This window comes from Engystomops pustulosus, chromosome 10 (genome assembly GCF_040894005.1).
Source record: "Engystomops pustulosus chromosome 10, aEngPut4.maternal, whole genome shotgun sequence".
In the NCBI taxonomy this organism is placed as follows: Eukaryota; Metazoa; Chordata; class Amphibia; order Anura; family Leptodactylidae; genus Engystomops; species Engystomops pustulosus.
The window spans coordinates 58,230,557-58,372,816 of NC_092420.1; the positions used below are offsets into that span (position 1 = coordinate 58,230,557).

Below are 142,260 nucleotides of genomic sequence, written 5' to 3' on the forward strand. Positions count from 1 at the left end.
CCAAAATTTTACAATTAACTTGAAGTACAATTTGTCACAAGCAGACACAAGGAAATGAGCAAAAAATCACTGGGATATGTGCTAAAGTTATAACCACTTATAGGGACACATATAAGGTTCTAAAATGTCCAGGAAGGGGAAAACTGGCATCATCAGCAAGGGGTTAAGTATTAAACGATAGAATTCCGGGAGACACTTCCTTGCCAGGCATCAAATAGACAATCACTTCTCTGGAATACTTTGATGATAAGGCAAATATCACTTTACATCAGATGTGTGTACCTAATGGACAAACAAAACCTTCCTTTAGGGGTCTCGGCAGCAATTTACTGAGATTAGTGTGAGGCAGGAAGCTATATTTCCGTTAGTGGGGGATGTCATAAAAGGGAAATAACTGTTCTCCAAAGTATAGTAAAGAGCAGTGCTTTACTGCTTTCCCACCCTTGTAGCAGTGCTACATTTAGGTATCCTGCCCAGTACATGGGTTTGTTTGAATGGAGGCTTGGGATGATGCAAGGACAGTATAGACAGCTGCAAAACTGTCTCCCCCATATGGTTGTATGTGTGCAAAAGTAGATATAAGTAAAGGACTATATACAATCCATTCTCCTTTTTGTGTTCAACTATTCTTGCTAAGTGGAGACATCAGTTTTTCTTATATTTGACGAATGGATGATGGTTCCTGATCCCTTATTTGTTCCACCATGATGAAAAAGCTTTTACTTATAAAATGTTGGCCTCAATGGCAAAGTATTTTCTGACCGCACTCAGCATGTAGAAATTAAAAAATTCCAAAGTCAGTTATTCACAGTAATTCACATTCCTAACGCCGCTGAATACAGGTGGTCTCCGACTTACAGACTACCCCTAGTTACAGATGGACTTCTTTGCCCACTGTGATCTCTGGTGAAGCTGGTGAAGTCCCAGACTGCAATGATCAGCTTTAGGGTGACTGTAACAAAGTTTGATTGATAATCTGTGGTTCCATTACAGCAAAAAAATTTTTAAATCCAATTGTCACTGGAATATAAAGGTTGCCTGGAGCTATAATTATAAAATATACAGTTCCTACTTACATACAAATTCAACTTAAAGGGAACCTACCACCACGAATCTACCTATAAAGGTAGATCGGGTGGTAGGTGGATGTATGGGACGTGAGGATAGCCCTTTTTAGAGCTAATCCTCACGTCCCCGCTAGCCTAGCATAAACTTTATTGACCGAATATGTTAATTTAATTAAGCGGCTACCGGGGCGTGGAGTAGCTGGACACGAGGCTACACGGCGCGGCTACTCCACGCCCCAGTAGCTGCTTTCCCCCGCCTACCCTGTGATCTTCGGCGCGCAGCTCCTGGCAGCTGCGCACCCTCGTCCGAGAAGCCGGAGTTCTGCGCATGCGCAGTAACTCCAGCCAAGATGCGCGATCTCGGGAACGAGGCCGGAGTTACTGCGCATGCGCAGAACTCCGGCTTCTCGGACGAGGGCGCGCAGCTGCCAGGAGCTGCGCGCCGAAGATCACAGGGTAGGCGGGGGAAAGCAGCTACTGGGGCGTGGAGTAGCCGCGCCGTGTAGCCTCGTGTCCGGCTACTCCACGCCCCGGTAGCCGCTTAATTAAATTAACATATTCGGTCAATAAAGTTTATGCTAGGCTAGCGGGGACGTGAGGATTAGCTCTAAAAAGGGCTATCCTCACGTCCCATACATCCACCTACCACCCGATCTACCTTTATAGGTAGATTCGTGGTGGTAGGTGCCCTTTAAGTTGTATGTAACTCGGGAACTGCCTGTACTACACATGGCTACAGGTATATGGTACAAATATGTATCAAATTCTAATATGTGGTTATTTTTAAAGGCGGTTTGAACTTTTTTTCAAAATTTCATAAAGCATACATTTTAGATCATAAACTTTCTTTTTAATCCTATTCAGTTTCTGAAATAGCATGGCTACAAAAGCTATTCAATACTTCTGGGGTTACCATAAGGCAATATTGGAATGTTAGGGGAGAATTTATGATATCCTCTTTTAGTGTGCATCAGTCGTGTGTTTCAAATCAGTTAAAAGCATGTGTGCACATTGCAAGGAATGACTCTGATTGCTGACTGATTCAAGTCTCACTCATGCTACCCCCCTGGGCAAATCAGCACTGCGCAAGTTTTATTTGTTCTATCCGTCTATATAGAAAAGTAGAAAAAAGTGAAAAAGGAGGAGCATACAAAGCATAACATATCAGACATCTTGGGCTGTGTAGTTTCTTAATTGGAGAGTTTTCTGCTGTTTCACGCTTATGTCACCGTAGGGAATTCCTGAAATTCCTCAGCCTCAAAGTTTTTGGTACAGTCTAGGATGCCGCCGCCATCTTAAAATGTATTCTCTGTTACAGTACTTTTTAGGAAAATAAGACAAGTAGAAATGACAGCTATGTTTACGCTAACAGGAATAGGGGTTATAGTGAGCATATGGAGTGACAAAGGGTATAATCGGGATACCTAAGGGGGCAAGGTAGTGCTAAGAAGGGAGGATGTTTGGACAAGTTGGGAAAGGAAGAAATCTTCATAGCACGTGAAAATCATGGAGTTTTCTAAAACAACCTCTTTCTCCAGCCTGGACCAGAATTTTCTCCATAAAACAGCCTGTTCCTCCCATTTGCAGATCTCCAACTACATGCAGAACAGCCATTCACTGGGGCTTATTTACTAAGGGTCCCGCGGCCGCATTTCCGTCGGTTTTTCTGACGTTTTCGGGGATCGTACCGCTGGGACAGGGATTTAGAAGGGGATTGTGCTGCATGTGATTAGATTCTGGTGCAACGGCGCCGGCTTTCATGCGACAGAAATCGGGGCGGGCGATCCGACTGATTCGGACAGAGGATGGGATTTAACAGTAAAATTGTGTCGCAAGCCATGCACTTACATACACCAGGAAGAAGAAAGTGAACTCCGGCAGACCTGAGCGGGGAGCAACACATACAGGAAAATGGACGCACGATCTTGAAGAATCGCGTTGGACTTCATCCTTGTCAGAGAACGCACCTCGGGGATCGCGACAGGACTGGGTAAGTAAATCTACTCCTATGTGTATTGCTAGACCTTTTAGAGATGAAAAATTTCTCTGTAATGTGCAGTTTCCCACTTTTATACATATTTTCATGGAGAAACACATAACTAACAGGCTTCCACTTTACATTCTTTCGCTGTCGCTTTCATGCGACAGAAATCGGGGGCGGGCGATCCGACTGATTCGGACAGAGGATGGGGTTTAATTTGTAAAATTGTGTCGCAAGCCATGCACTTAAATACACCAGGAAGAAGAAGCTGAACTCCGGCGGACCTTAGTGGGAGTGACACATGCAGGATATCGGGCGCACGATCTACCTGAACATGCAGGGACGGGTAAGTAAATGTGCCCCACTATGTTGGATAAGGTGCAGAGACTCAAACCCACTAAGTGCCAGACTTTTGCTTGCACCCAAAAAAGTAGCAAGTTAGAGACAAATGTAATAACGGCACAAAAAAATTGCGCAAAAATGGCAAAAACTATCTTCAAAATTATAAACAATGTCCCCCTACATGTCTTTTCTCTGTCATAAGTAAAAGTGATGACTCAACATGGAAATGTTGTGATAGCTTAAATGGAAATTTGTTACCTAATATTTTGTGCCATAGGCAATATGTGGCAAGCAACAGGCAATTGGCAAGGAGCATCAGCCATAAACATAGTTATGTCATGTGTCCTTTCTGCAAAGTTTGCCTTTCACTGACAATAACAAGTCAAAAAATGCTTAGATAGAAAACTCTAAAAGATTCCTTCTTTATCTCTATTCTAAAAAGCACCAAACGTAGTGGTTTCAATTTCATAAGGACAAAAAAATGTACAACGTGTACTGTATATATCAAAATAATGGCATATAGAGTGTACAGAAAGTATTCAGACCTTTTAAAAATTTTCACTCTTTGTTTCAACACAGCCAATTGGTAAGATTAAAAAAGTTTTTTTTTCTTATAAATGTACATTGTAAAACCATTCTTGATTGAAAATAAAGAAATGTAGATATATTTGCTAATTTATTAAATAAGAAAAACTGAAATATCTCATGGTCATAAGTATTTAGACCATTTGCTGTGACACATATTCTCACATAACTCACACACTGTGTTTAATAAATATGATTGGACTTGGTAAGGAAAGACACACACCTGTCTATATAAGACCTCACAACTCACAGTGCATGTCAGAGTACATGAGAATCACGAGGAACTGCCCAAGTACTTCACAGACAGAATTGCGGCAAGGCACAGATCTAGCCAAAGTTACAAAATACAGTGCCTACAAGTAGTATTCAACCCCCTGCAGATTTAGCAGGTTTGATAAGAAGCAAATAAGTTAGAGCCTTCAAATTTCAAACAAGAGCAGGATTTATTAACAGATGCATAAATCTTACAAACCAAAAAGTTATGTTGCTCAGTTAAATTTTAATAAATTTTAAACATAAAAGTGTGGGTCAATTATTATTCAACCCCTCAAACCACCAGAATTCTGTTTGGTTCCCCTAAAGTATTAAGAAGTAGTTCAGGCAAAAAGAACAATGAGCTTCACATGTTTGGATTAATTATCTGTTTTTCCAGCCTTTTCTGACTATTTAAGACCCTCCCCAAACTTGTGAACAGCACTCATACATGGTCAACATGGGAAAGACAAAGGATCATTCCAAAGCCATTAGAGACAAGATCGTGGAGGGTCACAAGGCTGGCAAGGGGTACAAAACCCTTTCCAAGGAGTTGGGCCTACCTGTCTCCACTGTTGGGAGCATCATCCGGAAGTGGAAGGCTTATGGAACTACTGTTAGCCTTCCATGGCCTGGACAGCCTTTGAAAGTTTCCTCCCGTGCCGAGGCCAGGCTTGTCCACTGGTGCAATAAATACCACTATTGAAACCTGGAGTGCTGCTTCCTCGCTTTTGGATTTACTTGTGTAAGGGTCTTTTTGAGCCAGAGTCCCTGAAGCGTGCACCCACACGGATCTTAATCCAATTTATCATTGTGCTACTCCTCCAACTTCTCCTTTACTTTGTGCCTTGGACTTGGCACATATAGGCATATATATATTGGCATATATAGTGCTGCAGCACAGACTCCGTGACCACCGCTGGTTGCGCTATTTAGCTAGCCGTCCACCTGCCTCTCCAGCACTGTAGCCGGCTATTTAATTATAAGGAGCCGAGTCCTCCACTCACAATGTCTGCTGAGTCGCATGACGTGCAGAGGGGCTCACCAAGTCTGGTCAATGATACTGCACCTAGGTGACTAACAATGCATAACGCATCACTCCATCATTGGGGACCGCTTGTGCGGTTAATTTCTTGCTGTGACCATACAGAACGACCTACATAGTAAGCAAAAGGAGACTCAGAGAAAGGGAAAGGGGAGACAAGAGAAGAATATTTATAGCTGAATCACCAATTTATTGGCCATTAGTTTTGACATTCTAAAGGTACAGTCTATATGCCAAAGGAAGGGAGACGAAGATATTCAAGTTGCATGATGATCTTCCAACTCTGTTAATGTTCCCTTAAGGAAGGATGAGTAGTCGCATTAAGAGGGACATCAGATATAGTAGAATTATGATTATAAATCATTCGAGTCCAGGATTCGGACTCTGATGGATACATGCCTGGGTCGCACCCTTTCTCTATAAGAAACAGGCATAATTGGTGGAGTCATTTAGGCCTTGTGGTATTTCCGTGGCCATTACACAAATCCAGCGGGACTCCCTTTGTGTGACCAAACGATCAAAGTCTTCTTCTTCTTATTGGGGGTGTCACTGCTTCAATGCCCTGAAACTTAATACACATTAGGGGTCATTTACTAAGGGCCTGAATCGCTCTTTTTCGTCGGTTACCTGTTTCGAAATTACCGGTTTGCACCCGACGGATTCTGAAAAACCGCAGAATTAAAAAAAAAAATGTGTTGCTTGACACGCGCTTACCTGCACCCAGGATAGGATGTGAACTCCGGTGAACTTCAGCGCAGCAGCGACACCTGGTGGACATCGGGCGTACTACCTTAGTGGACCCGAATCCTCGACGGAGAACACACCGCTGGATCGCGACAGGACCGGGTAAGTAAATGTGCCCCATTGGGTAAATGTGCCCCAAGGGTGCTACTCCCTTATAGTTTTTCCCACATATTGGGATCCACACATACAGGTCAATAGATAGATAACCCCTCTGCTCTTGCAGTAAATGAACTGTTAGTTTCTGTAGGTATGTCCCGTAACATTGCTCGTGCATGTTTTGCTGGGAAGAATCGATTGGTAAGCTGTGCAGGAGCCACACTTAAAGGTTCCACATGGTGGTTTGGGTAGCCACGTCTCCAAAGCCACGGTTCCATATGGCTATGGACTAGTTTGTCTCTCAAATTTCTGCCCCTTTGATATTTACGGTTGCGGTTGCCAAGAGGTTAAAAACAATAAAGTTAATAATGCAACAAAATTTATTAAGATATTGTAAAGGTTACAGGTTGTCATAGCGATACAGCCCCTGGAACACAACTCGGCAGGGCATAAGAGTAGGTTCTTAAGCTGTCCAGGCGCTGAAACATTGAAATAAAATATCACGTGATGGATGGACTGGTTCACCAATTCGTTTGTGGCTTTTGGGCAGGCAGGAAGTCAGTTTTTCTTTGCACTTCAATAAAAAATTGCCGAAAGGATGTATGAATCTGCAACTTCAAATATATTGGTAATCCAGTGTGTTCACATAAGGAGTAACACAAATTCTTCATTTTCAAGAAGTATTCCCCTCTGACTTTGACCTTTTCATACATGTAAGATGGCCTACCTGCTCTGTGCTTATCAATCAAATGTATCTGCTGATTTCATGGATGTGCCTGGGGTAAATGGGGATATCCACAGAGATTCTGCTTCAAGGGGTTTTGATTTTGTGTACAGATTGTGAGAATGTATTCAGAACTTGCCATTGTGATTTTTTTTCAGATAGAAATCTTGTTTGTATGGCCTTGAGTGAAGAATCTTGCTCTTAGCAAAACATCAGTTTATACAATAGAACGAAGGTTAAAATGAAAGAACTTGATGTTCCAAAATAATGGAACCATTACAAAAATTGCAGGGATGGCAATTTTGTTGAGAAATAATAGAAGATACAATTGTGAAATAATGCATTTTTGTTTTGATATTTTATTTGGATTCATTCCAGTTCTCAAATTACTATACAAACAGCACTATATAGAAGTCTTACAATTACATCCATACCAATGTTTCTTACTGAAGACTGTATGCACACTAGGTATGTTATTATATACATTCACCTATAAATATATACACATTGGGGCATATTTATTAGGTCAGTGGTGCAGAGGCCCTGAAATAATAATAATCGCAAATGCTAACCTATTGCTGGCATTAGCGACTATTTGCCCCAATCCTCCACCTTCCCGCCAGTGGGGCATGAAGTCGCGGGCGTGGCTGGCCCAGCGGAGGACGCTGCCGACCGGTAGTGGGCCGGCGCGGGGCGATACTGTCCCCACTCCCTGCCTGGCGTAGGATAAACACGGCACAGCCTCCTGCCCCGATACATCAAGAGGCTTCCAGTGTTCTTGCTCCGTGTGCCATTTTCATGTTCCTGCTGTGAGTTCCAGGGTTCCTTCCAGCGCTGAACTCCCGCTGTCATCCTGGGCAGGTCGCACCGGTGGAATGACCTGGTGGCACCCCGCCGCAGCAAGGATCTGGTGAAGGCTAGGTGCCAATTAGACTCCGGTCCCAGGTGTTGGCTAGTACCATCTCCCACGGTGGTCCAGAGGGTCCACAGACCCATTCACAGACTCTGTACCCTGACAGTAAGATCTGGCCATGGACCCCACCAAGGAGTCACCTCCGGAACGGACTGATCTTTGCAGCGTTGTTGCCCGGCAGTCTCAACAGATTGCTGCTCAAGGAGAACTTCTAGGCAAGGTTGCTGCCGCACTTCAACAGCTGCTTGACTTCCAGCAACAGGTTCCTGTGACTTTTCCGGTGACTTCTTCCCCAGAATGTCCTCTGGCAGCAGAACCAAGGTTTAGACTTTCTATACCTGAAAAATTTGATGCCAACCCCAAATTGTGCAGGGGCTTTATCACCCAGTGCTGCTGCATATCAAATAGATGCCACCCAGTTTGTCTCTGAACGCTCCAAAGTGGCATTAATTGTCTGTTTGTTCTCTGGGAAGGCCCTGGCCTGGGCTACTCCTCTTTGGGACAGAGGCGATTCAGTCACAGCCACCCATGCTGTGTTTCTGTTTGAGGAACCTGCATGTGCCTCCTCAGCCAAAACTGCATTGCTGAATCTGCGCCAAGGAGACTCATCAGTGGGCTAGTATGCAGTCAAGTTCCGCACCCTGGCTTCAGAGCTCTCCTGGAATGATGTGGCCTCGTCAGCAACTTTCAAAAAACAAGTTTACCCAGGTTAAAGACGCACTGGCTGCACGTGATGTGCCAGCTACTCTCAGTGGTCTCATCACCCTGGCCACTTAGATAGACATGTGCTTCATGGAGCATGCTGGAGAACTGCACCATGAGCAACCACAGGCTCTGCTACCCCGCATACCTCGCTACTTCATTCGCTACTTAATTCTTCCGGCCTCCGGACGCACAGTCTGAAGTGGAGACTATACAAGTCGACACAGTCCATCTCACCACCAAGGAATGCTCCAGTACTGTGTCTATGTACTTGGTCGCATTTATCTTTCCTTCAATTGCAACCAGTCATCCTGTACCTGCAGCTGAAAACCACCCCCATAACACGATGCTGCCCCCACCATGTTTCACTATTGGGATTGTATTTGGCAGGGAATAAGCACACACATACAGTATAGAATTTACGCCAAAAAGTACCATCTTCATTTCATCAGACCAGAGAATCGTATTTCTCATGGACTTGGAGACCTTCATGTGTTTTCTTGCAAACTGTATTTGGCTTACATATGTCTTGCATTGAGGAGGGAATTCTATCAGCACACTCTGTCACAAAGCCCCGACTGGTTGCAGTGATTTTTGGAACTGCAGTTGACTTTTTGGAACTCTTTCCCATTTTCCTACTGCAGTTCTGCCCAACCGTAGTGATCTTGGGGTTCTTCTTAACCTTTCTCCCACAATTCTTTAGTTTGGCTAGACACAATTCTGTCTCTGAGTTCCTTGGGCAGTTCCTTGGACCTCATGATTCGCATGTGCTTTGACATGCACTGTGAGCTGCGAGGTCTTATATAGATAGGTGTGTGCCTTTCCTAATCAAGTCCAATCAGTTTAATTAAATACAGCTGGACTACAGTGAAGGAGTAGAAGTATCAAGGACCATCAGAAGGAAATGGACAGCATATGACTATCATAGCAAAGGGTCTGAATACTTATGACCATGTGATTTTTAGGTCTTTCTTGTTTAATAAATTAGTAAAAAATGTCTACATTCCAAGATGGGGTGCAGAGTGTACATTAATGAGCAGAAAAAAATTACTTTTTTAATCTTAATAATTAGCTGCAATAAAACAAAGAGTGAAAAATTGTGTGAATTGTATCTGAATAGTTTCCATACCCACTCTACTTACTTAGCACCCAGGATGGTTTCATCCTATCCACACGGTAGAATTATCCATGGCTGCTTTTATTTTATCCAATATTTTGACAAAGATTTTTTACTAGAAAAAAATGTCTCATCCACAAATGACATTTCTTAATCTAAAAGATTTTAACAAGAACAATCATTCATCCTCTGCCCAGTGTCAATTGTAATGGCAGTTTGAAGGATTGTATCTGTATGCCTGCGTATACATAATGATTGTTCACTAGATGATTGTTCATTGAAAGGCAGATCAAGCCATCAATCTGATTCTGTCTAATGTGCATGGCCATCTGGGATGTGTGTAGAAACCACTATACATAGGGGCCCTAATATAACAAAATATTACTTCCCATGTCCCAACTGTATAGGCCCAGGGGGCATTTATCATTGCTTGTACACCAGTTTTGTTGTAGGTAGGCTGAGAGAAGGGAGGGGTGGGTAGTGAGCTGGCTGACCTGACCTACATCCTGACCTGTTAACTATAGCTTAGTTTAGTAGAATTAAACTGGTCTCTGGTCAGACCCTCTTACTATATTCATTGTGATGTAAGCAGCAGGGTGAGACATCAAGAGCTGGTGTATGTAATGTAACTTTCTTGTCTTGAAGATGCCACATGTCCATGTAGTGATCAACAGGGACATTGCAGAATCTTGAACAGAGCAGTGGAGTGTTCGGGAGAAAAATGTAAGTCAGTTATTACCCTGAAAACCCGAATTTAATACAAAAGGCTTACTCACCTTAACAACTAAGTATTTAGTCCAGAAAGCAAAATTAAATGAAGGTTCATTCATTGATTGATTCCTTTAGCATTTACTATTTTGATCATTGATTTCCTAGTATTTGTGACAAGCATTTTCCTCAACTTTGATAGGAAAGAAGATGATATTGCTTTGTCGAAGGCCCAAATTTATTAAAGCCCCTGTGCCAGTTTTTTTATCTGACTTTGCACATTCTTTTAGTGCAAACTGCATACAACGACACATATGTGCACTATTCCAGATGCAACGCAAATTTCTGCACAGGAAGGGGCGTTCTGGTGCACAGCCGGAGCCGTCCGCCACATTTATCATGCAGTGTCCCACAGAATTTTGTCACAAGACCTATGTTAAAGGTGCACTCTGCTGGAGCTCTTCACACTACACAGAATTTTTCTCCATTTTTCCAAAGTGAAGTCTTGTTCAAATATTAATTTCCTTTGACTTTTTGGCAAGCAGACAGCTAAATGAGTGGCAATTAGCACGGATCTCCTACAAATGAGAGGACATAGTCGGGGAGGATTTCTTGGGAATTTTTTGTTTCTATCTTTAGTTTTCCTTTAATAAAGTTGTCTTCTCGGATGTTACTACAGTGCTTTATTGTATCAATCAATGTGTGTTCCTTAATGAACAATTCGACACTGTTTTACCAGACATAGCTGAAGCCTCCAGACTGCTGTTACTTCTGGCACACAACCAATGAACAGCTTCAAGCTTGGCTGTCATTCCCAGATGTAAGCCTGTCTAATGATCATCTGCTATGATATTTCACATTGCAAAAAAAGGCATAGGTCATATTGATTATTTATAGGAAAATTACACTTTTTTAATCACTCAAACACTAATCATGAAATATTTTTTTTTTTATGACTGTATAATTTAAAAAAAATTACCATCTTTAAAGAAGACCTCTACCCGAATAAGCAGCTCTCTAACCCTACGCCAGTAATAGCAGCGTTAAACTGCCAGACACTGCATTATATAGGTCTTCAGAACGCCAGACCAAGCTTACCACAGTCCAAGCAGGAAGTGACTGCCGCATGATGCCTGGCACTCCCCTCTCTTCAGCTTCTCCCCCGGACTGCCCCTCCCATACCATAGGCCGGCGGTGACTTCCAGGCTTTATGTGGCAGTCACCGCATCCCCGGACCGCCCCCTCGTGAATATGCTGGACTGCTGTGCTTTATCGGCATGTTCCAATAAAGCGAGCAGTTTTACACTGCTATTACTGGGGTAGGGCTAGGGAGCTACTTACTTTAGTAAGCAGCTCCCTGAAGCAATATTCGGTTGACAGGTGCTCTTTAAGGAGGAGAAGAGTGTGAGGTGTCCATGACCTATTGTAAGTAGTATATCGCTGTCTTAGCTGCTTAATATTATACGGGTGTGCCACATACATAGCTAATATTTGATGGCTATAAAAGTTAAATTATTGGACCATGCTGAGGGTAACCAGGTTACCAGGTTATCATGTATATTGATATTAATAGCCACTGTGCCACTAAATAGATTTGGATTAGGACTATTCCATATACTGTAGCACGGCGGGCACACGGTGGCTCCGGGGAGAGGAGGAGGGAGCTGCTCACCCCTGCCCGTCTCCATAGAGTAACATTGCGCATGGCCACGTATTCCGGAGAAAGATAGGACATGTCTATATGGTACTTTGCCCCATGTGTGCTGCACCGTACCGCTCACGTAGGCCGCAGTGCGCCAATTGCCGTGTATGGAGGATGTATATAGGCCGTATGTATGGCGGTTGTATATACATCACCCATACGGCCATGTGATGTAGCCTAAGGCCTCATGCACATAAACATGTTCTGTTTGTGGGCCTGTGGTCTCTTCTTTGCAGCCTGTCTCTCATCAGGTTGTAAGTGTTGCTCACATGCAAATGACAATTGAAGAAGACTGCCTGAGCCACAAACTTGGGCAGGAATAAGACCTGTTCCATGGTTTGCAGCCCAGACAGCCGGCTCATGCACTGGGCTGTGGGAAAGAGCCCACAGAAATAAATGGTGGATGTGCTAGCAACTGAAACAATGGCTAGAAAAAAACTCCCAAACAAAAATAATCTTGGAGTCCTGTCAGTAACTTTGGTTTTTACTTTTGACTAATACGGGCCTTGTAGCCCGACAGTAACCGGCTTCCTTGATCTCGCCTTGCACCAGGTTTTTTTTAACTCTGTGAGCCAGGAATACTTACCTACAAAGCAAGAAGGCATTCACAAGATACATCCATCAAATGCATCTATAATAAACTGAATGGTTTACTACATAATCTACTGATATTAGTGTATAATATACTCTCTCTATGAAGTACGTTGAGGGAATTCTGTCAAAAAATGCTCATGTAGGGCCTGGGGGCCGACCTAAATGTGGGCCATGAGTATATTTACCTGTGGGCCAGCCTGAACAGTTGAGAATGCCAAATTACCCGGATTTATGTATACTGTCCCTAGTACTATTGCAGTTTCACAGCTTAGATGTGTAAATCTGTGATTTGGAAGATAAATAATTTGTGCCATTGAAGACTATTATTTTTTGTTGCTTAGTCGATAAAACAACATCTTCTTTTTCTCTTACCTGTCAAAAATGTGATATCTCTCGGAGAATAATGATAAAGAATAGCTACTTGTCCACTTGAACTATGCTTTAGACCAGAATTAGTTACTGACAATGCAATTTACCTTTCTGAATGTGTCCAGGGCAGGGTGAGCCGGTAGTTAGAAGCATGCTGTAAGAAGCATTGATTGTCTTGATTTCACTGGCCTGCCCCCGCAATATATTCCTAAGAAATTCTCCAGCGAGGAACAGAACACTTTGTACACAGCAAGATGACAGGTGACTGCTTCTGTTTCCCATATACTACCTCTCAGTCACTGTAGCCCACAGATTACAGTCCGCCCTGCTTACCTGAACATGATACAATTTATGAAATGTTATCACTAAAATGTTTATTTCAGTGCTTTAAGAAAAAAAAACACAAATAAAACCAAGTAGTGTACATTTCTTAATCAGTTTCAAACCACTTACACAGCTGTGCAATCCCCTCCCCCCAAAAAAATTATACACAATCAATAAATCCTCATAAGATTGCCTGTCTAACACCAATCCAAATCTAGCATCAAAATCCATCATGATAAACCATGTCTTCCTAAAACATATATACATATATATAAATATAAATAGTAATTTTATTTAAAAATGAAAAATAACTGGAATGTCCAAACTGCCGCTTCTTCTCCATTTTGTGACCCAAAAAGTCATATAAAGGTTGTACAGTTCTCAAAATGACATAAATGAAGATGCTGTCTTATTACAAGAAAAAACACATAAAAAGCTCCACAGACTGAAGTATAAAAAAGTTCTGGGCATCAGACTATTTTTTGCCATATATTTAAATTTTTTTAGATATATTTAGACACAACAACAATATAAATTTGGTATCCCCATAATCATACTGGCCTATAGAATAAAGTATATATGCTATCTGGACTGCATAATTAAAGCCATAAATGCAAAGCCTGGTAGAAAATGGTAAAACTATGTTTTTTGGGGGGATTTCTACCTCTGCAGCTTCCCAGTAAATTGCACAGAATATAGAATGAAGCCACTAGTAAGTTCAATTTGTCCTGCAATAAGTACTAAGCCCCCATACATCTTCTCTTAATAGAAAAAACAAAAAAAAGTTATGGCTTTGAAAATCTGAAAATGGCCTAGTCCTTCAGTGGTTAAATTGGGGGTCATTTATCTTTAGTCATGACATTTGTGTTTTTCTCTGCTTTTTCTGGGTTTTGGACTTGTTTGATTTATCTTAGATTCATCTAACCTTTCTAGGTGACTGGAAAAGTTGCAAATTTAGGTGCAAATATACAAATGTGCCCAAAAAAGTTACAAATGTAAAAGACAAAATAGAGAAAATCCAAAGATAAATGACCACCAATGTTTCATAAACCAGATGCAATGTCCATATTAGAAAAAAATTAAAAAAAATAAGTTCATTTTTATAAAGGTACTGGCCCAAATATATTCAATCAATCCAGCTCACCTGGCGTTGCACAGTTACAAAAGGCTGAAGTGCTGACAGGACACAAACAATGAACCAGCAAGTCCACTGGGATGAATTCTCAATAAATCTTTGTTTCTTTATTTCTTCCTCATAAAACCAGTAACAGACAAATAGGCAACATCAGAGAGAAGTAGATCCACAAATATTACGCGTTTCGAGTCCTTGCGACTAAGAGTTCTTGATTAAGAGTCGCAAGGACTCGAAGCGCGTAAGATGTGTGGATTTACTACTCTCTGATATTGCCAATTTGTCTGTTACTGGTTCTATGAGGAAGAAATAAAGAAGCAAAGATTTATTGAGAATTCATCCCTGTGGACTTTCTGGTTCATTTTAACAAGCTTCTCCGCACTGTGCATTAGTTGCGCCACATTATTTTTACACACAGGATTAATAAATCAGGTCAGTCTTCAGGATGTGCACACAGTTGCACCTTTTTTTCTTGGTGCACTTGATTTCATGCTGTTGCGATAGAAATGTATCCCATATTAGTTATAAATGTGTTGAAAACTAGAAACAGACACCACCACACCCCTTTAGGTGCACAGTATTAAAAAATTTCGGAAAAATGCAACCACGACACAATTGTGTCTTACAGACATAATAAAAGCACCAAAGACACTTTTTTATACAAACCAAGACAAAAAAACTGCTGCAGACGCAATAATATATCTGCCACATTGTGTTAAATAATTATTAGCATTTATTAACATTTTTTGGCATTGTCATTTCCTTTTTATCCTAACAAATTCAATTTATTTTAGAATCCTCCTTTTTTGTTGCAAAAGCATTGCCTTTTCTGTACTCTATGAGCGGCTTGTGCACCAAGGCAAACAGAATCACAACTTCATGTGATCAAAGTTTGTGCTTCTCTTACTTTCTCCATGTCAACTGAAAGCAGTTCTGACAATGACACATTCCTGATAATTGAGCAGCCGCTGGGATCCTTGCAGTGTTGTCAAATGTTTACGATCCTCCTTTTCTTCCAATCATTGGGGCACATTTACTAACAACAGTGCAGTCTAAACGATGTGCTATTTAAGTATTTAAGGCGCACGTTCTTCATGAATCTGGTGCCTCCTGCACTGCTACGACAGAGTGCACCACTTTTTTTTTTTTTGGTGCATCTTTAACATAGGGGGGCTCATTTACTAAGGGTCCTGCTGCCGCATTTCTGCCGGGTTTTCCGACTTTTCAGGCATCACGCCGCGTGGACAGGTATTTAGAATGGGATTGTGTCACACACGATCGGATTTTGGCGCATTGGTGCCAGCTTTCATGCATCAGAAATCCAATCCGTGGGACAATCCAACAGATTCAGACTGAGCGTGGGATTTAACAACTAAAGCAACTAAACTGACATCACATTACAATAAATACCTTTCATCATGGTTAAAAATGAGCTTCCAGAAATATTGTAATACAATAAAGCACAATATAAACAAATGAATACTTTAAATGTATATAACATTAAAACCTAGAAATGGGTTAGTGTATGGGTAATTGCTTCTGAGGTCCCACAACAGGCACTGTGCATAAAGTATACACTCTAAACTTTCATACCACGTTAAGTCCGAAGAGCGCTTGTCAATACATTCCGATTGTCTTTTTGGAGAACATAGTATCTTGTCAGAATTTATGAGTGAGCTATTGCAGGTATCCATGTATGAATGATATATCTAGCATTTTAAGGCAAGTTTGAGTGGTATAGGTATACCATATATTATTCACAGTTTCGAGACAATGTACACATCTAGAGCTATTATTGTAATTTGGGGTAAACACTTATTTGCAATATTTTTTTTAAATTGCATCATTTGGCTTCCGCAGCAGCTACACCACAAAACTAGCTGCAGAATGCATGGTAATCCATTTTATTCCCTTGCCTTGATCTGACCGATCCTTCTCATAAACTGATGAGCTTAGAAGAACGTTCAGGTGAGGTCAGGGAAGACATGCCCTCTATACGGGCGATCTTAAGGGTAATCTGAAGCTGACTGGCCAGTGCAAAACATAGCAGCTGCAGATGCCAAATGAAGAAAAATGGAGAATAAAAACTAATTACAAAACTATTCTTATCCAAAAACACATGGGAATTCATTACAAGAAAACATGTGTAAAAAGTGTAAAAATCCTTTAAAATTTCCACAGTAATATTTATGGCAATCTTTTCCATTAGAACATTTCAATCAGAAGAAAATGCATCTTCTTAGCAAATCCATTTTTTCATGCTGTCTGTTCCTGTCACGAACACATTATTATTCTCTGCTGTTTTTAATGCTGGCTCTAGCAACATGAAAAAAAAATCAGATGTTGTAGAACACATTTTTTTTCTTTTGGCAAAATTCATAGATGTACTGCACAGTCTGTTTACTTAACTCTTTTTCTCAGAAATTCTCGACTAGCAGCTTCTGCAGATAATACAATTTCAACCTGTGTTGCCCACTGAGGGCTAATTTACACCGGCCCATGGAGCAGAGGGGGGGGGGGGGGTGAATGCAGTATGTTTCCATAGAAACCATCAATACAAAAGTGAGGAGAACAGAGGCCATACATAGTCAAGAGCTAGCTTTGATTTCTGAGTCAGATGCCTTCCCCCATAGTCTGTGTAGTATTTGTCCCAAAGGATAAGGTGAGCTCTGGCAATATCATGAATGAAGCGAGCCTTATGACTCATTTTGGGAAATAGTTTGCACTGCAGGATCAGCACTGTTTCCAGAGCTTTTCCACAGTTCTCCTCCAACAACAGCTCGGAAGGACCGTCTAAACTCTTCATTCTTCCAGGTGTAGATGAAGGGGTTAAGCACAAATAGAAGACAAAGTAAAAGCCAGCTGCCTGTCTCAATACCTTGCGGCAGAGGTTGGAACAAGCCATACAGGACTGACCATGCAAATGGCTCTGTGGTTAATGTGAAAACACAACAGACAATCAGCACATACAGACCCAACCGTTTGTCCTTACGAGGGCATGAGCAGGGCAGGTTGTGGACCACCTGGAAGTTCAGAACACTCACTCTCTTCAGGCTGACCTGTACTTTTCGGAAAATGCGAAAATAACAATGAAAAAGGATTACTGTTTGGCTTAAAACTGTGACCGCAGAAAGGATGGCAGTGTACGAACTGGAGGCTGGGACCTCATGCCCCCAAAACACATAAAGTCTAAGTTTAGGGCAGTGAAGGCTTATTTCATAAGGTCGTTGTCCAAATAGCCAAGGGAGTAAAAAGGCAAGAGGCATTACCCATGCCATGGCAATCATCCACTCTGTGTTCCTCTTCTGATACACAGTATGGTACACTGTCGGCAGTTTGGTGATGAGCACAAAACGGTTCAACGCAATGAGAGAATGGGATAATAAAGAGACGGTCATCCAAAGGAAAAAGACCCCCTCCATGAATACCCTGTAAGTGGGGTTCTCCTGGCGACCAGTAGAAATTAATATGGCTTCTTGAGGCATCCAAAATGCACAGACTAGGAGATCAGAAACACAGCCATTTACAATGAATGCATTACTAGTTGTCTTGAGTTTCTTGAAAGAGCAGACTAGGTAGATAACCAAAACATTGGCCAAGGTCCCAGACACTGAATACACTGAGTACGCAGCAGCCACCAGGACACGTGTCCCTAGAAGTCTCTCACAATCGTCTGGGGGAGCGGTGATATTGCTCATCCTGTAGAAAATGAAGAAGCCATTCCCAGAACAAATGTGCAGGAGGCAGGTGAAATGGGAAAGTGCATGTGTGAGAAGGAGCAACAGAGTGAAGCAGGCGGCGAGAGAGGGAGAGTGAATATGAGATTGAGGAGGGAGGGGTGACACGGCTGTGACAGCTCTCCGTGTTATACTCTCAGCTCACTTCACGTCTTTGTGACATTATACTCCTGGAAAAAAGCTTTTGTAATGGATTATTCAACAGGTTGTGAGGTAGAGAATGGGGAGTCGATACTGCAGTGAATGTAAAGTGGAAGCCTGTTAGTTATGTGTTTCTCCATGAAAATATGTATAAAAGTGGGAAACTGCACATTACAGAGAAATATTTCATCTCTAAAAGGTCTAGCAATACACATAGGGGCAGATTTACTTACCCGGTCCTGTTGCGATCCCCGAGGTGCGTTCTCTGACAAGGATGAAGTCCAGCGCGATTCTTCAAGATCGTGCGGCCATTTTCCTGCATCTGTCGCTTCCCTGCTGAGGTCTGCCGGAGTTCACTTTCTACTGTCTTGCGACACAATTTGAATTGTAAATCCTGCGCTTAGTCCGAATCAGTTGGGTTGCTCGTCGGCCACACCCCCAATTTGTGGCGCATGCAATCGCGTGCGCCAAAAACCCCACTTAAATGGGGCGCAAATTGAAAATAGTCGGGAAGCCCAACGAAAATGCGCCGTGCGGACCCTTAGTAGATGTGCCCCATTAACATGAAAATGAGAGGGTTGCAAAATATTGCGGGAGCTACAAACATATCTTACACTGCACTATTAATATTAGACTTGTACTTGAATGGGACTTTTACCGTTCCGTAGCCGGGAGAAAGGTAGGATATGTCCTGTCTTTCCCCGGAATATGGCGCCGTGCGCCATATATCACTTTGGAGAGGGGCAGAGCTGAGCAGCGCTAACCCCCTCCTTCTCTCCCCGCGCCGACGATTGCCCACCGTACTACAGTGGAGAAGGCACACATTGTCTGAATGTAGCCTAAACATGTATGAGTATATTGACAACAGGGTGATACCAATGGGAGGGGAGTCCCAGCACAGTCTAAGTTGAATAGACTGGAACACCACACAAATCCTGCCAAAAGACAATGAAATTTAAACATCTTAAAAAGTCAATTGTGTCACACAACATTCGGTGTCACAAGAAAATCAAATGCTGTGTTACAAGATGTTTTGTATTACACAATTCAATTAGTTTGCACAAAATTCTATTGCATTCTATAACATTTCTTTCTATGTGATAAAAAATAGACTTTTTATAATGAAATTACAATATGTGTGAAAAAATTGTATTCCACAAAATTGCATTTTAGACTAGAAAATTACAAAATGGCAGTCTGTGTTACAAACGAACACTTAAGCATCTGCAGTGCAGACGAGTTGGGTACTTTGATGTTTATGACCAGTGCTGTCCTGGCGCAGGCATCCGCATCATCCGACGACGCCTGCATCGCTGCTCATGATGTTTCAGAGGAAGACGGTGCCAAAATGAAGGGGCACTGAAACATGGCTACTATGGTGGGGGTGTGTGACTTGGCTACTATGGGGGGGGGGGGGGAACTGTGGTTTGGCTATTGTAGGGAGCACTGTGACCATTGGCTACTATGGGGGCACTGTGACTATTGACTAATGTTGGGCACTAAGACTATTAGATAATGTGGGAAACTGTGACTTGGCTAATGTGGGGGCAACTGACTTAGCTTTTGAGGAGCAATGTGACTATTGGTTACTGTGGGGGACACACAGACTATTGGTTATTATGTGGGAAATGTGACTATTGGCTACTATAGGGCACTGTGACTATTGGCTACTGTGGGATGCCTGTGACTATATTGGCTGATGTGAGGTGCCTGTGACTACATTAGCTACTGTGGATGCAATGTGACTATATTGGCTACTTTGAGGGCATTATGTCTATATTTGCTACTTTGAGAGCGCTGTATCAATAATGTCTACTGTGGAGCACTGTTATTATATCGGAAACTATAGAGCACTGTTACCATATTGACTGCTGTTGAGGCAATGCCACTATATTGGCTACTGTGGTAGCGCTTTTAGTATATTGCCTAAATTACATGGCTACATTGTATATGGCTACTGTCACTATATTACAGGTACCATGGTATTTAAATAAAAAAATAATTAGCTGCTGTTGGGACACTGTTACTGTCATGGTTACTGCAGAGGGACCATTATTATATTAGCTACTGTGCTGCCATTGTTAATAATTGGCTACTGTGAGGGTCCTATGGCTATATTGGATACTGTGTGGGCACTGTAACTATGTTTGGCTATTGTGCGGGCACTGTTACTATATTGGATACCTTGGGGAACACCGTTTCAATATTGGCTACAGTGAGTAGCACTAGTACTATATTTGCTGCTGTGGGGGCATGGTGACTGTGATAAATATGACCAGGGGGAGGGGGTCTTATACTCATCAGTGCAGCCACCAATCCCGCACTTCCCTCCAGACTCATCTCAAATAGCCTAATTTAGTTAGATAGAGTGTTATTAACCCTCCAGGTGGTAGAGCCTTAACCCCTTAAGGACCAGGCCCTTTTTCGTTTTTGCGTATTTATTTTTCACACCCCACCTTCAAAAATCTATAACTTTTTTATTTTTCCATGTAGAGAGCTGTGTGATGGCTTGTTTTCTGCGTAACAAATTGCAATTCATAGTGATGGCATTTAATTGTCTATGCCATATACTGGGAAGCGGGGAAAAAATTCTGAATGCAGTGAAAATGGTGAAAAACCGCATTTGCGCCGTTTTCTTGTGGGCGTGGATTTTACGTCCATCAATGACAAATGACATGTCTAATTTATTCATTGGGTCAATACGATCACATGGATACCAAATTTGTATAGGTTTTATAATGTTTTCATACATTTACAAAAATTAAAACCTCCTGTACAAAAAAAAATTCTTCATTTTGCCGTCTTCTTGCGCTAATAACTTTTTCATACTTTGGTGTATGGAGCTGTGGGTGGTGTCATTTTTTCTGACTTTTGATGACGGTTTTAATGCTTTTATTTTTAGAATTGTACGACCTTTTGATCACTTTTTATAGAATTTTTTATATTTTTCAAAATGGCAAAAAAATGCCATTTGCGACTTTGGGCACTATTTTCCGTTACGGGGTTAAACGAAGTAAAAAAACATTCTTATATTTTGATAGATCGGGCATTTTTGGACGCGGCGATACCTAATGTGTTTATGATTTTTACTGTTTATTTATATTTATATCAGTTCTAGGGAAAGAGGGGTGATTTGAATTTTTAGGTTTTTTTAATATAGTTTTTTATTTATTTATATTTTTTATTTAAATTTTTTACTATTTTTCAGACTCCCTAGGGTACTTTAACCCTAGGTTGTCTGATTGATCCTACCATATACTGCCATACTACAATATGGCAGTATATGGGGATTTTGCACACCATCTATTACAATGTGCAGATCGCACATTGTAATAGATGGGCTAAAACATGATACCCACGGATCATTGTGTGATCCCAGGCTGTCATGGCAACGGATTGCCGCTCACGGTCACGGGGAGCGACGATCAAAGTCAAGATGGCGGAGCCCATGCGCCGCCGGCTCGTTTATGCCGACGGCAGCTTTGCCGGCGGCGATGAAAGGGTTAACATCTGCGATCGGTACAAGCACCGATCGCGGGTGTTAGCGACGGGTGCTTGCTTCATTGTGAAGCAAGCACCCGGCGTGTATGAAGAGTGCTCAGCCCGTGAACCCTCTTCATACTACCCCATGCGCAATAAAACGTACAGGTACGTCTTATTGCGCTATGGGGTTAAAGGACTTCTGCATATGCACAGACAACAAGGCTTCCCTACACTTTCAAAGGGTCATAAAAATCTCAGACCAATATATTGGTTATGTACAGTTATGGAGTTCTGATCCATCTCAGCCCAAGGCCAGATACATTTTTGGAATCAGTATAGCCAGGGTATCGTATAGATATGTACTAAATAGGTTCTAGCATTCCTGGACACAGAGATATAAATATCTCAGAATGGGACCATAGCAAATGGGTCAGGTTTGATATCAATGTGATCCAGGGATTCACCCAGATCCAATGATAATTGGTAATTGGTAATTAAATATAAAATTTTACCTGTGTTGCTCTTCTATCTCGATCCACGAATCCCCATGTCCATGTCTGCAATATCATTCAGCACCAGACTCTGATAAATCTGGTGCAGTATAAGGCTGCCTGTTTCACTTTGCTTGTTCCTGGTTCTTTATCTATGTAGTAAGATTGGTACCGCTGTAGTTTTATTTAGTAGGCATGGTTTTCATAACTTTTATATGTAGTAATCTATCTTCTTGTACCATATCTACATAGTAAGTTTGATTTGGTGCCTGTGTAGTAAACTCAGTTGTGCTAACATATAGGTGTAGGAATCTTGGTTCTGGTCCTGTATCTGTAGAGGAATCTTGTTTCCAGTAATCTTTCCATGTAGTAATGTTGGTTCTGGTAACGTTTCAACGTAGTAATCTTGGATCTTGGTTTTGGTAATGTTTCTATGTAGTAAGCTTGGTTTCTGTATTTGTGGAGGGAGATTGGTTTAGGTTATGTCCCCATTTCATATGTTTAGTTATGTTATTATTTCTGTGTAACAAGTTGTTACATTACTGTTTTTATGCACTAAACATCAGATTACAAACTGTAGACCATTCGGAGGTCAAAATCTCTTTACAGCCCAGGGTCAGTGATAGTTTTAAACTTATACTAATATTTCATGACGTCTCTAACATAATTCCTAGTGGCGGCCCTGTGTCTAAGACCTTTTTAAAACAAATATAGTCATGTATTACAACAATATATAAACTATTTCAAAATTTTAATCCTCTTCACTGAATCTATTTTATTGCTTTATTCCATACATCAAAGGGGTTAATACGGTCAGCAGGAGTCTGGTTCTGTAATCACACAGGTGCAGCGAGCTGTGCATGCTCTTTTGCTCTATACGGCACACACATCATAAAGTCCTTAGCTATGTACATGCTGAGGTGAAAATGAACCCGCTCTCACAGAATGACGCTGATTGAAAAGAGAGATTTCTTATCAAGAGCGAGGAGTTGTACCTGTGGCTGTCCATCTGTCAGAGTTGTTCTCTGGCTATATAGCTATATAAGAAATTGTATACGAAAAGCATGCCTGGCATCACCAGCCTCCTGGACATTAATCCAACCAACTGTTCACAAGGATCGTACACATATCCGATTTCCTAAATATAGTGCACATACTCTATGCATTGTTTGCACACTGTATGAATTTTTTATATATTTTTAGATTTTTTCATACATATGAATTTTGTCTATCACTTTTACTTATCCTAACCTAAAGAGAATCATGGTAATACTCAACTATCGTTGAATAAGCGGAAAAGATTCCCAAAGATGAGATATTGGAACCATCATCAATAGAGACTATGCATAACAAATATCTATTTGTAACATACTTCATTGAATATTATTTATATACTAAAAATCGTTCCTTTGATTATTCCTATGCATTGAAAATAGTAGAAATAGCACCGGCACTCCAATCTGCTAAAAAATCTTAATGCTTTATTTCATATCCATAAAACAAGGTGCATAATATACAGAGACCTACGCGTTTCGAACAATTGTATGTCTGTTCTTACTCATGGTCTAAAGGCTAGGCATAAACACACCATATTAAAAAGGCAGGTAACATTTTTACCTGCATTTAAATGAACTTCTGCTCTATGTAATGGGATCTACTATGCGCATGCGCTAATTCATTGGCCTTTTTCACCTGTTACCTGCCTTTTTAATATGGTGTGTTTATGCCTTGCCTTTAGACCATGAGTAAGAACAGACATACAATTGTTCAAAACGCATATGTCTCTGTATATTATGCAACATGTGTATTAGTATATCAACACTTTTACAAAATAAAACCCTACTACCCTACCATCTGGCCATGAGCTTATATTCCACTTCTTGGCATAGTTCAAATATGTCTTTTGTTCAGATGTCAGGGAAATGTTTAGGTCTAGTTCCCACTGTACTAAGTACTGGGGCCCAGGATAAAAAAGAATGGACAGGAGGAACGGGTATGCGGAGGAAAGAGCGTGACATAGAGTCCCCGTACTGGAACAAAGACTTTCAAAGGTTGTCCTGGAACGAGAGAATTGAGGTGATAGGAAGGGAGGTTGGCTTCCTTCTTTCTAAAATCAACCTTTAAAATTATACTTATGAGCCCGAAGAGCTCAGGGGGCATTTTCAGAGCCCTTCCCTGATGCAGCTTCACAGGCTGTTACACTCCTATTTCTTTGTACAAGCTTTGAGGTGAATCAGGCAACACATAGGGGCAGATTTACTTATCCGGTCCATTCGCGATGCAGCGGCCCGTTCTCTGCGGTGGATTCGGGTCTTCCGGCGATTCACTAAGGCAGTTCCTCCAACATCCACCAGGTGTCGCTGCTGCGCTGAAGTTCCTCGGAATCCACTGATCTTCACCAAGCCAGGCCGAGTGAAGGTAAGTGTGTGTCCAGCGACACTTTTTTTTAAAAAAAATGCGGCGGTTTTTCAGCCCCCCTGATTTTCGTTGCGTGCATGCCGGCCCTGATGCGCCACAATCCGTGTGCGCCGAAATCCCGGGGCAATATAGGGAAAATCGGCGCAAAACGGAAACATTTGTGTAACCCGCAGGTAAAACGCGATTTGGGCCCTTAGTAAATGACCCCCATTGTCATCCATATGCACCAGTCAATGCTTCCTTTACTGCATGACATGGAAGCTTGGCCTCATGTCGCACATAAGCAAAGCAGCTTTCTTCTCTCTGACTGAATATGCATGATAGGAGAGCCATGTTCTATGCCTTTCTCGCATTTCTTTATGGTGAGCTGCCCATTTCATTACTGGTAAAGTTTTCCTTAGAAAAGAAGAAAATGCACAAATATTTTACCTTTCTACTAAAATAACACGAATAAAATTGACTCATTTAGTCTCTACGGGAGGACTGATCGCCACTTTCTCTGCAGTCATTGCAGCATTTGTATTCAAAGGTTATAATGTAAGACAGACGCCTTATTTATAATGATTATCATTGACATTTAACTGTTGAATTAATGTGTTTCATCAGAAACATTGTACGTACCGTTACTACTCCTAATATAGAAGTGAGATCCATTGAGATCTATTACAACTGATATTTTACAGAACTAAAATAACTAATTAATACTTAAAAATAACATGTACCGTGAAGGCAACAGGTTACATAGCAGGAGCAGCTGAGCAGATTGTACATACTGTTTTATTCAGAGGCAGTATGTTATAGGGCAGGGGGAGCTGAGCAGATTGTACATACTGTTTTATTCAGAAGCCGTATGTTATAGAGCAGGAGGAGCTGAGCATATTGTACATACTGTTTTATTCAGAAGCCGTATGTTATAGGGCAGGTGGAGCTGAGCAGATTGTACCTAGTCCCTTGTCTGCAGTTAGAATGTTATAGAGCAGGAGTATCTCAGCAGATTGCATCTAGAATCCTATCCGCATGCAGCATGTTACAGCGAATGAGAAGCTGGTCAGATCATGCCAAGTGTCCCATCAACAGGAAGCATGTTATAGAACCGGAGTAGCAGAGCAGCTCGAACAAAGTGTCCTATCTGCGGGCAGCATGTTATAGAGGTAGACGAGATGAGCAGATTGTACATAGTGTCCTATCTGCAGGAAGCATGTTATACAGCAGAAAAGTTAGATAGTTAGTTGGATAGATAGTTTTATGTGAAAAGATTCAGTATAATTTGTCATTTAATCATTTACATCAATACTCTTTCTATGATTCACATTCCAGTGGTTGTTCATTCTAAGATGACGGGCAGCCTTCTCTTATAGAACCACTTAATAGACTTAATAGGTTGCAGAAAGACTTAAGTCCAAACCATAATCCTAGGGCACTGATCCCGAGGAAGGAAATAAAAACCTACATGGCTGATGTCTTTCCACCCCCAAAACTGCCAGAAATCCCTTTATCATGAGAAAAAAAATAAACCCAATTAATTTATAGCCTATTTTGTGAGGGTGAACACTGCTAAAGAAGATTAAAGTTAAAAGAAAAAGAAGGGTAGATACAAAAATATATCCTTTAATAATTTAATTAAAACCACATTGAAAACAGCTAAGGGTATAACTAAATGGGGCGCTACCTTGGGGAACCCATACCAGACACACTTTGGACTTTAATATGGCAGAGGACTGCTGTCTGCTTTATGTATTGAATCAGTATAAGGTCCTTATGCACTGGTACCCAGGGGAATAGTGGGACTCCAGTCACGGGCCTGGCCAGAAAAGGGGTATTCCCCATCCTTCCTGCCTTATTACTGGTGACAAGTTCCCTTTAATAGGGACTGCACAAACTCTTTAGGACAAGACAAACACAAAATTAGTGGGGCTACACAGAGCTACTCACATGGACCTGTCCTCTTCAAGATGTCTCCTTCAAGTGACACATTGGTTTCTGTTCTGGAACCTGGAACACCCTGCACCCTTTGTGATATCATCTGCATTGTGAGGCTGTTACATCTATGATGTCAAAGCCGCACATTTCAGATAAACAGCAGCCATATTATTGCCAGAAGGTTGTAATTTTAAAATCTATTTAAAAAAATAAGAAAATATATACAAATTAAAAATAACAATTTCCACTCATTGAAACAGAGTGGATTAGTGGACTCCTGGGATATAGACACCTGAATCTATATCCCAAATGGTTATGGGATTAATATGGGAAAGGAACAGATTCACTCAATTAGTAAGGCCGGCTTCACATTTAGTTTTGTGCCATATGTTGTAAGTACACGTCTGGGAGATTGCGACGTGTCCCCACAATATAAGGATTTCAGTGGATTATCATCAGTACCTGTAACACTAGGCTCCATGGCCGCGTAATGGACTTTTATTAGCATGTGATCTCTTTATCGCAGCGTCTGGAGCTTGATGCCCTCTATTGTGGCATAGTCAGTGCCCCCCATGCGAGAGTGAGAGGAGACGCTGTATTTCCCCCACAGCTGAGAAGCCGGGAAATCCCACTGCTTCTATCATTAAGGCTGAAAACTGGTAGCGCTCCAAGAACACAAGGGTGATTAGTTTCTCCTCCCACTCTTGGTCTATTGCCCATTCTGTGCTCTTCAAACTTCTATTGATCTAAGATTATTCTCTTCTTTAACCCCTTTATCGTTTTTGCGTTTTCATTTTTCACTCCCCACCTTCATAAATCTATAACTTTTTTATTTTTCCAAGTACAGAGCTGTGTTTGGGCTTGTTTTCTGCATAACAAATTGCAATTCATAGTGATGGTATGTAATATTCCATGCCGTGTTCTGGGAAGCGGGGAAAAAATTCTCAATGCAGTGAAAATGATGAAAAAACGCATTTGCTCCATTTTCTTGTGGGCTTGGATTTTACGGCTTTCACTGTGCGACCCAAATGACACGTGTAATTTATTCTATGGATCAGGACGATCACAGAGTTGAAAAAATTGTATAGGTTTTATAATGTTTTTATACATTTACAAAAATAAAAATTCCTGTACAAAAAAAATTCTTCATTTTGCCATCTTCTGTTGCTAATAACTTTTTCATACTTCGGTGTACAGAGCTGTGGATGGTGTCATTTTTTGCGACTGTTGATGATGTTTTCAATGCTATCATTTTTAGGACTGTGCACCTTTTGATCACTTTTTATAGAATTTTTTACACTTTTAAAAATGGCAAAAAAGTGCCATTTGCCACTTCCGACGCTATTTTAAACACAGTGAAAAACTGTTATTATATTTTGTGGATCGGCATTTTCGGACGCGGCGATACCTAATGTGTTTATTATTTTTCTTGTTTATTTATATTTATATTACTTCTAAGGAAAGGGGGGTGATTTGAATTTTTAGGTTTTTATAATATAATTTTTTTTTTACTTTTTTTTATTTTTACTATTTTTCAGACCCCCCTAGGGTACTTTAATCCTTGGTTGTCTGATTGATCCAAGCATATAGTGCCATACTACAGTATGGAAGTATATAGGGATTTGTCACACCATCTCAAATCTCGCAAATCGCACATTGTAATAGATAGCCTAAAACATTGCAATCACAGGTGTTAGCGACCTGTGTTTGCTCCATTGTGAAGCAAACACCCGGTGAATATGAAGAGGGTTTAGCCCGTGAGCCGGCTTCATACTCCCCCTAACGCTACAAGACGTACAGTAACATCTTTTGCATTATGTGGTTAATTTGAACCTCCCACTCACATCTCCAGGACTTCTCCTGAGCTGCAGCAATACCTAATAACCAACCACAAAAGCTTTAAATGTGCTCTTTAAAAACATCTCTTCAGACAGTCCTATAATATCCCCTAACTACATGTATCCTGATACCAATAAGATACCAATTTATAGGCTTTTTTAACTTGGACTCTGTCTATAAGATGGCGGCTGATGACTGGTTCATGCAACAGTATCTTTATTTATTAACCCTTTCTGGATTCAGCCCTTTGATGTTTTTTGTGTTTTTAACTCCCCTCAATTCCGATAGCTATGACTTTTTTATTTTTCTGTTTACAGAGATGTGTGAGGGCTTGTAATATGCAGGACATATTGTACTTTTTAGTGGCGCCATCACAGGGACACCACAGAGAGCTGGGACAATCCCAGTGTGGCGCCTGGAGGGAATATCTGGGACAATCTCCCAGCTGCCCGAAGCGGTGGGGCAGAGGTGAAAAACCGTGACTCTCCTGCCAAATCCAGGATGGTTGGGAGCTATGGATTTGGTGCCAACTGTGTAATACCTGCTGTGTATGGAGAAAGCTCAGCCCCAAAGCTGCAGCACCACAACATTATAGTATTCCGTGTGGCTCGAAGGGGCTAAATTATTTTATTTATTTATTCTGATTCCTTGTAAAAAAGCTGGATCGTTGTACATGCACTTGTTCCTCCTGTGCCACCCATTGTTAGACGCTGTACGGCGTATAAACGTCCCCCATACATCGCAATGGCCTCACGGCGGAATACTGGAGTGGTACAGTGCCGCACACGTGCAGCACCTTACAGTTCCGTAGCCCATAGAAAGATAGGACATGTCCTATCGTTCAATGGAATACAGCGCCAGGCTCTATGTTAGGCTGTGGAGAGGGGCGGGGGTGAGCAGTGCTCTCCCCCTCCTCATCTCCCCGGCACCGGCATGTGCCCGCCGTACTACAGTACGGTGCGCAACGGCAGTGTGAATGTAGCCTAAGGGCGCATTCACATGCAGTATACCGCCATGTGCTGGAGTGGAGGAGGTGATCCTTCCTACCTCCATAAGAAACAGCGGCTATCTTTTCCTGGTGTACGGCGCAGAACCATGCCACACATAAGTGGCACCGTACCGCCACCGAAGGCCTGAATGAACCCTTAATGTTTCATATGACCATGTTATTACTCTGTAATGTCTTATTTTGTTTGTATATGCTCCCCATGATGTGTTCATTGCTGCAGAAGATGATGGCGCTATAGAAATATAGATCTATTGTTATTATTATCCTTTGCATTTGTGTAAGAGAATTTATGAATTTAATAACAAAAATATTAAGTTTGACAAATATTGTAGTTCTTTGAACAATGAGTTAACTGTGTGAACTGTAAACCAGCTAGTAGGTGCCCTGTGCAAAATTAAGAGAACATGGAAACTGTCTCTATGTTGTTGATTTCTCTGAGCTACTTGTATTAGATGTGAACCTGGATTCCCTACTAGGACACTAGTTCTAAAAACTGATCCCTACAGCCATTACACTAAGTAACTCCGTGGCTTCATTTGAGAAGTCTTTTATGTTTGAATTGTATGATTGGCAGACAAACTACCAAATAATCTGGTATGTATTCCATAAGAATATGTATTTCCATATATTCTCGAATATAAGATGAGTTTTTCAGCATAGTTTTTGTGGTGAAAAATCCCCATTAGGCTTAAACTCGGGTATGTAAAAAAAATGAGTATTCACCTTTCCTCCTTGGGCAGGTCGTCTTCTGTGCGCATGGCCGGACCACAGACTATGAGTCAGTGTGTGGCAGCAAGAACTTGACCTGGCCGGGATGTCGAAAAGGTGAGTACTCAGTCTATTTTTTCTGTGCTGGGCATACTGGGGGCTGGCTATATATATATATATATATATATATATATACACACACTCACCGGCCACTTTATTAGGTACACCTGTCCAACTGCTCGTTAACACTTAATTACTAATAAGCCAATCACATGGCGGCAACTCATTTAGGCATGTAGACATGGTCAAGACAATCTCCTGCAGTTCAAACCGAGCATCAGTATGGGGAAGAAAGGTGATTTGAGTGCCTTTGAATGTGGCATGGTTGTTGGTGCCAGAAGGGCTGGTCTGAGTATTTTAGAAACTGCTGATCTACTGGGATTTTCACGCACAACCATCTCTAGGGTTTACAGAGAATGGTCCGAAAAAGAAAAAACATCCAGTGAGCGGTAGTTCTGTGGGCGGAAATGCCTTGTTGATGCCAGAGGTCAGAGGTGAATGGGCAGACTGGTTCGAGCTGATAGAAAGGCAACAGTGACTCAAATCGCCACCCGTTACAACAAAGGTAGGCAGAAGAGCATCGAAAAGACCACACCGGGTGCCACTCCTTTCAGCTAAGAACAGGAAACTGAGGCTACAATTTGCACAAGCTCATCGAAATTGGACAGTAGAAGATTGGAAAAACGTTGCCTGGTCTGATGAGTCTCGATTTCTGCTGCGACATTCGGATGGTAGGGTCAGAATTTGGCGTCAACAACATGAAAGCATGGATCCATCCTGCCTTGTATCAACGGTTCAGGCTGGTGGTGGTGGTGTCATGGTGTGGGGAATATTTTCTTGGCACTCTTTGGGCCCCTTGGTACCAATTGAGCATCGTTGCAATGCCACAGCCTACCTGAGTATTGTTGCTGACCATGTCCATCCCTTTATGACCACAATGTACCCAACATCTGATGGCTACTTTCAGCAGGATAATGCGCCATGTCATAAAGCTGGAATCATCTCAGACTGGTTTCTTGAACATGACAATGAGGTCACTGTACTCAAATGGCCTCCACAGTCACCAGATCTCAATCCAATAGAGCATCTTTGGGATGTGGTGGAACGGAGAATTGCATCATGGATGTGCAGCCGACAAATCTGCGGCAACTGTGTGATGCCATCATGTCAATATGGACCAAAATCTCTGAGGAGCTTCCAGCACCTTGTTGAATCTATGCCACGAAGAATTGAGGCAGTTCTGAAGGCAAAAGGGGGCCCAAACCGTTACTAGCATGGTGTACCTAATAAAGTGGCCGGTGAGTGTAGATATATATATACTGCTGGGGGCTGGCTGGCTGGATATTACAGGCGGTTGGTTGGCTATATACTACAGTGGGCTACAGGGGACTAGCTGGCTATATACTACAAGGGGCAAGTTGGCTATATGCTACAAAGGGTGTGACTAATGCCTTTCTCATCCGAGGCTTATACTTGAGTCAATAGGTTTTCCCAGTTTTTTGCGGTAAAATTAGGTGCTTCGGCCTATACTCGGGTCAACTTATACTTGAGTATATACGATAATCTTCTTAAACTGATTCTTTTGATAGATGCTGTTAAGTTCCTTGATTTAATATTTTTGTATGAGTTATATTCAGTTCCCATAATTTATTTTCACCATGTAACTTTTTTTCAGAATTTTTCATTTATTTTTAGATGTGCCGGAAGAGGAGTCATAAAAATAAATCTCCTGTGTAATCTGTTATTATTTTTGTTTTGCTTACTCTAAGGCCACATGATCCTCGTTTGCTCACAAACTGATGACAATAGTAAAGGACTTCCTGCTTGCAATTTTCGCCTTGGGCAGTCGGCTCATGCATGGGGCATAAAATCCACAGCCAGGTGTGTGATCCGTTGGGGACGTGTGCTAGCCACTGAAATAACTGGCACACTGCCCTAAAATGTGTTTGTGTGAATAAGGCCACTTGCAAATTTAATACACAACTTTAATATTGCATTAAGACTCCTCAGTTGTGTGTAATTCTTCATTCAGGAGGCAAAATACAGGAGGTCCCCTACTTAAGAACACCTGATTAACAGACGACCCCTAGTTTAAGACGGACCCCTCTGCCCAATGTCACCTCTTGTGAAGCTCTCTGGATGTTACTATAGTCCTAGACTGCAATGATCAGCTGTAAGATGTATGTGATGAAGTTTTATTTATAATACTTGACCCATTACAGCAAAAAATTTTGAAAATCCAATTGTCACTGGGTAATTTTTTTTTTTGTCTGGAGCTACAATTATAAAATATGCAGTTCGGACTAACATACACTTTTAACTTAAGAGCAAACCTAAAGCACCTATCTTGTACGTATTACTGCCTGTAATACAAAACATAGAATTTACTTTGTATCAACTTTTTATATGAAAAATATGTTTGTGAGACCCATAGTAAAACAAGTCTCACTGCAGTTCTTTTCTGGTCTGGTAAGCTAAAACAAGATTGTCTATACTTAACATGAAAATTGGTGAGAAAATAAAAAAACATAAATATCAAATATGTCTGCAGGACCTAAAGACAACCAGAAGATCTTTGTGAATATTAATACAAAAATTACAAAGTCTGATAATAGCACACCTCAGCGGTCTTAAAGGATATCTACTACCAGGATGAAGGATTGGAAACCATGCCCCCTCAAGCAGGATCCACTCTTCTTTCAGCTTCCTATGCCCTTATTTTTAAGAAAACAAATCTTTAAAAAATTATGCAAATGTACCTGAAGGGAGCCTGGAGCCACTCGGGCTCATTTGCATAATTTTAAAAAACTTTCTTAAAAGTAAGGGCATAGGAAGCTGAAAGAAGAGTGGATCCTGCTGTTTGCAAAAACTAGGGCATAAGAAGCTAGGAAAAGAGCAGATCCAGCCAGAGGGGGCACACTCCAGGATGTCAGTGTGTTTGGTTTACAATCCTTCATCCTGGTGATAGATCTCCTTTAAAATAAAAATAAGAATCTTTCCACATCCCCACTCGTGGGGGAAGTTTTTTAAAAAATTACTTCTCTTAGATGCATTTTTCTAGCTGCAATTTCTTAATTTCAACCTGTCAATCAGTGCTATATCAGTGCTATCTGCCTTTGATCATTCATGTACACATCCCTATACCATAAGCTGGCAGTGCACGAGAGCCAAGCAAACTGGAGAGACAGATACATATATCACAAAACACCTGTTCAACAGTCAGTAAAATTATAGGGAATTAAGCAGCATGAAAAAACAGTATTTTACTGTGTGATGTTTATGGCAGATCCCTCTATTGTTCTGCTAGAAGTTGAAAACTGTTATTTAAACTCATTATATGACAATCATAACCCATTAGACAAATGCACAGAAATGGGAAATGCAGGACGATTTTACACCCACATGCGGCAGGTGACAATACAGTAGACACCATAAAGATTTAACCATGTGTATAATGTAGAGATGGTCTCACTGATTTCACTGTGTATTCGGTCCCTATGATTATGTGGCTTCATGAAGAAGGTGTTCAAATCATATGGCAAACTTATCCCATATCCACTCTTATTACAGAGTGGATACAGAGACTTATTACACCTGTGACCTTACATCATTTTTAGGAGAAAAGTGAAAGTGTGTTTGTGGATTTCATGCGGTTTTCATTTGCAAATACACAAGTGAAAAAAAAACACACACAAAAATCTGTGGCAGAAAAATAACATAACCATTCATTTCTTTTTCCGCATTTCATGAGAATTTCCGCAAAGTATAAAAACGCATCTCCTACATAACTTTTTTTAAATTAGCTTTACTATCCATTTCCCTGGTTGTACAAGTTTCAAAAGTATCTTCTAATTGTCTAACCCTTGAAAGATTTGGATCAAGGTAGGTATCTGGTTAAGTGGTTGGAGTGTCCGCCAGGCAGTGCCCTTCCTGGAAGACCCTATCCTTAGTAAGCGTGTGAACAAAAGTTGAAACCGGATACCAACTGCTTGTCTTGGTAGTGAAGAGTATATTGAAATCTCCTGCTACGTTTATAGTTCTATTGCATCCTTAGAAATGACAATATGATTATTGAACTGTAAGGAAAGCCTTGAACATTTGTTATTACGTCTATACAATGAACGAACAACAATAAAAATAACTTACAACCCAACATTGCAAATTCCTGTCTGAGAAACCATCTTCATGTTCTATTCCTTTCTCAACAATAAGCAAGTGTTGCCGCTCTTTATGTTTTCTTTATGCTCAACATAGACAAGTATATAGCATACCAATTTTCCTACACATAGCCTTTATATTGATATTAACAATTTCCCTTCCAAATATATAGGCATGGACTATACCTCTTATATTTTGTAATAGTTCTTGGAATGTAGAACTTTGGCTATTCTAAATTCCCTATGTGCAGCAGTTTCTTTGCTATTCTCCTCAGTTTAGCCTGGCTTTACAGTAGCTGTGTCTCATGGATGGGCTGATTTCTCCTGTGTTTCCATAGAAATATGGTTTCAAATATGGTTTCACAAAGGGGAAGGGTTACTGATAGTACTCTCTCAGGAAAGCCTTGTGTTCAGTTATGTGGATACAGAAGTCTCCTACACAGAATGTCCATTATCAGTCCCTCTAAGTATGTGATTCTACAGAACTTACTCTGCCTCTCTGTGCATCTCAAGCTGTGTCATCGACTTAACACAAAATATAGTGGCCTCTGCTCTTGCATTTTGGAACAGTAATATGTAGCAAAACCTGTACCTCTACAATGCAATGTCCATAGGAGACATTCACTCGTCTGGGTCCACAGTGTTGCTATTCACAGTGGGCCCGGTCCAGTGAACTGACTCATGTTTTGTAGTTTCTACTCCTCAGTTGGACATTTCATTTCTTTGAGGAATCTTTCAGCAATATTTACCATACAAGGATGAAGGCAGTGTTAGGCAGCACAGCTGGAGATCTGTGTAACCATACCTATGCATATGATGTTAGCAGTTACAGAAATGAGAAGTGACGTTATAAACCAGCTGTGCAACTCTGGGCAGGTACTTCAGCCCTTTCCCTCTTCTGAGAATAGGAGATATATCAGGATTTTGGATAGATACTTACAGCAGTCACTCAGAAGGGATGGGCTGGGAAACAGTTAATCACAAATAGCAATGTTATCTACGCAAACAAACTCTAAGTCTAAGCTATTTCTAGGCAATTTTCGGAGCCCCAACCTCAGCACTGTGGTCGTTCAGGACACTGCAAACCCTTCATGGTAGTCTGAATCTGCTTTTAGTCTTCGTCTTTCTACATAATTAAACAACTACATCCCTGCTGTGTTTCAGCACTATACTTCTGACAAAAATTATATGGCTTATGGTAAAACTCCGATTGATGTGTGATGAACCTTGTGAGGTTACCTTTTACACTGCACACAGAGACAAACCCCTAGAAAATGGACTCCATAAGCCACTTCTTAAGGACACATGACACATTTTTATTATACAGTTTCTCTTTATTAAATAAAATAGTAAAATCAATAAAAACAGCTTCATTTTATCATGTGAAAAGGGAGGTAGAAATAATTTCCATTGCTGTACACTTATTAAAAAGCCATCTATTACTTTTAACTACATAGAACATTCCAGTTTCTTCGTCTGATCACATTTTGAGTCCAAGCACTTCATAGTCTCCCAGGGCAACAAGATGATTGTGACTGTGATTGCCATATTCACATTTCACCAATGTACCAGATCCTTAGACTAGGAGCTAATCCACATAATGGCTGCTTTTGTTGTTAGAGTAGCAATATGTTACATAGCTGCTTTTGGCATGTATTAACATTTTGAAGAATATAAAATGCTTCCTATTCACCGGTACTAAAGGGATTTCTGAAATGTTGGCCTGGAAACAACCAATGGTACAAAACCATTAGCTCTAATCTGACAATTGAATAATCAATAGGATTACAACAAAAACATAAAATCCAATATCATGGAAGGTTAACAAAATGTGCTTTGCTCATCTACCACCTGGATCAAGGATTATATACCAAGTACACTTACATGCAGGGTGTGCCCCTTCTGACAAAATCTGCTCTTCTTTCAGCTTCTAATGCTCTTTTTTATGGAAAAAGGGCTTTAAAAATTAAAATGAGTCTCCATTTAAAAGAGTATAAAAATCTAAAATATTTTTAGAGCAGATCCTGCCAGAGGGGGCACAAACAGCATGTAATTGTAATTAATTTATAATCATTGATCCTGGTGGCTGCCAGACAACCCGACTGATTCGGACTATGCGCTTGTTTTAACATTTCGAGTAGTATCGCAAGACACGCACTTACAAGCACCGGGAAGAAGAAGGTGAACTCCGGCGGACCTCGGCGGGGTAGGACCTGGTCAAGAGACCAAATCAGCTGTCTGTTTGCAGGTGAGGTCGTCAAGACTCTCAAAGTTTTATCAGAAGGTGCCTCCTTAAAGAGGTTCTCCAGCCACTGTGGATAGAGGCCAACTTGCTGTTCAGTGACGAGACCCCCGTAGATCAAGAACCTGGGCTCTGTTGTACCCCAAAGCGAAGAGTGCAGCCGATAGTGCACAGGATGCTCTATTCTTCTCTATGGTGCTGACTAGCATATCTTCTTCTTGGGGTACAACTGACCCCCATTCAGGTGATCCATGGGGATCCCATCACTGAGACCCTCACTGATTAGCAAGTTATAGGGACTAACTTGTATGGAGAACCCCTTTAAAGTCTTAGAAACCTATAAATGACAAAGCTCAGCTCCTCCCCCACCATCATATTCTGGTTGGGTTAATTTTTTCATGTGCTGTATACCAGTGTGAGAACAGCTTACATTTGGTTTTGAAATCTCTGGGGGCTTAGAAATGGAATGACGGAGGAGATTGTCGTCTCCTCTAGTCTCAACTGAAATGGTTATGAGTGGAGTTAGGCTTTGAGGTACATTTACGGAATTGACACAGAATTATGATATCCAGGAAAAACTATGTAATCAAAACAATTTTGATGCAAATTATTAGTCAGATTTTTTGTAGCCCTAGTGTCACACGAGTTTCACATCTGATAAGTTATTACCTTTGTTCTGAGTTATTACCTCTTTTTTTCTCAGCATCTCCTATTAATATATGCATAAAAAACTGATTGCACTAGAATGATACAAGCGTTTTTACACACCCATTGACTTTAAGTTGATGTGTGGATCATGACAAATATCAACTTAGAGGTTTTTAATACTGTGGCTCTGGAAAGTATGTATATATATATCTCATGTGAATACTGCCTACATGTGACACTTCTACAAACCTTCCCATAGGGTTCATTTCCTTAGTTCTCTATTTTATTGCATGATTTGTATTGCTCTAGAATAACATATACAAAATAAATATTGATAAGGCGCTTAAAAAAAACAGGGTACCAAGTATCAGTAGATCAGATAATAAAGTCAGATAGCTTCAGGAATCAGTGTAGACAAAGGGGGTTATTTACCATTGGTTTTCCTGGGCTTTTTTGGCGTAAAAAAGTCTCAAAGTAGTCACATTGAGGGTTTTTGAGGCTTTTCACTGCTAAAAAGTGACCTAAACCTAGAACTACTGCTAGTGCAACACTGTGCAAAGCCAGATTCATTACTTGAGACTTCTGCAAAAAGTCACATAGTTACTCCAGTCCCCCGCTGGTCTATGTGCTGGGACTATTTATGCATTTTCAGACTTTGAGACTTTATCAAAATAAAATCCCACACAGAAAATAGACCATAAGAACATTAATGAATCTGATGGGCATCAGAGAACCAAAAATAGACATAGAACTGAACCAAGGAGCCTGCCCAATGATAAATAACCCCCATAGTGTGTATGTAGGGAGCAATCATTTAGAAAGTGGGTAAGTTAAAAGTAAGATTTCTATAATAAAAGGATGAGAACTCATGTAATGGTGAGAACATCTAAGTAATAGATATGAAATTATCGGTAATCAAGATGTCAGGTAAAAGGAATGGATTTATAAACATCATAACAATCTGAATAAAAACAGCATAAAAAACTAAAATACAACTGATTCAGTAATACAATGAGACATTTTTAGGACAACTGGACATAGTTGGTAATGTTAAGGTAGAGATTGTGTAATTCCTTTACAACAAAGCAAAAGTGGAGCAGCATTCAGGTTGATTTCAGCGTATGTAAGACATATATTGTGGATACATCATAAATGCCTAATACAGGAATACTTTTTAAAAAGTAAATTGCTCCTATGGCTAAAAGGTAATCTGTCTCCATCCTGTCCATATGCCGTTAAGGTTTAAGGCCCTAAATTTCATAATCCCAACCCAATTCGTCCTTTCAATAACAACATTAATAACTCCACTGGGGATATGTCCTAAAATTCATAGTTATAAATGTGGAGACAGATGTGACCCTAAACCCACACAGCCCCAGGACATTTTTCCCTCGGCCCACAAACCCGGTTATTAATACAGATCTGCCTTTGTAAGAAATAACCTTATAAAAGAAATATAGCTGCCTGGATAAAAAACTAGACTACACTACAACCTAGCTATATGTCCCAGGACACTCATCAGGCAATAGCATTAATATCCTTATTCCTTAATTGAATATTAAAAAAAAATCTACTACAAAATAAACCTTCCTTGAAACCATTTATTTCCAGAATCTTACAAGCCCTGCACAATCGTCAGGTTATCCTAATATTGCATTTATATAAAAACCACCTGCACAACAATGCAGGTAAAGAATAATCCACAGCAAACCGTATAAAAAATAGGATTCTACACAGAAAAATATATCTTCAGATTTTTTTTTGGTTACAAAGAATTCCTAACCTTGAAAATATTTCATAAGATATGTCAATATATAACCCCTATCTTTCCATTGTATGTATATATACATGTGTGTGAATATAGGCATATACTAGATAAACATTCAATATATATATAACAGTACAATACATACAGATATATAAATATACACACACAGGGGGAAATGAGTCCAACGCTAGAGTCTCATGGTCTAGTGTTTCAGTAGTGGGTGCTGTACACATGTACAGCCATATAGGAGCATTTTAGTGCCAAAACGACCAGTTCTTCCTTAGTTTAGCCTAACTGCATATATAAACTATGGTGATCTAAAGTCAGTTTTGCTTAGCTGCAGTTAATCCCGATATTACGGCCATAATATGGACACAAAGATGTTCCTGTGTTATGGTTGTGTGAAAATGGTCAAACTGAAAAGTCCTTAGGAGAGTGTTTCACCCAGCCACCCTGACTGCTTGAAACTCAGGTCACATGGACACAAACGTTTTTTATCGATTTCACAAAGACACATTCATTTCAATGGGTCCATTTACTTGAATGTGTTTTTCACAGATCCAGGAGGAGAGCAGGTCCTATTCCTGCCTGTTTTGTGTGGACATAGGCTAGGCAAGCGGTTAGGTACTGATGATATATGGACCACTGATCTATTGTTTAGATTCAGGGAGCAGCAAACGCTTGTGTGCTGGAAGCCTTAGCCCCAAGATTTCCCAGCCTGTACCCAACAAGGGAAAAATGAGCTTTTTCCTATAACTAATTAGGCCTTACTTCCAACCACTCCCAAGGCTTTGCAGTCAGTATTTGGGCAATATAACAGTGTGGATACATAGACTCTAAGCATAGGGTCCTCAAGGCTGAGAAGAAGGAACCTAGATAAGCATTTCCCGGAATCTTTCTTCACATCATTCATCAACTCCATCTTTTAGATTCCAATAGACTGGCATTTTGTTACTCCAGCAGTCTATGTAGTCCTAAACATGCCAGACTATCAGAATTGACCCTATATGTACATACATCACAATACCCTTAAACATTCTTTTCAAACCAATTATGTACAAAAAAAATAATTCAATTTTAAAAAATTCAGTTCATAAAATAAAAATGAATTAGACATGATAAAAACAACAGTCAGTAGCAGAGCACCATACGTCAGTAGTGGGTACATATCATGCTTTCATTAAACTTCAAACGCTATCTGGACAATGGGTTCCTTTTTTTTGTCTCGCTTCCATTTCTCCACGGCAAAGGATTCATTACCGGGGAAGGGTTAACAGCTGCGTGGGCACCTTTAGAACTGAACAGATTCAGACTGAAGGGACTGGAAGAGAAGAGATGCATAGTCAATTATCTAGCAGAACCACAATCAATACAGAAATGGGGGGTGCTGAGGGAGGGGTGGAGAGAAGCGGAGGTAACAATGACAAACTAATTAAACATTTTACTTCCAGTACAAAAACTGGCCATGGAGTGTAGACAAGTTTCCCTCTTATTCAAAGTGTGTTCAACCAGGCCAGACTGCCATATTTTATTTGGCCATATTTTATACAGATTATTTTTAAAGGGGGGTTCCTCACAATATACATAACCTGCTGACCTATATGTTTGTTTAAATCCTGAAATACACTCAATATAAAAATTCCTAAAAGTTGGTGTGAAAAAACATCTATCAATTACAGTACCGACACTAATTGATTACAGTGTCTGTGCTTCTGTTTAGAGGGGGAAGCAGGGATTCCTTCCATCATAGATTGATATCCCGTCCCAGCAGTGTGATCAGCCTGTGACACATGACTTAGGGGCTGATCACGCTGTGTATGAAACAGGCTTAGTAGACGATCTGCCATCGGGTATTTTCTATTCGACAAAAGCTTACTTCCTTGAGCTCCCATGAAATGGAAATCCATTATTACCATGAAGGATTCTTGGTTGTCATCATTAAGAAGAGACACTTCCTAGTCATGGGGTCCCAGGGAACTGAGATTTTATCCATTTAATACTCTTTCCCATAAACCACTTTGACTCCAGATATTAGTTTTGATGTATATAATATTCTATGCTGATGACTGTTGTGCATCTCAGGAACATTTTTTTCTGCTAATGTATATATGCAAATAACCATAAAGTCCCATTCATGCAGTGACCGGTCACTATATTTTTATATTGTTATAAACATATACATATAAAACTTGTTAGGTAAGGCATCATGGCTATGTTAGCTAAGAACATACCCAAGGCAGGGAAAGCATTAAGCATAGGCAGGAACGTGTACCATCAAGCTGATTGCCTAATGGTAGTTAGGGAACAACATGAGGACACTTACAGGAATAGAGCGGCTCAGGTAACGTGCAGTGGAAGTGAGGCCTGTATATGAGGGTCGGTAGGATCCGTATGAATCATTGCCAGCAGGAGAAACATTCCAGTTACGGTTGTTGTTGAGCTCGCCTTGGCTTCGGCCGTGAGGGCTGGAGGGGTACAAGCTGGAAGGGTGAGCCAGGGAGTAGCTGGGGCGGGAGGGAGAGGAACTGCGGGAGCTTTCTATCTCTTCCAGGGCAGAGTTCAGGTTCCCAAGCGAGCCAGCAAACCGTGAATTAACAGAATAACTGAGAGGAGAAAACATGAGGGGATATCACAGACCCTGGTGCACAGAGATGATGAACATGCAGGACAATGACATGAACTGATGACATGCTCTCATGCTGTATACAAGCAGTTAATAAAGCAAATAGAGTATAAAACAGAGTAGAAGTATCCCACGAGTGTTACAATCCCACTGTGTATACATATAATCATACAGTTCATTAAAAAATACAGATTTATCATGACAGTTCTGGAAACCCTGCAGAGGCTCGTAGCCAAACTAACCTGATTTCTCACAGTACTGCTAGATCCCACAAAACCTACTCTGAGGCTGTTTAATAGATCATTCCATGTCAAATCACAGGAAACCTTGTGTATACAACAGAACAATATACGGGAGAGTAAAAATGTACAAGTATTTACAGCTTTATTTTTTACATGTTGATTCCTAATGAAATGACATTTTCTATAAACCAGATGATCAGATTTTGTTGCAAAATTTCCCTCTTGATAATCTGTTCACATTCTACAGTATAATGGGAATTTCCAGAAAGAGGAAGCAGGGAGCTGGAGTGAAGCTGGGGATGCAGGAAGCATTTCTTCTCTGGGAATGGCACAAGCCAAAATTTTGTCATCCACAGAGCCCATATCTCTAGTCACTGCCGACTCCTTCCACACATTACACGTATAAATGTACAGTATCAGTTATATACTAGATTATGTAGGTTTTGTAATCATTTTCTGCATTGTACTAATATATATACAGGCGGTCCCCTACTTAAGGACACACCACACAACACACAATAATCAGCTATAACAGTTATCACAGGTGTCTGTAATGAAGCTTTATTGTTAATCCTGGTTCTTATGACAACCCAACATTTTTAAAATCCAATTGTCACAGAAACCAAAAAAATTCTGTCTGGGACTACACTTATAAAATATACAGACTTACATACAAATTCAACTTAAGAACAAACCTACAGACCCTATCTTGTATGTAACCCGGGGATTGCCTGTATGCACATATATATATATATTCTGCGTAGTTATATGACAAGTGATACTGCTGCGAGTCATTATTACAATGACATAATGGTATTATCACATGCAATGATGTTACATTATCCCACGCAGAAATTCCAAAGGCAGAATCCAGGAGAGCGACAAAAGGTGTTAACTTCTTCAATGCCAGCCTTTAGCTCTAACATTGGCTTGTATTATTTATTCCTCAGATTGAGGCCTCCTGCACAATATCAACTAGTAACCCGCTGTGTGCCAACAATAGCCCCCAAACAGAAAAATGTCTTGGCTCAGGTGTTTAAGTGCTTCAATGTGTCAGACATTGACTTATAGTGTAACAATTTTATTATTATGTTCGAATTTTGGTTATAGTGAATATTTTTAGTGGGTCTTTCTTCTCATCATAGGGCTGGGTAAAGATGTATGATATTACCATGCTTCAAAGATTGTTCAATGTAAATAGGGCCAACAAGAACCAAATGGTACACTATAATCTATTATATTATTATGGCTTTATCGGAAGACCTGAAATATAACGTGATCACAACTGGAGCTACCCACAGTGTCTCCTCTGTCAAACCACCAGTAGCACACCACAGTTTCCCTTATGTAACCCCTATATGCATGTCTGTCTAGCCTGTGTCTATTTGTTATTACTAATGTATTATGTAGTTTGCCTTATGTAATGTGGTCATGTTACCCTGTATTGTGCTGTATCACAATGTCCTGTAATTATGTTCAGGGTCGTAACTAGGAGAGGCAGGGCTCCATAGCAGACTTCTGAATGAGGCGCACCTTAAAAAAATATAAACTGCAAATACTCGGGTATAAGCCGAGTTTTTCATCACAAAAATTGTGCTAAAAAGCCCTGACTCGGCTTATACTGGAGTCTATAAAAAATGTAACACTGTACTCACCTTTCCGACGGTCCGCTTCTTGCTCCGGGTGCTCCTTCTTCGGGTCCTCATCAGATTTCTCTGGCTCCTCTTCGGGTCCCCTCGCGATGCCAGTGGCTGACGTCATTGTGTGTTCCGGCATGTGTGGGGACCTGAAGAGGACCCGGTGGAACCCGAAGAGGACCCGGAGCAAGAAGAGAACCTGTAGGGGTTTTGGAAAGGTGAGTACAGTGTTAGTTATTTTCATATAAACTTGGCATACTCGGGCAGGGGCTCGCCGGCTATATACTTGGGGGATGGGCAGGATATATACTGGGGGGGCAGGGGCTGGCAGGATATATACTGGGGGACAGTGGCTGGTTGGCTATATACTGGGGGGGCAGGTGCTGGCAGGCTTTATACTGGGGCAGTGGCTGGCTGTATACCAGGTGTCAGGGGCTGGCTGGCTATATACGGGGGGATATGGGCTGGAAGACTATATACATGGGGACAGGGGACTGGCTATATACTGAGGGGCATGGAAGGGCTGGCTGGCTGCAAGGGGACCGGAAGAGGCACCGGAGCATCCGAAGCAAGAAAAGGACCTTTGGGGGGGGTATCAGAAAGGTGAGTACAGTCATCATCGGACGATCCGACGGATTCAGACTAAGCGCAGGATTTAAGATTCAAATTTGCGTCGCAAGCCAAGCCCTTACATGCACCGGGAAAGGTGAACTCCAGCGGTCCTGATTGGGGGAGCGGCACATGCAGGATATCGAGTGCGCGATCTACGTGAATCGCGGCAGAGTTCAACCTCGTCGGACAGTCCAGATCGGGGATCGCGCAGGGACCGGGTAAGTAAATATGCCCCCATGTGCCCCATTAAGTCTTTCTTTCCACATACAGTAAGATTGTCTACTGAAGGACCTATACAGAATGATACATCACATGCACAATGTAGATTGCACAATACGTTTCAGAGTTCATTACATAACCAGACAGCACTTTCTAATGAGGTAGCACTATTCTTTACATCAAATCAGCATCTGAATCAGGTGCTGCTATACATTACAATTAATTTTGTAAGATTATTCATATTTAACACATTTTGGAACTCACCTTTTAACCTTGCTGGCTGAGGTCCCTGAACTCTGTGCTACTCTTCTTGCAACTGCTGAGGTGGAAGCAGAGACTCTAGATGACTTCAGGGGGGACATAGAGCCCTGTGCACTGTTTGAGGCAATTATTCTAAAAAAATATAATATATAGTTTCAGATCACGTAAAATTAATATGAGGTTAACAATTTCAACGTTTACTGCAGAATGCAGGAAGAGTTGTTCGTTGCAGTGGGCCACTTTTTCAAATACTTAAAGGGGTTCTCCGGAGGTGGAAAAACATGGCTGCAGTCTTCGAAAAACAGCGCCTCAGCTGACCATGGGTAGTGTGTGGTATTGCAACTAAGCTCCATTTATTTCTATACAGCTGAGCTGCAGTACTGGAAGTAACCATGGTCAGGTGTGGCGCTGTTTTTGGAAGACTGCAGCCATGTTTTTCCACCTCCTGAGAACCCCTTTAATGCATCCTATGGATTATTCTGGTTGGTTTATATATAAGTTGGTCAGTGCTAAAGGGACCTCTCCTCTCTCCACAGTGAAAGGACGGCGCGCGGAAGTAAACAAGGGGAAAGAGAGCATGCTCCATCTTTTCCCTTGCATTGCAAGGTACGTGTGTGTGCACCTTACCGCTGCCGGGCACCATAGGCGTCCATGAGGACGTATGTCCAGCCACAAATTTACAGCCGGATATACGACCCTACAACCCCTGTGTAAACTAAGCCTTACTGAGACCATAATGTCTTCTGACTGGCCGAATAAAGATTCAACGTTTTAATATGGTGCTGGGATCCAAACTTCTTTAGCCAAACATATGGTCAAATGAAAGATCTTGTTGGAAAAGTAATGTACCAAATAAAAAAAACAATAAATGTACCTGAAAGGCTGAGATGTAGATCTTGTGTGTGGTTTCATTTCCTCTAGCCTATAATAGAAGACACATTTCATGTGAATCCGGAGATCTTACTTTAGAGGGAATGAATACGATCTAAAGAAACTGGAGTGATTTCATCATGACTGGGCTCATTGTGGCATATTTATCAATCTGTCTGTGTCAGAATTTGGGGGTAATTTGCTTTTTAAAGACATATGGATTTTTACACGATTTTCCAATTTGCCTGGTCGTGGCCTCCAGGAAATGGGGTGTGGTCGAGTCAGTGCACCAGAAAATTTAGTCGTAGACTAGATCAACTAATATAAAGGACATCAGGATAAAGGATTGTAAGCCAAGAACACTTACATGCTGCTCTGTACCCTCTCTATCAGGATCTACTCTTCTTTTTGCTTCTTGTGTTCTTAGTTTTACAAAAATAAAGCTTTACAAATTATGCTAATGATCCTGGGGCTCCAGGCTCCATAGATGTTAATGGATTTTGAGGCCCTACCAACAGGATCAAAAACACTTTCATGTTGGTCAGTACCCCCTCTGGCGTGATCTGCTCTATTTTTAATTTCATGTTTTTATGGGGAAGAGGCTTTAAAAATTATGCATTTTTTTAAAGCCTTTTCCCCATAAATACATGAAGCTAAAAATAGAGCAGATCACGCCAGAGGGGGTACTGACCAACATGAAAGTGTTTTTGATCCTGTTGGTAGATGTCCTTGAAACTACTCCAAATTTATCATTAAATATGATTTAACGTATACACTTGAGTATAAGCGGAGTTTGTCAGCACACAATTGTGCTGAATAAACCTAACTCTGTTTTTACTGGAGTCTATTAAAAAAATTAACACTGAACTCACCTTTCCGACGCCCCTCGCTGGCACTCTTATTGCTTCAGATGCTTCATTGCCTCTTTGGGTCCTTTGGGTCTCCTTCGACTACTCTTTGGGTCCCCGCGGGGACCCAAAGAGGCACCGGAGCATCCGAAGCAAGAAGAGGACCTTTGGGGCTTTAATTTTTTTTAATTAAAGGTTTGGCAGGCTTTATACTTGGGGGAAGGGGCTGGCAGGCTATATACTGGGGGATATGGGCTGGTTAGCTTTATACTGGCTGGAGGCTGTGACCAATGCATTTCCCCCCTAGGCCTATACTCGCCCCTATGCACTTATCTATTCATCAACACTTTTATAAATCTCCCCGTTGTGCAACAGTCTGGATATTTCACTCCTGCCAGTGCACAACATGTATATACTAAGGAGGCTGTGGTCATTTAGTACATCTGGGGCACGACCATGTTCCTGTATTAATTCTATGCCAAGTCTTGCCTACACCAACTTCGCGTTAGATTGGCGGAGGGAAAAAAAAGATCCAAAATTCCCAGCCATGCACAAGCATTTGTGATTTTTTTTTCTTCCTTGTACGCCACAAAACTGTACGCAATCAAAGAATGGAAAATTATGGAGGGAGGTGTAAAGACACCATTATACCTGACAACAATGTCAAATTTGAGATCGCAATTACACACATCACACAATTAAAGGGGCAGAGCGTGCTAATTTTTACTAAAAGTTGCGTTCCCCTGGGATTTATGGCGTTTCTGGGGCAGTGCTTTAATGCCCTGATACTCAGTATCTAAAGGCAAGAATGTAACATTACAAATAATAGACTGGGGTGTGATGCCTGTTACAGTTACCGTAGCGCTCCTGTGGTAGCAGAGCGGGGTTGTCTTCTGCTCTTTAAGGCACGTAATTTGTCTCCCTGTGTCAGTCCACTCTTCTGTTCCAATTCGTCTTCAGAATCAATCTGCAGATAAGAACAATGTCTATTTTAATGATCAGGCCAATATATATATTTTCTAACAGCTTTCCCTTATAGTATGTAGAAAGCTAGCTACTGGGACTCACTGCTCCCCTACCCTCTGCATGGAGCAACTGCTTTAAAACATCAGGGGAGTTCCCTGTGTAAGAACCTCAACATCTGATATTGATGATCTATTCTAAAGGTATGTGATTAAATAAGTGTTATAGAATACTATGGGGTGTAGGGGTATTCTATGAAACTTCAGCAAGATGGCAAACATGAAAGTCACTATAATCTCCTACAGTAAGCAAACAGCTAAATACGCTTTTGACATTGTAAAAAAGACAGAAATATTATGGTTACTGTAACAAGAAGTATGAGAAACAGGTGTAAAGGAGCTGAACTGATACGGAAAGATCACAAGGAAAGTGAAAAACTGCATGTGTGCAGGAAGGACGTCAGAAGATCAGTCAGTGAAGCTCTGAGAACGTCTCTGCCATTAAAGGGATAATAGATCCATTATCTACCTCTGAAGGAAAATGCTTCTTGTCAGGACAAAGTACGAGTGATTAGTATGAGACAAGTAGAGCTTTTACATAGAGCACTCTACCCCCACACTATGTTCACACAAGTGTATGGACGCCTAGTAGCCATGAACACTAAAACAATTGAGTCATGCAGCAACTTACACGTTTATATAGATCCTGAGAACCCTCTTACATGGGACATACATCTTATTTTACATCAATGTACATGTGGAAAGTACACACATCAGACAAGCAAACTAAAGCTATAATGATCTAGGACTAAGACAGGAACGAAGTCAGCACTTGGCATAACCAAGCAAGTGCCGGGGCCCAGAGCTCCTGGAGGGCTGTAGCCGACCCTTGGTGGAGACTAACTGCTATAATGTCTTCCTTGGACAACACAGAAAAAATATCTCTTCTAGGTATAAGCATCAGCAGGATTATAACAGATATAATAGGAATGCAACAAACAGCATGGCTGTAAATAAAGCTCTTAGGGCAAGATAGAAACGTCCTATTTAGCTCCAGTCTGTACTGATGTCTTTCTTTTTTACTCAGATCCTGTTCAAATCTATCGTCATAGTCAAAGGTAATATTTTAATGCACCTCACTGTGCTGAATAAAGGTTTACATATGTTCAAATTGAACACATTGAACATGCTGTCTTCAGTAATAAATCCTAAGTCTATAACACTTATTAATGTGTTATTACTTATTCATTGTCCTGGGAACACACTTACCTCCCCGGATCTATCGATACTGTGATGGCGACTGAGCCGGCTGCTCACAGACAAGTCCTCAAATTCAGATAAGAGCCGGTTCACAGTCCCATCTTCTAGTTGGATTTGTTTCTGTTTACTCCGGTGGAGATCACCCTGTAGCCAGAGCCAGGCCTGCTTCCTAGAGACAAGGCATCAAGAGCTTATTCATGTAAAGATTTTTTATACAATGTGTTTAGTGACTGTAAGGAAATGCAGGAATGAATAATGAAACTACCGGTAATCAGAGGGAAATGTATGCATATAACAGTATGAATGGGAAATACCACTATTCCTGGGCATCATATGGCTTATATTGTACCCTCTGCAGAGTAGCTCTTATTCTCAGTTTTCCCTTCACTAGCAGATTGAGAGTGGCTACAGTGATGCCTTCCATACAAATCACAAAGAGAAAGGGAAATTCTGCTCTCTATGTCATTTTGAGTTTATTCTGCACTGAAGGCCAGGCAAGCATTCAATTTATTAACAAATTTGGCACCTGTTGCTGCAGCTTACGTTAGACTAAAACTGGCATACTAAATGTTCCATAATGTTTGTGTGATCAGCTTTGTGTCTAGAGATATCAGCTGTGACACCAGATATATGTCTCCCTGTCTCACTGGTGACTGCAGACTGGAGTACAGTTGCTTAAAAGGAACCTGTCATCAGAAACAGACAAACCCCACCACCACCACCACCACCACACTGTGCTTAAATCTGCCTCCACCCACCAGTTTAAACGTTCCCCAAACTTTTTCGGGTCTCTTTCAGTGTTGCCTCTGCCCATCAATTCTTGGCGCCACCCACTGCCGATTGGCTACACCCATTGTGGTGTAGCCACACATTGTGGTGTGTGAAATGGTTAGAAGATTTGCACACACAGCTGAGAAGTTTCCCACATAGTGCTCAATTCGAAATACACCATTCAGTGAGAGGGACAGCATTCTGGTAAGGACAGGAAGTGGATAGGTAGAAGACTTCCTGTATGCTAAGATGTGAAGAGACACTGAGCTGTCCAAAAGAAGGAGGTGGAGTTCACTGGCAGCCTGGAGAAACATTATATTCTACTCAGAATCTGACTCTTTGTAATTAAAGGGGTTTTCCCCTGAAGAAAAGTAAGGCTCTATCCACAGCATAGGGCCTAACTTGCTGATCAGTTGGGGTCTCAGTGCCGAGACCCCCGCAGATCGCGAAAATGAGGGGTCTGTCTGATTAATAAAGCAGACGGCCGCGCATGACCATTCTGCTCCATTAATCCAACGGACCCCCTATTTTCGCGATATGCGGGGGTCTCAGCACGGATCAGCAAGTTAGGCTCTATCCCATGGATAGGGCCTAACTTTTCTTCATGGGAAAACCCCTTTATGGTACAGTGCCTCAGAGGCAGATAATTTTAGGTGATATAGGGGGACTTCAAACCCTTTACCAGCAGGTATTACTGGTGTGAGGGGTGATATTCTGTTGACAGGTCTTCTGTAAAATTAAAAATGCCCAGTAAATGAGATACTTAAGTCAGAAGAGTGTAATGGTAAAGACAGGCAATTTACTCTTCTAAGAAGTGCTGCTGGGGTCCAATGATGGAACCAGGCCGACATATTCTAATCCAAGCTATTGCTTCTGCATGTGTGAATCTGTAGTGCTTCATGATATAACAAGCGATCAGGGTGCCTGTCCGGCCTAGGCCCGCTGTAAGAAACAATGAAAAAACAAAAGAAAAGCTTTTAGATCTTTAATTATATATATAAAAAAGAAATAACATTGTAGAAGAACCTATCGGTCCTGACCACCTCCTTATTCCAGGCAGTTTACCGGAAAATTAAAATTGGTTATTTTTCTGTTCTTGAATGTCAAGTTTAGGAAAAAAACATTAAATACTGTATTTGCTGAAACCGTTTCTCACAGAAATAAAAAGGACTTTCCTCATTACCTCAGGGAGGTTCAGAAATCCACCATCACAACATTGTTCAAATAAATAAAATTCATCGGCAACAAAATGTACAGATCCAGCAAAAGTGCTCCATCTGGAGGGTCTGTCATGTCCATTCACAAAGGGTTAATTCGGTCTATACGGACAGTACGGTTGGTGGAGTTTCTGGAATATACAACAACCCAAGTCCTGGACTCCTGTTCTCATAGTCATATATGAAAATAGGAGTCATTGCCTCTCGTCTGGACTACAGCCCTGTACTGAATGCATATTTATGGTACAGAGCTGTATTCCTATGGCAGTGGTGGCGAACCTATGGCACTCCGAGCCCTTTCTGTGGGCACTCAGGCCATTACCCCAGCACACCAGGCAGTACTCAAAGAATCTTCCTGCAGTTCCAAGCAACTTAAAAGATGCTGCTTTCAGTCATATTTTGATACTTACTTCGCTACTTGGGAATGTAGGAAGAGGGAGAATGAATAGACAGGACCGTTTTATCTTTGGAGGACCCCCTGCTGGCCCCATGATTCTCTGTGTACAGAGGGACACTGGAAAGAAGCTAAAATGATGCAAATTTTCCATATTTCTACTGTGTTGCTGTCCTCAGTAGGCCAATATGATTGAAAGTCGTTGAAGAACAGGGAGCAATAAGTTACTGCTTTATTTTTTGGTTGGCACCTTGCAATAAATAAGGGTGGTTTGGGGCACTCGGGCGCTAAAAGGTTCGCCATCACTGTCCTATGGGGACATCCTTCAAGCAGTACATATTATATGGACCGAATAGCTCTGAATGGGTACCTTAAGCTCTGTTCACATATGAAACATTAGCGGTGATCATGAAGCATATAGTATCTAGAAGCAAGATGTGAACTGTTCTTTTAGGAACAGCACTTGGTTTCAGTGATACTCTTCATATCACTTGTACCACAGCTGAATAGTATCGCGGTGACATTTTAACAAAAAACAACTGTAAAAGTATAGAACTCCACTAAACCAGGTTGGAGAAAAACCTGATATTCAAAACATTGTTACGCTTCACATCTTGTTTGGGAATATTGTTGAATAACATAAAATATTTAATATTTTGCCATTTGCTGCAGCATTAAACTTCCTGTGTCCCTTTAATTACCAAAGGCTAGAAATCTACAGCTACAGAATGAATGAAGATTGTACTGAGCTTGTGCTCTAGAGGTTCTAGTAAATCACTGAGACATTTACGCTCTGCTGGTTATAATTACAAGACTCTAAGCCCAGAAGCGTGTTAAGTGCGCGTTAATTACCACTATATAAATAGAAATATTTATATGTACGGCCTCTGGAGGCAGCTAATAAAGCCAAGGGTTTACATCACTGTCACAACAGCGCAACCCACTGGATGAAGAAGGTAAAGCACTTATAATGTTATTCATTCTATAGGACTAGGACTGCAGGAGGAGCAAAGAGGTGCAGACTCTACAAGTCTTACCGTTTGGGGAAAACCAGAGGGAATTTCCAACTGTAATATGTATTTTCCCTCACTCCTCAGGATGCTGATAGCATTGCAAACTGTGGCAGAGCATGTAGTAATATATTAACCCCCAGCTCAACCCGACTGCAGATAGAGAATGGAATGTCATCCCAACACAGGTAACGCACGGATGTCACTTCATTGTGACAAGGTCTGACCACTCATCATGGGGACAAGTTGGCACTTTGCTGGTGGGTTTGGGGTTGCAGTTTGGGCACTGTGTCACCTTGAATGCTCTATACTGCTAAGCTAAATGAATGTCAAATGACTGAACAATCAAAAACTGCAACTTTAGACTACAGGCAGTCCCCAGGTTACATACAAGATAGGGTCCATAGGTTTGTTCTTAAGTTGAATTTGTATGCAAATCGAACCTGTATATTTTATAATGGTAGATCCAGACAAAAAAATTTTTTGCCCCAATGACAATTGGAGTTTCAAAGATTTTTGCTGTAATTGGACCAAGGATTATGAATAAAGCCTCATTACAGACACCTTACAGCTGATCATTGCAGTCTGGGACTATACTAAAGCATCCAGAGAGCTTCAACAGAGGTCACAGTGGGCAGAGGGGTCCGTCTTTAACTATGGGTCGTCTGTAAGTAGGGGACCGCCTGTACTGTGAGTTTCATGAAACCAAACATGGGCATTATATTTTACTATACCTTTGCAGTGAACAGCAATAGCCCCTTCTGTATTCTCACAGAGGTTGAGGAATCTCCTTACTATGCCATCGCTGGGGGTGCTACCATCTACAAAGAACAGGTCATAGTGATCAAACCCAGCATCGATAAACCGCTTGGCATCATAAATCTTCTTGTTGAGCCGTATGATGGTGGTAACATTGTGTTTTCTGAAATATGGAAAGTAAGCTTCTGGGGCATGGAGGGGGTAACCTACAAAATCAGAAAAATAAGAATTATTATTGTTTAACCATTTATACTCTGCTCCCATCTACAGAACAAGGGCCCTAATCCCACCCCATTGTGTTTGGTGCTGTGGCCATAGTGGATAAAAAATTGACTATGCACATGCAGCTCTCTCCATTCACTTGTAAGGGAGTCTTGAGGACACATAAATGGATTTGCATGCACATGAATGGTCACCTCTCTGATTCCAGCAGCTGCAACAAGGTATATAAAAGCTGCATATGTTCCACAAATATATATTTTTAAACATACCATTTTCAATTTTGCTTTTTGGATGAGGGCCACTGAATGCCAGAAATTTCCCTGGGACAATCCAGTTAAAATCCCCATTTTCCACTCTCTGTGAATAGAAAAGGGGGTCAGAGTACGCCACCTAGTGTCAAAAGTTCTCACATTTACATATGGTATTTGTCACAGAAATTACAGTGTTCTACAATCTAATATGTTCTCCCTCTTCATATAATGTAATAAGAACATAACATGTCACATATTTATGTCCAAATTTACAACTGGCACTTTAAAAAAAAATATAGGAAATTGCTGTGTTCTTTTTTTTCTGCAATTTTTACTCATGGATGTCATTGTGCATGTTATACAATCATTGTGGCGTTTATAAAAGCAGTTCTTGGTATATAAAGAAGAAATTATACAGTAAGTTACCCCTAGTAGTGGCAGCAAGGATTTTATCAATAAAAGGTGACCTCTAACATGTCATCATGTTGTTTGTGTTTTACTCATGGAAAATGTATTACATGGGACTTAGGGTGAATTCACACGCAGTATGCCCGCCGTGCGCTGGAGAGGAGGTGGAGGTGGCCCCTCATCCCTCCATAGGAAACAGCGGCGCACGGCCGCACACCAGGGAAAAGATAGAGCATGTTCTATCTTTTCCTGGCGTGCGATGCGGAACCGCCGCTCCGCCATTGCCGTCTATGGGGATGTATATATGCGGCCGCAGATTTGCGGCCACATGTACTTCCCCGCAGACGGCCGTGTGAATGAACTACAGGCGGTCCCCTACTTAAGAACACTCGACTTACATACGATCCATAGTTACAAACAGACCTCTGGATATTGGTCATTTATTGTACTTGAGTCCTAGGCTACAATAATCATCTGAAACAGTTATCAAATGTGTCTGTAATGAAGATTTAGTGTTAATATTGATTCTTATGACAACCCAACATTTTTAAAATCCAATTGTCACAAAGACCAAAAAAGTTCTGGTTGGGATTACAATGATAAAATATACAGTTCCAACTTACATACAAACTCAACTTAAGAACAAACCTACAGACCCTATCTTGTATGTAACCCGGGGACTGCCTGTATTACTATTAAAAAAATTTGGATTAAAAAATGTTGTCTGATCATACCTTATCTAATCATAATCTCTAATACAGGCAGTCCCCGGGTTACATACAAGATAGGGTCTGGAGGTTTGTTCTTAAGTTGAATTTGTATGTAAGTCGAAACTGTATATTTTATAATGGAAGTTCTAGACAATTTTTTTTCTTTTGCCCCAGTGACAATTGGAGTTTCAAAATTTTTGGTGTAATTGGACCAAGAATTATCAATAAAGCTTCATTACAGGCATCTTACAGCTGATCATAGCAGTCTGGGACTATAGTAAAGCATCCAGAGAGCTTCACCAGAGGTCACAGTGGGCAGAGGGGTCCGTCTGTAACTATGAGTTGTCTGTAAGTCGGGTGTCCTTAAGTAGGGGACCGCCTGTACTGATGCGGGATAAATAATTATGCAATACCACACGGTGGTAGTCAATTGTTGACCACTGCAGTTCTGTCGGTGGACTGCAAATGATGCTGTCACATGTCATGTGACTGGAGAGGATGCAGTTCTGTTGGACCAGCAGTAAGGAGGTTGGCCACTGTTTTACATAAATTGGCGTTGTGCCTTTACTGCCTTAAAAATAATCCCTGAATTTTTTGAAAATAAATAAAAATAAAATAGGAGGAGAAACAGGACATATACATATATATGTAGAAGGCAGCATGGTAAAAACGTGAAAAGGCTGAATCTCTCAAAGGTTGTATATAAAGATGCAGAGACATGTCTAATGGAAAAGATTTATTGAAAAGTGGTCACCCCGTCTAAGTATTAAGTATGTATATTAAACATAATGTTTTATGTAAATATTATAACATTTACTATGACAGTTTAGGAGATTCCCCTCACCTCATAATGTTCATATTCATCCACATCAAAGTTTTCAAAGTTGAAAAACCCAAGATGCAAAGCCTGCAAATAAATAAAATGTTTTCTTTCATGGAAATTTAAAAAAAAAAATCCATAAATAATACAAACCTTAATGTGTTCCATACAGTTTTAGTATTTATTATTGAGTATCTATCATATTTCATGATTTTAGTGCTTGCTATATTATTATTAATTATTAATATTATATTTGAGAACTTTTCCTGTGTGAAAACACTACAAATGTTTTGTTCTTCTGTAAACCACCTATCACATACTGGAAGTTTAGATTGCTTAAATTGATGTCACTCCCTTTTGGGGTTGGCAATATCCAAAGTTGGAAAATGGCACCAAGTTCTGTAGTTTAAAGGTTTTACACCTGGCAGTAGTGAAGGTCCAGTAAGTTCTATGACAGCACTGTACCTGGTCTGTGATGCCTGATGGGGTGGAACAAGATTATAATAGGTAGAGGTTATTCTTCAATATAACATGCATTTTATTTGTGAAATAAAGCTTCTTTGTATGCTTTTAGGAGTCCAGTCAGTGGTCATGAAATCCCTTTTATATTAAGAAAAGTTGAAAACGACACTACTATTTATTACATATATTCCATATTTTCATGAGAATGTTGTAGTAACAGTCTTATCCTCTGGGTGGCGGTACCTGCCTGAAGCAATGTACATGAAAATTATCTTTAATCATCTTAAATACTATGGAATATCCATGTGTAATGTACTTTATTTAGAAATGATTAAAATCGCCATCCATATATAAATAGGATCATGGCAGTCATAGTCTGCAAGGTCATGAGAGGAGTAAAGGTAAGCTATGACCTACAGGGAAGCAGAAGACTGTATATCAGACACTGTCACAGTACAATACTATATATACCGCAGTTATCACCAGCAGTTCCATATTGCTTGTGTCTGGCTAATGCTGCCAGAAATATATTCAATATTAATATGAGAAGTTAAGAGGCAACTGCATTTACCTTGCGGATACCATGCAAACAGTCCAGGATGGTCAGGTTATAAGTGCAGTTTCCAAAAGATGCATCTCTGCAAAAAAGAGGGTCACATGGCAAAATCAGTAAGAATCGGACACTGGAGGTCTCGAATGTTACAATGGTTTTACACAAAAAAAGATATAAAGCTATGGCTTCCCAGCAACATAGCAGACCGAACAGTATGTATCCCATTATAAGCCCATGCAGTCTGTCAGGTATCTCTGATATCAGTCACAGAACAGGTTTGACAAACTTATATACACTGAAACAAGAATGCAGATATAAAAAGGTCATAGAAAGGGTTTTAAGGGACCTAAATATTAAAGGAAATCTTCCCTTGGTTTGTCATGCTTGATCTTGATAATACTGACTCAGATCTAGACATGCGACTGTAGTGCTCTTCTTATGATCCTTTGTAATCTGGCTTTACAGGCTGTTACACTGTCTCACCCTCCCCCATTCTCCCTCAGTGAGCATAGAGTGCTTAATAAGCAAGGGGGAGTGTGAGACAGTGTAATAGCCTGTCAAGCCAGATCACAGGGGGGTTTGGGTAGACCCTCAGGATCATTAGCATTATTTTAAAAGTTGATTTAAAAAGGAAGGAGGCCATGGATAACAAATATAAGAAGATTACCACAGTCACAGTGCCTGGATCTACCCTATGAGTAAGTGCACTTGATTTATCCGTGCATGGTAGAGTTCCTTTAAAGGTAACCTAACACCACGATTCTACCTATAAAGATAGAATGAGTGGTAGGTGGATGTATGGGACGGGAGGGTAGCCCTTTTTAGAGCTAATTCTCACGTCCCCGCTATATTTTTAAAACTTTAATACCCTAATATACAAATTTTCTTAAGTGGCAACCCGGACGAGGGCGAGGACAAGGCAAAGATGTCAGGGTAGGAGGAGAAAAGAGGCTTCTGGGGCGTGGAGTAGCCGCGACGTGTAGCCTTATGTCTGGCTACTCCACGCTCCAATAGCCGCTTAAGAAAATTTACATATTAGGGTATTAGCTCTAAAAAGGGCTAAACTCACGTCCCATAAATCCACCTACCACCCGTTCTACCTTTATAGGTAGAATCGTGGTGGTAGGTTCCCTTTAACTCATTTTTACATTATTATATAAAGCAAATTGTACCATCCGGTGCCCACTGAAGTAGCCCTGTTATATATCCCGTCACATTTACCCCTCTCTATGATCCTTTCCTCCTTAGTACAGGCAGTCCCCGGGTTACATACAAGATAGGGTTCGTAGGTTTGATCTTAAATTTAATTTGTATGTAAGTCGGAACTGTATATTTTATAATGGTAGATCCAGACAAAAAAAATTTTGCCCCAGTGACAATTGGAATTTCAAAATTTTTTGCTGTAATTGGACCAAGAATAATCAATAAATCTTCATTACAGACACCTTACAGCTGATTATTGCAGCCTGGGACTATAGTAACATCCAGAGAGCTTCACCAGAGGTCACAGTGGGCAGAGGGGTCCGTCTGTAAGTCAGGTGTCCTTAAGTAGGGGACCGCCTGTATATGGATCCGCTGTCAACACATAGCAGAGCTCTAATTCAGAAAGACCACCCACAGTTAGTGATGGGGAGAGACATATCCTGAGCCAGAAAAGCTTACAGAGAAGTGGCTAAATGTAGGGGAAGTTTAAGTTGTTTGATTCAACCAGTTTAGCCTCTGGAATAGACTTAGAAATATTCAAAATTATTCTACTAGCGAATCAACAAAGATTTGCTATGTAGAAGATTCTCTGAATAATTATTGACAAGGGATATTTTATTAGATGCGTCCGGAGAGAATATACAAACCAACTAACGATTTGCTCCTCTCTAATGTCTACATGCTGCTATAGAATGAAGACAATTACTTCAGCTGTTTGTTTTTGCCAACTTATATTCTCACAACTCCATACGGCTGTATTTTGGAGTCTTTGAAAGTGGAATGGATTGAGTATTGTACAAAACATTAATTTTGGCTTGTTCTATCCATTTTATCGTGATTCAAAGAAAATATGAATAATTTTTTAGTTTAATTATTCAACATTTCCTAAAATGTAGTAAGACAAGGGTGCATATAAGAAGTGACGTGGCTATAGTATAGTAGCGTAGTCAAATATCCCTTTAATACATCAGCACTATGGGGGATATTTATTAGGCCTTCTACGCCAGAAAACCAGCGCAGGAGCCCTGAAAATGATTGCACATGCTAGCGATTTTCTAGCACTTGTGATTACTTTGCCCTTTCCGCCATCTCTGTGCCATGTGGACGCGGAGGGGCGTGACGGCGGCGTGGTCAACACAGAAGCTGCAGCATGGTCCTGGAGTAGAAATAAACACAACCCTGATACATCAAGAGGCCGGAGACTCTCGATACATCAGACTGCACAGAAAGGGCTGTACCATTTATCATACACGAGCGAACAGGCACCGTCATATGAGAAATAACCCCCTATGAACAATGCAGTTGTGTATGTGTAATCGCTAATTACTTCACAGAAAAAACATAATTCTGTATTCATGTAGGTGTGTGACAAATCTGCAACCAAAACAGCGAGCACATTACTAACCCACACTGTAAACATGGGGATAAAAGCCACCAGGAAACTATTAATTCCTCAGTGACGATACAGACCAGAGAGATTATTACAGGAGACACAGAGTCGTAAAGAGTCATAACTCATGGGGGAACAGGTTGGAGCAGGGAGCACTGCCTACAAATAACATGTCTTCTAGGAACCCCCAGCGGAGGTTACAGGACAGATCATTCGTGCGCCAGCATGTAATGTGACCCTGGCCCCCCTCGCGGATCTATCAAAAGGCACCAACCTCCTTTTAATCCAGCAGGGGTGGTGCCAAAGGTAGTTCTATGCCAGGTTTAACCGAGAATAGCGCCTTAACCATGTGGGGGTGGCTAAAGGGGAAAAAGAGGCACAATTTCTGCCAGTATGCCGGGAATTTCATCAATTATGTAAATGCAATATAAAGGTGGTGTTAACAAAATGTCAACATTCTGTAAAAGCATGTAAACACAACACGTGAAATCAACCTTAGGCTACTTGTACAAGTGCTAGTCTACATCTGCCTGCACTGGTCATAAACACTGACACATTGATAGTCAATTGTGCCGTGCACATGTTCAATGTTTTGCACAGACTGCATGAAGAAGATGTGATATCTTAGAGCTGTGAAAATCAGTTATCAAAATCTCACACAACTCAGACGACACAAGGACTACAAAAATATATAGTTTGAAAACAAAATTGTCTTTCAATTACCTATTTATATTATGTTATTCTCGTCCATGTGCTATCCATTGTTTTAATGGCAAGCACACTGACAAATTCATGTCTATGGGCTCATACACACAGCTGTGGTTTCCACGGCCCTTGTATGAGCCACACAATTAGAGCAGGTTCTATTCATGCCACTGTTTGTGTCCAGACAGTCTTCATTGTGGTCATCGGCATATGATGGGACCTCTCACACTGATGACACATAGTGACCCAAAAATAACATACCATGGATCCATGGTTTGTGGTCCATGACGTTTGTGTGCAGGTAACCTGATTGTAAGTTGTGATCATTATCTAATGAGACTGGCGGATCCATTATAGGTTCTCTTTAAATTTAATACACAATCGGATCACTGTTAGTGGTAACCACACCCTGCAGACAGGTATATCTGTAATTGGGGTTATTGGCCTCAATAATATGTTGTTTTGACAGTTTAGATATGTAAGGACATCTAAATGATGATCCTGGACATGGGACCACATCTCTCTTTAGAAGCAGTTATCCAAGATCTGGAAAATCTCAAATCTGGTCCTATGTATTTACAGAGGGCACCACCCGCACCTCCCTCTTAATCCGCAGGGCAGTGATTGGCAGGCCGCTGTGTATCTGGAATGATTATTAGTCTGCGACTCATGACCCTGAAAGGCAGGGGGTAAAGAGGGGGGTAGATGAGGGGGCACACTTCTAATGAATACACAGCTTAAGGTACTGTAGGCTTATGCACCATGCAGCACAAAGTAAAGGTTATTTACAATAAAAAAAAATCCCTGGATTAGGCCATTTAATCCCTCCTGTAGATATTTAGTTTGAGTGTAAACTATTTTTTTGCTTCCTCTTTTTTCTACTGCATAAACATGTAAGATGCTTCTCTGAATTTAGTATTAATTCAAAATTATAGCTCCTCATATACTGATCATGTAGTTTAACTTTTGATGATGTTCTTAATCTCAGGAACATTTTATTGTGTATGGGCATAACATCAACCACCTACATTTTATAGGTTATGAAGGAATCCTATTAACATTTCCCTTCATTGAACAGTGATATAGAAATAGCCACATTCATAGATAGAAATTGTAATTCCAGACATAAAAAAAGACGTGTAATAACAAGAGAGAACAAGCCATCCATGTATTAAATTTTGTCTAATTCTTGGTATGGGATTCCCTGAGGTAGAAGATCCACGTGGAAAGATATTTTACATATAAAGCTGGAAGCAAGTGTTAGCTGTAGCATCTGCCTTTCCACACCAAACCCTGATGCAGCAAGTTTAGCCCAAAGGTTTTTATTATTTATGCTTTTTGTGTTTGGTGTTTTTATTTGTTCTTTTATTATTTTTTGTTTGTTCTTTTACATTACATTCCTATAGGCCTGCAAGCCCTAGTCGCTATAACCACAACCCACTCCATGCCTTAGCGTGTGGTCACGGGGGCATTTAGAAATGCGATGCAAACACCCGAGGACAGGATCCAATCACATATGGGTCATGGGTGCTCAAACGCATGGGATGAGCACCCAGATTTTTCATTGGTTGCATGCGGTAAGGCTTGCCTAACTACCTTGTCAGCAGTGCGCCTATTTTTACAGTCTATGGGGGGAGGGGATTATTACATTCTTTTCACCTTTTATTGGCGCATTAGTGGATTTGCAAATAACTTAAAATGTTTGTGGCTCGGTTGCAAAAAGTCACTTATTAGCACGCAAAAAGACTCAATGCCAGAGTACATGTAGGAGAAGATTGTAATGGTTTGAAAAATGTGCACCTTTTGTGCGCCTTTTTTTTTTACAAACTCGTAACCCCTATAGAATAAATCAACCCTCCTCTCCACCCCATATTTTCGGCCAAAAAAAAAAAAGATAGAAGGGCAAATTTTCAGATTAAAGATAAAGTACCCCCCTACATAAGTATGCAGGTAAAGCTCCTCACCAACCACAAGGCTACCATTGACTTTTATGTGTTCTATATGAAAATAAATTCTTACCTGAACGGGAGATACTGGGGACTGGAACCACTCAGTAGTGCCCTATATGCCTCTTCTGGGGTCTTTTTTAAATAGATGACCTAAGTCCAGGAAAATAAATAAATAATATTGTATTTACCATAGTTTATTAATACAAAGACGAAGACACCAAGTATGTTGTGGAATTCTTAACATCATGACTGACCCTCTAGCACAAAGCTCTGAACTAAATACCAGAGTCGTCAAGCCAGCAGGAAAACAGCAAATGACTAAGAGAACAGGTCATCATGTGCTAGCCTGTAAAATATTCATGACAAGGGTCCCTTATTTAATATGGGAATGGGAAAAATATTCAGCTGAAAATACAAATGAGAAGATAAACCCAATCTATTAAAAGTAGTGTCATAATATGGAGAACACCTAAATATTGTACACCAAGTGCATAAACAGACAACACAATGAATGTAGGAAACATAATGCTGTGGGGATGCAGAATGTGCCTAGTAGGTAAACACATTTTGTAATGTGCCATGATGGCATCTACTGCAGGCTTGTAAAAGAAGATTAAAAGGTTGAAGAGAATGTATTCATAGGATTGTTTCATGCTTGAACATAGTAGATAATCCACACTATGTTATAGCACTAAGTTCAAAAGAAATAATGTTCTGCAATGGATGGGGTATATGAGAGCAGTATTGTGTATGTATGGCAATGTAAGAAATTACATGACAGTACTGTATATTCTGTCTCACGTGAAGCTACTCTGTCTGGTGGGGATTACAATCTTAGGTCTTGTTCACATTTTGTTCTTACATTTTATGTATACAATTAACATACATGCTATTAATGTAGAAAAATATTATAGTATTATATTATATGTAGTTCTCACGTTAACATCTTTCAATGTATATGTTACATGGGGGGGTTCTCCACTTTTATTTATCTGCATTATTATCTACTCTGGGGTCTCCATTATTATATGCTTTGGGGTCTCTATTATTGACTCTGTTAGCTACCTTATAAGGCAGCTCCCTTAACATCAAGCATGACCAACAAGAGGCCTTATGACATGATGCGGGAGGCATGGTCTTCCTTATTCCATCCTGGAAAATTTTGCATAAGACTCCACACGCCTACACGGTGCCCTTAATTGGCAGTCTCCGTAATGAGAGCTCTTACTTCCCAACCCTAGTCACAAGCCTCTCACACAGCCAAACCAGTTCCCTACACTGTACTGAGGAGACCCAATCAGGTTGAAACAGTGCTACCGTCTACAGTTGGGATATGCTGTATGTATCTATGTACCCATGTAAATACTGTGCAAATGGATGTGATGTGACTATGCTCTTCCAATAAAGCTGTCTACAGTTTTGAGTCTGTTCCTTCTGGAATAGATTTACTGGTTTGGTTTTAATCCTGCATCATGTCATGAGGCCTCTTGTAAGTCATGCTTGATGTCAAGGGAGCTGCCTTACAAGGTAGCTAACAGAGGCTTGGTTTTCCTTATCCCATCCTGGAAAACTTATATTATATTTTCCCAGAAACATAAGAGTAGAAGATACAGATCCATTCAGAGAAATAGGAAGCCAATAAAGGCAGAATAATCTCCTTCATTCCAATAGAGTGGAGCAAAGATAGAAGATGGTGGTCTCCAGTATCTAATGCTTCAAACAGATCCAGAAGTATGAGTAGGGAATCATTTCCATGAAATTTAGATTACAGATTACCGGAGAATATCAGAGTGCATAAACCAGATTGTAAATCAAGAATAGAGTTAGATGAGGGATAATGGATTAGGAAAGAATAGATCATGCACTCCATAAGGTAAGAGATGAAGGGGAGACAAGAGATGGCAGCACAGGATGAATCAAGGCTAGCGAAGGTATGACTGCATAATCATCATTTCTAGGAAGGATACCTCCCAATAACTAACCTAAATAAATGCTCATTTGCCACAACATCTCCTAGCTGAGTATGTATGTGCATTGGGGAGGGGGCTGTTAATAGGTGTTGGTGGAATGAGGCATTGAAGGTGTAAAGATGTAGAATCACAGTGTAGTCAATTACAATCCTTGCTCTGTGTAGATTGAACTTATCCTAGGTAACAAAGTCTCGCATCTCACTACACACTAGGAGTAAATGGAGTAAGTTCCAGCACTGCTACCAGAGAACAAGTCTTTAAAAAAAAGTCCTTTCATATCTGCTACATTCTGCACTGCTTGGTTTGCTGCAAACAGTACGATGTCTATGTCAGGTTTACAAAGACTGAACTGGACCCTGACATATGAGACCTGCTCTATTTATTTATGTCCTGCTGTAAAATATTAACAAGGCAGAATGAGAATCTGTTAGACAAAGGTAGGACCGGCTCAGAAAAGTAACCGAGGAGGGTCAGGAACTTGTCACTCCTCACACACACAAGGGGCAGGCGACAGTACTCCCCATCCATGATCCAAGTATAGAATGGATGGGGTTCTTGGGTTCTCATCATTAATAAACACTTACCGCATATGTGCCTATCAGGAATGCTGCGTTGGCTCTTTTCCTCTGATCATGACTGGTGTAGTGGACAATCTTCTTTCTTGACAAACTGAAAGACTGAAAAAGAGTCAATTAAGAAACTATACCAAGCATCTTGCACTATGAGATTTTACTTTAATTCAGGACCAGGGATCATTGACACCTCCACGATCAGGGCACTACACCAGATCCAAAATAGACATTTTAACGAAAAAATAAATTTAGGGGGCAGAGAGCATCTCTAATATTTCTATTTTTAAATCTGCAAAATATTCATATTCAGTTTGTCTTTTAATATCAGGAAAATACGATGGGCCCCTCACGTACCCTTGATCTACTGAGCTCCTGTACAGATTTCGCATATGGTATGTCCACCAATCTAATGCTAGATAACAACCAATCGTCATTTATCCCAGCTATTAATTAAAACATTATGAAAACCTGCTATGCAATAAAAAAAAACAGCATAACAATATAAAGTTTAAACTATTGTTCAAAAGACATCTTTTTGTGACGCACATAATGCAAACTAGAAACTGTGATCGCAGGTAGCAGATATATACGCTACGCAATACTGTGCACCTGATAGAGCAGTTGATAAAGCAAAAATAAACTACACTGCATCCAGCTGCCGCCAGCTCACGAGTGTGTAATGTTTAACGAAGATCCAATTGTGGCATAGCAGATACCACAACTGTGCAGACCAAGCTGTAAATGTAGCCAAGTACACAGATGTCAAAATATATAACCACATATTTCCCCACAAACGATTTTCACGTCTGAGTGGTCTCCAAGTCTACATGGGACAGCACTTGGACAGCACTATGTTTTGTATGGTCCATTAATTTGATCCTATCCCATAAAATCGCAGTAAGCATTACTCCGATTTAATCTGTACTTTAAATGTGCCCATTGAAGTGAATGGACATTTATCATTAGGCAGGCTCCTTGTGATAGTTCTATGACAGCCTTTGGAGATTTTCTCCTGTCAGATATATGAAAATGGCTTTGGCCCTTTAAAAAGAATCTGTCAGCAGCGTCTTCAACGTAAAAAAAAAAAATGATTTCCAAATAATCACAAAATGATTTTAAAAAACGCAAGTGATAAATCATAAGTCATAAAAGACACTAATTCCACCGACCCCATAATGATCTGTGTTAGTATGGCACAAGGAGGTTAAGGGGGTATAAAGAGGGCTCATGGGCTGAGCCATCTCCATACAGACCAGTTGATTACTGTATATTGTAGCAAACACCCACCAATAACACCTGCGGTCGGAGCTGGCACCTGTGCTGACGGCAAAACCATGTGTTACTGTCTTGCCTTTGAGGTCATCAGAGGGTTATATTAAAATATAATAAAAATCTATATAAATGAGGTATCCCTTTGATCGTATCAAGAATAAAGAGGAGGTGTCCTTTGGTTCAATTAGTAAAAGCCATAAAACTAAAGGTACAATTTGTGATGCAGAAAACGGGTCCTCTGTACAGGGAAAGATAAAAAAGTTATGGAATTGTTCCAAGTTCCAAATTGTTAAAGGGTTAACATAATAAGTTAACATGCTCTTTTTGCTCAAATGGAGGAGAAAAGGATGCATACCAGTGGTTTGTACCTTTTTCTCCAGAAGGGCCTATGTATCATGAAAATTTCAGTAATTCTGTATGTTGATATAAGGGCAGTGATTCAGTGCCTTTACCTATAGGGTTATTGTACAAGCGGACTATACTTAATCAATTTCCTGTGATATGTAAATGTATGTGAATTAATTAATAACAGCAATTTTAATAAAATGTAATTAATATGTCAATCTCATTTATGAACATTTTTACCATCTATTCTTAACATCATTCTACAGTTTTCAACTTTGCAACTAAAGAGTAAAGTTTTTTCCAGGGCTGGGGAGTTAAATCACCTAAAAGTTTATAAAAATTAATAAACAAATAAAATCATAAACATGCTGTTGGGTCGCATCCCAAAATGTCCAGTCAAAATATAAAAATGGTTATTCCCAAGGGTTGTATAGTTTTCATAATGTTAGCAATGAAAATGACATCTCATCCTGCAAAAAATACACTGATGTGTGAAAAAGTTATTGGCTCAGAATATGGCAAAATGAAGATTTTTTTTGTACATTGTATATTTTAATAATAATTATATAAATTTGGTGTCTTTGTTATCGTAAAGACCCATAGAACAAAGGGGAGGTGTCATTCGGAGTGCATAGAGAAAACCGTAAAAACAGGGCCCAAAAAAACTGGTGCAAATGTGTTATTTTGGCAATTTCAACACATTTGGATTTTTTTTCCAGCTTCTCAGTACACGGCATGGAATATTAAATACAGGCAGTCCCCTACTTAAGAACACTCGACTTACAGATGACCCCTGGTTACAAACGGACCTCTGGTCATTGATCATTTACTGTACTTTAGCCATAGGCTACAATAAACAGCTTTAACAGTTATTAAAGGTGTCTGCAATTAAGCTTTATTGTTAATCCTGGTTCTGATGACAACCCAACATTTTTAAAATTCAATTGTCACAGAGACCAAAAAAAAATTTGGCTGGGGTTACAGTTATAAAGTATATGGTTGTGACTCACATACAAATTCAACTTAAGAACTGCCTGTACCATCACTAGCAAGTACAATTTGTTACACATAAAACCCCTTATGAGGCTCTGTACACAGAAATATAAAAAAGTTATGGAAGTTTGAAAGTGGTAATTGAAAAATTAAAATGCAAGAACTAATAAGGGCAGTGTCCTTAAGGGGGTTAAAGTAAATTTCACAATTTTGATAATTTATTATATATTTTCGGAGTCAGAGTCCATTCATTTAAACACAACTCCAACTCCCATTCCACCAAAATGGTCAATGAGTATACAAAATTATTCACTGTATTAGCATCTACACTGACAAACCATGTGTGGAATAATATAATAGAGGCTGTAAAGAATTGCAAGGGTATCCAAAGTTACACAATAAATATCTGTGGAGTATCTAAACCATGGTGTAATTTTGCTTTTATAATATACTAGCTGTAGCTCTCAGTGTTGCCCGGGATAGTAAATAACTGCTATCATCTATAACAAAATAGAATGGATCAACAAAAAATATTTTATATGTATCTATTTCTCTCTGACTGTCTCTGTGTCTCTCTAACTGTCTCTGTCTCTCACCGTCTCTGCATTTGTCTTTAACTGTCTTGGTCTCTGACTGTCACTTTGTCTATGGGGAGATTTATCAGAAGTGTAGGCCCATGGTAACCAATCAGAGCCCAACTTTCATTTTCCCACAGCTGTTTATAAAATTACAGGTGATTTCTGATTGGTTTCCAAGGACAACTGCCACAGCAGCAGCATCAGTAGACAATGGCTGGAACTTTCAGCTTGAAAACTAGTCTAAGATGTCACAGAGAGCGGCTGTGCAAAATGTGGTGATTGTAAACTGTGATGCTGCAGATTCCTTTAGCGGACATACATACAGACACATATATATATTAGATAAACTGCACACATTTATTAATATCACACATTGATCCAGCTGAATCCGCCAGTACACCTATATAAACATATGCATAGTATAACAGCCACAGGAAGCCAAAGTATCTATTTAGATGTTTACTTATGAAAACGGTTCTTCTACAGGAAGAGATCTCCGGTTGTCTGACACCACAATAATGGTTTCTTTCTCATTATTCATGTTTGTTGTGTCAGCTCTTCTCTGTGTTTCCTGAGACAGAAGGGTCACCTGATTCTGTTTATTCAAACATGGCTTTTATATCTATCCAGCCAGTGTGTTGTATGACCATATTTCAGAGGTGACAATCTCTTTCTTTACTAAAGTTTAGTTTCTAGCTAATTCCTATCGCCTATGCACTTTATACTATTTCCAGGAATCTCTTTTCCCAGCGATCTGTTATTTTAGAGAAACCAATGCTCACATCTTAATGCATCTTGGCTTTTTAATTCAGACATTTACAACTTTATTTACCTTATTTTTTTTGTATTATAACACCACAAAAAGGAAACAATAACAAAAATGTAGAAAGCATAAAATAACACTTTACTACATTCATTAAAACAAATCCATTTAAGACAACATATACAGAAAATGTCCACCAATGGTCAAAATAACTAAATATACATAATAAATAAATCACACTGAACCTATGAAGAGGTAGATAAGGTGAGGATACCAGAGAACAAGGCATACATACACAGGTATATACAGACCAATGGTGGACACCACCCAATATGTGTTTTGCCTTGTTTCGTCAGGGGTATATATTTTGTTATTACGTCAAAAATATTTTATATTATGTAAAGAATTTAAACTAAAAATTAAACTATTTTGCACAGCTTAAATATTTCTCTATAACATGTTGCCTGCAGATCACACACCATGTTCAATGTGACAGGTTCCCTTTAAAAAAACATTTTACAGTTTGCCTTCACAAGGAATGTACTGTAACCCTCATTACTTGGCTACACTAATAATGATCACAAGTTGTTTCCAGCCTTAGGATGTGTACACATTTGGCTGTTCTCTCATACTGGGAAATACACAGTATAAAATGGCTACAGACGGGGCCAGCAGTGAAGTAGAGAGAGTAAAATGAATAGTAGGATAGAGAGACATTCGAAAAGTGGAGCAGTAGATTAGAGTGCTAGTAGAAGGGATGAGCAGTAGAATAGAGAAGCTGTAGAATAGAGTGCTAGTAGAAAGGATGAGCAGTAGAATAAAGTGCTGGTAGAAGGGATGAACAGTAGAATAGAGTGCTAGCAGAAGGAATGAGCAATAGAATAGAGTGCTTGCCGGTAGAAGGGAGAAGTGGTAGAATAGAGTGTTGGTAAAAAGGATGAGCAGTAAAATAGAGTGCTGGATGGAGGGATGAACAGTAGAATAGAGTGCTAGTAGAAGGGATGAGCAATAGAATAGAGTGCTTGCCGGTAGAAGGGAGAAGTGGTAGAATAGAGTGTTGGTAAAAATGATGAGCAGTAGAATAGAGTGCTGGATGGAGGGATGAACAGTAGAATAGAGTGCTAGTAGAAGGGATGAGCAGGATAATACAGTGCTAATAGAAGGGATGAGCTGTAGAATAGAGGGTTAATAGAAGAGATGAGCAGTAGAATAGAGTGCTGGTAGAAGGGATGAACAGAAGAATAGAGTGCTGGTAGAAGGGATGAACAGTAGTAGAGAGTGCTGGTAGAGGGAATGAACAGTAGAGTGCTGGAAGAAGGGAGAAGCAGTAGAATAGAGTGCTAGTAGAAGGGATGAGCAGGAGAATAGAGGGTTAGTAGAAGGGATGAGCAGTAGAATAAAGTTCAGGTAGAAGGGATGAACAGTAGAGTGCTGGAAGAAGGGAGAAGCAGTAGAATAGAGTGCTAGTAGAAGGGATGAGCAGGAGAATAGAGGGTTAGTAGAAGGGATGAGCAGTAGAATAAAGTACAAGTAGAAAGGATGAACAGTAGAGTGCTGGAAGAAGGGAGAAGCAGTAGAATAGAGTGCTAGTAGAAGGGATGAGCAGGAGAATAGAGATTTAGTAGAAGAGATGAGCAGTAGAATAGAGTGCTGGTAGAAGGGATGAACAGTAGAATAGAGTGCTGGTAGAAAGGATGAACAGTAGAGTGCTGGAAGAAGGGAGAAGCAGTAGAATAGAGTGCTAGTAGAAGGGAGGAGCAGGAGAATAGAAGGTTAATAGAAGGGATTAGCAGAAGAATAAAGTGCAGGTAGAAAGGATGAACAGTAGAGTGCTGGAAGAAAGGAGAAGCAGTAGAATAGAGTGCTAGTAGAAGGGATGAGCAGGGGGGTAGAAGGTTAGTAGAAGGGATGAGCAGTAGAATAAAGTGCTAGTAGAAGGGATGAGCAGTAGAATAGAGGGTTAGTAGAAGGGATGAACAGTAGAATAAAGTGCTAGTAGAAGGGATGAGCAGTAGAATAGAGTGTTGGTAGAAGGGATGAACAGTAGAATAGAGTGCTGGATGAAGGGATGAGCAGTAGAATAGAGTGTTGGTAGAAGGGATGAACAGTAGAATAGAGTGCAAGTAGAAGGGAGGAGAAGTAGAATTCAAGGATAGTAGATTGTTAAATAGATCTAGTAGAAGGGGGCAGCAGTAGAATAGAGTGCTGGTAAAAGGGATGAACAGTAGAATAGAGTGCTGGTAGAAGGGATGAACAGTAGAATAGAGTGCAAGTAGAAGGGAGGAGAAGTAGAATTCAAGGATAGTAGATGGTTAAATAGATCTAGTAGAACGGGGCAGCAGTAGAATATAGTGCTATTAGAAGAGTGGAGCAGTAGCACAGAGTACTAGTGGAAAGGTAGAATAGTGAAATAGAGCTAAAAGAAAGGAGGAGCAATGAAATAAAGAGCTAGTAGAAGGGTATAACAGTGAAATAGAGAGCTAATAGAATGGAGGAGCAGTAGAATGGAGTGCTAGTAGAAGGGAGGAGCAGTGGAAAAAAGTGCTAATAGAATAGAAGAGTAATCTAAGAGAATGTGAAGAGAAGAGCAATATCATGTCACTAACCAGTGTTCACCCAGAGGGAAGAAATAATAGAATACAGTGTCAGCAGAAGAAAGAAAAGAAAGGTAGACTAGAGTGCTTGGGGTAACTGAAGACCAAACAGACTGGCATGCTATATATTAATAAAAAACTGTTTATGTGAAAAATAACATATTACTTTATACTTCTACCTAATATATGTGAAAGTTACATTCTAGAAAGATACTCACCAGTGATATTTTGATGAGTCTCACTACCACATTACATTAGTAACATAGTAGTTTCCAGTGCTATAAACATACACTAATTGTGATCCGACAGAAACTTAAACACAAGCCATCCTGCCTTGGTTGTAAACACAGCTCAACAAAGATTTATGACGTAGCCTAACTCGTTCTTGCGGTATTTAATGATGCATATCAATGATTAAATATATAAATATAATTGAACCAAGGTCATAAAGCAATGCCTCTAAATCATTGTATACTACTATGATCTCATGTTTGTTTGATATAACTCAGTGAATATTAAAAACAAGTGTTTTAGAGATATTAGCAATTTTTTTTTATCAACTGTGCTTTTTAACACTCCCCTTTAAAGGGGTTATTTACCATTAGGCAGGCTCCTTGCAATAGTTCTATGAATGCCTTTGGAGCTCCACTAGCCGGCAGATTTATTTTAATTAATAAATTAATATAACTAAATGAATCTGTGAGCATTTATTATTATATCTATTAATTTGTAATTTTCAAATAATCACAGGATCAGTAAAAAAAGAATAGAAGCAGAAAATACACCAGGAGAGGAGTGGAGTGCCTATGCAAAGTCATAAATCTGGCTTTACACTGTGCTGCACTACCAATAGTTCTATGTTTTAGCCACTACAACAGAAAAAAAAAATCAGGAAAAAACTAATGCAATTTTTTGGAGGTAAAAAAAACCCAATGCTCTGCCACTTTGTTTACACTAAAAAGTCAAGAAAATCGTGTGCTAAAAATCCCCCATGACTTTATACATATGCACTCTTAGCATGTGTATAAATTTAGAGTGAATGAGATTTCTATGACTGGCTGTCCTAAAAGTATAATAGAAGTCAATAGATTGCTATTAGAAGGTCCATCCTTTCTGTCCAGCTTCTGTCATAACACTGATCCTAAAAAGCAATCCTTTTATACAGAAGCTGTCTGAATTTCAATCTAACTGGCATAAGGCCTGGAGAACGACTGTAAAATGTTACAGTAAGAGCTGAATTAACCTAAATTCCTATTCATGTTGAAGATTTGGGGCAGAAACAAAAATGTTAATTTTCATGCCACCAAAAAGCTTGCAGGAATAACACACACAACATGCCAGGAGCAGAGAGATCACTTAAAGGGATTGTTAAAGGGAAATTAAAAAACTTTGAATAACTGATCTTTTCTTGTAATATACTGACTGCTGAAAAGTAATCCCAGTGTTGTGGTTTGGGGGGATGTGTCTGCGGAGAGAAGTGGGGTTTATGTGTTTACACTGTCAAATCCATAAGCATGGAATATTGTCACAACATCAGATGGAATTTCAGCAGTGATTATATTAGTCTGGCATGTTCAGTTTTTAGACATTTAAATGCTATTTTTATGCACGGCGAGCCCCTTTAAGCATTCTCGGCTCTGTTGAGAAATCACACGTTGGGCATGCTTAAAGTGGAGACTTATTTCTGTCCACAGCCAAGCCCAAACACTCCTAAGATCTCTTGTTATTGAGGAGGAGTTGTGTGCAAACTTAAAATCCCACACAGTTCCCTTGACAGCATAGCATGCAGGGGATTCTTATCAGAAGCTGAGGCTTCCTCCCACATGTCATTGTTGTACCATGCTCTACCCATTTCCTAGGTGATTCCTGGGCAACAAACACACAAGCCAAGCAGCGGAGTGGAGAAACTTTACCTGCAGCCTCCTGGCTACTGAACAGCATCTGCAAACAGTCTGCACAATAAGACACAGAGTCACACAACACTATGAGGACAGATTCATCTCCGAAACTCTATAAGAAACATCAATAACAAATTCTCTGATGCCACTTCTGGAGCATATAATGGACCACTTATTTTTTAAAGTATAATTGTATGAAATGCTTCATATTGTATCAGTGAATGAAAACATATTTTCTTATATCCAGGGTCAAAAAAAGGTCTAAGCGATTAAAGGGATCCTGTCATCAGAAAGTGGCCCAATAAACCACTACTAGTATATTGTCAGGTAGCGTTACACACCCTGGTGGTGGAATCATCCAGAAAGTTAAAGAGGACCTGTCACCCGGGAAAAACACCCCCAACAAATTAGCTCCCCCTCATCCTGTTCCCAGCCCCTTTATATTTATTAAATTTTTATTAAAATTAGTGTTTTTATACTTGGTTTTAAACAATCTGACCTCTTATCAAATAAGAGGTCGGATCGTCGTACAGGTCCCACAACAGTCGGCCATATTCAGGAGGGGGCCAGCCGACACACCCCCTCCACGCCCCTGTCAGTCAGGGACCTGTAAGACTCGCCGGCAGCAGCGCATGTATTGCGCAATCACTGCCGGCTCTATGCGATGCAGCGCTGTGCTGACAGCGGCCGCAGAGGGGCTTATTCACAGCCCTGGTTTATTGTTCGGCCGGCGCTGTGAATAAGCCCCTCTATGGCGGCTGTCAGCACAGCGCCGCATCGCATAGAGCCGGCAGTGATTGCACAATACATGCGCTGCTGCCGGCGAGTCTTACAGGTCCCTGACTGACAGGGGCGTGGAGGGGGTGTGTCGGCTGGCCCCCTCCTGAATACGGCCGACTGCTAGGAGACTTGTACAACGATCCGACCTCTTATTTGATAAGAGGTTGGATCGTTTTAAACTAAGTATAAAAACACAAATCTTAATAAAAATTCAATAAATATAAAGGGGCTGGGGACAGGATGAGGGGGATCTTATTTGTTGGGGGTGTTTTTCCCGGGTGACAGGTCCTCTTTAACTTTTAAGTGAGAGGTAAAATTGGTTGAATAAAGTCAAGGAGGCAGAGAGCTTACACTGAAGTCAAGGTGGGGAGCTCTGAAAGCCTCCTCTGTGGTTAACATCATGCATCAGACTTCATGAGATCTGGCCAGTGATTGTCAGGTTTCAGGGGTAGTGCACTTAACCACCGTGGACTATGACGTAAGCCGACACCTGGGAGCGCAGTCTAAGTGGCAACCGGTTTTCATCAGAGCCCGCTGCAAAGTGGGTTGGACTTGCTGCGGCGTGGTACCACTAGGCCGCTCCACAGGCGCGACTTTGTCCACGGTGGAGGCCAAGGCGTGGTACAGATTTGTGAGGGAAAGACTGAGTCAGGGACAGGCAGGGGGTAAGGACAGGAAGCACGGGATCAGAGTTATGGACGTAGTGGAAGGTCAGGACAGGCAGCACAGGAGCGTAATCAGGAACGGAATCAAGGTCACAACTGGAAATCACTATAAACACAGAGGACATAGGCAACAAGCTTTCTCAATGAAAACAAGGCACAAAGATCCGGCGGGATGAGTGAGGCAGCAGGCACAGAGGGGCACACAGAGGCACATGGGTGCGCCTGCGACCCAAGAAATCTGTGACAGTGATGCCTCTAGATGTATGACCATCATTTGCAATAAGGGTCTTTCTGAGGAAGAGAGAGCTTGATTTCAGCCTCCTTGACTTTATACGACCAATTTACATCTCACTCCAAACTTGATTTTCTTAATGATACACTGGGCCATGAGAGAAACATGATCTGAAAGGTCTTCAGCTGCTTGACAACATATTGGTATACTGGTAGTGGTTTATTAGGTCAATTTCTGATGACATGTTTCCTTTAAGGGGATTTTCCAGGATTTTGAAAGTGATAACTTATCTCTATGATAGATTATCAGTATAAGTTGCCTCCATATTAGACTGAACTTTATGCTTTCGGCTACATCAAATGTATAGTACCACCACCACAGTTAGCTAATAGTAACTGATAACTGGGTCCATTCCTTGTACACAGATGAGAATCTTTAACAAAGTATCCCGTTCAGGGAAATCCTAGTAATGCCCCATGCACATGAGGATAGTTTTTGGCTTTGCCATGGACAAGAATAAGGCATTGCTGGGAATCAGCCATGGTAGTGTGCATGTTGCCTGAACTAGCAGCAAATATAGTAAAGTGAAAAAACACAAAACATAAGAATCTCATAAAAAATACCAGAAACTAGGGATAACTAGGGTGGATTCTTTTCTTAGGCTGTGACTAGACTATGTAGTCCTTTCACTCCACCATTACCATAAACACAGTCACAGAGGTTCTTCATGAACACAGGTCCAGACACCTGGATCAGAGCAGGATTCTGCAATAGGCACATAATCCCTGGTTACAGTTGTAGTCTAAATCCTGGACAAGCCCTTCCATGTACACACTTAACATCCCAATACCAGAATTACAATAAAATACATTTACAGGACATACTAATTTACAAGCTGTACATTCACTGGCTTCTAAAGCAGTAATGGAAGCTTCTACGTTTTCTTATTATGTCTCATGTCATAATGAAATTATAAGCTCTAGTCCCATAAATATTGTCTTAGCCGATAATGCATGGCTCATCCAATAATGCATGGCTCAGCTGTGTGTAGGTTATATGTCCATTGAAAGATCAATATAATAAAGCCACTAAAAAGGAATAATGCCCAAAATAAAAATCAATGGCATGGGTATTCAGTGAGAACCGGACCCTGTCTGAACCGGGACATTAAGTCTGATATATTGAAATGTAGTTCACATTTGACTGAAAATCCATTTCATACATGAGCATGGGGTTGGTGTGAAATCTGAATTTCTGCTAGACTCAATGCAGAGCATAAAAGTGCCATGTGTGAACATACTCTAATTGCCATGTCAAATCCAGGGGGCTGTGCAGTCTTTGTCAATGTCCTTGGCACATCCCTCAAAACTTACAGTAATGTCTGTCCCCTTCTTCTGCTTGGAGCCAGCAGGACACAGGACGTCGCAGGAAGTCCTGCTGTCCAGGGGTCAAGTGACCTGCGGCTCCCGGTGGTAAACTGCAAACTTAATTGGGTATATGGTTCACCCTATCAGGGTCATAGACACAGACCTGGGTCAGTCAAAGCTGCAGATTTTGGCTAAAGATCCAATGTGTATAGGATAACCCAAATAGCAGCAGATGGCAGGTTGTGGGTGAGAATATGAATTCCACTGCTCATTCTTTTTGCTTTTAGAAAAATAAGTCACTAGAGGAGTCTACCCATGTTGCACCCATAGATGAGCTAGCTTTCAGCGGATAGCTATATAATGTGTCTGGCCAGCTTCAGTGTGTGGGCTAGAACATTACAGCCTCTTTCCATAGTAACACATTGTTCTCTTAGGATAACATTGTTTGTACACAGCCTCTCAAACAAGCAAACCAGTAATTCACGCTAATTATGGCTGCTGTTCTGTCTTGACTTATTGAGGGGCGCTGTAATTATCAGATTAGGATCACAGGCACAGAAGCCGTACATACAAAGACTAGAGGAAATCCTGAGCTATAGGGCCAATAATAAGAAATCAATGGCTGCATTTTATAATTTAAAGGGAACCTTCACCAGATTTTACCTCACAAAACCACTAGTCACCTCCAGTAAAGTATGAAATGTCCTTTCTAAATTCACCTTTTATGTTTTACAACATTAAATTTCCCTTTTATGTTAAATCTAACCAGTTTCCCATTAAAAAAAATCTCCCCCAAGGTCAGGCAAATAAGACTCTTCCAATCCCATTTTCACGTGAGACGAGTGAAGTTTAGGGGAAGGAAGCAGGGGTAGTGTAAATTCAGAAGCCCATAGCTTTTGTTCTATAGTTCATATGAACAAGTTTTGGTGCCATATTAAAGATAAGAATCTAATCTTTCGGATCCCATCAAGCTTATAGTTCTGTGAGCTACAGAACTGGGCATACAGGCAGATAAATAATAGACGGGACCTGGATATTCCCAGCTTGCATTTCCAACTTTGTCTTTACCTTCCTGTATCTCTGCCTCTGTAGCTCCCTAAGCCTGATGTGATCTGAAAGAGAAGTTCCTTATCTTAAATATGACACCAATAGCATGTTTTTATGGACTATAGAACAGAAGACACTTCCCCTACAACCACTAAACTTGACTAATCTCATGTGAAAATGAGGTGGGAAACGTCATATTTGCCTGTTTTTTTGTAGGTAAAATTTCATAGAGTGGTTGCTATTTTAACGTTGTAAAACCAGGTGACAGGTTCTCTTTAAGATTGTTCCTCCGGTTTATTTGAGTAACAAAGACCTTTAATCCTTTTATGCCCAAGAGTCATGGTACTTGATTGTCCAGGTCAATTTTTGTAGTTCTGCTATGCTTTAAGATTTCTTTGGAACAGCTTTACATACCACAACAATTTTTGCTTTGTTTTTGTAAGAGAGACTTTAACTTGATTTGACAGATTTATTAATTACATGATTTTTGTTTATAGAATTAGCAGACAAATAACTAAAAATGTAAAAAAAAAAACAATTGAAGTTTTTTAAATAGGCTGTAAAATTGAATAAACCTGTACTACAAATGTTAAAAATATGTTCAATCCGTCACCAGGTGTCCCCAAGTGTGCATGTACTTCTGCAAACTGCCAGCTCTGTCTCCTTGCAGCTCCCTCATCCTTCATACTGCCATCAGCTGACAGTTCTGGTGTAATTTTAAAGAGGAGCTCCCTCCCTTTTTAAATCACATCACAGATGTTTTTTTAGTCAGTAATGGTAAGTGTATATAAAAGCAGCATTTCTGTCATGACATCTGAAGTACAACTACAATGTGAATTGTGAATTTAGTACTAAGTAGGGGAATGAACAAGGTGGCAAGATGTTATTTTCACAATCAGAATTTATGATAATATTGGTGATAATCCACATACATAAAGTCTTGTGGTTTGAGGTAATGAGGTTAGCCAGTTTCTTTGCAAGACTCCAATATGCCATACAATACCTTGTTGTGCAATACAAAGATAATTGGTCGGATAAGGCCTTAACTTTCCATTAAGAGCTCTGATACCAGTTGCCAATGTTGCTGGTGTAGACAATCAGATGTCCATGTTTTCTTCAAGATGGCAGTGGAATTAGTTCCTGCCACCAACTTAAACCAGGGACAAACATAACATTCATTTACACCGGTAGGGAGGCTTCTTATAGTGGGCAAAGGTAAACCCTAATAGAAACAAGTTGCTTTTACACAATGGTGCATGATATTTTAAGAGTTTGCCAAGTAACCAGCCAATCCCTGAAACAACTTCCTTAAGTATTTGCTTATTGAATGGTTGCAGCAATAACCCACAAGTTTATGGATGCCGGCTACATGTGGCCTGTGCTCATTACCGAGATGTATTTCAAGATATATATATGGGGCGCAATGTGTAATGGCATCAGAACGGGGTCTGTAGCTCAAATTAGGTAAGGTCATAGCTGAATCCTTCTTCTCCACTAGATATTTTGCAAAGACACTTGCATATGGCTAGAATTTGCTTCAGAACGCTAAGAAACAGCTATTCAGATTATAGGGTCATGACTGCATGACAAGTCCCAGATTGTAAAAATGCTTGAGGGGCATCTCTGAAAGCTTAGCTATACTAAGTGACACCAAGGCTGGGAGACATCACTCCCCAAGAGATTTATTTCCTCTTTGATTAAATAAAAGCCAAAAGTCCACTGGGCCATCTGCTAAAGGATATGAAACCCTATTTCTACATTTGACAGATGACAGGACTAAAAGGCAAGCAGCAGATTTATGGTCAACCAAATCCAGTTGCATCAAGGAGAATCACATCCTTCTTGTATGAGGGGTGTAAAGGGGTTTTCTCATTTGAATATACAGCAAAACAAGGTTTTGAAATACATTGACCCCTTCAATAAGTAAACAATATCAGCAAATAGGGAATATAAAGGAGTATTCTTAAGGCTAAAACATAACTTTTATTAAGTCATTATCTTAAAACCTATTAATATAGAAAAAAAAAATTGTGTAAAAAATGTCAGGTAATAAATGCAGTCAGCATCTCCCTAGACGGAAGTGTACATACTAAGATAACTCACAGAGCTTTGTCATCTGATTTATCCCGTAGGATGGAAAGTGTCTCTGCCAGCCTGCATATCATATCTCCAAGTCCACCACCAGGACTGGAGAGTAGCAGTTTCCAAGATTGGAGCCGGGCTTACAGCAAGCTCCTGAACATATATTTTTTGCATGCCATCAAGTATTGAAGCAGCTAGATTTAATCCCTCTGAAGAGTCAAAGGACGAAACGCATCAGGGAATGTGGCGCTTACAGGGGGCATGCGCTTGTTAGCAGGGACAGCTGTGGACTGCCCTTGTAAGGGCGGGAGTTAAAGGGGACATTTTAGGGCTAAGAAAGGTTCCAGTCACCCCCTTTTTTTCTGCCCAAACCGTCGAGCTGAATATGTCTGAACCACAGTATGAGACACTTTCCATCCTACGGGATAAATCAGATGACAAAGCTCTGTGAGTTATCTTAGTATGTACACTTCCGTCTAGAGAGATGCTGACTGCATTTATTACCTGAGATTTTTTACACAACAATTTTTTTTCTATATTAATAGGTTTTAAGATAATGACTTAATAAAAGTTATGTTTTAGCTTAAGAATACTCCTTTATATTCCCTATTTGCTGATTGTTTTCTCATTTGAGCAAAGTTTATTCATTGAATGCATATTTCTGAAGTCCCGCTATAAACATGTATAATCTATTGAGGAAAGTGCTGCATGTGGGAGGGGATGAAGCCCAAGCCAGAGCTGTGTGATCTCCAAGCACATAAGGATCAGAAGTACAATCCACCTCTCTGATCCATAGCTATCAGTGCATCCTTACATAATTATATGCTCAGCCAAACCTGTTAAAATTTTGTGCATCAAATCCACACATTTTCAGGATCTCTGCTTGCTTTCCATTAAGGGATATCACAACCGTTTACTTCCCTAGTCTACTGATGATGGGCCCTTACAATACAGTTATCAGAGCTTTGCTTTGTAATGAGCCGTGATTATCTGTGTCACCGCTGTGGTCATTGTCATCCTATGGGAGTCAACAGTGAAGAATAAATACCCAGAATAAATTTAAAACTTTGAGAAAACCTCCCAAAATTTGCACTGAGAATTAACTGAGAATTGCATTAATAACAGGGTATTTCCTAACGTAGCTTCACTATATATTAGAAGACTGAAAAATATATTTCTGTATGACTTGCATCAGCTATTACAGTGCCGTGCTGCAGTTCTGCTGGCAGAAAGCAAGTCTTTGCATCATATTTTTGTATGATGCAAGGACTCCCATCCTGTACAAGGTGTGCAGTCTGTGGGATTGGGCCAACATACAGGCCTGTTTCCACGTGCTGCACACAGTGTGAAAAGGGGGCATTTTGAAGGGTCTGTCTCTTATAAGGGCAACATCTACTCAGTGTTATCTCACTACAATAATTTGTAAAACTATGTGTAAGAAAGATAACCAAGGAGAAGTACAGAATCCAATTCTCACTGAGCTGGACATTACACCAGAGACAAAACAAGTATTGGCTGAGGGATAGTCTTCCCACAGAACTGATCCTACAAAAAATAGTTTGCTTTATAAATAAGTAATGGGCCGGTAAGTCACCAGTGCCAGGTCAAGGAGAAAGAGGCTCCTGCTAGGAGAAGGGGCAGGAAGGGCGCACATTCAGCAACATTAACTTGCTGCTCAAGCTGGATTGTTAAAAGATTCTGCTCAGATTTCATAGCCGAGATACAGACTTGTCTTTTGTGCAGAGCTCACGGATCTCAGATTCCTTGCAAAATCAGAATGAAACAAGCAAGGAAGGGCAGATTATACAATGGGGGAGGGGGAGCACCAACACTGGCTTATTTTATTCTAAGAGAGCAGCCGCCTAATGCCAGTCCACCTCCTGGATACTGCCTGACAGACTCATTAATAGGAAAAACCATGCACTGTACAGGCAGACAAGCCTCATCAGGTACCACAGAAGTTACTGTCAGGACAATGAATTGTGAATGCAGAGTTTGCAAAGAAGCCTTCACTGACCTTGCCCTACAATCTCCAGCAGATTTACATCTTTAGGCTCCTTGAACACGATGTGTGGTCAACCGGGTCAGATTCTAACCATAGCTCACAGCCGAATGGAGAAGGGAGGGGGAGTGGGCGCTTCTCAACCCTCCCCTTCCCATAGGAAACATATAGGTCCAAAGATAGGACATGCTCTATCCCGTGCAGTGCCGCACCGGCTCGCACATACTGTAGTGGGAAATACTGCAATTCAAAAGAATGACCGTATTTCCCATTAAAGTCAATGGCGCTGCATGCATAGACGTAACATAATGGCTAGCACACAGCCAAAAAATATATTCGTGTCCAAGGAACATTAAAGTGTATATGTATAGGGCATATGTGCATGAGTAAGGCTGCAACATACATACAAAATGAGACCTGTCATCATTCCTGACATTCTGTTTTAACCCTTTCAGGACCAGGTTTTTCAGAGTTTGTGAATTTGCATTTTCACTCCCCTCTTCCACCAGCCATATCTTTTTTAGTTTTTCCATTAACAAAGTTACCTGAGGGTTTATTATCGACAGGACAAATAGTAGTTTCTGGTGGCACCATTTATCATGGCTTACAAGCTTTGTTTAAGGCTTTTATTTAGTGGTCCAGTAAACTCATCCCCTTTATTTTTGGGGTCAGTACAATCACCGGGACACCAAATTGATATAGTTTGGTTTCAGTGTTGAATGTAGCAAAAAAAAGCATTAAAAAAGTTTGTAATTGACAATGCCAAATGGTACAATTAACATTAAGACAAACTGGTGCCCTCTGATGATGTCTGGGATGTGCCCTTGTGCCGGCACTGAATGCACCAATCGTGGCAAATAATTGTGTTGTAACTTTATATGGAACTATTGGATCTGCCATTTAATCGATACAAAGTTTAAGCAATGGGATAAAATTAGACAAATAGGATAAAATAAACAATAAAAAGTGTTAGCTACTTGGGATGTCCACAGAAGGCACCCATGCTTGCTTTTGAGATGTAGCCATGGATATTGACTCACCTTGAGTTTTTTGTTGAGTTTGCAGCAGTATCTGTACAGCAATGCAAGGTTCAAAGGCCCAAAATCTGCATAGAAGCTGTAAGATAGGAAAGACACAGAGGTGTTACTATTCTTACCCCTACTAGTGTGACAAAGAAGACCTGGTTTGCCTACTCTTTGGCTTATCTCTGTGAGAACACAAGAATCATTAAATGCTACTTGATCATTAATTTATCAAACTGCAGTTACTGAGAAGATTCAATACACATTAGATGGGTTGCAAAATCTTAATGTGTATAGCCAACTAATATACTACATTTATCAAGCGTTCTAGAATTGTCCTATTCCAAACCCCATGTCCTGCACTTAGCAGCTTCAATTCTACTCCAATTCTGACACCGGTTTAATATATTGATACAGCAAGCTGGTAATACGGGTAATCTCACATCATCTGCCAATCCTAAGTGGACAGTTGGATCATTTAATATTTTTAAACTTTTCTGCTACATAATTTTTAAAAATAGTTGGAAAACTTCAAACCCGATGGAAATCTGCCTTGAATATGCATTTTATACATGCCACACAGGTGTCATCCAGGTGAGATCCATATTTGCGGATCACTCTATAGGTAACACAAATGTGAGGTTGGGATAAGCTAGTAATATAATTTGCCGCCCCTCTTGATGACATACAGACGACAAATGGACTATTTTTGGGAACAAAGGATTATGTGCTTACGGACCACAGAAACATTACAAGTATTGGTTATTTGTGGCACCATATTTGTGTGCAGGTAGCCTAAGAGTAGAAATCATTGCTCGTGTCTATACCTGTTTAACCTTTTATACTTTCATAACAGTCATCAAAAGGTCTAGATCTCTACCATATTGGTGAAGGAAATTAATTATTTTTGCTTACTATTATTACTGTATATGCTCTGACATGTCCTCTCTGATTTGTAAAGTTCTGTAGAATATATTGTATATTTGTTAGAATTATTGTATATAATGTTACCTTTTTAAATACTGTTGAGTTCATAGTAGGTCAGAAAAAATATCATAAGGAGTGGTTATGGAAAAAAGGCACGGAAGGCTGATCAGGAATGAAAGGAAGTGGAGAAGAGGAAATATGACAAGATCAGCAGTGGGGACGCCTAACCTATTGTGAGGTTTTTGTTACATTACGTACTGCCTAGCAATGTACTCCCCAGGGCCCCTAACACACACTTGTCACATCGAGGCACAATCACATTGTGAGCAGAGAAGGAGCTTTATTAATGTCCGTGTATGAGTTGATGGTAATGAGACCAGTGATCTCAGATAAGCGATTCGTTATGATAAAATGAAGATATACTGCACAGTGACACATGTATACAGTAACTGCACATGTCTGCTCAGATTTATCCTTACTAACAGGTTTCTTCATCATTAATGTATGAGGGATAGTCAGGAGATACATACACTTTATCCAACATCTCTGACCTTTCAGAATCAAGCACCCCCATATGTCAGATGGTTAGCCAGTCCCACTGAAAAAAGCAGCTCTATAAAGAAAAGAATTGGATGTCATATTGATTTCCCAAAACATCAGTCCGGCTGCACCAGTTAACACGGACCAATACCAATAAAAACATTCACAACCACAAAAAAGTTGGAGAATGCTGGGTGCAGCTTAAGTATTTTCTATGCTTAGTGTAACATCAAGAAACCCCTGTTTGCGATATCAGTAACTTCTGATTGTCAGAAATATTAGATCTCTACTCTTAGGTTTTGCCATGAAAGAAAATTCGCAAATTTTAATACTCCAGTGATGTTAACACAATAAATAGCCCTTCACTTTCACACAGTGTTATTGCTCTTTTAGCTCCTATCACTCAGTGATGGTCAGTGTAAGATTCTAGAGTGTGGGCGGGGACTCTAAGCAGACACATTATGAACTATCTAGTTCTGTGAGCTGACAATGTGTTAGATTATCAGGGTGCAGGTTTATATACACTTTCATTTACCTTCTGAACATTATACTAGTATCTGACACATAGAAAGAGAGATGAGACAGATCAGAGACGATGAAATCCATAAGATGCCTATTACACACAATGACACAGTCAGCATTCCTGTCATCTGTCATATCATGTCATCTGACTATGCAATTACTACATGATCCATGAAGCGCAGTCGATTAGGAGGGTTCAATAGAAATTGATTTATGATATAATGATATATAATGTGCATAAAGGAGGAAATTGTATGGATGAAATGTCTAGTGCGCCATACAACAACAAATTGAATACACTGTCCTATTATATTTACTATCTCTGAAATTAGAGGCATATGCAAGTACAGTACATTATGGTCCTCCAAAAATTTTACAGAAATTCGGAACCAACATTTGATTAGTAATTCCCACAATGGTTTCTTTGCTGCTTGGTTGGGATCCTTATAGTAGGACCCTTTTAAGATCTGCTTCAAGCTGGTTTTTAGGTAAAGTATAATAACACTGACTAAACAATAAGAATTGATGTCCCACTTTAAATGTAGGACTTGGAGGCAATTCAAGTATAAAACTCAAAATCCAGCAATACTGCACATACTGTATGTTGGTATACATTGCACATGCAAAATTGTAAAGCTTTCCCATTTATCACAAGTTTGAGGGTTCTACTATGTAGCTTTAGTAGTGGATAAATACAGCAGAGATAGCATTTTTTGGAAATATATAATTTTCTCTGCAACATATGTGAGTGATGAATGAATACATAACTACCGTAAATAAATCAATAAGAACATGAAATACAAAAAAACCTGCCAGGACTCTTCCTCTTGATGTCAAGCAATAATATAATATGGTTAAGTTTTCCTCTACACCTCTGCTTCTAATGTGTAGGTGTAAACTGATTCATATAAATGTAATTATAAGTAAAGTCAATGCTAAACAAATCAGACAAATCTTACATACTATCCTCTTACCAGGGACCGACATATGTGCAACCTGTGCAGCAGCCAATAGGTGGGGGGATTGCCAATACAAACTCAAAGAGGACCTGTCAGGGCAATATGGAACACTTAACCACTCACAGGTCCTAATGGACAGTCTAGTGTCCCAAATCACCATTTACCAAATCCCTATGTGCCCTTGTAAAAAAAAAAAAAACCTTTATACTCCCCTAGAGATGGGTCTGGTGAAACGCATTGGACCCATCTCTTGTGCTGCCTAGAGCTGTGCACCCCAATTACAGTGTACAAGTACCCTAATTACGGCGCATGTGCAGCGAAGCCGTGGTTTAGTACGCAGACTTCACTACGCAACAAATCGGGGAGCATCGGACCAAGGTAAGTATATACATTTTTTTTCATAAGGACCTGTAAGTGGTTTAGTGTCCAATTAATGACCAGGCATTTTTCCATGTTGCAAAGAGTACAAACTTTTTTTTTCTCTGTAATTTCAAACACTACCTTAGTATTGAATGGAGTCGCAGGACTCAGGACCTTCTGCTCCATCGATATGTTGTAATGGTTTACTTGATCCGTGGGGGTCCCAGAGGTTGGATCCCCCTGTGCACTGTTGAGATTCAAGCTAGGAGATAGGGCCTAAAATATTCCTTTTAATTCCTTAATATTCCTTTCCTTTTATATTTGTACTTGGTTCTGTGGTCTGTGTCCAACATAGTTTATTGTTATATCCAGCAGGGGCCTAACGGCAGGGGATACAGAGGGTAAAGTTGCAACAAAGCCCTGGAGGTTTTGGCCCCAATCAAACAGACTCCTGCTGCAATGAACTATTGAAGTAAGATTGCATTTACATTGTGTTTAGCAAATTAATTATTTGAATGGGTGATCACAGGAACTTTTGAAACTTAATTCAAATGCCACATGTGAACGTGGTCTTAGGTGGCCAATAGTGTGTCTTTTTCCTATACAAAGTGATCAGTACCATAAACAATACATAACAATTGACAGGTCTGGTACAGAATTTGCATTGGGGCAGTTTCTTCATACAAACACTTGCCATATGTCCTATTCAATAACCAGCAAATATTCACAGACATCATGAACGAGCTGTTCATCATAGGTAGCAGTTATATTTCCCAACCAAAAGACTTCTGCGGATCTCCAAAACATGATGGGGCACACTTACTTACCCTGTCCACTGAGTTCACTGAAAGTGCATTGTCCGACGATAATGCACTGTGCCGCAATTCACTAAGATCGTGCGTGTGTATGTGTCGCTTCCACGCTCAGGTCCGATGGAGTTCTTCTTCCTGGTGCATTTAAGTGCATTGTTTGCGACACAATTTGAAAGTCAAATCCTGTGCTCTGTCCGAATCAGTCGGATCGTCCAACAGCCCGCCCCCCGATTTTTGTCTCATGGATGCCAGCGCAGCTGTGCCAAAAAACAATTGCGTGCGACACAAACCCAGCGCAGACACCTGTTATATACCTGTCCAAGCCGTGCAATCCCCGAAAAAAGTGCAAAGTCTGATAAAAGTGAGTAGCACGACCCTTATTAAATGGTCCACAATCTTTTCTTTCACCATTTGCTGCTTTACTTCTAAATCTGGAGGTGGATAAACAATAGAAATATAACAAAAACCTCCGGAAGTTACAATGATGAGGCCCATTACAGAAAAGTAGGTCAATGCTGCATGACAACATGTTCACTAGACCAGAGATTGTCATACTTCCTCTGCACCATTAGACCTAAATCTTTACACTGTTTCCACTGCCAAGTCTTCATCTATTTGCTTTCATCCATGGAAGGAACTGAAATCCCTTTAGTTTGGATCTTACAGCACATTATAAAGGAAGTGTTTCCCTAAAATCAGTTAAGGATTTTCCCTTCAGGCATATGCCTCTCGCTTCATCTCAAAGGGTTAGGACACATTGGGGCACATTTACTTACCCGGTCCTGAGGAGATCCCGAAAGTGCATTGTCTGACTACAATGCACTGTGCCACGATTCAAGAAGATCGTGTGCCCGATATCCTGCATGTGTCGCCTCACCACTCAGGTCCGCCAGAGTTCACCATCTTCCTCCCGATGCATGTAAGTGCATGGCTTGCGACACAATTTTTAAGTTAAATCCCTCGGTGCCCCCCCCCCCGACTTGTGTCTCACGTAAGCCGGCGCCATTGTGACTAAATCTGTTCGCGCGCGACACAATCGCACAACCTACTAAATACCTGTCCAGTGGCGCGATACACGAAAAAACATCGGGAAAACCAACGGAAATGTGGCCAAGAGACCCTTTGGTAAATAAGCCCCATTGTTTTTTTTTCCTGTAGTTTTGGAAGCCAAAACCAGGTGTGAATCATAATAGTAAGAACATACACTCACCGGCCACTTTATTAGGTACACCTGTCCAACTGCTTGTTAACACTTAATTTCTAATCAGCCAATCACATGGCGGCAACTCAGTGCATTTAGGCATGTAGATATGGTCAAGACAATCTCCTGCAGTTCAAAGCGAGCATCAGTATGGGGAAGGAAGGTGATTTGAGTGCCTTCGAACGTGGCATGGTTGTTGGTGCCAGAAGGGCTGGTCTGAGTATTTCAGAAACTGCTGATCTACTGGGATTTTCACGCACAACCATCTCTAGGGTTTACAGAGAATGGTCCGAAAAAGAAAAAACATCCAGTGAGCGGCAGTTCTGTTGGCGGAAATACCTTGTTGATGCCGGAGGTCAGAGGAGAATGGGCAGACTGGTTCGAGCTGATAGAAAGGCAACAGTGACTCAAATCGCCACCCGTTACAACCAAGGTAGGCAGAAGAGCATCTCTGAACGCACAGTACGTCGAACTTTGAGGCAGATGGGCTACAGCAGCAGAAGACCACACCGGGTGCCACTCCTTTCAGCTAAGAACAGGAAACTGAGGCTACAATTTGCACAAGCTCATCGAAATTGGACAGTAGAAGATTGGAAAAACGTTGCCTGGTCTGATGAGTCTCTGTTTCTGCTGCGACATTCGGATGGTAGGATCAGAATTTGGCGTCAACAACATGAAAGCATGGATCCATCCTGCCTTGTATCAACAGTTCAGGCTGGTGGTGGTGGTGTCATGGTGTGGGGAATATTTTCTTGGCACTCTTTGGGCCCCTTGGTACCAACTGAGCATCGTTGCAATGCCACAGCCTACCTGAGTATTGTTGCTGACCATGTCCATCCCTTTATGACCACAATGTACCCAACATCTGATGGCTACTTTCAGCAGGATAATGCGCCATGTCATAAAGCTGGAATCATCTCAGACTGGTTTCTTGAACATGACAATGAGTTCACTGTACTCAAATGGCCTCCACAGTCACCAGATCTCAATCCAATAGAGCATCTTTGGGATGTGGTGGAACAGGAGATTCGCATCATGGATGTGCAGCCGACAAATCTGCGGCAACTGTGTGATGCCATCATGTCAATATGGACCAAAATCTCTGAGGAATGCTTCCAGCACCTTGTTGAATCTATGCCACGAAGAATTGAGGCAGTTCTGAAGGCAAAAGGGGATCCAACCCGTACCTAATAAAGTGGCCGGTGAGTGTACATGTCTATCTACTACTTCTCAATTTTCACTACAATCCTGGGTATGACTTCAAAAATTGCAGAAAACTTTGTGTTAAACCTCCGTTATTGCATCCAGAAAAGTATGAATAAATTGACAACTGGGCGTTACTCCTCCTCTTGATAAAGGAATAACAAAGCAGAGGTACAACACAGGATTCAAAAACAAGATGCTCAAAAAGAAATATAAAGGAAAATAAAGATTTACTAAATAAAAAAGCTGACACACCAACTTTAACTAGACATAAAATTAGGCTACAACTACGGAACTAATGGAGGTACAGTATTCCTACTGATCACTAGTATAGTAGTTGTGAACACCTTTTTTTCTTTTAAATTTAAAGTCTATGGGGGGATATTTATCAGGGCCTCTGCGCTTATTGCTAGCACTTGCAAATATTTTCCCTCAATCTGCCATCTTCACATGGCGCGTGAAGGGGGGCGGCGTGGCCCGGAGAAAATGTGAAAATTTGTGAGAATGTGAGAGAGTCAAGTTCAGTTATCGTGGTCAGTTTTGCAGTATCAATCCTTCACTGCTCACTAAGATTATGGAGTACGGCAAAGTTCGGGTAGATGGCCATTCATTTTTGCACAATACAGCTTCAATCAATCTTTATGTAGAGGATGGAAACAGCCAAGCACTGCACTCAGAACCCCTTTTACAGATGGGGGGGGGGCCCAGAAATAAGACATTTATTACCTATTCTGTTATTTTATTTTAGTCTATATACTATATAGTTTATATACTAAATATTTCAACTAATACTCCTCTGCTTCCGGTCCATGTTTGGTTCCATTGTTAAAGGGTTGTCCACTCTTTTGCGGAATTTGCCCATGTGCCTTTACTGCCTTGTAGACAATCCCCGAATGTTCATCAAGTGATTTAGCAGTTCTGCTACTTACTTTTGCACTGTGTTCAGACCCCCCCATGCTTCTTTCTTTAGATCTCTGAGCTCTGCGAACAGGTGGAGCCTGCAGTAGAAGAATATGAGTCATCCTGCTCCCTCCCCCATCCCCTCTTTCAGTCTGTGTCAGTGAGAATAGATTGAGGCACACTAGATGAAGCTATAAGAAACGCCTAAAGCAGTGAAAGACTGCATCTATGTGTATATGTATAGGACAGCATGCTGAGGACAGGGGAGTGAGGCAAAGACACAGGTACATATATTACCTGAGACATGTCTAATAGAAGAGATTCATTGAAAAGTGGCCAACCCCTTTAATATTTGGTTTAGTCATAAGAAAAAGGCATCGTACTATGCAATGGCAATGTCAAACATTATCAGTGGTCTTTGAGACATGCCTCCACAGTTGAAGGCACAATTTTGTGGGTGGTATTGGAAATAGTCATCACGATTGTTAACCAAAAAAATGTAAGCAGATAAGCTGAGCTCTTATAATAAAGTTACTCGAGTGTATATATATATGTACACTTGAGTATATGCCTAGTTTTTCAGCACAAAAAAATGTGCTGAAAACCCAAACTCAGCTTATACTGGAGTAAAAAAAAATACAGGTTTTACCAGGTTTTTGTGGTAAAATTAGGGGTCTCGGCTTATACTTGGGTCGGCTTATACTCGAGTATATACAGTATTTTGTAATACAAGAGCGAGAAAAGACAGACTTCTGGCTTATCATAGTAACAAAAGGCTAGCCACATGTCACATGCCCATGAGATGCTATCCCACAACACTTTGCAACCTGGAAGGCTGCTTTTACAATGACTAGACAGACTATTAACCCATTCGTTACATAAATGTTCAAGTTCAAAAGCGTAGACAAGATTAAACACTTATCACACAGATAGAAATAACCCCCGTCACCACCATTTTCACCAAAACCATATTTTGAAAAATCTACATTTAGACAACAACTTTCCTGCAACCTATCTATGATTTTATGATGTGTTTGATAAATTGTAGCTCAAGAATAGTTGCAGACAAGTTGAACAAGTTTTTCTGTATGATGTGTAATATACTGGCCTTATTTAGTCCAGTGCCCTGTGCAGATGCCTCTGCTGGGCATTTTCTCCCAATCCCCTCCTATGTGAATGAGACTGGAATCTATAGAGGACATCAGATGACGCAAGGGAGGCTGCAGGGGATCTTGAGCAGATGGGAGATTTAGGAGGGGCTGCCATTCCCTGGCGTACCCAGTGGATACTTATGAAATCATTTGGAATTGAGTGGTGTTAGCCCTCAAGAAAGGAGTTGGACTCCAAAGTAATGACATATTATAATTACAATATATAACAGACCTAGAAAACAGCCATACTTACTTCTCATATACCAGCTCCTCGTCGGTACAGAAGTAGTGTGTATTTATGGTACTTTTTGGTTTGTTCCTCAAGGTTGCAAAGTACAAGCGATCTAGAATGAGAAGAATTGGACATTGCTTAGTGTTAAGCATCTGTCTTGATATTGAGGGTCTGTCGCACACAGATAGGGTCATGTATTGTGGAGGTATTGGTTACAGGAACAACTTAGTAGTATGATCGTAATTCAGCAACCAAAGTGGTCCAAAGGTCATGGATTTAATGCAGAACATAACATCTACTAAAATCTCCTTCACAAATATAGTTGTTGACAGCTACTGCAGAAATGATACAGTAAAGCTCCTTTAATATGGCATCAAGGGCGGATAATCAGATATTCAGGATTAGTTACAGGAAAGTGATTCTGTTCACATTGTCATCCACTATTCTCTGCCTCTCCAGAAATTGGAAACTACCAACACACGTGTAAGATTATCAGAATAAACAAATCTATATTCCAAAAATCTCTTTTCTCATGGAAGACTATTTAGTGACTATATAGGGTGAAACTGGTGTTTATTAAATAATTGTATCACCAAGAAATAACAATTATGGAGCATCTTATTTTATGTTGGGCAGTTTCCTTGTTATTTCTTAGAGCAGATGAAGACGACCGTAAAAATCAGCTGCGCCGTCCAATTTGTGAACTAAATCAGTCCGTTTTTCTGCACTAAATGCCAAACCTATGTTAAAGGACAGCGCAACCAATCCGCTTAAAAGTAGAGCATGTCATAGTTCATGAGTATGCATGAAAACGGATGCAAGAAGGGGACACAAACGTCCATTTATTTCCAATGTTTCTGTGCAGGTAGCCTCATAGATATTTATGAGGAGTGAGCCAAGTGGTGTATTATTATTGTGTTATGTGTATGTATGTGGATGTGATACTTTCATTTCACTTTTTTGGGACAAATAAAGTTTATTATTATTTATTATTTGCAGGGGATTCGGGATTCACACTTGCCTCGGTTCTGCTGAAGATTTTTTAGGGGCAGCTTATAAACACCCTATACTTGCCCGACCCTTTGTACAGTGCGCTTTGTTCACATTTTATAGTCTGTATACCGTAGTTCTACTATTCTAACATCGATTCATGTCCCAACACTTGGTGTGGCCGAGGCTTCTCTTGTGAAACACTTGTGTTTCGTTACTATGGGGACAAAGAATGTATCAGCACAAGGACTCACAATACAGGAAGTGGACCGGAGGGACAATCCACTTTACAAGAAAACAGGTTCTGAAAGTAAACTGAGCGCAATACACACACTAATAACATATATTATATTCAGTTCTGTAATAGAAATAATAAGGGGAGAAATTAGATCATAATATTGGATCACTGTTATTATAAAATAACTCATATTATTAATATTTAACAATCTGTGACCACATCCTTTTCCATTTAGAGTCATTGATGAAACAAATCTTTAATGTAAGGGTACATCTATATGGGATGTATTGTTCATGGTAGAAGTGGAGGGAAAAATCCTGTAATGAAAATCCACACAATTCTCTATATAAATGCTGTAATCGGTGAAATCCTAGGTGAGAATAAGTTACAATAATTGAAAGTCTAGGCCAAGGGTTCATTTATTTTACTGAATTTTCTTTCCTACTGGGAATGAGATTGTCAACTCTTATCCATTTCTGATTTTCTGCCCCAAATCCTGCGCTGGAGAAACTGAAGCGTTTACGCCAAATCTCTGTGTCATACGTATCCTATATCTGTCTATATGAATATATGATGGGAGGTGGGCTCAGGCTGTGACACCTTCAATGTATGGGGCTGAGATTTACAACTCTGATTCATTGTTCTTTGTTGGAGAGAGGGTGGGAGCAGATACTTTTGGGACTGTGTCGCAGGATGTGGAATGGATACTGGATGCAGATGTAACTCCATATAGTGCTGATCGGGCGCATGTATACCGCACTAGTGTGCATTGTCTCTTACCCTTGATAATCTCCGCTGCGCTGATCAGCTCCTGATTCTCCATCCCCGGGTCACAGGGAGAGCGCTGCTCCTTGTTCCCCTGGCATTGCCCCGGATAATCCTCTTGTCCTGCTCCTCTCTCGCATTACTCTCCAGCACTCTCCCTCCTCCCGCCGCGGCCGCCTCAGCACTTCTTCTTCTTCCTCCCTTGCCCCCTGGTGTCAGCCTCTCCCCGGCCCCTGCACTCTGTGTCCGCTCTCTTAAAGTCGCCCGTCTTGGTAACCGCCAGCCAATCCACGTCCGGCCTCCGTTACTAGGGCTTTGTGTCTCTCGGCCAATCAGGGCAGGAGAGGGGGTTTAACTATTGCTTTATCTGAGAGAGCGGCTCAGTGAGTGTGAGGAGGAGCAGCAGCCTCTTCCCTCTGCTCAGGCTGGGAGTCGCCTCGGCTTCTAGTTCACCATTTATACATAATAGTAAATGTTGTGGAGGAGGAGCAGCTACCAGAGGGGGTGGTGGCCCCTGGACTTTGGGGGCCACTCTCCAGCTAGGAAACAGATAGGGTTGTATAGCAGTGACTACAGTCAAGGCCAAAAGTTTTGAGAATGACATAAATATTATATTTTCGAAGGATCTGTTACCCTCTGGTTTGTCAGATGTTTTTATCACATACAGAAATACAAGTGCAATCATATTATGAGTAACAAAAGCTTTTATTGACACTTATAATGAGTTACTGCAGCAAGTCAGTATTTGCAGTGTACTGTTGACCCTTCTTCAGGACCTCTGCAATTCTCCCTGGCAGCTCTCAATCAACTTCTGGGCCAAATCCTGACTGATAGCCGTCCATTCTTGCACAATCATTGCTTGCTTTTTGTCACATTTTGTTGTTTTTTGTTTGTCCACCTGTTTCCTGATGATTGACCACAAGTTCTCAATGGGATTAAGATCTGGGGAGTTTCCAGGCTATGGACCCAAAATCTCTATGTTTTGTTCCCTGAGCCATCTAGCTATCGCCTTTGCTTTATGGCAAGGTGCTCCATCATGCTGGAAAAGGCATTGTTGATCACCAAACTGCTCTTGGATGGTTGGGAGAAGTTGCTCTTGGAGGACATTCTGGTACCATTCTTTATTCATGGATGTGTTTTTAGGAAAGATGGTGAAAGAGCCAATTCCCTTGGCTGAGAAGCCGCCCCACAAATGAATGGTTGCAGGATGCTTTACAGTTGGCATGAGACAAGACTGGTGGTATCGCTCACCTTGTCTTCTCCGATGTTCCAAACAATCGGAGAGGGGATTGATTAGAAAAAATGACTTTACCCCAGTCCTCAGCAGTCCACTCCCTGTACCTTTTGCAGAATATCATTCTGTCCCTGATGTTTTTTCTGGAGAGAAGTGGCTTCTTTGCTGCCCTCCTTGACACCAGGCCTTGCTCCAAGAGTCTCCGCCTCACAGTGCGTGCAGATGCACTCACACCTGCCTGCTGCCATTCCTGAGCAAGCTCTGCACTGCTGGTAGCCCGATCCCAAAGCTGAAACACTTTTAAGAGACGGTCCTGGTGCTTGCTGGTCCTTCTTGGGCGCCCTGGAGCCTTTTTGGCAACAATGGAACCTCTCTCCTTGAATTCCTTGATGATACGATAGATTGGTGACTGAGGTGCAATCTTCTAGCTGCGATACTCTTCCCTGCTAGGCCAGTTTTCTGCAGTGCAATGATGACTACACATGTTTCTTTAGAGATAACCATGGTTAACAGAAGAGAAACAATGATGATAATCCTCACATAAATATATACATAAGAATCAGTGGCACGCCCAAATTGTGAAAAAGTTAAATGGGCATTATTCCCATGCCACCATGTTTCAGCTTCCAACCGAAGGCTATATGTCTGAAAGTGCTGCATCAATGTGAGCTGCTAAAAAGTATTAATTTGCATTGGGAAACTGTGCTTAGAAAGGTCAAGGGAAACTTTTGCACCTGGGACCATGACACTTTTGTTGCATCCGTGTCCATTGTATTTAGTAACTTTAATTTAAAAAATGCATAACAGCTTTTAAATGTGCCCTTCCAAATGTACACAGATAGGTGTAAGATGGAGGTTTATAAACATAAAGGCATTCCTTGATAGGTAATCAATATCAGATCAGAGGTGAGCCGACATCCTGAGCAGGGTGCAGGCCATATACAACGGGCCTGTGGTTTCATTTGTGGGCGTAGGTCATTGGTGGGTGAGCTCCGCTCATATGCCAATGACAATTGGAAAGAACTACACAAACACACTTGGGCATGAATAGGACCTGCTAGATCATTAGGACCCAAGCAGTCAGCGCATGCACCACCCCATAATCCACAGCTGTGTGCATGAGCCCATGAGGATGTGTGCGAGCTGCCGAAACAACGTCCCAATTAATAGAATAGTCACAGTGCTCTATTGGGGGCTGCAACTACTTGAGAGGCTATTGGAGTCATGTCCACGCATCATATGGCATATGGAATCATCAGCTCTGCCACATTCGCTTGACATTTCTGTGTTGGTATATGTTTGTGGCGTGCCCATCCGTCCGTAATAATTGTTATTGTTCTGTCATTGCTACTAATGTGTAAGGTAACCATACAACATTACATAAGTGTTAGTGCTGTTCAATCCACTGCTGACTCTGCTGTACTTCAAAAATTCCTATTACACCCCAGCTAGATAGCAAAAGATAATACTATAGTCGATGTGCCCCTAGAAAACTTACATTTTTCCCCCTTCCATATTCTTTGTGCTATTCATATGTTAGCTTAAAGGGGTTGTCCACTTTCAGCAAATAATTTATATTGTTTGTGTAATGTGCAGCCGCCACAGTAATGAAATGCCTTGGACCACCCCCTCATATACCCCTGAGGAAGTTGCCCTTTGTGGCGACGAAACGCGTGGGAAGCCCAGTGCCTCTGTCCTTGCTTACCTCCCTTGACAGCATGTAGACCTTCATGTGGTAACTTCTCATTTTCCGAACTTCCTTTTTTTCCCTTGATCACTGTCGCGCTTACCCCTGTATCATCACCAGTATCCACCCTTTTACTTTTTTATACTCAAGCATATTTAGCACCTTATATATATTCTGTGTGCAATGATCAGGCTGAGGGTTGTTCTTTGAGGAGGGACAATATCACTACTGAGTGATTGACAGTAGGCAGTCACGGTGTACCTACACCAGGTCACTGGACATTGTTCTGGTATATACATTTTTGTATTTTTAATTGTTTTTAGTATGTCACTGATTGTTTGTTTTTGTACTAAATAAAATTTGATGTTTTTGCAATACCTTTTGAGCCATTTGAATGCACTCTTTTTCTTGTGTTTTGGTTATATTGGACCACCCCCTCGTTATATTAAAAAAAAACTCAGTACTTACCTCCACACTCCCTGCGGCTCTTCTTCTCCCCATAGCTTCACGTGTAACAGAGCAGGCAGAGAGGTGTCCATGTACCCAGCCCCTACACACAATATGAGGCGGCAGTGCCACCACCTATGGCATCATAGAGTGTGTGCGGGCAGAGTGCATGGACGCGCCTCTGTCTGCTCTGTTACACATGAAGCCGCAGGGAATGTCAGAGGGTAAGTGTATGCAAATAAATTGTACACATTATAGATTGTGTGTGTATATATATATTGACATACTGAGCTGTATATTGTTTTGTGTGAAAGATAAAAAAAATTCCTTGTATTTTATTTACTGTAGGATAAACCAAGTGAGGCTTTTTTTACAACCAAAAAAAAGTCAAAATTTTACTGAAAAGCTCGGCTTATATTCAGGTATGTGGCTTGTGCACCTTCATATCCATCACATGACCATGATTTCGATCCACTGAAAGTAAGCCTAGAAGCTTTATATAGCAACACAGCAAGCAGAGATCTAGAAAACCATGAGGAATTATAAAACCATGAGAAAGTATATTGGAAAGTTGTATAAACCATATCAATTATTTGCTGAAAGTGGACATACCCTTTAAAAAGGAGCTCAACCACGCCAAGGATTCACCGAATAACAATAAAAAGACAATAATACAGAGTTTCCCAGCATTCCACTTGAAATATGTAAATGTACCTACTATACACAGAGTCTGCTCATATTTTCAAAAATTGTAAATCCAAACTAGTCCTTGTTTTAATAAAAATAAATAACAAAATAAAATCTCTCTTATCTCTCTGTTATCTATTCCAGTCTATGAATGACCCCTCCTCCACTTAATACTACACATACTACAGGGTTATTTTTGGCCATGCTCTGCCGTCTCCAGCCAAGGTGTTGATTTTCAGATTTCCAGGGTGAGTGAATGGCTAATACTAAATAGGACTGAAATAGTTAAGTCCACAAATTATTCAATACAAGAAAGCTTCCCTGTGGATTATATGATTTATTCATTTAATTTAATACTACGCTGCCCATTTTGGGTTATTTGATCTTTTTAACTTAACTTGGTTATATAAAAAATACACTAAATATACTGAATCAACTAATAGCATTACAATTGTCGTACTAGTTGTGTCTAATACTGAATGCAGTTTTATTTTTTTAAGGTGGCAAGCACTGATGTTGTTTGCATATTATTTTTTCAATTTTTCAGTTAATTTACTGAAGCTGACAATCAATGTACCAGCATACATAAAATACCCCTCTCCCTTCCACCCTTCCTCTGGAAAAGCCATATACATCTAAGCTTTGTTGCATCATTGTTACCTTTAGAAATCACATCATACAGCAAAATCTCCTTGGTACAAAATCCACATTGAGAACTAGAGACCTATAGTTTCAAGGCTAGATGTAAGATGTGCCACTGATCCGAAAGAAGGCAGAGGAGGAATCTAGAAAAGAGCCTCTGGCCACAGTTCATCTCCCCAAGGACAAAAGGCTTTGGTGGTTGATAATTACCCAAACTATTTCTCCATTGAATACTGCCATGGGGGAAGAGTTGAAAGACCCCCATTAAACAAGTCAGCCTTAGATGCCAGCTTGTAACAAGTAGTGTAATGGCTGTAGGATATACACCAGCAGTGATTTCACAGCCATTCCACAAGCACCAGAAATCAGACTAACTTGGCTGGAAACTGATTAATGCATTTAATGCAGCTCAACGTTTGCATTGAAAAAGTTGAATTCTGCATCATAATGCATTTCTTGCTTCCCTCTTTTCAAAAGCCATTACTTATTATTTTTTAATTTACATGGGGTTGCATTCTGTTTAAAAAACTATACTTCCTACTGGCATCATTTAATATTGCATGCCGTGTAATAGGAAGCTGAAAAAAAAGTAGTAAAATTGCCATAAACATAAAATTGCCACTGTTTTCTTGTGGGCTCCGTTTTTACGGATTTCACCATACACCCCGAATGACACCTCCTTCTGGGTTGGCAAAATCACAAAGATATCACATTTATATAAAAGTTTAAAAGTTGGCGCAAATGCTTTAATAAATGTGACCCAATGGGTCAGAATATTTCTATTTGCCCATGACAACCAATCACAGTTCAGCTTTCATTTTACCAGTGCTCATGAATATTTTAAAGCAGAGCTGTGATTGGTTGCCATGGGCAACTAGAAATATTCTGACTTTCAGACAGCTTGATAAATCTGCCCCAATATGTCTACAGGATTATCATAAATCTCATAGACAACACTGGTACAGTGGGAATTTCCCCACTGTGGGACTAATAATAATAAATAATAATAATTCTTTATTTATATGGCGCACACAGATTACACAGCGCTGCACAGAGTTTGCAAAATTGGTTCCTGTCCCCATGGGGCTCATGATCTAAACCAGAGGTCCCCAACCGCCGGTCCGCGGACCAGGACCGGGCCGTTGGAGTTCACCAGCCGGTCCGCGCAGGGGCGGCACCGGCCAGCACTGAGCTCCCGCACCGGACGGGACCATGTTGCAGCCCTCTGTCCGGCACCTTGCTCCGCGACGCCGCCGGCACCTTACAACGGCCCCCAGACCCTGCCGGCACCGAGCTCCCCCCCCCTCCAGGCTCTCGGCTCATTGCTCCCCCTGCCCCCGCTCAAGCTCCAGGCTCCTTTCCCACTCCCTCCGCTAACATCCTCCCTGCTCCCTCCGGTTCCTGGCTCTCCGCTCCCTCCGGTTCCTGGCTCTCCGCTCCCTCCGGTTCCTGGCTCTCCGCTCCCTCCTCAACCTGTCTCTGCAAACGCCCCCCCCCCCTCCAGACTCTCGGCTCCCTGCCCCTGCTCAAGCTCCCCTACCGCTCCCGGCTCTCTGCTCCCTCTGCCACCCCGCTCCCGGTTCTCGGCTCTTGACCTACCCGCTTACGGCTCTCTGCTCCCGGCTCCCCTTCCACTCCCGTCTCAACCCGGCTCCGCTAACGTCCCCCCCCCCCCCTCCAGGCTCTCGGCTCCCAACTCCCCCTGCCAACGCTTAAGCTCCAGGCTCCCTAGCCTCCCGGCTCTCAAGACCTACCCGCTCCCAGCTACCTCACCGCGCCACCACCGCTACAGAGAGGTAAGGTTACTTTATTTTTGCATATATATGTGTAATATGTGTATATATGTGTAATATGTGTATATATGTGTAAATATATGTAATATGTGTGTGTGTGTGTATGTATGTGTGTATATATGTATGTGTATATGTGTATATGCTGTATCTACTGTTTGTTTATGTGTATATATGCTGTATGTATATGCAGCATTTGTGATATTTATCAGGGCTTCTATTTTGTACTACATAGCAGTACTCGGTATGCATTTTATACTACTTGGCGGTACGTTGTATCTATTTTATACTACTTGGTGGCACGCTGTGTGCATTTTATACTACATGGCGGTATTCTGTATGCATTTTATACTACATGGCGGTATTCTGTATGCATTTTATACTACATGGCGGTATTCTGTATGCATTTTATACTACATGGCGGTATTCTGTATGCATTTTATACTACATGGCGGTATTCTGTATGCATTTTATACTACATGGCGGTATTCTGTATGCATTTTATACTACATGGCGGTATGCTGTATGCATTTTATACTACATGGCGGTATGCTGTATGCATTTTATACTACATGGCGGTATTCTGTATGCATTTTATACTAAATGGCGGTATTCTGTATGCATTTTATACTACATGGCGGTATGCTGTATGCATTTTATACTACATGGCGGTATGCTGTATGCATTTTAAACTACATGGCGATACGCTGTATGCATTTTGCATTGCTTTATTTTTACACCAAACCAATATGATGGATCTGGTCCAGACACTCCCTGATATCTTATATTATAAGCTCCACCCCTCCATAACCCCACCCCATATGACCAAAGCCCCGCCCCCACCGGGCCATGGAAAACTGGTCTAGCTTAAAGCCGGTCCCTGGTGCAAAAAAGGTTGGGGACCTCTGATCTAAACAACCTGCCAGTATGTTTTGGATTGTGGGAGGAAACCAGAGGACTCAAAGGAAACCCATGCAAACGGAGAGAACATACAAACTCTTTGCAGATGTTGACCTGGGTGGGACTCGAACCCAGGACTCTAGCGCTGCAAGGCAGAAGTGCTACCCACTCAGCCACCATGCTGCCTTTATAACAATATATTATTATACATAATATTACAATAATAAAGAATAATCTTATCTTATATTACATGCTGTGTAGAAAATTACTATGCTACTGTTGGCACCCTAAGAGTCCCAAAATAGGGAATACCGGGGACAGCTACAAATCTTCTTAGAGTTGGTAATGGTCAATGTTACTCCAATAGGTTACTATCTCTGTGGATTAATATACAAAAACACACCCTATTTGTATGAAAAAATTAACTAACTTTATTTGGTCAAAAAGGTTGACCCTTGTATTTCACTTTTGGCCGTTTGTGCCATTGCCTTTGTTCTTCTACTTGTTATATAACAACTAACTGAATGTAATCTGCAGCATAATGATTATATTTGTATACTTATGACTATTTATCAAAACCTATACTGCTTCATATAAAGTTTTACAATTGTGTGTCATTTTATAAAACTGTTGAACCATAAAAGGTTGAAAATAACAATCCCCTCAAAATTAGACTACACAAAAGAAATAAGGTAGATCCGATGGTAGGTTCCTGCTCTAATTCTTAAACCCGATATTATTTTTCAATAAGACTGCCATTCAGTAATTTCACATAAAAAGGTTATCTTTGTTATTTGAAAATGATCTGCAGAAGTTACTGGGGTATAGAGTAGCCTTGCCTCAGTTGCCTGAGTTGATCCTCCTACCAGCGCATCTTCAGCGCACTTCCTCCCTCAGCTGTACATCCGCTTCCCAAAGCCACTGATATGCCTAGTAAAAAAGAATGAATCTGGCACATGCACATATTGGCGGCTTTGGGAAGAGCCTGCGCAGCTGATGCTGAATATGTGCCAATCGCCAGATCAACTCAGGCAACTGGGGCATGGAGTAACTTTATGAGGTAGATCCTTGATTAGGTAGGATGGTAGGGTAAGAGTGGTAGGGGTTCTCCAGCAACACACAAGTTAACTCCAATCCACAGGATAGAGGCTAACCTGCTGATTGGAGGGTGTCATCAGTGATGGAAACCCCATGGATCAAGAGCACAGGGTTCCGCTGTACTCATGTCGATCCTTGTATGTCGCTGGGGAACCCTTTTTAAAACATGGAAAATGCACCAAGTAATTTTGGTATACAGTATGAACATTATATCTTACTGAAAAGAAAGACAGTTCAAGTGTCATAATAAACAGGAGAGTCCCGTTAATATGATATAAGGATTGTGTATGGATGATTCACAGAACCGGAGATATTCACTATTAAAGTTACAATCAAAAATAGTAAGCTGTACATAAAAAAAATTTTGTACAACAACTTTAAGGGTGGATATCTCTTGTTCTGTGAAGCATCCATATATCATATTAAAGGGTTCATGAGATATATCCATTGTCCACTGTCATGATGTTTATAAATGTCCTGCACAGGGCTTGTTCAAATAGGACACATATAGCCGTATGGCAGCCGTGAATGGGTTTAAGTGTAACTCAGATTTCATAATAATTTTTAACAATTTGTCATCAGAACAATATCCATATTGTGATTCTCACCTTTTTCTTTCCAGAGTTATGACATTTTTCTGTTCTGTCAAAGATCTTCTTTAGAAGCAGTGAAGTGGGTAGAGACTTAACTCTGTGCCCTGAAGATGAATAAATTACAAATTGCCCGTAGTTCCCTTGATGCTTTGTGTTCTCTCATGAAGTAATTTAGCAGCAAATCCAGTGAGAATACAACAAGTAAATCCAAAACATAGGAGTATATAATAAGTAGTATAAACCAGCAGTGAAATAGTTACATAAAGTGTAGTCTGTGTTGTGTGAGCACTAAGGTTCAACAGATTCCCTGCTGTGAAGTGAAGTATGATAACGCTTGAGGTTTAGAGAGAGAAAAGTTATGCAGATGCTACGCATTTGGCATGGGGGGCAGAAAAAGAACAGGGTAGCTCTTCTACCTCTCTTTTCTTTGCAGAAGACTTCTGCACTCACACAGCAAATAGGACATGCTAGCTACACAGAGAACAACATCACATGACCACCCCTCTCTCTAGAGTGGGCATGCACATAAATGTGTATTTTTGATATGTGTTAGCCAATGATTTCACATCTAGCACATATTCCCATATTTTTCTATGGGCTCATACACATGGCAATAGATTTTATGACATTGTCTTCGGCACATGAATGGAACTGACCCACTGATGACACATGGGCTGCAAAAACTCATCCCCTGCACGGCATCTTCCTTCTCTGACCTTTCCCATGGCCTTATTATCTGCCAGGACTACTTTTATTATTGTCCATGGCTGTGTGATAAGTAATGCTAATAAAAGATGATAATCGGCAAAACAGAATTTGTGATGTGTTGAAAGTTGTTGCCTTGCCAGCTCAAGGACTTGCTATTAGGTGTGCACACTAGAATCGTAGCTGGGTATTATACAGATCTGTACGACAATAGTTCAACCTCACTGCACTTTGTTTCTGGATTACGGAGGTCCCTATTCTAAAAGCAAATCTAAATCTTTTTTTCTCATAATAATAAAGATAATAATTCCTTTATTTATATAGCGCACACAGATTCTGCAGCGCTGCACAAATCTTGACAAATCAGTCCTCATACAGCGCCTACACAAAAATAAATTCACACACACACAGATACTGGGAAGAATGCAAATAAGTTTTCCAAGGTGTTAAATGGAAAACAATGCCTCCTTTTGCTACCTTGAAAGGCAGCCCCCTTAACATCAAGTATGACCTACAAGAAGTCTAAAGATATGGTGTGGGATTAAGCCAGACCAGTATAACTATTCCATAAGGAAGAGACTCCCAACTGTAGACAGCACTGTTTCGGCCATCCACACACAGATACAGTATTAGGCTACATTCACACTACAGTATGGGGGACGTATATACGGCCGATATACGTCCCCCATACACTTCTATGGGCTCACGGCCCTGTACGGGAGCGGTACGGTGCAGCACACGTGCGTCACCGTACCGCTCCGTAGCCCGGGGAAAGATAGGACCTGTCCTATCTTTCCCCGTATTACGGCGCCGTGCGCCATTACTCTCTATGGAGAGGGGCGGGGGTGAGCTGCACTCACCTCCTCCTCCTCTCCCCGCGCTGCCGTGTGCCCGCCGTGCTACGGTGCGGCAGTGTGAATTTAGCCTAATACTGCTTTGTGCTACTTCTGAATTGCTTAGATCTCCAATATGCCACCCACAAAACCATACAATGTATGTAAATTAATGATACATCAATTCCTTTGTATGAAACTGACCCATATTAATAAACCTACACATGTGTGTTTATTTATTGATAAATTTAAAGTTGATATTTTATAATAATACTTTATTATCCCAAACAGGAACTTAAAGTGTCACATCCGCAATACACTAATTCAACAGATATAACATATTTAAAACTCACATAAAAAACCACATAAACCATAAAACAGAAAGAGAAATTTCTGTTTGTAAATATAGAAATTCTGTGCTATCAGGTCATCCATAGCTGGTTGGCTCTATAGTAGTTTCAGATAATGGGTCCTATTAACAGTCTGCAAGGTATTGGCATCTGGCAAAACCTCTCAGTCCTAATTTCAAAGTTGAGTGATTCTTGAAGAACACAGCACACATCAATGAGATCTCAACAAGTGACAAGAACAGGAGGTGACATTGTGGGATGGGGGAGGGGCAGAATTCAGGAATCACACTCAAAACTATTACTTACTGAAATCTATAAATAACTACTTATAGGTTACAGCTACAGGACTACAAACTGCAGATTTATCAAAAGTCTAAAAAAGTTTTACAGCCCAAAGTAAAGTCTTAAACAGCACCGGTGTCTGGTTCTGGATAGTTTAAGACTAGTCTATCCTTTTGGCAGGTGCTTATTGTAAAATAAAAAAGGTATTTGCATCTTTAACATGCAGATAAAGCTTATTTAGAGAGCATGGCAGAGAAACTCAACTCTCTCTGACACAAGCAAGGGTAATGTGAAGTATGGATTTTTAAATTTTATTTTACTAAATACCGCATTCTACAAGGCTCTGTTTTAAGAAGCGAGGCCTTAGGAGGATACATAAAAACGAAATATTCTGATAGCCAAAGTCAATTTCATTAGGGAGACAAATTCAATAAATGGTGCTATACATACATTTTTTTGGGGGTACTATATATAAATACAAGGTATGCTATATCAAATTTATTAGGTTTGTGCTGTATGTTTATTAGGAGATTTTGTAAACAGGTGCCACAGATAGATAAGTAGGGTTTACTTATTAAGTCCTTTAGGGAAATGCTTTTTGTAAGTTAGTTAAGGGTAGTTGAAATATTTATTATAATATATAGAGGGACAGAATTATTATATATTAAATAACAATAATCACACTGCAGGATAAACTTATAAACCTCAGAATCATCTGTTGTCTAAAAGCCCTGAAAATCCCAAACTCAAATCCTGACTTTGTTAAAAATAATAAGAATATTGAAAGGGAAGGAAGGAGAGGAGAAGGCAGAAGAAAGGGAGAGGAGCAGAGGGGATGGGGAGGATCCTGTGTGGGATATGAGACACTAGGGGGGGATTTACTAATTCTGTCGCAACCTCGACAGTCGGCATCCGAAATCAGACTACGGAAAGCATAGCCCGATGTATTGAAGTAGTGCACGGCTTTAAGTAATTAATGCGCAGACTGAACTAATCAGTTGGACGCCATAAAAATGATGACACAAATGAGATGTGCGCCCAAATCTTACATGGACTGCGCCTTTTTTTAAAATTTTGATTTCAGACCATTTTGTTCCTGGTCTGTTCTGCACCAAAATTTGCGCCTAAAAATGCCGTCAAGCTCCACATAAATGTGGTGGATGATGTGGAAGATATAAGCCACACTTACTTGAGCCAAAAAAAGATGGACGAGTCGGGATAGTCGGAAACAACTATTCTTTCTGGCAACAACTCATTATAAATGAGCCGAAACAATTATGTGCCAAAAAAAGGTGAGTTCCTGTCACTTTTATGGCGCAAATACGATAATACATGTGCCTTGCAAAGAGTGAGAATAACCCCACCATGACAGTAACAAATTTATTGTGCCTGCAATACAAAATAGAGGTTGATTTTTCCATGACCATGTATCAATTGGATCTGATTGCATTTTATTTTTTACATGCGGAATGGGAGGCACAGCATGGTTAGTTGTGAGGGGCAATTTATTTTATATGTATTTTATTAAACATTTTCTTTAATTAACAAAAAGTTACAAATATAGAACACAGCAATATGATATGCATGTCCATTACCAGGAAAATAAACAGCAAAAGATTGCAGCCTCCTTCCCTGAATTAATGAATTAACATGAATTAACCCCTTATCACCGACAATAGTTTTCCGCTCAATGACCAGACTCGATTTTTCAAATCTGCCCTGTCTCACGATAATTGGTTATAACTTCGAAACGCTTTAACATATCCAGGTGATTTTGAGACTGTTTTCTCCTGACACATTGTACTTCATGTTAGTTGTAAAATTTAAGTCATAAGTTTTGCGTTTCGTTCTGGAAAAAAAGTGAAAATTTAGCAAAAGTTTGTAAAAATTCTTCATTTACCAAGTTTGAAATGTTCTGCTTTCCAGACAGGAAATAGAATTACCCAAAAAGTTTGATAATTAACATTTCTGGAATGTCTTCTTTATGTTGAGATATTTTATGCGTCCTCTCATTTTTCTAGGATGTTATGAGGCGCAGAACTTTAGGTGCCATTTTACAGGGTTTCCCTTCTTAGATATATATCTAAGAAGGGAATACCCTGCAAATGATGGTCAGAAGAAACCTCAGGTTACAATCATTGTTATTGATATATTGTATGAAGTCAGTAACTGCCTCCTGGTGTAGTGCCTCCTGGTGGCCGGCTTCAGTGTACCTACCGGTACTATACCTCTGTATGTACTGAAGAAAAGGGTTCCTGTCTGAAAAGAGAAATTTTTCGTCCCAAGTTGCCACATAGAAATTGGCAAGGATGGGAGAGAATCTAGCACCCATTGGACATCCCATTTTTTGTAGAAAAAAACAGAATAGAGTACAGAATATGTGAAAAAGTGCTGTAAAGATGCTCCTCCCACCCACTGGCACTCGAAGTGCTGTGCCGCAGGTCTGTCCTGGTGCAGAATTGCGCCATAGCGGCTGCACCCCTGCATGGTCCGGCATGTGGGAGAAGTTGTAATTCCTGACCTCAGCGCCGGGAATTGCAACTAAATCACAGCTTGTTTGCCTGTTTTCGTGGGTACAAGCTATGATAAATGTGACCCCAGAACTTTGTTTCTAGGTGCCACAGTTCAGAAGATATAGCTAAAATGCTTCCCTGTCTACTTATGTGCTATCTGCATGGGGTATGTGCAGTTAGAATGTATATAGCCATATGACAGTCGTGATGGGTTTGATTGCATATTTTTCTGGATGAAGAAGCACTGACCAAGGCCTTAGAAGAGTCACAAACATTGAAATGTCTTGTCTGAGTAAACTATCACCTGCATCATAGTGACAGAGAGAAAACATGGCACTGCACCCTCTCACTACATGAGGTAGTCTATACTTCAGAGCACAGGACATTAACCCTTAAACTACTATATGGCTCTTTCAACCGAGGCATTTTCTTGTCTGTTAAGTGGTTAAATCCTTGTATTGCAGCTATCAGGTAGCAAGTGCAAGATACACAGAGCACAAAGCTGGAATGACAAACAGGGAGTGGTTGATAGCTTCCCTGGATACTGTTGAGATGGAGAAGCTTGGGACAAACTATTTGAATGTGGGAGGAAACCACTGAAGCTAATGATGGGACACACAGTAACCTTACAAAAACCAGACTGACTCAGAGATGGGGAGTGGAAGAAGTGTCCTCTGTTGCCAAGACAAATTATTGGCAGCCTTTTTACCAGTGTCTCCCTTCAAAAAAAAAGAAATTCAAAAAGTTGATGTCAAAAACAAAGAAGGTGTAAAACCTTTATATTTTCACATACTGTGAGTAGATGCAAAACCGACGGAGACATGCTCTCTTATGGTCTGTGTTACAAATCAATGATGGGCAATTATTGGGTCTGTGTCAATGAGAGACAACAGACAGATGACATCCATGTGCTGTCCATGGGATTCACAGATATGCTATAAAAAGCATAGGATTTCAGCGTAAATAAAATACATAAAAAATGGATCAACTTCTGACAAAAAACACAGCCATGAATATGTGCTGTGTTCTCCATTTGTGTTTTGGATGTGTGAATAGAGCCAAGAGCCGCAACACCAACCTAGAGGTCACCTTGACCCCAAATTTGTGAGCTCTGATCAAAATGTTTGTGTCAAAAGTGTCACAGTATAGAACCCTGTTTTTGCAGTGTAACCTATTATCTAATTTCACTTATTACTTCCATGAAAGGAATTGTTGCTAAAATTATATTATACTCAAAGATTGTCTTAAACTATTTCCTTAAAGGGGTTATCCAGGCTAAACACCATATTGTGCGCCAGCATGTGATGAAGTCAACATTACTCCAATACCGCCAAAAATATCAGGAGGCTTTGGCTGCCCTGATCTATTCCACAGGGTGGCTACGCTGGCAAACAATTATAAAACAGACCATTCCTTTATAGACTTGCACCATAACTTGCGAACTTTCATGACTGAAAGTTTGCAGGCAGAGGCGTAACTACAGTGGTAGCAGCCATAGCAGCCGCTATGGGGCCCACAGTGTCAGGGGGCACCTTCATCCAACCTGACAATAAAGAATAAAGGATATGCACCATTATATATAAGTGCTGTATGTTTGTATATGGCAGTGTATGAGTGTATAAATGTGTATGTATGAACTGTATGTTTATGTATATAGGTATATAAATGTGTTTATATGTGAGTATAATATGCAAAGCGGGGCCCCATTCAGAAGTCTGCTATGGGGCCCTGTCTATCCTTGTTACGCCCCTGTTTGCAGGTTATGGTGAATGTGCAGGCATGGGGCAGTAAAGCCCTGCATTGGCACACTCCGCTGCAGGCTGCAATTATTTCAGGTCTTGTATACCAGACAACAGTCCTGTTATCAGATTGTTGGGGGTCCACCCTACATATCAAATTATCTCATCAGCAGACGGGCAAACATACAGTGCCCCAACAAATAAATGGGAGCTGATCTGCAGATCATATAACAATATAATCATCTTTCATTTCATTTACCGTCATCAGACAACAAACCAAAAGAAAACATCTTATGGGTGTTGGCGCATTAAGAAATCCCCATAGTGTTTATGAAGAAGAGGCTGGTTACACACAGGGTGTGCACAGGTTCAGTGTGTGGGTGCGATGTCCAAGTCATGCCGATGACATACAGGTGATGGCTTCTACAGAATGTATCATTGACATGTAGAAGAGATCTGATTCATGATATGGCTGGACTTTCACTTATATATGTTATAGCTCATCAACTTTTCCAGCACAAACAAAATATAGATGTATGTGACACATCATAAAAAGGCTTAGCAAATTATTACATTGTCATTTTTATTATGCCTCAGTGACATCATGCTCATCTATATGACAAATAGCTACCATAAACAGACACTTAGGGATACCGTAGTTATACATCTGGAAGAAATGGCCATATTGATTGTATTGGCATTGCCAAACTTTTTTGGAAAAACCATCAAATCAATAATGCATGTGCAAACTTTTCGACTAAAAATAAAAAAGAAAACATTAGGGTTTCCTAATTGGAAGAAAATGCAATAAATTCACCTTCATCCTTGTATCAAGTGAAAGGGTTTTCTGGGATAACAATATAGATAAAGTGTCGGATTGCCTATGACCAGCAGCCCCATATACATATACATTGCAGCCAGTAAACAGAGAATAGAACATGAAGTAGACAGCTCTCTTTTCTGTTTAGTGGCTAAACCAGGTCACTGCAGCATAGCTCCCATTCATGTGAAACAGAATATTGCAGCAACCCTGTCTGACTATTACACGTGGAACAGAGCTGTGGATTTCCTTTTTCAGTGTTTGTTCATCAGCTGCTGAGAATAGATTGTATATTTGGGTGTTAGGTGTTGATTTTTCTCCAGCCTACTTCATATAGGCGGTATGGGCGTGCGTGGGCTCATCGCATATATAAAGATCCACCAACAGTCTTTTAATTAAAAAAAATTCTATACTCACCTTCTGACTTCTTCTCCCCGTCCCTGTGCCTCTGTCTTCTGCTCTTCCGCATACACTATGACGTCATGTGGCTGCAAAACCGCCGTGTCATAGTGATGCGGCACGCGAACCCTTACACTCTGACATCACGCGACACTGCAGCGTTATGGTATATACGCCCGGGCTGGAAGAAGAAGACAGAACCATGGGCAAGGGAACAGAAGCCGGAAGGTGAGTATAGATTTTTTTTTTCTTTCAAGAGGGCCCTGCTGTGGACATTTCATTAAAAGGGGGCATCTGGGGTGGACATTTTATTGAAGGGGGCCATCTTGGAGGGACATTAAGTAAAAGGGGCATATGGGGTTGATATTTAGTTAACGGGGGCATCTACAGAGGACATTTCATTAAAATGGGGCATCTGGGGAGGACATTTTATTAAAAAGGGGGCATCTGGGTGGAAATTTCATTAAAAGGGGACATTTTGGGCGGACATTTCATTAAAATGGGGCACTGGGGTGGCCAATTCATTAAAGGGGCCTTCTGGGGTGGATATTTAGTGTAGATTTTTTTCCCTTTCTAGAGGGCCTGCTGTGGACATTTCATTTAAAGGGGGCATTTAAAGGGGGGGGGGGTACAGTATTTACAGTATGGGATGGGGGGAGTACAGCTGTAGGGAGCACAGAGGCCAGGCCAGCAGTACCATCTCCTACACTTTCTGGAAGATCTGGTCTGTGCGGTGGGCGGGGTGGGGTGGGGGGTTCAGCAGTTAGGGAATGTGCTCTGAATTCCTAAAGAGATGGGTTATAAGAGCAGGTGTGAAGTTCATCATTAAATTACTTTCATGAACAGTATAAAATTAAGAATATAGAGGATATAAAGTAGTACTTAAGTCCTAACATCCGGGCACGTATTGGTTTGGAATTTGGAGGCTGGGCCCCTAGTTGTGTGAACAGCCCAGGCTCATGGGACACTTAATCTGCCACTGCCTACATGATATGATAGCAATGTATTTGGCCCCTTTAACTGTTCCATTGCTTTGAAAAATTGCCTATACAGCTTTGATAACCAGTGTTATATCTGTACAGTACTGATAGCATTACATTATGAAATACGGCACTGTTCTTTAAAAATGGCTATTTTGCATCCCTTTAAACTTCTCCTTTAAGCAGTTCAAAATGCAGTGGAAATGTTCTATAGCGTGGAATTAGGTAAATGTGCAGATTAAAATGACTGAAAAGCTTGACAGTCAACCCTCAAATCCATTTACTTTTAGGCTACATTCCCCCGGGCTGTATACGTCCCCCATAGACGGCAATGGGCATGCGGCACCGTACCGTTCCGTAGCCGGTAGAAAGATAGGACATGTTGTGCGCCATAAATCTCTATAGAGTGGGGCGGGGTGAGCAGCGTGGGCTTAGTGTGGTGACAGGTTTCGCTTTAAGGACAAGCGACTTACAGATGACCCCAAACCAATCTCTCTGCCGACTGTGACCTCTGATGAAGCTCTTTGGATGCTGTACTGTAGTCCCAGGCTGCAACGATCAGCTGTAAGGTGTCTGTAATGAAGCTCCTTGTTCCCATTACAGCACAAAACTTTGAAAATCAAATTGTCAAAAGGGGGGAAAAAAAATTAAAATGAAAAAAAAAAAAAAAGAAGAAAAGAAAAGAATATTTCTGGAGCTACAATTATAAAATATACCTGTTCCAACTTAAATACAAATTCAACTTAGGTTCTTTAGCTTTGTTCTTATCTTGTACATAACCCGGGGACTGCATACTTTTGTACACTTTTTCTACATAAAATAAACTACTCCCAGTTTCACAACATACCCTTGTAGAAATCATGCATTAAAGATTCTGTAACCAGACACGGTAAGCAAGGGAAAACTTAGGACACTGGCATTAGCTTTGTAGTAATCTTTTAATCTCACAGCTAACACAAGCAGGGATCATCAGCCTTCCACAAGCAGCCATGAATCTCGGCTGCCGCCTCATGGAGCTATCCAGTTACAGACAAATTTGTAAAATGTATATACAGAGGAGACCTGTCAATGGTACAAAGGCAACAAAGACTAAACTATCAGGCTGTTTAGCTTGGAAAAAGACATCTGTAGGAGCTTGATCATCGGGCAACAGATACCATCTATTCTAGATGATGTCGGGATCACAGTAGCAGCAGGTCTATATAATCCCAAGAGAGAAGATAATCTGAATGGCATTATTCAGATGAAAGTGGTGTAAAAAGATGTCATCTGAGTGTCAGGATAGTAGGGTTTCTTTATTAATTACAACAGGTTGTACACACAAAATGTCCTCTGCTTGTGCATCACAGGAAAAAGGGTATAAGATAGTGTCACGGCGGTACCGGGTGCCAACAGTGTTACATCTGGCTTTTCCTTCGGTTTCGGACGTCTGTTGGCGCTGTGGATCCGATAAAGGGGATATGTTGCATGTCTGGTGGAGCTGTGAAGCCCTCAAACCTTTTTGGAGTCAGGTGTTCGACATGTATCAACGAATCTCGGGCAAAACGGTGCCCGCATGTCCAGACATAGCTCTACTTTCAGTTCTCCCGGGTCAAATTGGAGCCCAAAAAAAGGACATATTGCGGTTTTGTCTGATCGCAGTTAGGGCGGTAATACCACGACACTGGCGGACCACAGTGTGTCCGTCCATGGCCGAATGGGCGAAGGAAATGTCTCACCTGTTCCGCATGGAGGAGCTAGCTATATTAACACCAGAGGCCCACGAAAAGTTTCTCCTTGTATGGTCTCCTTGGATGAGCTTTAGGGAATCTCCAGACTTTAAGACTCTCTTTGAGGTTTAGGTCTCTGGTCAGAGTTCCATACATCTCCTTAAGGGGCGGTTACAGCTTAGTCATGGGAAGGGAAAAAAGGCAGAAGCCTTCCTATCAACCTATAGCATACGCTCCATAGTACCCTCCCTCTCTTCCCTTTGTATTTCATCCCTTCTGTATCTGTACAAAATACTGTACGTCTTGTGATGCGTTTTTGTTCTTTTTTCTGTATTGTTCTCAGCATACTCATTCCAGGAACACAACTTACCGCGATTTGTGGAACTAAGTCTTATACTATCTTGTAAAGGTGGAGGGTAACGCACCTCTAGATGGAGGGATAAGGAGGTTTACTGCTTCACGCTCTTTTGAGTTTTTGTCATGGAACTTGCTCTCCTTTCCATCCGGAAAGATTATTTCTCCTCTTGTAGGACCTCACCAAGGGTTAAGTACATGTCCTGGATATACATTTACTATATGTTGTGAATTTTAAGTCAACTAATGTAAGATTTTTCTAATGTATTGTGAGTTTTCCTTTAACTATGTTCAATAAAAATTGATTCAACATAATTACAACAGGTTGGAACCCAAATTTTCATTGGGTATTTGTGTATACATTTCCAAACCTGGGTTTATGTATGTCATGTATTGATCCCATAGAACTGAAAGCTTATTTTGAGACACAGATAAAATCAGAAATCCAAGTTCAAGAATATAAATCCTGCAGTGACACAGTCACATACCAGGATCACACAATGAAATATCTTAGGAGAAATCCTCTTTAAAGCAAATCGGTCATCACAAATGTAATTTTCAGTTGGTGACAGGTTCCAATAGCCTGTGCCATGCCAATTTAAAAATGTATTTGTCAGTAACCTGAATCATTTCGGTAGTTTATACAAGTTTAATTCACATTACTTGTCTCCATGCCCACAGCGTGTAGGGAGTCACCAGGGAGGGGGCAGCCTGTGTCAGTCTCCTCTCCTCATACAGCTTCCTCCCCCTCCCCACTTCTTATGTGGAAGAGAGGAAGACAGGAGACACAGCCTGCAGCTGCACCTCCCCTGGAACTCACCACAGGCTGCTGGCAAGGAGCCAGGTATTGTGAATTAAACTTATATAAACTCCTGAAATGATATAGAATGCTGACAATGGCATTTTTAAAATCAGCATAGCAAAGGCTATTAGGCTGCCACCAGCTAAAAATAACACTCCTTGTGACAAGTTTGCTATAACATTCCCACAAACGCTAATAATGCATATTCTGAATATTGCAGTTTTTGTACTGGAAAGTAATCTGGGAGAAAGATGTATCCATCAGACTGTAGTACAGAACAACGTGACACAGTAGCTAAGCCAAAAACCAGACATTCTATGTCGATGGTTATGCATATACAACTCTATTTGTCTACCGTAGAGTGCCATTCGAACAACATGTAGATGCAATTGACTACATGTTTTAATTTGGACTGGGCCTTGGGAAGCTTCAGCTTTGAGCTTTTATCACTGATGGAAGCTGCCACTAGTCCTGCACGTACCATGGCCATGTAATATACATAGAGGAGATCTTAGAATAGGAGTCATTTCTACTTCTTGGAGGGAGTCTGAAGTGCAGGCACCTGCCGTGATATCTGTATGCTCTGTAAGGCATATGGACATGACTGTAAGGCATATTGACATCACTTCCTTTTTCACAAAAACATGTAGTAACAGTCTCCCATAGAGCCATATTACCACAATGGTACACTTATTTAACCTTAAAAAAATCCTTGCCAAGGTAAGAGGGCTCTATGGGAACCTGTTTTTGTGAAAAAGGTGGTGACAGGTTCCCTTTAGATCACTGCATAACTGAAAGCTATATAGAATAGTTCATATAGAACACGAGATTACGTTTAGCGACTGATATTTTTCACCCACATTTCACCATCCTTTCAACACCTAGTCTTCTTGGAAGTTGAAAAAAGATGGAATTAGTCTTACCGGTAATTCGGTTTCCACTAGTGACCATGACGGCCCCCACCTGGAGGTTGCTCCTTATATCCTGTAGGGACAGGAAGTCACAAAAGTTTAAAAGGCTCCTCCCTAGCACCCCACACCAGTGTCTACCAAAGTACCACCTGGAAGGATGTAAGTGCATACACCTTTGGACCCGTTACCAAGAAGGAAGGAAGGGAGGGAAATAATGGGGGGCCGTCATGGTCACTAGTGGAAACCGAATTACCGGTAAGACTAATTCCATCTTTTCCACCACGTTCCCATGACGGCCCCCACCTGGAGACTTACCAGATTACCCATTATTTGGGAGGGACCACTGCCTGGAGAATCTTTCTGCCAAACAACAGATCGCTCTGAGAGGCAATGTCCAGGCGGTAGTGCTTTGCGAATGTAGAGGAGCTTGACCACGTGGCTGCGCGGCAGATCTGGTCTAAGGATGCGCCTCTTTTTTCTGCCCATGAAGTTGCTATGGCTCTAGTAGAATGAGCTTTAATACATTCTGGTAGGGAAGTGTTGGCTGATTTATAACAAAGTATGATGGTAGATTTAATCCACCTGGCTAGTGTTGCTTTAGAGGCTTTACAGCCTTTGTTTTTACCCCCAAAATTTATTAATAGGTTAGAATCTTTCCTCCAACTTTGTGTAGCTTCTAGATACAGAAGCACAGTCCTCCTAACATCTAAAGGTCTGCCATTTCTTTTCACCGTCTGTTTTAGGGTTAGGATAGAAAGAGGGAAGAATAATTTCTTGTTTGCGATGGAAGTTAGATACCACTTTTGGGAGAAATAAGGGATCTAGTTTAAGGACTATTCTATCCTCTAGGACTCTTAAGAAGGGATCTTTACATGAAAGGGCCTGAATTTCTCCTAATCTACGAGCTGTAGTGATGGCTATAAGAAAGGCTGTTTTTAGTGTAAGGCTTTTTATGTTTTTTGCCTCTAGAGGTTCAAAGGAAGGCCCTGTAAGATGGTCTAACACCAAGGAAAGATCCCAAGGGGGAGTTTGGTTTTTAATGTAAGGTCTAATACGGGAACACCCCTTGATAAATCTTTTGACCCACTGATGGTTGGCCAGGGGAAAATCAAGAAAAACACTAAGTGCAGAAATCTGGACCTTAAGTGTGCTTGGCCTAAGACCCAAGGAAAACCCTGACTGTAGGAAGTCTAACACTTGAGCTAGGTTTGGGGTTCCCAGAGAGGGAGGACGGTCTCCGCACCAGGAGCAGAATTTCTTCCAGATCTTTTGATAGATGGCATTTGTTACTGGTTTCCTGCTTGCTTTTATGGTGCTGATCACTTCACTAGAGAGTCCTCTGGCTGTTAAGAGCGACCTCTCAGGATCCAGGCTGTCAGATTTAATTGTTTTAGGTTTTGATGATATAATGGCCCCTGTGTGAGAAGGTCCTGACGGTAGGGAAGATGATATGGATTGTCTATTGACAGTCTTTGAACAGCCGGGAACCAGCTTCTTTTCGGCCAAAATGGAGCAATGAGTATTAGAAAAATCTTTTCGGATCTCAGTTTCTGCAGCACTTTTGGAATCAAAGATATAGGGGGAAAGGCATAGACTAGACCTGTTCCCCATGACTGGCTGAGAGCATCTAGGCCTGATGGAGAGCCCCTGGGATCCAGAGAGAAAAATAGGGTCGTCTTTTTGTTTTGGAAGGTGGCAAACAGATCCAGAGTTGGAGTTCCCCACAGGTGGCAAATCTCCAAAAAGGTTTCTGGATGTAGAGACCATTCGTTTGAGTCCAGTGTGACTCTGCTCAAAAAATCTGCTTCTGTATTCTCTATCCCTTTTAAGTGGATTGCTGAGAGGGAGAGGAGGTGAGATTCTGCCCATTTGAAAATTTGGCAACATAGATTCGTCAGGTTCTTTGATTTCGTTCCCCCTTGTCTGCGTAGGTAAGCAACCGTAGTCGTATTGTCGGAGAAGATTTTGATATGTTGACCTTCTATAGATTTGTGTGCAGCTTTTAGCGTTTCTAAGACCGCTTTCAGCTCTCTGAAGTTTGAGGACATGGATCGGGATTGATTGTCCCACTGTCCTTGAAGATGTAGGTCTGGGAGAACTGCCCCCCAACCTTGCAGGCTTGCGTCTGTCTGTATTGTGAGAACCGGGGAGGGATTCCACCAGACCCCCTTCCTTATATTTTGGGGATTTTTCCACCAATTTAACGAGTGTTTTACTAGATAAGGGATTTTTACCTTGTGATCTAGATGTAGTGGATTTTTGTCCCAGATCCGGATCGTCCAGGCCTGCATGATTCTCGTATGACTTTGTGCCCAGGCCACGCACTGGATACAGGAGGTCAGGAGTCCCAGTAGACTTAGAGCTGCTCGGATGCTACAAAAGATTTTCTCCTGAAAGAGACTTACAGATTGTTTTAATTTTTTGCACTTCTCTTGTGGCAAGAAGGAACTCTGTTTCATTGAGTCCAGTACTACCCCTAGAAATATCTTTGTTTTTTCTGGAGAGAAATTGGATTTCTCCTGGTTTATCACCCAGCCTAAATCCTGAAGGAGAAGTAGAGATGTCTGTAGGTGACTTTTTAATTCTACTTCTGTTCTGGCCACTAAGAGCAGGTCGTCTAAGTAGGGTACTATTACAATATTTTCCCTTCTCAGGTAGGCTACCACTTCTACCATTATCTTGGTGAATATGCGTGGAGCTGATGAAATTCCAAACGGTAGTGCCCTGAACTGGAAATGAAGGATTTTCCCCTGAGGGGATTGAACCGCAAACCTCAGATATTTCTGATGGTTTTGGAAAATTGGGACGTGATAGTACGCGTCTTTGAGATCCACTGTACATAGAAAATAATTTTGACCTATGAGAGGTACTGTAGATCTTATTGACTCCATCTTGAAATGTTTGGTTACTATAAATTTGTTCAATTTTTTTAGTTTTTTTCTTAGGGGGTTCAGGTAAGTGGGCCGCAATAGATGAGGATACTTCCTCTTTAATCACTGATCTTAATTCATCTATTAAAGAAGATCTTTCCTCTTTGAGGATTTTATTTAAGCAGTCTGGACATAAACTCTTTTTATAATCCTCTGCCATTTTTGCATTACACAGCCCACAACGTTTGGAAGGCTTTTTAACTGGTTTTTCCCTCTCTCTTGGCTCCTTTTCTCTGGGCTCTTTCTGATCCTTGCCCTGAGAAGGTACACATAATAACAGCCATTAATACATAGAAAAGCTGAAATGTGACAGAGAGGTAGCCCAGGGCTTGTACTTACAGGTACCAGGACCTGGAACACGTTAATCGCTTCATCTGCCATGTGGGAGATGGAGACGCTGGAGCCAACTTAGTGTTTGTCTGAGACCAACGCCATATGCCTGAGGCTTGGCGGTTTTATGTCTGGGCTCCTCCCCCACCCCCTCCGGAGAGACCCGGAAGTGTTACCTGATTGGATGTCCGGACCGGAAGTTCCTCGTGATGCGCCAGAATTTCGCGCCACAATGACTCGATGCCGGAGCGTGCGACAGATTTTCCCCGAGGTATGCCGCTTCCAATTTTCCTCTTCCCCGGAGCGGAGAACCAACTTTTGGCCGCCGGCCCGGCAGGTAACTTTTCTGCCCCTGTACTCTATTCTTCTTTCCCCTTGCTGAACCCAGCATTAGCCGCGCGGGACCGTTGGATAGGTTCTAGCAGGGGAGAGTACAGGGGACGGGGGTGTCTTTAGGTCTTTTCCCAGCACTTAGGAAAGTGTGGGAGCGGACTGGTTCCTAAGAACCTTACCATTTGTGTTCCTCAGATAGGAAACTCTTGCGACTTGTATCCCCTAGGGACAGGAAGACACTGGTGTGGGGTGCTAGGGAGGAGCCTTTTAAACTTTTGTGACTTCCTGTCCCTACAGGATATAAGGAGCAACCTCCAGGTGGGGGCCGTCATGGGAACGTGGTGGAAACACATGTTTTAATTGATTCACAATTTAAAATTGATGGAGTGCAAATCTGTGAATGTAATTTACATGTGAGTAATTTGTAATGTTGAAATATGGTTTACAAGAAAATCCCACTCTGTATATGAACCATAATACAAAGACCCATAACATTCATGAGAAATTAACCATTTCATGGTTTCCCCCCAGTTTATTCGGAGGCATGGCACATATCAGTCACTCAAATAAAATAATAAGTCAAACTCAGATTCATGCACACAATCTGTCTGATTGGTTCTCAGTATCAGAATGTAGAGCTGTAAAAATAGCAATAAAGCACTTGATGTGTACTGCCCTCTGGTGTCATGCAATGTGTATTGCATGCAGTGCTGTTTTCACAGGAGAGGTCACTCATTGTGGTGTTCTTAGGAGATTGTCAAACATTCTTATTCTGAAGGCCTATTCCTTGACACTCAATAATAAAGCTGTCTGCTCCAGGCTCTTCACACTTTGTCACTGTGAATTTGGCCTGTTGGGAGACAATAATGATAGTAATATGATAGTACTAAAGCGATTCTCCACTAACAAGAACACGTTCACATATCTAGAGTCAATCCCGGGTTGGTTTCAAATTTCATTATTAGGTCTGCCTATAAAATTTATTCACAGTACAGTAATCTGAAAAGTTCCACTACATGTGGATGGTACAATGCCCTAAATGTATTTGCCGATTGCAAATACTGGGTGTATGCAGAACTTGATTAACCCTATACAAGCATCTGGTAGATTTCATTGTTCGCAGCTTTACAATATATAGAAAAAGATCTCTGAAAATCTGTGTATTTTTATTAGACCTCAAACAAGATAATATGTAGAGTAATTCTCACCTTGGTAAGCAGTTCTACAAAGTGGATAGCGGTCTGTGTATGCAAAGTGAGGGGTCCGGTCTTGATCCGTGAGACCCCATCTGCCAGGGCCATGAAAATAATCAACTGGAGATGTAAAATATATAAAATACATATTTATAAATTGAATATTACCATGCTTTGTTTTTCAAATTACTACTGTATGTAAATTAAGCCAAAACAGAAAATTCTTCCTATAAATTGAGAAAATGTTTCCATACACTACTGTTTACTCAATAATAACCTTTATCCACTTTAACTCTACTATAAATGTCATAAAACAGACTTGGGCTACTGGTTGCTCTGGATAAAAGCAACTTTTTTTTGTTAGTCCTACGTTCTATATTGTGTAATCCTTAAACTACCTGATCCTGTAAGTATTCATCCACACATCCCCCATGGCGAAGGTTTCTCAGAAGGATTTCTGCAGCTTCTGCACCAACACGATCTGAGGGTACCCCTATGAAAAGGTGTATAAAGAGCATAACAATGCATCAAAAAAGAAAAAAAATCTAACCAAATCAAGGCTTTCCCTTTCCCAAAATTGAAAAGTATATCTTTTTAATATATTTCGTATTAAACATTTTGTTATTTTAAAACAGAAGTTAGTAATATAAAATCACTACAGTTACATGCAACTGAAAGGCTTTCACTGTCAAAAAAAACAAAAAATGCTTTTTGCCTAGAGCTGGTATATTTTTCAGCATCCACAAAAATAGAAACATTATACAGAATGAACCAGCTTTATTTTGTATTTGGAGATAGGTTGGCATACTGTACACATACTTTTTTAGGTGTTTAAGCAGGTTGTGATTTATTTTTTTTTAAATTTTTATTGGATTTTTGTTTAGACCCTTAATCCTGTCCTTAATGGGCCTTATTATAAAATACGATTGCACGTCATTTGCTTGAGGCGTTTGCTCACTTGTATCTAATATCTCTTTAGCCGTACATGGTCGATTCTGCTGTGGACCAGGCTAGTTAAACACCTTTACTGTAGGTTGGGAGTTTTCAATATACAGGCAGTCCCTGGGTTATGTACAAGATAGGTTCTGTAGGTTCGTTTTTAAATTGAATATGTATGCAAGTCGGAACTGTATATTTTATAATTGTAACACCAGCCGATTTTTTTGGTCTTTGTGACAATTGGATTTTAAAAATGTTGGATTGTCATTAGAACCAAGGTTAACAAAAAAGCTTCATTACAAACACCTTTAATAACTGTTAAAGCGGTTTATTGTAGCCTAGGACTAAAGTACAGGAAATTACCAATATCCAGAGGTCCATTTGTAACTAGGGGTCGTATGTAAGTCGGGTGTTCTTAAGTAGGGGACCGTCAGTACAGCTCAATTTGTTTGGTCTAGCCCCGTTTTTAGATAAATGTATAATTGTCAAACTAAAGACCCTTGGAATAACATCATTATTATTATTTCCAATGTATAAATAATAAAATAAATAATTTGAAATATAAAAATAAAATTACCTTTCCTTCCAAGAGATGACCCTGCAAATAAACAGCCTGTAGATGTCTCTGCAACAATTCTATAATAGAAAAGAAGAGGTCAAGGCTTATTTGATGCTGCTATGCAATTCATTTTCATGATACCAATCCACTTCAGCTCTAGGTCATATACACACAACCAGGGCAAAAATATCTCAAAAGTACATTTCATGTCTTGACTATGCTATATGTAATGTATACTATAATGTAATGTGCTTATATTTTGGGCTTCGAAACTGAGAGACTTTGTTTTATACTTTGTATTACTACAGAACACTGGCTATTAAGCGGTGATCAAATCAGGAACAACTTACATGATCCCACAACCATTTCCTACTGCTCTGTCTGCAGATTCCTGAACACCTTGTATATTCACATAGAGATCTCGGAGTTCACGTCGTATGCAGCGTACTGCAGCAGAAGTCATGTCCTTTACGATCTAACAAAATTAAAATATAAAGCCTGAAATATGAAGAATAAAACCACAAAATACAGTCATGCTCAAAGGAATAAGCCTGAGACTATGCTATAAACTAGATCAACAGGCCACAACAATGGCCACAACAACTGCAGGTTTTGCTTCTAACCTGCACCTACTTACCTTGTACGGAAGGACACCAGCCACAAACGCTCGTCCATAGATCTTTGTGACTGATCCTCGATCTGTCAAGTTAATTGGCTTTAAGTATCTGACTGGAGATACCCGGACTAAAATTTCTCCTCCACCACGAGGGTAGTAGCCCCTGGTAGGATAAATAGATAAAAGAGTGAGGCCCGTGTAATACAATAATGGTTGCAGAAATTAAAGATAACTGGTAAAGATTTACCAATCTTAATGCCAATTATGTGTTAAAGGGTTTTAGATAACTGGGAATGCCCATGTGTAGAGACTTTGTGGAACTCAGTGGTTAATTTGTTATCCCGAGTTGTGAACAAACCAATCTCTAAGACCCCTTTGACTTGCCTTTTCGGTATTGTTGATGAGGAAGCCTGGACACATCATGAAAAAAATCTTTCTACGCGAAACACTATTTTTAGCCAGAAAAGCTATCGCTCTAAAATGGATGGGAGAATCTACCCCTATCTTTCCCAATGGGTTCAACTAGTGAATCAGATAGTCCCGTATGAGAAGGTGATGTACAAAAAACGAGGTTGTACAGCGAAATTCGACAAGGTGTGGAGAAACTGGTGTGACTCCCCACTCACGTCATATATGCCAGATGATTTGGTCTCTAGCATGAACAGATAATGCATTCCAACATTGAGTAGATGGTCAAATAACAAACTATTTCCCTTTTTCTAATAAGTCACTAGAATCACAGATGGAAGTAAACCCATAGTTTTGGTTACTATGTTATTGTCTATTGGAACTCATGTTAGAGTTCTCTTTGTTAGAGAACTCATGTTCTCTTTTTTAATTATTAATCTTGATGCATGTATTGAAATATTTCTTTACTAAGTCATGTATCATTCTACCTCGCTTCATGCATATTCTTTAATAAAACAGGGAGAGAAGGTGATATATTACACAGTAGGACTTATTTGAGATCTCACCTTTTCCTGATGTCACAGTCCAATTTAAAGGAGAAATGTTCAGCAATTGGCTTAAACACCTGTGGAAGGAAAAAGTATCATCTATTGAGACAAAGAAAATCTGTACTCTGAATTTATGGCCCAGTGAAAACAACTGAATGCCAAAGTTGAAGATGTTGCCCATAAACAGCCACTGGATATTTTTTAATATATATACATATAAGCAGTCCCTGGGTTACGTACAAGATAGGGTCTGTAGGTTTGTTCTTAAGTTGAATTTGTATGCAAGTCGGATCTGTATATTTTATAATTGTAACCCCAGCAAGAATTTTTTCGGTTCTCTGTGACAATTGGATTTTAAAAATGTTGGGTTGTCATAAGAACAAGGATTAGCAATAAAGATTCATTACAGACACCTTTAATAACTGTTATAGTTGTTTATTGTAGCCTAGGGCTAAAGTACAGTAAATTACTAATATCCAGAGGTCCGTTTGTAACTAGGGGTCGTCTGTAAGTCGGGTGTTCTTAAGTAGGCGATCGCCTGTATACTACTCACAAAAAACTAGGGATCTTTGGCTTGTAGGTGAAAATTCGGGGTGAACCCAAAATTGATTCTAAGCTTTACAGATGAACACACAGCCTGGAGAAAGCGCCGAGCGGCGCGAAACGGCCCGTCGGCTTAGCGGCACTGCGTGCCTCCCTGTATTTTATCCTGCACCAATAAAGAAGACTTTTTCACCACCGGTGAGTGCCATCTCATCCTTTCCCTTTTTCATTATTGGACTACTACTGTCTCTGAGACTGAGCACCACCACGGCATAGTCTATCGCCTGCATTTATACCCCCTGTCCACTCTACTGCGTTGTGCTATCTGGACTAGGTGTCGGTGCGGTGCCCGCGCTTCCTTCTGCGGTTGTCAGCTTTACAGATGAACAGTTCAGCGTTTCTGTTATGTTATGGGGAGGAAGGGTCTCCAAGCTATATATCATTATGATGCTAAGAGTCCCATCCCCTGCACTGTCATCGGTCCGTGAAATCCAGTCATTCAAGGTCCACGATAATCAAAACGTCCGGATTGGCAACTAATATGAAAGTTGTATGCAAGTTGAAAGTAAGTATAAGATCCTAATTGGGTCAGTCATAAACTTTACTAGGGTAAGTATATTATCTGTAGTCAGCAACTGCAGGTTGCAGGATTTGGGACTTTTGGCAATGTCTTGTGCCTAGCATACTATATGAACACCCCCTCCGTGATAACCACATCCATGTCAGTAGTTGGAGTGAGTGCGTCAAGGACATCTGCATGCCCCTTCAACCACTGACGTGGGAGGTAGAACGCATACAATAATGACTGCATGGGCCCACACCATCTGCTGAGAGCCAGTAAGACTCGGGACTTCATAGAAACTTTACCAGGGTAAGTATGGTAAAGTTTCGTAGTAGCCAACCCCTTTAATTTTAGTAAATGTTGATTGTTATGAGAGTCTTTACAAGGACATTTTATTAATAAGTACATCTGATATAAGGGGTAGAAGATAGATGAGGTTTCAGACCATTTCAAGTCAATTCTTATTTTACATTTTACAAATGATGCATACACACCATTGTGGTATAGTCAATCTGTGGGGCCATCTCTGCATTAGTGCCTCCTTTAAAAATCAGTTCAGAAGGCGTTTCAGCAAAGAGGACACATGGAAGAGAGACCTGAAGTAATAAGCACACGCTCCTACAAAGACATCAAGAGGGCATTAAAAAATAAATTAGTAGTGAGGCAGTTACAATGGCATCATTTTAGCAGACTGGACAGACAGCACCTTTACACAAACTATTAGCTGTAGTGAATGTGGCCTTTTGCCTGATAAGATAACAGGGACACTGTGATAAATGTGGCCAGGGGGAGGGGGGCCATTCCTACCCCACTTTCTTCCAGCCTCAGCTTAATTGCCCTAATTGAGCTAGGTTGTTTATGATCACACAGCATGTGTCCGAGCTTCAAAAGACCTCTGCACCCAAATCGTCTACATGCATCCCCCCATTCTCAAACAGACAAAGGACCATAAAAACTCTTAAACCAATAGATTGAATAGGGACAGTCCATCTCATACAACGGACAATACATTTTTGGATTTGTAATAGTCAGGAGATAACAGTGGTACAATTTCCGGGGCTCTAGCTCACTTAGGACCATAGGAAATAGGTTTGGTATCAATGCGATCCAGGGATTCACCCGGATCCAATGATACCAGAACCATGACCCTACGACTTCCCCTTGAGAAGCTATGGCTTCTTCAGGGCTCTGGTTGTAATACCAGGTAGGAGGGACCCATGCCTTCTGTTGTGTTGGCAGAGCAGTGACTGCGCATGATATAATCAGGCACTTCTAAGGCCGCAGTGCCTTTTGTCTGGGAACCATTTTAACATCAAAAGCAGAAAAGGATCTTAAGGTGTGGACTAACAGGTTCCATTAAGCCACACACGAGGTAACAAACTTACTGCTTGAACTGCTGTTACTTGTAGTGCTACCTTGTGTTTTGTACTCTGTGTAACTGAGATATATATATATATATATATATATATATATATATATATACACATATTAAATATAAAATCTACTCTGTGTTGCTCTTTTACCTCTATCCACGAATCCCCACGTCCTATCCTCGCATATATACATGCTACCGGGTTGGTTCCTTACCCTATATAATCCCCTTACGGTCCGGGCTTATATCAAAGGAGAACTGGTGGCAGCTCCTTGAGTTCAAGGTTGTGATTTATTGTTGTGCCATATCCGGAAGTTGTGTGGACAACTTTAAATCACTTCCTGCGCCTCTCAGAACCTGTGCGTTCTGGGAGTGTCTATAAAAGGATAACTAAGTGACCTTGCGTACCCTTCAGGTGTCTGAAACGTCGCAGTTTCCTTCACAGACACCAAATTTATATAGGTATAATTAAAGGTTGTCTGCTAGTCCACAATTCACAATTCAGCAGGGGACTTTGTGAGCTCTCCAGGCACAGCTTTCCTATTTCCCAGTGATCTGTCATTTCAGAGTAAATTCAGTTTTAATTTTTATGCAGATTTGTCTCTTGCTCCACAGGGGCAAGTTGGTTGGTGCAATTGTTTTAAGTGCCGCTAACTGCTACCAAGAAATATCTTCTACTGCACCTTTACATAATAATTGATAATAATTGGTGTTTTAGCTTAGCCCGTTTCAGTTGAATGGGACAGAGCTGCACACAGTTCATGTGGCGAATAAACGTATCATCACTATCCATTGATGCAGAACCAGACTGCTTTAGGTAGGAGTTTGGCAGGTGTGCACAGACCCTTACGTAACTCCCCATCTTCACAGCCAAAAACAGATCATTATAAGTCATACTAATAGTCACAAAAAGAAAAGAAATCAGGTTCCTAACCCAGCAGTCTTTGTATCAGCAGTCAGAGACCCTCCTTTTATTCTTCCTGGAGTAAAGTCGATCTCTGTAGACCCAATTGCAGCATTTTTCAATTGGCCAGCACACAAGTCTCGTACAGTCTCCAGTCCTGATAAATGCTGTGGCCTATGAAGATATGGACAGTAGATAAACATGGAAACAAATATTCTACCAAATAATAATAAGAAAACTAAAAAAATCAAAAATATTTACAAACCCTTGGAAATCTCATACTGCAGAACATAGGACATTTTATCCACATGCAAAAAAAAAACAAGGGTGAAATCTGGCCTTAAACACAAAATATCGAGAAAAGAAGGGTGACTTTTTACATAGCAGCTTTTTGCTGGCTTTATGAAGATTATTTTGGCCTACCACCAAAAGCAGTTTTGTGTTTAACCATTTCAGATTTGCCTTGAATTTCTGATACTCGTGTTTCCTCAAAAATAAGACTGTGTCTTATTAACCCCTTAAGGATGCAGCCATTTTGTAGCTTAAGGCTCAGCCCGATTTTTTGGATTCTGACTTGCGTCGCTTTATATGGTTATAACTTTTGAACACTGTTACTTATCAAAATGATTCTGAGATTGTTTTTTCCCCACATGTTGTACTTCATTTTAGTGGTAATTTTTGGCAGATAAGTTTTGCGTTTATTTACAAAAAAAAAGAAAATATGATAAATTTTTTGAAAAATTTGCCATTTTTGAAATTCAAAATCATTGCGTTTTCAGGCAGATAGATTTACCACCTAAATAAGTTGCTGAATAACATTTCCCATTTGTCTACTTTACATTTTCATAATTTCTGAAATGTCTGGATAATTTATTTTGATGTCACGCGGCTTACAAATAGAATATCGCTTTTCCGGATTTTCAGAATTGACTATTTTGGGGATAAATACAGTTTTGAATGAAATTTTACATATTTAGCATCAAAACCCCCTATATAACCAACCCATTTTCAAATCTGCACCCCTCAAGCTATCAGAAACAGTTTTTACGAAGATTGTTAACCCCTTGAGATCTTCATAGTAATTGAATCAAAATGGAGGTGAAATTTAGATTGGTCAAATTGTTCCCTTATACGTTCATTTAGCCCTAAAATTTACACATTTCCAAAATATAAAAAGAGAAAACCCACCATACAATTTGTTCTGCAATTTCTCCTGAGTACAAAGACCCCCCACATGTGGCTGTGACTTGTTTTATGGGCGCACAGCGAGGTGCAGAAGGGAAGGAGGGCCCTGCAGCTGCCAGGATTTTAGTTTCCTCATTGGCCCCTTTTGAAGGCTATAAAATTTTCGCTTTTCCGTTATTTGGGCCATGTGATGCCATTTTTTTTTTGCGGGATGAGATGCTTTTTCCATTGTTACCATTTTGGGGTTGGTATCACCTATTGTTGAAAATTTAGGAACTTTTTTTGAGGGCAGGAGTAGAAAAGCATCAATTCTGTACTGGATTTTTTACTTTTTTTTTTTTTGGTGTTCACCGTATAGACTAATAATCATGTTATCTTTATTCTATGGGTCGATACGATTACGGGGATACCAGACATGAATATATTTTCTTACGTTTTACTAAATTTGTCAAACAAAACCCTAATGTGGGGAAAAATCTATCATTTATGTATTGCCGTCTTCCAAGTGGCATAACATTGTTACTTTTTTGGCTACGGAGCTGGTTGATGGCTTGTTTTTTGCGGGACATGTTGTACTTTGCACCAGTATCATGTCGGAGTACATATGGTTTTTTGATCACATTTTATAGCATTTTTTGTGGGATTGAAAAGGTAAAAATCATAATTTTTGGAGGGTTTATAACAGTTTTTTTTTACGGCGTTTATCGTGGGGGTTCAATAATGATTTACTTTTATTCTACGGGTTGTTACGGACGTGGTGATACTATATATGTGGGGTTTGTGTTATGATTTAGACTTTTTTTTGAGTTATATGTCTCTTTATATGTTTTGGGGGTTTGGGGCATTTTAAGTGATTTATTACTTTATTTTTTTATTGAATAACTTTTTTTATTTACTTTTTCACTTTTATACCATGGGACATGAAGAAGCAATCATCTGATTGCTTGTTCATGATAATATTCTGCAATACTGATGTATTGCAGAATATTATCAGTGTCAGCCTATACACTTGCATAGGCTGGCACTGTGCCAGTAAGATGACGTCACAGGCGCCATCTTTACGGCAATTCTTGCAAGTAACTCTGGGGTCCAGATCGGACCCCAGAGTTGCTATAGCAACGATCGGCGCCCCCCGAACCGGGGGCCGATCGTGAGGGAAAGACCCCCCAGATGCATGTTAGATGCCGCGGTCGCGCTAACCGCGGCATTTAACGGGTTAAGCACCCGCGATCGGAGACAACTCCGATCGCGGGTATTACACTGGGGTGCCGGCTATCAGTCACAGCCGGCACCCCGTCTTTCCTGATGCTGGTTCGACTCAGATCTTGAGCCAAACCGGCATCGGCTCAGCGTCCGATATATCAGACGCTGAGCGCTAAGTCACTGAGCGTTAAGAGGTTAATTTTTGTTCCTAAATAGGCACTAGGTCTTAATTTCAGGAGATGTCCTATAGTTCCATGTGAAAGGATTTACATTTGTTGCTAAAAAAAAAAAAATCAACATTTATTACTATTTTGTAGTCATATCATCACATACATCAGCATAACCATCTGAATTCCATCAAGAAAGTCTAACATCCTTATAACTCTCCAAACGCTGTATTTCATGAGAATCCATTTGTGTTAGAATCAATGGCCCCATTCTCTCATGTTTAGCAATATCACTTTCCTTTCCTTCTAGTCCAGGCAGCTGCTTGTATTGCATTTTCGACGTAACATTTTAGCCAACTAATTCTTCACCCATGTCACAACCTCCTGCAGTATCTAAATGATCTAGTAACACTAATGTATTGTGGCTTGGGGGGAGATGTAGCAATGACTGCAGCTAGGTCTTATTTTCAAGGCCTTATATTTCTAAACTGGAGAGAAATTGTACTAGGTCTTATTTTCGGGGATGTCTTATTTTCAGGGAAACAGGGTAATATCAGCAAAATTCTGTGATAAAGCTGGGACATGTGTAGCCCTTACACCTCTCATACCACCACCCCCCCCCTTCCCTCATAGATAGTAAGCTCATGGCGTTCCTATAGTTAGTTATAGTTCTTACAATAGTTCTTAGTTATTCAAAGTTCTTACCCATGTTACTCATCTTACTAACAATGACTTATGTGATCTGTAAAGTGCTGTGGAATATGGTGGTGCTATAGAAATAAAGGTTTATTATTCTACCCCATAATGAAACATCAAGATCACTTATTTTGAATTGTAATGAAAAATTGGGATTCACCTTAGTCCTGGTGTACTTCTTCCTGCTCTGATTTTTGACACTCGGACTCTGGTACCCAGCAGACAGCTCAGCGCAGTACATATTCGCAGGATTTGGCCTCCCTATCAAATGAGGTCAGCAAAAGAAAAGTAAGTGCAATCCATTGTAAAATCCACTAAAAGCATTCTACCGTACTGTAAATGAATTATTGATCATGGTTACGTACAAATACACCATCATATTTGTCTGTCAATGCACTTGTGTATCTATACATAATCTTCATCTTCTCACAGAACTTTATTAAAAGAGGTTGTTAAAATTGGCTTAAAAACACAAATCAAACAGTATTTAACCCTTTAAACTCCACACAGCTTAATTTTATAGATGAGGCGAGTGACATCCCTACAAACAAAGGTAATTCAAAAGGTAAATACTGACCAGTTTGTTATTTTATAGAGAACCTGGCACCAAGTGCAAAATGATGGTCTATTATTTTACATTTACCAAAAGTAAACTTTTTCTGTTTCTTGTTTGAAACCAGTTCTTGGTAACAAAATGTATGATGTGCTGTCTTACCCCCTCCATAATGCTGCCATCCACATCCACTGGACCCCCCTCTTCTGCCATCGCCCTGGGATTTGTCCCTGATGTTTCAGGAGTGATGTCAGATCACACAGGAGCTGTCATGAAAGAAGAGATAGAATGAGATCACACACTGCAGTACGGACATCGAATATCCGCAGTACATTGTACATGTATCAGCATCATCCAGTGTCAGAAACAGCAGAAGAGGATTTTACTTTATCATATGAAATAAGACATTATGGTGCCTCAGGCAGAGAAATGTTGGAGTCTTTTTCATTGATTGCAAATATGTGTCACCATACCTGATCTGTCTGTGACATTATGCTGGGAATCAGTTTCGGCACAGCAGACAGACCACACAGGTGTGTGTGTATATATATATATATATATAGAAGGGGTTATCGTACGGTCATGGGATGAAGGGAATTGTAGTTACCCCAGATATCTGGAAGGGATTATGCACACTGCCAGGGGATGCTGGGATTTGTAGTTACCCCAGATATCAGAAAGGGGGTTATGCACACTGGCAGTGGATGCTGGGAGTTGTAGTTACCCCAGATATCATGAAGGGGGTTATGTACACTGCCAGGGGATACTGGGAGTAGTATTACACAATAGCTGAGGATGTACATCTAGCAGACCACTACTATATACTAATAATCAGAATAGGTAGTAACCACCTACCACCACCTGGGCAGTCCCTAGCCCTGGTCCCCAGCACCTGCACACTGAGCCCTGTGCAGCCTCCAGCCGGCTCCTACATGCGGCGCCCGCCCCTTCCTGTCAGCCATTAACCCTGTCGTCACTGAAGAGATATCCCCCGTATATCTGCTAAAAGACAAGTACATTACATATGCGGGCCGATAAGTATCGCAGTGCAATGCAATTATAAGGAAAGACTGATAGACCTGTAGACGGCCTCATCCGGCGCCCACAATGCAATATGTGCAAAATCAATATATATTAAAAATGACTGCGTCTAAGTACATCACCAATGAGCTGCAATGCACTTCTGAAAGAATATTACATGTTTATGCAGATTGTTAATTTTAGATAACCAACAAAATGGCGGACAGCTGGACTGCGACATATAATTTAAAGACGCCCGCCCCTTACTTGGTCGCCTTGGTTTTTTTGTGTGTCTGCCCCGCCCTAAACACTAACAGCAAGGCCGAGGTGTATGCCGGCCCTTATTGGTTGTTGGCCTCGCACACCTCTCTCCCTCCCCCTTCTCCTTGGACCTGAAACATTGTATCTTCTGCTCTCCCCTGATTGGTTCTCTGGAGCAGATTCCTAACGGGATTGGTGGACACAGCTTTTCCGGGTAAGATGGCGGCTGTGAGAGCACTGAGGAGCTGTACCCGGTCATTCGGCCGCCTGGTGAGATGAGTCGTTGTTTATATTCCTAGGTGCCAGGTTATAGATGGCAGAGAGCTGTGTGCCCGCTGTGCCAGCGCTGCCAGCCTCTGCCCTGTGTATTCATGGATATCAGTCTTATCAGCTTCTCCTGCAGCAGAGGACATTACCTGGGAAAGTCTCTGAATGATATGGAATGTCTGGGGCATATAATTATAGGAAACAGGATCACTGACTGCAGATAGATCTGTACACACTGTACACAGGCATGGCTCTACATGGGACCGTCACACGTAGCACAATGGCAGCCATCTGGTTTCTCATGTGTTTTATACCATCCATTTTTTGCTGCAGATGGGTGAAGCAGCATTGCTGAAATCTGCCGAAATTAAATTACATGTGTTCTAGTTCCTGCAACATGTGTGTGGCATTAAAATGAGTCCTATACACTACATCGCTACTGTACCGCAGATTTACAATATGGAAATGTTGCACGGCAAGTCCACAGGTAGTAAGCTACCTGGGAGGAAACCCTCGGGGTGTACAAAGTCGCATCCACAAACTCTTGAGTAAAACCTGTAATGCAAAGTGATCTGTGCTGCAGGTTTTAAGGGGGCGGTCCCTTTCGGTTTCATTATTATTATTTTTTTTTAATATTTATTACCCAGCTGGATGCAATCTGTAAACATAATAACATGGACTTTCTTTGTTTTTCCAAGCTATCCTTCACTGCGCTATACAGTACCATTTTCTGTTGTGCCATGGCAGTGACAAGGGCAATTTAAGGGACAGGCTGCAGCGGTCAGGATTTTGCCGCAGCACAACAGAGATGCTGGATTGCTAGGGAAAAATTTAAGTCCAGTTTTGCCATCTTACATTTGTGGGCATGCATGAAAAGTAAAACTCGGATGATCTATTTTTAATTCGGAGAATTGCAGTGTATTCTGCAGGTTCTCGTTGTAACATTGAATCTGTGTTATTTAGGGATTGATAAGTTGCAGCTTTCAGCTATACTTTTCTGCAATGCAGTGATTGTTTGTTAAATCCGTCCTTCATATCTTTCTGTTATTAATAATGCTATAAGCAGCTGCCGCTGCTATTTTTGATGTTATAAATAAGGGAAACTTGATGGAATGTGTGCAAGTAACATGCAAGTCACATTAATGTTACAAAGGTTTCCTGCATATTTCACTCTTTGCATTAAATGAAATCAGAGTCCATTGACTGGATTTAAGAATCCTGATCCTGCCTAAAATATGTAACTAGGTTTATAATAGTCCAATTCACTACCATTGTACTGCAGATTCCATGAAATTGTGTACTGTATATCCACCCATAAAAGAACATCGAACTGTAAGATATCAACAGAAGTTGCTCATTAGTCATTCAGCCCTGAATAGTTTTTGTCTACTCTCACGTGGTGTTTTTCCAATCCGTTACATATACAAGTTTGGGAAAACTCCCAAAGTTAACAAGACTGAATAGGTCTCATACAGTATAAATACTAAATGATTACACTGAATGGATAGTAATTGACCTGCACTGAATGGAGACCTAAAGACCCATTTACTTAGATTACTTAGATGTGCCAAGTCCTCTTCCAGCTTATTTCAGATAACATGGGAAAAACCCAAATGAGGTTTACTCTGCAATTGGTAAGGAGACAAAGACAGTAGACAACAACCTGCTTTCTCGTGTACATTATACACACAGCTGGAAATGTCAGAGGAGGTAACAAGGAACATGATTCTTGCTCTGCTAACCTTTTCTACCGTTGTAGGCTTCAGATTTGTTCTTCAGGTTTTGCCTCTGACCTCTCTCTTTGACACCCCTTTCCCCAGGCCAGTTTTAGACAAGTTATCCTATGCAACCGGTTTCTACTAGTAAAGTCATGCAAGAAGCAAACTCATTCTGTGATCTTGGAGCCTCTGCAACTAAGAAGCTTCAGGACTGCCTGTGGTAAGCAACAATCGCCCCACTCGGATGTTTACCCACATAGTGCCTTCCTTACATACTTGCCGATCCTGCTCTTGTTGAGCTACGGTCACGCCTGTGTACGGCAGCTTCACCCATGCCCTTCTGTTATTTGTAGCAGAAAAAATAGTGCAGCAGTCCGCATTATATTTTCCTCTATAAGTAATGGAAACTACCCTTCTGTACATGGAACCCTATCTGAAGGGAAGGCCTTCTGTGTTTTGTTTCCGTTATGCTCTTACAATTGAAAGTGTAATGGAAACCCTTGTCACACTTGTGATTTCTGCCTTATTCGATAAGAAGCTAATGATTTTACTTTATGTTGCAGCGTTAAATGGCCAGATTGTACAGTTCAAGTTGTCAGACATCGGAGAGGGAATCACAGAGGTTACAGTGAAAGACTGGTATGTTGTTGTAATGACCACTAAGCTATTGTATCTTTTTTCAGATATCTATAGCTCTTGAGATGTAAGACATCCTTCTATTACTTTCCTCACCTATGGCCAGCAGTTTCTTTGCTATCCTTCACAGTTTAGCTTGTCCCTGCTGTAGCTGTCTCCAATGTTGGAAGAGAGGGGCTTCTGCAGTGTGTGCAATTTTCTTTTGAACCCATTTAAATGTTTTCAGTATTTCACTAGTCTTTCAGGATCTTTTTTTCATGCTTGTCACATATGAGAAGTTTATTTATCAATATCTGTCCTAATATATTCTTTAGGTACGTGAAAGAAGGTGACACAGTGTCCCAGTTTGACAGTATATGTGAAGTTCAAAGTGACAAGGCCTCAGTGACCATCACCAGTCGCTATGATGGCGTTGTCAGGAAACTGTATTACAATGTAGATGACATCGCTCTGGTTGGGAAACCTTTGGTGGATATTGAAACAGATGCTCTGAAAGGTATGTAAATCTACTGTGTCTGCATTCTCAGATAGATCTTTATTCTCCACCTTGCAGTGATATGGTCATTCCTTACTTTACACTTTGACATTACAACATACATGTAGTAATAGCTTGTTTATATCTCCTGACTATGGTGCCCATTTATAGCTTATTAAGTAATTGTTAAACATAATTAAACCAAGACAATAACTTTACAGTCCATTGACTCATCTTGGCTTATTAGCTAAGAAAAACAAATAACTAGCATCCCTTTCCTCATTCAGTGAGTGGTTACAGATTATCCAGTTTCTAGAGTTGCATTAAAGCAAGGCTATCTAGGAGTTTAATAGGCTTCCAATATTGTTATGAAATAATCAGCGTTCGGCGTCATGCACACGGCCATATGTTCTTTTCTGTTCTGGCCGTAAATACGGGACAAATTCCAACCGTATGGCAATGTATTGAACCATACCCGTCCCGTATCTGTATAAAATACAGTGATGGATGTCTGACTATTGGCTGGATAACAGAATATACCTCCCACTGGTTCTGGATACTGCACATATATACGGCAGCATACGGGGCACAGCCGTATGCAGCATGTATTTGGCCCATATTTTATATGTTTCCATTGACTTCTATAGTCCGTACGGAAAAGAAATACGGTGGAAAATGGGAAATGCTCTATATTTTTGTAAGCTACCGTGGACAATACGGCCATGTACATGGATGGCCGTATTACTCATTGGATTGGATAAGGCCTTAGAAGTATTTAATGTAGCCCAAAATCTGTGACTGTCAGTATTTATTTGCTTGTCTTCTCTGTATACATTTTACTGCATGAAATATGTGTTCTCTTTAGTTGTAACAACCGAAGAAGATGTGGTGGAAACTCCAGCCATCTCTCAGGAACATACACACCAAGAAATAAAGGGACATAAGACACTGGCCACTCCAGCTGTCAGGCGCCTTGCAATGGAGAACAATGTAAGTCACTAGCCGATAGGAAATTCACATGGATTTTATGGCACTGTGCCTGCATGTACTTGCTCACCTGTTCTTGTATGACCCGGTTGTGAAAATACCATAACAGACAATGTAGGTTTTCCCCAATACTGACTCTACCCCAACCTGCCTGCCATCGCTGCAAATTTTTCCATTGTGCTATACTGCAGTTACAGCTAGTTTTTATTTGTGTGGCTCTTTAATCTCAGAGATTGTGGGATATCTGTATTTAGTTAAAGCTTAGGCAGAATGCTTGATGACTAATGTAAAAATGGAGTTGTAAAGTAATAAATTCTCTTTTGATTCATTAATTTTATGCAAATGGTCTTCTTTGTATACAAGATGTGTGGCCATTAAAGACACGTAAAGAGTGGCCAGTCCCCTAGTGCACCTAGAAGCTTATTTGTGGATAATGAATGAACTGAATTTCCTCTTAAATGACAGATCGCTAGTAAAAAGGAAAGGTATATGTGGGGAGCCTATATACACTTCAGCAGGAACTAAATAATGGAAAAAAATTAGGCAAAGGGGTCATGTCCAGTTATTTCCATTTATACATTAAAATGTTTCATTTAGTTTGACAAATCCTGTAACTGTTAATGAGTGCTATAGAGGCCCTCTGATGATCTGTATATTTTTCAGATAAAGCTAAGCGAAGTGGTGGGCAGTGGCCGTGATGGACGTATCCTTAAAGAAGACATTCTGAATTTTCTGGCTAAGCAAACTGGTGCCATATTGCCACCATCCCCTCAAATAGAGATCACTCCACCTCCTCCGAAAAAAGAAATCCACCAGCCTCCTCAGAAGGATAAAGCTCCCTCCATTCCAGTTTCCTTTACCCAACCAATCGCCTTCTCAGGAAAAGATGTCACAGAGCCCTTGAAAGGTAATACTGCTGTGAACCATAGTAATCCTGGGAAAGTGAGCCCATATAAAGTAACTACAAGTTTGCGCTAGCACTCTTGTGTCGGAGAGGGCTTTATTGGATCCACCAGATAAAACTGTTCTAGGAGCCCATCCTTCATTATTCTTTAGGATGTAGACCCTAGCAGCCTCCAAATTAGGTTGTGATATTCTGTATCTATGGAGTCCAGTATTAGAATAGAGCTTGGGCCCACCAGAGGATTTTTGGGTGGGTCAGTCTGACACTGATTATATGGAAAACCATGAGGCACTTGCAGTTCCCGTTCTTGTGATCACCAAGCAGTCTGACCCCCAGCAATCAGATACTTTTAGGGAATATCCCTTAGAGTAGTAGACCTAGAACTGATTAAATAAATACTCTCAAGGAAGGGTGAACCCAAGTAAGCCTATAGCAAAGACCATGTGATAGTGATTTATTTTGATGCAATTGAACAATTAGCCTGATTTTTTTATAATATATTTCTATGCTTTTTATATATAATATTTATATTTTCAGGTTTCCACAGAGCCATGGTGAAAACTATGACTGCAGCACTAAAAATCCCCCACTTTGGTTACTGTGATGAAGTGGACATGACGACTCTTGTCACACTCCGAGAGGAGCTCAAGCCCGTGGCTGAATCTCGTGGAGTCAGACTGTCATTTATGCCTTTCTTCCTCAAGGTGAATTTCGAGCAAACAGTCCTAGATAAATATGTGCACCATAGCAGTGCAGATAACGTGAAAAGAGTACTAATGTGTTCTATTACTTCTATTCATCCAAATTTAAAACAAAACCTGGTGACAGCAATGTGGGTTTTGTCTGAGATTCTGTTATTACATGACAATCTTCACCTTGGCCTTTCTTCAGTGTTTCACCATAGCTATTGTTTTTTATAGGCTGCAAGCCTTGGCCTTTTGCAATACCCAATACTCAATGCCTCAGTGGATGAGAACTGTCAGAATATCACCTATAAGGTAGGTTCTTAATTCTGAATCTTATTTGGCATATGAGTAGGTTTCCTAAATGTGACCCCACTAAAGAAGATCTTGTCCCTCCTAGGCTGCTCATAACATTGGGATTGCTATGGACACTCAGCAGGGGCTAATTGTCCCTAATGTGAAGAATGTTCAGGTCCGGAGTATCTTTGAGATTGCTGCAGAGCTGAACCGCTTGCAAAGCTTAGGATCATCAGGACAGCTGGGGGCTGCAGATCTGACAGGGGGAACATTTACTCTCTCCAACATTGGTTCGGTAAGACTACAGCGCCAAATTTCTTGTTATGCTAATCTTTGTCCAGTGTCATATCTTATATGTTGGGATTCTCTTCCCTCTTGTAGATTGGAGGTACATATGCGAAGCCTGTAATTCTGCCCCCTGAAGTGGCAATTGGAGCCATTGGAAAACTGCAGGTGGGTCATTTTTTGTTTTTATATTTTTTTCCGAATTTCAGCACGGCAGTTACAGGCAGTAAGATTAATTTGTATGCAAGTGATTCCCCCTTTAAAAACAAACAGAATGATGCCCATATTGTGTTACTCGCCGTTTTCTTTCCAAGGTTGTGGCATTTGTTCTGAAAGTGCTTGACAAAAATCTTTCTCACCAGAGGTGAAGTGGGCGGAGCCTAACATATTCCTCTATCTGCCCTAAAGCTGAGTCCAATTAATTTGCCCACAAAATCCCATGATGCCATGTGTTCTCCCTATGTAATTTAGCAGCAAATTCACTGAGATGCCTACAAATAAATGCACTGAACACTGCACATTGTACATACAAAATGTATAAATTGACTAGTCTGGCAGCTTTTATCACATGGAGGAGCATGGAATGTTTAAGAAGTGGTGGAAATCATTAGTACATGAAGTGTGTACTGTGTGAGCACTAAGGGTTAATAGCTTATCTGCACAGTGCTGATACTGCCGATGACAAGGTGGGGAAGGGCTGCAGCATAAGGAGAGGAGAGGGACAGAAAAAGTTCTGTTGAATCACAGACTGGGATGGAGGAACTGATGGTGATCAAGTGAGATCTTGTACCTCAATATTCTGTGACATCCGTATCCACTGTTCTGTACAAATCCAGCACTGCTACATACACAGAAAGAGCTCTGTCACATGACCTCCTCCTCTGAGTAGGGATCAGCAGCCTCTTCCCTGTTGTGAGACTGTAGATTTGTTTATCAGACTGACCCCAGGGCTTCAGAGATAATTTGAGGGGTATAGCAAAGAAACAAAGATAATAGGCAGAGTTGTTATATACCCCAAGGGCTATTGATTTGTGAAAAACAAAAAAACTTTACTGTTGTTCTTTAAAGTCACTCTTTATAACGCTACAGAATAAAAATAAATCTGAACACAATTGTGTCTTCTGATTTTCAGGTAGTTCCAAGGTTTGACTCCAGGGGACAAGTTGTGAAAGCCCAAATCGTCAACATTAGCTGGTCAGCAGACCACAGGATTATCGACGGTGCAACTATGTCCCGATTTTCTAACTTGTGGAAATATTATTTGGAGAAACCATCTGCTATGCTCCTGGATTTAAAATGAAGGCAGGGGAGGAAGTACCTTCCATCTGCAGGGACCCTGTCCTGTGGACAAGTATTTTGTAAGCACAGCTACAGGTCGGCTTTTGGGAGGTTAATACTTTTATCTGTTTTAGTGCATATTGGGCAGTGGTTTGACCCATTTATGGAATTGGACTCAACAACATGGACTTTGGAATCCTTTAGATCTGGTTTTCCTAGGACATCTGCTTATCCTAGGGTGTAAATTGTATACCAGCCTCTGAAGAAACCTGATGTAAATCAACCTGGAGCCCATACTGACCAGGAACTGTGTAGGCCCAGCACTTCAATTGGGCGCAATCCAACTTGCCCTCATCTGACATTGAGGTTATAGGTCACTTATCAAGAGAACATCATCCCAGACTGTTACACTACAGACTCTAAATTATATAATGATTGTGCTGAATGTTATTGTGTCCAATATAATGTGGGAAATGTGTCCAATGATTTTAAATTTATCCCAAAAAGAGACTCGCACTCCATGTCTCCATACTGTTCAGTGCTGCTGCAAATTAATAAAGTGGGACTCTTGGAAAAATAATTTTCTTTTTTTACATATACAATTAGGATATGAATACTTGTACAGAGACAACATTTTTTCAAATTTTGGTTCTGTACATTACCACAATGAATTTTGAAAAAACTATTCAAATGCAGTTGAAGTTCAGACTTTCAAGATGGCGTTTTCATGGTGATGCAGGATCATATCCGCATTAGGCTTCAAATTCTGCTATTTAGACAAAAAATATGCAAGTTACCCTCAGTCGCTTCTTTGTGCGTCACACAGGTCGCTTGCCGTTTATTATGCACACCTCCATGTTTTACCCCTCCCATTTTCCTGCCCAAGAGCTGGTGACATCACCCAACTCTAAGGAATTCTCTCACATGTGCGGTGCTGATCCCTATCGAGCAGCCGGCTGCTACTCACTGTGGTTGCACAACAGAGATAAAGTCTAAAAAAGAAAATACACACGCAAAAATCGCACGTCCCTTTAATAAAAGAAAATCACACATTTTGGATCTCCACACATGTACCTATCCAGGCCACAAAACTATACTAGTATTTATCGCATACGATAACAAAAAATAGACGGCCACATTTTTTTACTCCTCCATCACACAAACAAGATATGATAATCATTTATTAATCCCACAGTGGGGGAATTCACAGCGTTACAGAAGGAGAGAGAATACAGAGAGTGCAGAACAACAACAATAATAATAGAGTTAAATGAACAAAAGAAAAAATATATAAGATGACAAAAAAAAAGGCAAGCAATGATCAGCAGTTTGATATTCAGTCCCTGGATGGGAGCTGCAGGGACTGGTTAGGTGGGGGGTACAGGTTACTTCTGTTCAGGCCTTGTTGGTTGAACAGCCTGATGGCAGCGGGGAGGAATGACTTACGATAACGCTCCCTCTCACACTTGGGGTGAGGCAGTTGGTCACTGACGGTGCTCCCTAATGTCACAACAGTCTCATGCAGCTATTCTCCAGAATAGATTTCGCCTTACACAGTATCCTCCTCTAAGCTACCACCTGCACTGTGTCAAGAGGACCCCCAGGAAATAGCTGGCTTTACTTATCAGTTTGTCCAGTCTTCTCTCCGTAGCTGAGATGCTGTTTCCCCAATAGTCTACACCAAAGAAGATGGCTGGTGCCACTGCACAGCTGATCAAGGTCTTAAGAAGTCCCCCCCTGCACTCCGAATGCCCTCAGCCTCCTCCTGCTCTGGCCCTTCCTGTGTAGTGCATTTTATGTTCTCTGCCCAATCCAGTTTATTGTTGAGGAGGACACCCAAGCACTTATAGGACTTCACTACCTCAATGTCCGTCCCCTGGATGACCACTAGTTGAGAAGGGGAACTGCGCCTGCAGAAGTCCACCACCATCTTGTTGGTCTTCTCAGCGTTTATCCTAAGGTGGTTTTGTTGGCACAAATCCCTGGATCAATTCTCTGTTCTTCATGTCGTCCTCTCCGTTAATGTGCCAACTATAGCAGTAGTCATCAGGGAACTTCTGAAGGTCGCAGATAGTTGAATTGTAACTAAAGTCTGCTGTGTACAATGTTAAGAGGAAGGGAGCCAGGACAGTACCTTGAGGTGCTTCAAATCGCATTGTTTGAGGCACAGTCCTGGGCTCTCACTTACTGAGGGCAGTTTGTGAGGTAGTCAAGGATCCAACTAGCCAGATTCATTTTGTCTCTTAGTTACCCTGGGTGTATAGTGTTAAAAACACTGGAGAAATAAAAAAAATCTCAGTTTTCAGCAGGTAAGAAAGAGCTCAATGTAAAAGGTGGATGATTGCATCATCCACCCCAATGCCAGACCAATAAGCAAACAAGGAGGGCATCCATACATAAGCTTACTAGAGGGCGGAAATGTGTAAGAACCAACATCTTGAAGGCCTTCATCAAATGAGATGTTAGTGCCACTGGTCTGTAGCTGTTGAGGTCCAACAGTGTCTTAGGTGAAGTGTCTTGGGAACTGGTACCACACAAGATGTATTCCACAGTTGTTTTACCCTTCCTAACCATAGGCTCATATTGAACATATGTGCAATGATACCACCAAGCTGATCACCACATGTCTGGCACTGATACCATCTGGACCTGCAGCCTTGCCAACTTTGAGCCTTTTCAGTTCTCTTCTCACCTGGGCATTTGTAATGATCGCATTGTAACCTGATGACTGACAGATGGTTATCAATCGTGATCAAAAAACATTGTGAACCCCTGGTGTGTACAAGTAAAATCTACAGGTCTTTACACAAAAGAAAATGTCAAATGGTGGTGTTGCAAAAAGATTTGTTTTCCCCTCAAAAGTATTTCATTATGCAAGGGAAGGTAATATCAGGCTTAGTGAATCGCGGCACAGTGCATTATTGTCAGACAATACACTTTCGGTGAACTCTGCGCCCCCGGTAAGTAAATGTGCCGCAAGGGGTTGAGAAGGGCTTGTTTCATCTGCATAGTGAGCTCCCTTGTTTTCACCACCACACCTCAAATCAACTCCAGGTGGAAAATTTATCAGAAGTCACTGAGAGCAGAACTGTCTTGTTGCCATTGGTTGCTGAGTTGCTGCTGGACCAGGTACCAATTCTTGTTGCAGCATTTGGCTGTAAACCTCTGCCACTACCAGAATTGGTCTATGGTTGTATAATAACGCCCTAAACTCTCACCTTGTCACATGCTAAATAAAAAGTATCAGTGATGGGCGTGAATGTTACGCTATTTAGGAAATATCCACATACAACCATTCTTTGCTGTATAAGCATTTTGCAAAAATTCTGTACTAAATGTGGCCTACAACAAGGCTGCACAGTAGGACAAGTCCTTGGACAAACATTTCCACTAACTTGTGACTGTTTGTGGACAGATCTATAATCCTTTATATGGTGACTAAGCAGTAAACTGGGAATGCAGACAGTGGAGAGGTAAACAGCGTAAGGACCGGTTTCCTAGGTGATCTGGAAGGAGGTCACCACCAATCCTAAAAGTTTTTGCCTAGAACTCTGTTTAAGTCTGCTAGGCAGGTTGTCTATATGTGGATGTTTCTAGAAGTTTGTATGGAATTTACATAAGTCCACGCTGAAATAATAAATCTGTATAAGCTCTTAGAAAATGTAAAGCTTCCGGTAATCCCAACATTCTATACAAACATAGAATTGCTGGCAGGATCCTTAAAGGGGTATTCCCATTGAAGCAAATTAATTGCTATGTCCTTCTATAGAAAAGCCATCTAACTCCAGGGGACAGAAACCTGACCGTGGTCACATAGGTTCACAGATAGTGATGTTACATAGAGTAATCAGAGCTGTGTGATATAATGAGCCGTGCACCTGTGTGACCATGGTCAGATTTCTGTGCACTGGATGTAGACATAGAAGCTTTCTATAGAACAGCAAGCAGAGATCTAGAAAACCATAAGTAATTGATACAGAAAGTATATTAACTTTTTATAATACAAACAACATTAATTTGCTGTAATGAGAATACCCCTTTAAACAAGCTATTTGCCTCAATAGGCAAAAGGCGTTCTTCATACACTTTTACACTTCCTAAAAACATCATAATGGGGCACAATTACCTGGTCCCTGCGCGATCACAGAGATGCATTTTCCGCCAGAATCCACATCTGACGCAATTCATGAAGATCATGCGCCCCATATCCTGCTTGTGTCGCTTCCCCGCTCAGGTCCGCCAGAGTTCACCCTTTTCTTCCCGATGCATGTAAGTGCTTGGTATTGTGACACAATTAGAGTCAATAGGGGGCATGTATTAGACATATGTCATTAGACTCACTTCGTGTCAATGAACTCACATCAGGTGAGTTGCATTTAAGTTTACAAACTGATTTTTTTTTTAACATTGCAGCCATGGAGAGGAACCATTTAGGGATATGGGCAATGCTTTTTAATCATAGTCTTTAATGAAGTATTTATTTTTGGTGGGTTAATTTTAATGGCAAGGATACAAAGCTGAGTTTTCACTTAAATTAGTTTTCCATTTACAATGTTGACAAGATGCAAGCTAAGC

The 142,260-nt window shown here is 40.7% G+C and overlaps 4 protein-coding genes and 1 long non-coding RNA gene across 6 annotated transcripts; 2 read left to right on the plus strand and 3 right to left on the minus strand.

Moving 5' to 3' along the window:
* Nucleotides 1-16,704: 16,704 nt before the first annotated feature.
* Nucleotides 16,705-18,192, minus strand: GPR88 (G protein-coupled receptor 88). The gene has a single exon (XM_072127860.1). It carries the CDS (start codon nt 18,093-18,095, stop codon nt 17,094-17,096), a length of 1,002 nt encoding a protein of 333 aa, XP_071983961.1. The 5' UTR covers nt 18,096-18,192; the 3' UTR covers nt 16,705-17,093.
* A 17,495-nt stretch (nt 18,193-35,687) lies between these two features.
* Nucleotides 35,688-92,644, minus strand: CDC14A (cell division cycle 14A). Of its 2 annotated transcripts, XM_072128463.1 has the most exons (16): nt 92,374-92,644; nt 90,387-90,477; nt 81,577-81,652; nt 63,931-64,023; nt 61,447-61,526; nt 56,148-56,214; nt 55,139-55,201; nt 53,195-53,282; nt 52,679-52,909; nt 50,127-50,265; nt 48,562-48,721; nt 47,188-47,297; nt 45,487-45,534; nt 44,616-44,744; nt 41,342-41,621; nt 35,688-40,339 (listed from the first exon to the last, which is right to left on the minus strand). In XM_072128463.1, the coding sequence occupies exons 1-16, from the start codon at nt 92,414-92,416 to the stop codon at nt 40,310-40,312; spliced, it is 1,728 nt and encodes a 575-aa protein (XP_071984564.1). In that variant the 5' UTR covers nt 92,417-92,644; the 3' UTR covers nt 35,688-40,309. The 2 variants fall into 2 exon arrangements, with proteins under 2 accessions (XP_071984564.1, XP_071984565.1); XM_072128464.1 differs by lacking the exon at nt 41,342-41,621.
* On the plus strand, nt 91,585-101,598 carry LOC140104780 (uncharacterized). Its single transcript, XR_011850408.1, has 3 exons — nt 91,585-91,656; nt 96,558-96,661; nt 101,466-101,598. It is a non-coding gene; the product is annotated as an uncharacterized lncRNA (long non-coding RNA).
* Nucleotides 101,599-117,938: 16,340 nt separating this feature from the next.
* Nucleotides 117,939-129,856, minus strand: RTCA (RNA 3'-terminal phosphate cyclase). Its single transcript, XM_072126793.1, has 12 exons — nt 129,730-129,856; nt 129,037-129,140; nt 128,482-128,582; nt 125,101-125,244; nt 123,289-123,412; nt 121,708-121,766; nt 120,755-120,896; nt 120,468-120,592; nt 120,136-120,194; nt 119,018-119,112; nt 118,635-118,739; nt 117,939-118,276 (listed from the first exon to the last, which is right to left on the minus strand). Exons 2-12 carry the CDS (start codon nt 129,085-129,087, stop codon nt 118,184-118,186), a joined length of 1,098 nt encoding a protein of 365 aa, XP_071982894.1. The 5' UTR covers nt 129,088-129,140; nt 129,730-129,856; the 3' UTR covers nt 117,939-118,183.
* A 428-nt stretch (nt 129,857-130,284) lies between these two features.
* Nucleotides 130,285-138,265, plus strand: DBT (dihydrolipoamide branched chain transacylase E2). The gene is made up of 11 exons (XM_072126888.1): nt 130,285-130,425; nt 132,243-132,360; nt 132,704-132,779; nt 133,091-133,272; nt 134,117-134,241; nt 134,902-135,145; nt 135,680-135,846; nt 136,063-136,140; nt 136,226-136,417; nt 136,504-136,575; nt 137,540-138,265. The coding sequence occupies exons 1-11, from the start codon at nt 130,375-130,377 to the stop codon at nt 137,705-137,707; spliced, it is 1,473 nt and encodes a 490-aa protein (XP_071982989.1). The 5' UTR covers nt 130,285-130,374; the 3' UTR covers nt 137,708-138,265.
* Nucleotides 138,266-142,260: the final 3,995 nt, after the last annotated feature.

Coding starts and splice junctions, on each gene's coding strand:
- GPR88 (XM_072127860.1), bottom strand. CDS start 18,095: ATGAGCAATATCACCGCTCCCCCAGACGATTGTGAGAGACTTCTAGGG.
- CDC14A (XM_072128463.1), bottom strand. CDS start 92,416: ATGGAGAATCAGGAGCTGATCAGCGCAGCGGAGATTATCAAGG. Junction 61,527..63,930: donor TCCTGATAGGCACATATGCG/GTAAGTGTTTAT, acceptor TCCTGGACTTAG/GTCATCTATTTAAAAAAGAC. Junction 55,202..56,147: donor GTTTGCATGGTATCCGCAAG/GTAAATGCAGTT, acceptor ATTTATTTGCAG/GCTTTGCATCTTGGGTTTTT.
- RTCA (XM_072126793.1), bottom strand. CDS start 129,087: ATGGCAGAAGAGGGGGGTCCAGTGGATGTGGATGGCAGCATTATGGAG. Junction 119,113..120,135: donor GTCATCTCTTGGAAGGAAAG/GTAATTTTATTT, acceptor ACCTTTTCATAG/GGGTACCCTCAGATCGTGTT. Junction 118,277..118,634: donor TTGTAGAACTGCTTACCAAG/GTGAGAATTACT, acceptor GTCTCCCAACAG/GCCAAATTCACAGTGACAAA.
- DBT (XM_072126888.1), top strand. CDS start 130,375: ATGGCGGCTGTGAGAGCACTGAGGAGCTGTACCCGGTCATTCGGCCGC. Junction 130,426..132,242: donor CCCGGTCATTCGGCCGCCTG/GTGAGATGAGTC, acceptor CCCTTTCCCCAG/GCCAGTTTTAGACAAGTTAT. Junction 136,418..136,503: donor CTCTCTCCAACATTGGTTCG/GTAAGACTACAG, acceptor TCCCTCTTGTAG/ATTGGAGGTACATATGCGAA.